The following is a 120,780-nucleotide window of genomic DNA, read 5'->3' as shown; positions in this document are numbered from 1 at the left end:
AAAAAAAAAAAAAGAAAGAAAAGAAACCACAGCATATATACATGACACATTTGTTAGCCAGAAAGAAGAACTAAATTATGTTATTTGCAAGAAAACGGATGGATTTATAGTTTATGGTGCTGAATGCAATAGGTTACACTCAAAAGGAAAAACATCATAATTTCTTACATTTGTGTAGTGTGTGTGTGTGTGTGTGTGTGTGTGTGTGTGTGTACATTCATATTTTCACGAGTAACTATTTGCAAAGAGAAAGAGGTCCCAGGGTGACAGGAAAAGGAATAGAGGGTGGTTTAGGGTGGGATCAGTATGAGCAAAAGACACGTTATGCCTGTATGAAGATGTCACAATTAACTCATTCCTTTATACAATAAATATATGCCACTGATAAAAAGTATGCCCAAGTAGTTATGTCTTATTAATAAAAACAAAAAGGAAATTAGATTTAACAACAAGCAGATATTTAGCTAGGATTTGGTACTATGAAAATGATTAAAATCCATAAACTATATGCTTCATTGAAAAATGTAAATCAATTGAGGTAATAGACAAGTAGATAATTACTTATGAAATTATGATGGAAATAATATCACTCTTGAGCAGTATTTCAACACACAATTTAACAAATAAGATCATAAAAACATGATTAAATATCCCTAACCTGATAATAAAATAGGAAAAAATGATTAAATATCCCTAATCGAAGACACATTTTTTAGATTGGATTACATTCTTCTAAAACAATTAAAATAGATTCTCCCCCCCCCTTTTTTATGTGTAGCCCAGGCAGGCCTTGAACTCATGATCCTTCTGCCTCTGCCTCCTTCAGCAAATCCTACTGGCATGCACCACCACAACTGGCTACAATAGAACCCTTTAAATCATTTATATATTGTACACATTTCTAAGTACTACTCTATATAATTGCTACTTGTCACGTGAACACTGGTACATTATTTTATTTTAATGAGGAAGAAGTTTGAATAACAAAGACATTTTAAAAAGTCACACACCTACTAAACTGGCTGTATAACAACTCTTTTTTAAAACTTTTTAAAAAAATTTATTAGATTGTTTTAAAAAAATACCAAATCAAGTTCCCACTCCCTCCCATCCTCCCATTCCCTCCACACATCCTCCCACTGCACCCCCATCTAATCCTCAGAGAGGGTAAGGCACATTGCATTCTGGAAGGTTCAAGGAGAATAGGTTTCCCCAAAGCCAGTACTTACAGTAGGGATAAATCTTGGTGTCACTGCCAGTGGCCCCTCAGTCTGCCCTAGCAATGCAACTGTAAACCTCATTCAGAGGGACTAGGTTGTTCCTATGCTTGTTCCTCCTCAGTCCGTCTGGAGTTGGTGAGTTCCGAGATTAGCTCAGGCAAACTGTTTCAGTGGGTGAACCCATCATGGTCTTGACCTCTTTGCTCATATTCTCACTCCTTCCACTCTTCAGCTTGACTTTGGGAGCTCAGTCCAGTGCTCCCATGTGGGGCTCTGCCTCTGTTTTCATCAGTTGAAGGTTCTATGGTGATATTTAAGATAATCATCAGTCTGATTACAGGGCAAGTCAAGATCCGGTCCCCTCTCCTCTATTGCTTAGGGTCTTAGCTGGGGTCATCCTTGTGGATTCCTGGGAATTTCTCTAGAGCCAGGTTTCCGCTAACCCTATAATGGATCCCTCAATCAAGATATCTCTTTCCTTGCTCTCATCTCTGTCCTTCCTCCATCTCGACTATCCCATTACTTCAAGTTCTCCTCAACCCTCCCCTTCTCCCTTCTCTTCCCCTTCTATCCTTCCTTCTCTCCCTGCTCCAAATTTTGTCAGGCGATCTTGTCTGTTTCCAATTTCCAGGTGGGTCTATATATGTTTTTCATAGGGTTCACCTTATTACTTAGCTTCTCTAGGATCATGAATTATAGGCTCAATGTACTTTGTTTATAGCTAGTATCCACTTATGAGTGAGTATATACCATATTTATCTTTTTGGGTCTGGGTTACCTCACTCAGGATAGTGTTTTCTAATTCCATCCATTTACATGCAAAATTCAAGATTGTTTTTACCGCTGTGTAGTACTCTAATGTGTAAATGTGTCATATGAAAGAACACAATGAGTTAACTATTAATACCACAGTAAAGAAACCTAAGACACACTGGGAGGTAAGCATCTTGAAATCTGAATTTGTTTGTGAATTTCTAACTAAACTGTCAGAATAAGCAGAATTTTTAATTTTAGAAATTGCTTTGTCCAAATGATTGTAAGTAACTTTGAAATCTGTCATAATTAGCCATTGCACATTTTTTTCAAATACCACTTGTGATGTCTTCCATCTCCATGATGTCCATTCCCACCTCCCTGATGTTCACACACTCGACAGAAGCTGTAAACATGGCCCCTGCCAAATAGAAACACACAGGCAACTTGCACTAAAGAAAACCTGATGACACTAACTTCCTTACACATTTTATATTTTGAAGCTTTAGTAAATATATTACTGTCAACAAGGTAATCAATACGAATAGAAGGAAGCAGGTCAAGACACTTTCAATCTTCAGTACTTAGATTTGCATCAAAAGCGCCTTGATTTGTACATACACACACCCCAAAGCCATTTTCCCCCAATTATCTTTTCTTTTTTCTTTTTTTCTTTTTTGACTTACTGGACGATTTTACAACACTAACGCTATTAATGCATGTACTCCTGACCCCCTTGTAACACAAAGCAGATAATGCGGATGGAGAATGTATGCACATAATTGATGAGTTCGTCTTCTAAATGCATTTGAACTCGACCTACTGAAATGCTCATGACAGATGGTGTGACAGCCTTGTGAAAAGAAGGAGCAAGGCCTCATTTCAGGGAAGCAGGTTTTTTGAAATTAAATGTCTTGAAAGATTGCCACATGTAAAAATTGATTTGAAAAATGAATTCAGTACCACATAAAGAAATAACCTGCTTAAACCCTACAACCCGATCATTACTATTAAAATGTTCTGCACATTGAAACACAGCCGATGCTGATTTGACACAGGAGTAGCATTTAAACTAGAAACAAAGCATGATCCTGTAATGTAAAGACTTTTATTTAGGAACATTAATAATATAAAGTCTCTTATTCTGAAGTGAAACTTCCTTCCTTCTTCTTCAACAAAGGAGTTATCTCTTTCCAACTTTGTGTACAATATGAGGTATATTTTAAGACCTAAGAGTCACCATATTCATGAGTACCAAAGCATGTTTGCTCATGCAGCTAACTGTAAGCTACAGATTATTTTGAAATTCACAGTCAGCATAGAGAAACAAAAATAGAATTATTTATAGAGAAAATTCTGGTCTTCAACTTATTGATGGGTTAAATCGATTTTCAGAAGATGTCAGGCAAACTGGTGCAAATGTCTCATTTCCCACCTACCTAAAATGCCAGACAAACCTGGGCGTTACTATATTATCCCTCATTTGCATAACAGGAAAATGGCAGTGGCTGCAAGAGCATGGAGCTGGACAATGTGGCAGCATCTGCGTAAGTTGGAGCTCACAGTGATCAAATGCAAGATTATAGCTGGATTTCAAAATGAGCACATTAGAGATTATTGTTTTTTTTTGGAAGAAAATATACTTAGGTTTCACTTTCTAAAATTTAATTGATATTTAGTATTATACTTTTGATGAAACAAATTTTAGAATTGACCATAACAAAATAAACACCTCAAAATAAATAGAACTAAAGTCTTAGAATAAAGATTTTAAGATCAGAAAGCAGCCAAAACAAAAATCTATATTCTGCTAAAAATTCTGATTTTTTCACACAGAATACAAAATTACTTTACAATAGAGGGAGATTGAATCTTGTTGCGATCCTTCACTTGCTCTCTGGAGCTGTTACAGCATTAAATGGCACGGTACACACCTTACGTTTTGATTACAGGATTAATGTCTTCTTCAACTTGGAGCTGACCATTATGCTGCTATGAAGTATGGAAAGTGTCATTGCATAAGTGTGCAGCATTTTATTTTCATTTGAACGTGAATCTTACCTGAAGCCATAAAGATACATATCCACTGTAAACCATGGTCAAAGCAATGTGCAAAGCTCCTTCATTGCGGATAAACAATGACAGAACTGGCACTGAAGTTTGTCTAAATTCTTGCCCTATCTTCTCTGTAGATCCCACGGTAATAGATGAACATGAAATTTGCTTACCAACCCCATAACACATTTTAATAAACCATTCACTCAATTTCTCTAGTGTTGGTTGCTCACCTTCTTACTTTCTGTCCTTTTTCTCTTCTGTGACAGGGTTATTTCCTCCCTTTTCCTGTAGGTCATCGTATGGGCCCTTACAGATATAATTTAAATATTAAAATCTAAAAAAACAGTATGACTTGTCAAGTACATAACGCCAGGTATCTTTGTTGAGAGTAGAGGATTTGTAAATTGTTTTTAGTTCTTTCAAAAGAGAAAGAGAAGTCACAATGTATTACATGTTCCTTGTTGCAGAATTACTTCAGTTATTTATAAGCTATAGGCAGTTTGATACGACATCTTATAGACAGCCACTTCCCCACATTTTTCTCCCCTAAATGCTTAGAAGAGGAAGTGGAAAAAATTTAAGAGTTACAGGTGGAGGATGAATAAACAGAAATACTGCTTTCTGGACACAGCAGGGCAGTTACTCAATGAACTTTCAGCAGTTGTCCGTCGCATACACAAAACCTACATGAGCTCTAGTCTGACAAAACTCTGAGCATGGTGCAGGAATGGGGAGAGCAGTCCCACCCCTACCTGGTGAGTTACAGAAAGAAGGAAAATCAGTTTCTTTATTGGTGTAACCATTGTTGGGTGGGAGATTCTGCAATAGAAAGCAATATATACATCTAAGAGAATATGAGCAGAACAAATAATTTTAGTTCTTAAATCACAAATGATTTAAAACCAAATTATACTAAAAGAAAGTAATGTTTCTTGTAAATTGCAATTGCAGAGATGATAAGTATTACCTAAAGGTATAATGGCATCCAGGCAAGCAGCAGATATATCTTTATGTTTGTGACACATGCTTTGTATACAAACACAATTGTTTTGATGTTTAAAATAGTCTTATTGTTCCCTCATTTTGGCACTATTCTTTAAAAAAATGAAAACAAACTATCTTTTTTTTTTTTCATTTTACATTCCAATCCCAGTTTCCACTCCCTCTCCTCTTCCCATTCCCCTCTTCCCGCCAACACAACACCCCATTCATCCCTCTGAGAGGGAAAGGCACATTGCTTTTGGGAAGAACCAAGGCCCTCCTTACTGTATCTAGACTGAGAAAGGCATTCATCCAAAGAGAATGGGTTCCCCAAAAGCCAGTAAAATCAGTAGGGATAAAGCCTGGTGCCACTGCCAATGACCCCACAGTCTGCCCCAGCCATGCAACTGTCACCCACATTCAGGTCTAGTTTAGTTCTATGCTGGTTTCTTCCCTTTCCAGCTGGAGTTGGTGAACTCACTTTAGATCAAGCAAACTGTTTCAGTGGGTGAACCCATCATGGTCTTGACCTCTTTGCTCATATTCTCACTCCTCCCACTCTTCAGCTGAACTTTGGGAGCTCAGCCCAGTGCTCTGAATGAAGGTCTCTGCCTCTGTTTGCATCAGTTACTGGATGATGGTTTTTGGTGACATTTAAGATATTCATCAATCTGACTTGAGGGCAAGTCAAGATTGGGCCTCCTCTCTTCTATTGCTTAGGGTCATAGCTGGGGTCATCCTTGTGGCTTCCTTGGAATTTCTCGTGTCAGATTTATTGCTTGCCCCATAATGACTCCCTCAATCAAAATATCTCTTTCCTTGCTCTCATTGCTGTCCCCCCTCCATCTCGACTTTCCTGTTCCCTCAAGTTCTCAACCCTCCCTTCTCACCTCCTCTTCTGCTTCTGGCCTCCCTTCTTCTTTCACCCCCATGCTCCCAATTTTGTCAGACATTCTTGTTTATTTCATTTTTCCAGGTAGATCTATGTATGTTTTTCATAGGGTTCACCTTGTTACTTAGCTTCTCTAAGGTCATGGACTATAGTTTCATCATCCTTTGCTTTACTGATGGTATCCACTTGTGAGTGAGTACATAACTTGGTTCATCTTTCTGGGTCTGAGTTTCCTTACTCAGGATGATTTTTTTCTAGCTCCATCCATTTGCATGCAAATTTCAAGATTTTTTTTCCCACTGAGTAGTACTCCACTGTGTAAATCTACCAATTTCTTTATCCATTCTTTGGTTGGGTGGCATCTAGGTTGTTTCCAGGTTCTGGCTAATACAAATAATGCTGCTATAAACATAGTTAAACAAATGTCCTTATAGTATGATTAAGCATCCCTAGAGTATATGCCCAAGAGTGGTATTGCTGGGTCCTTAGGTAGGTTGGTTTCTAATTTTCTGAGAAACCACCATACTAATTTCCAGGGTGGTTGTACAAGTTTTAAACACTATTCTTATAGGAATGTTTCTGAACTGACCAATTCCTAAGCATATGAATTAGTATTTTGCATTTAAATGACAATATTCCAATATTTAATTTATGCAGAACTTAAAAAGATGCAACACTTTATTCCCTCTTCCTTAATTGATTCTTCTTTGCAATTTGTTAGAATTCATATATTTTCTTTTAGGAAACCTAGTTGCTCAGATTTTTCAAATTTTATTCATTGAAAATAATACACAATGGGCTAATTGGGGGCAGTGGGAGAATAATTAGATCTAAAGCAACAATGATTCTCACTCTCCTGTGATGTGACTGAAATAAAACCATGTGCTTTTGTTTTATCATTTGTTTCTTTCCTCACTAGTTCACCAAAGGCTGGTTCTGCTGGCCATGTCGAAAGTTACGGTAAGTAACAGAAAGACAGGATAATAATCGTGTATTTTCATATCAAATTGTCTCTTGGAGACCAGAAAGTTGGCTAAATTATGTCTTGCAACAAAGAGTGTACATTTAAAACTAAAGTTTTAATATTAAGGTTTCCTAGAATCTTATTTTGCATTTTCCAACATTAAGCTTTAGAGAACCTTTAGCATAGTTAGTTGCCAATGACAGAAAACGTGATCTTCCTCATGTCATCTCCCACCCCAGATGAAATAGGGTATTTACAGAGAGATTCAAGTTTACAGGGCTAGATATTCAATTGAATGTATATTTCATAGCAAAGTGGAAAGGGCCTGTCAGCAGATTTCTAAAAACTGAATTCTGCTATAAATGGATATCTTAAAATATGTCACAATCTCTCTTTGGGCATCGGTTTAAGTATAAAAGAAGAGTTCTAACTTCAGCATTTTATATTACTACATCATAACTGAATGTGGAAATGTCATAGCTACCATAAGAAAAGGAAACTTTTTCAGAAATAGCAATAGTTATATTTATTACTTGAGAGGGGGGGGAGAGATTAGCACATGAATGCTGTGCTGTACTTGTGGAGGTCAGAGGAAAACTTTTCGGGAATCAGTTTTCTCCTCCTACCCTGATGAGACAGTCCTTTTTATCATTTCTTTTGTGCTACATGCTTCAAGTTAACTATCCTACAAGCTTCTGGGAGTACTCCTGTATATGCCTGCCTTCCTGATGGAAGAGTTCTGGGATGTGTGTCTGTATGGGTCCTGCATACAGAGCTCAGATCATGGTAAATGCTTTTACATATTGGTCAAAGTGCCAAAAATAATTATCTGTGGAGTGCTCAGCTATCAGTGGGCCATCATCTAGCTCACGACTCTTTCCCCCAGAGTGAAGGAAACATTGTGGAAGAGGGAATGGGAATGCTTAAGAGGCAGAGGTTAGGGGAGGATGGTGTCAAAACAGTCTTCTGGACAGGACAAGAATGATGTTCTCAAGAACTCAGGGCAGGTACAGTTGCTTATACAAAACCTGCACAAGATCACGTCGCTCAACATTCTATCACTAAGGTAGAAGGAACTCATGAGCTCCCACCCCTAGATGATTAACTATGGACAGTTTACGGCTTCTAGAGGAGGTTGGGTCAATTCTCATTTTAAGCGTGGTCCCTAAGAGATAAGCCATTCTCCGGTGGGTGGCTCCACACTCGTGTCTATATGGGTGGCTGTTGCGTAGCTATTTCCTCTGAGATAAAGCATTTCTTCCTGGAGGAAATATCCTAAGCTCAGAATATTATAAAGGGTGGTTAAATATTCCTTCACACATTAAATCTCACTAAGTTCAGGAAGCAAGCAGAACAAAGGCTTCCGGGAGTCATGAGAAAAACAGAGCAGATTTACTAGGTTCCTCAATCCCCAAGCACATATAAACTGTAAAAAAGACTGTTGAGGGACAAAACTCTGACTCAAACTAGTTGACTAAAAGATGCTCATAGAAGCCAAAACATCTGGAAGATGCAGAGCTTCCTAAAACCAACTGAGACGACTGCAAAAGACACCCTCCCTACTGTCAAACTAGCAAAGTTTTGCAGCGAGATCTGGATTTCCAGGTATCTTTTGCATTATAGGAACCTAGTACATCCTAGGGATGAGGAGCTGTCATCCATGTTGGGTGAGCTTTTGGTTTATGTTCCTGTAAGTAACCCCTCACTCAAATTCCTGTGAGAAACTCCAATAATATTCATTGGTTCACCAATATAAACTCCGTATCTGGGGTGAGCAGACATATTTGTTAATGTCTCTTTAATAACAGTGCCATACAACAGCAGCACACGTTGAACTCAGTGGCTAAAAGAAAAGAGAGGATATGAAGTTGGTAGTGGGGGATAGAAAGTAGGAGGTAGACCCAGGAGGACGTAGGGAGAGGAAAAAAAGGATAAATGTGGTCATAGATTGCATGCATGTATGATATTCTCTAAGAATAAAATACCATGTTAAATACAAAAATATTTCAATATAATGAACATTATTTAGCATCAGTGTAATTGTGCTACCTACTGATGACAATGTCACCTTTTGTTTCTAGTAAGCTTCCCAACAATGTCCTGTAAAAAAGATTTATTACTTTCTTGATAAGTGTTCTAAGGAATCACTGATTGGGTAAGTCATAATCACATAGCTATGCAGAAAACATTGTAGCATATGGATTGTCGCACATGCCTTTTAAGAGTGCCTATATTTTCACAATTACTTAACTGATAATTTTGATTCAACAAATGAGGAAGTATGTACTGTTTCTTTCTTATCAGAATTAACCCTGAAAAGAGAACTAAGCCTCAAACATGTGTACAGATATAACCTCCTCTCTCTCTCTCTCTCTTTCTCTCTCTCTCTGGGTGTGGTATATGATTATACACATACATCATACATACATGGAATCTGATGTCTCCTGCTGATTTCACAGACAAAAGGTACACATGTACACACACATGCATATAAATTCATATATATGTATGTATATTAATCTAAACTTTTTGGTCTTAGTTATATGTAAAACAACAGCCTCTTCCCTTCACCTAAATGAGATGCAAAATTAAAACCTGATACAAAGCATCATTGAATTATTCACTTAATAGTATATAAAGAACATTCTCTCTGTCCACAAAGAAAACTTGTTAGTATAAGCATATAAATTATTGATAATTTCTTCAAAAATTAAAGGGAATGTGCAAGGATAAAGACCCACTGCAGAAATCATGTTCTGTAGAGATTTTTAAATATATGATCTTGCCATTTGAGGATGTTTGTGGCCCCCTATTATGTTCAATATATTATTTATAATAGCATGATTTACATTATGTTCTCCAATAGATATCTTACCTAAAATAATTTGTATTTTTGCTTGGCAGTAAAGCTTGTAATTCTACACTTGGGAAGTAGAGGCAGGAGAAAAAGAAGTTTAGGGCTAACTTTGGCCTTAAACAATTTTTTAATTATTTAAACTTGAGGACAATTTTTCTATACAAGACAATGTTTCAAAGCAAATTTAAAAGAGAACAGTAGTACAAATATTAACTGAATCCAAATAAAAATTCTTAACCCACAGTTATATGATTAGACTATGACATTTATAGTTGCCGAATCCAAATTCTTAAGGTTATCATGCCAAATTGCTGACATATCTGTTATAAAAAAGATTCATGGACACCTTTTCAATTTTATATTTATTGTCATTAAAATTAGTGATTTAAAGTATATATGACAACAACCGCCACCATAGAAAGAATTTATCAAAACAAAGCTGTCTCTATATGTGTGACAAAGCTTTAATTATATTCCTGCTAACATAAAACTGTTTTTAACTTATAGATTCTTGAACATGCACTGGAATTTAGATCAAGCAAGGAGGTCCATCCATCATCGCAGATAAGCTCTGAAATGTGATTGTTCTTTTCAAAATGTTTGATCTGAATTATTGAAATCTGAATTCACATAATCACATGAATGTTATGTTTAATAAGGATTCATTATTGTATATCAAGCCTGGATGAACTTGTTTCTTTTTATGAGTTTTTTTCTGATTTGTGTCTGAGCATTACCAAGATGTAATGATTTGATGTGTGTGTGTGTATATGTGTGTGTGTGTGAATGTTTCTCTCTATATATGACTTCAGAGCTCAATCTACATGAGCATTGCACATTGCCCATAGAAGGGATAAGAAAGTGTTTCAAGAAAAGAAAAAATATATGTGTAATAAATACACATGCGGTCATTTGATGCTAGCTATTTTAGTATACTTGTTTGTTAGTGGTGAATCATACCAAAATAACAACATTTACTATTGTTATGTGACATACAAAAGACTACCAAAAATAAGGCAAGGAACTGATTACAGCAATGTGTTACACTTGATAGCATTAATAGCTATCAACCAAATTAAATGGACAAACTGTATGAATATCTTAATTATTAAGTTTGTAAAGTAGATTTTCCTTCTGATTAAAGAATATTAAATAATGAGAGGCCATAAACTGATTGGAGCACAAGAATAGGAAATTTAAATCTAATGATACAAAACAGTGCAAAAATAATATTAGTGATTCTTAACTTAAATTTAAATAAATAGTGAAATAGCCCCACTTTTCTAGGAAGCAAAGTGAGGGTGGCACTGCAGGAATGTAACGTCATCATCTCTATCTGAGAGCAAAGTGAGACGAGGGAGAGAGGTTTTGTGCTTCAGTGTTCCCTGCAAGATTTGCTCTTTGGTGTCGTCTACGGTTTGCTCTTTGGTGTCTAAGCATGAACTAAGCAAAGCACTTTAGAAGGCTACCTTTCCCAGTTCTCATTACTATGCAAAAGCACTAAATTGAGCAAATTGGTGATAAAATAGTTCAATTAAATCATTGTGTGGAAGGCCTGCTGAGGGAATGCAGATTTTCCTACTAGAGGATAAGGTACAAAAATAAGAAAGCAGATACTGTATCGACATGGGCAGATGGCTTGGGAGCCTGTGCAGAACAAACAACACGGGGAGACAATAGAGTGAGCAGAAGAAATTATCAGTGGACATGAAGTACCCGTATTGATACCAAGTTTTGTGCTGCCGCTTCCAACTCCAAGGGTTTGCCAGGATCCTTTCCAAACGGAGAAATTGGAGTTTAGTTTCAATGAATTTTTAATTTTGTTCAATCTTGAATCTGCTCAACCAAAAACAATTTAAGGAGGACTGCCGCTATCAGCTTCAGAGTAAGTGAGTCCAGCTCCTCGCAAGAGAGTTCTTGAATTTCCCATAAAAATCAACAGTGTGCATCTAACAGCATTGTTTTTAATTTTCCCATCAAAATGAGAATCATCACATCAAACATTCTTCAGGGCCTCTTTGGCTCGCAGATTAAACATGTCATTTTGCAACATTCTTTGCAATCTCATTTTAAATAATCATAAATAACGAAACTTTGATATTCTTTGGCGTAGCACAGTTGTTTGATTCAGCTAAGTTTCCAAGTCTTAGAAATTGCACTGTTCCTCCTTTATAGTCCTCAAAAGATTAGTTTCCTAAGGATTCAGCTGAAGGACTCTTTGTTATATTCAAATCTTGTCCCATATGAGTTGCTCCGGTTACTTATATTATGAAGAGTTTTGGAAATCGAACTTGGTCCACAGCAGAAAACTCCAACTGTTTTCCTGGAAAGAGAAGAAATGGGAAATCAGGTACAAAATTTGACAGAACATGTCAAGCACTGAGCTGTATGAACATAGGTTTAAGGTATTGGAAAAGTTACTTTCATGCTGCTTTACATTTTAAAACAACTTTCCAATTATGACATTCATAGTTGAATTCAGAACAATGTAACTGTGAGCATAAATTGGCTGGTGGAAATTGTGCATGCATCTAATACTTTCACCACAGGCCAGTGGTGGCCACACTAAGAGAAAGAGCGAATAGGTGACAACTGTTTAATTGGCATTTTATGAATATTGTTCTAAACTTTTCACATAGAGTTGCATGAGTTGTAGTTAAAGAGAGAGAGAGAGACTGAAAATCACTACCAGTTGGAAAGCAACATTTTTTTAAGCGACCTGTGGGGAATATATATATTGCTGTATCCATGAAAAATGACAAATGGGTTTATTATTCTCTAACATAAAACTTCCTACAATAATCAAACCCATGCAGCTGTAACAAATAGAAGAAATAAATTCCAAGAATTAAATATTTCAATGTGATCTCCCTCCAAGGTTTATTGATGCACACTGGGTTCCTTCTAGGACATCAAATGTTTAAAATTACCTACCCCAACTAAGACAAATGCAGAAAGCCCTCATTACCCCAGTATAATGGAGAGCAAAAGACAAAGACCAAAATTTACTGAAACATACAAATACAGAAAGCAGTTTTATTATGACTTTTCACTTTGAAAATTAAGTTAAGAAACATGAAAACAGAACATTTTGTTGCAGCAATGATGGTAAAATGGAGACATCCTCTTCCATTAAAAAACCAAAGAAAGGGCTATAGGTACATCTCAGGGTTATTGTTGTTGCCTAGCATATGGGAAGCCCTAATTTTGATATCCAACCCTGCCGTTACAACAAACCTACTATTGTATAAACTTCACACACACACACACACACACACACACACACACACACACACACACACATATGTGAAGTTTATACAATACTTATCATACATTGGGGACCATACCATGTTACTGCAGGAAGCCACAGACTGACAAATAAAAAGCTCAGAGCCAAATGTGGCAAACCGCAAACCTTCCCTGAGATAGATAGCTTTCATTGTCTAAAAAGATACTACGAACACTGTTGGAGATAAATTATCCACAGACTTACCCAGCTGTAAACACTGAGAGCTATAGTAAGGATTAGTGTGGCGAGATATGACCATGGTTGGAATAATGGCAAAAAAAAAAAAATACATGTAACCAACTGCTTTCTGATTAGGATTAAGACCCACTTCAAGGGAGGAATGCATGCCTAGCATGCCTAGTACTATAAATGTGGGTAAGAAACCAAGACAGGGCAGCTCACAGGCTCTACAGATGAACTCAATACTGTTATCTACTAAATGAACATAGTGCTAATCTGCCCACTCAATTCATATCTTTATACTCATAAATTGGTTCAGGTCTCAGAACTCAGCAGGCGATGGTGCAATGGCTAGCAGTTAAAGTAGAAACTTACAACTGGAAAAGTGAAGAGAATTTTGATGTCTATGGGGTGCTTTCTCACAAATGGGGCATCTATACCCCCACACCTCTTTTTAAGGTTCAGGGCCCATGATGGAAGAATGGAAGATTTTAAGAGCCAAAGTACAGGGAGAACTTGGGTAAAACTCTTCTGAATATGGAGGACTACTGCATTCATGAATTCATGGTGGCTGTATCTGTCTGCACAAGACCTACTCAAGAACAGGCAAGTCAACATTGCAGTGTGGAGGCGGAGTTCAAGAACTGCTACCCTGAACTGGGGAATTATTGACAGCTGATGGATGCTGGAGAGGGACAGACAGTTTTCTTTAAAGGTCTGGTCCCTGGTTGATTGATTACGCTCCACTGGAGCCTCACACAAGTGAGTATGAGGACAGCACATGCTGGGCTCAGTGTTGCTGTTTTAAGAAGATGTGAAATGGGGAGGAGAAGGGAAGTTGGATGTGAGAGGACTTAGGAGCAGTGGGAGGCAGATGTAATTAAAACACACTTGAGACATGTGTAAAATTCTCAAATACTTTATTATTTATCAAATATCCCAAAATGTGTGAAGCAAGTGTTTCAGAAACTGAACACATAACTGCAATGTCTTGGGAAAAAGAATAAATAATCAAACTAAGCTTAGGATTATCATTGCTTATAACCCAGCAAAAATCTGAATGAACACTGTAAAAAAAAAAAACCTCAAAAATCTCATTGGGAGAGAGAGAAAAGTGTGAAGTGGAGGATGGGAAGAGCTTGGGGGAATAGGATGGTTGGGATATAGGAAGGGTGGGTATGGGAACAAGGAATTATATATCTTAGTTAAGGGAGCCATTCTAGGGTTGGCAGAGACTTGACTCTAGAGGGGTTCCCAGGTGTCCAGGAAGACGCCCCCAGCTAGTTCCTTGGGCAGCTGAGGAGAGGGTGCCAGAAATGTACAGATCCTATTGCCATACTCATGAATATCTTGCATATCACCATAGAACCTTCACCTGGCATTGGATGGAGAAAATGACAGAGCCCCGCATAGGAGCACCGGACTGAGCTCCCAAGGTCCTGATGAGGAGCAAAAGGAGGGAGATCATGAGCAAGGAAGTCAGGACCGTGAGGAGTGTGTTTACCCATTGAGACGGTGGGACAAATCTAACGGGAGACCACCAAGTCCAGTTGGAATGGGACTGATGGAACAGAGGACCAAACCGGACTCTCTGAAAGTGGCTGACGGTGGAGGAGGACTGAGAAACCAAGGACAATGGCGATGAGCATGAACTCTACAGCATGGACGGGCTCACTGTGAGCCTTGTCAGTTTGGTTGCTCACCTTCCTGGACTTAGGGGGAGTTGGGAGGACCTTGGACTTAACATAGTGAAGGGAACCCTGATGGCTCTTTGTCTTGGAGAGGGGTGGAGTGGGGCTATGGGTGGAAGGGAGGGGAGGGAAGGAGGAGGAGGAGGAGATGGAAATTTTTAATAAAAAAAAATGAGAAAAAAAACCTAAAAGAAAAAAATCTCAAGGGTTTAAAAGACAAAAGGAGAGAGAGAGAGAGAGAGAGAGAGAGAGAGAGAGAGAGAGAGAGAGAGAGAGAGAGAGAGAGAGAGAGAGACGCAGCAAAGGCCAAAGCAGTTATAAGCCATGTAACAGAATAAAGAAGAGATAGATCTACAGCAAGAAGCTCCAAAGTTCTCATTTGGTCATTTTCAACTAGATAAATTTAGTCAAAAGACTGCAAGAGATCAGTAGGTCGAACACTTCTCAATGTTTGGAGAGTGCTGTGGAGAACTCCTAAAACCACAAAGCAGAATGGAAAGACCTGTGCTTTATGGTTCCTGGGTCATGTTCCTAAGTGTCTCCTTATTTGCAAAGGGTAGTTAGTAGATATGTTGATAAAATTAGCCTTAAAATTCAGACTGATCTACCTCTGTACTAAGAAATCACACAGGAAGTCTTTAAAAGCGCAAACTGAAATAAAGTAGTAGAGTTGTATACTATAAGTCCACTACAGTTGAGAAGAAAAATTTAAATTGGCATTTAGCATCCAAACCTTAAAATGGGCAGAACTTAAATATTATCAAAAGGTATGTAGGATGTAGGTAAATTATTACATCATGTGCTAAGCATGTACCCCATCTCTTTCTCCGTCTCACTCTCAAACACACACACACACACACACACACACACACACACACACACACTAATATAAAGGAAAGACAAAATTTACTTAGAATTATTATAGACTTATTTGTTCCCCTCCATTCTTACTTAAGTTGAAATCCTAACTTCGGTGCCTACGATTGTGACTATTATTGGCCACGGGACTCTTAAGAGGATGATTAAGTTAAAATGAACCATGAAGAATTGGCTTGAATAGTGTTTTCTATTTCCATCCATTTGCACATGGGATGTACTCACTCATAATCGGTTTCTAGCCATAATTAAAGGACATCGAGCCTATAATTGGGGATTCTTGAGAAGATAATAAGGTGAACCCCCCAAAAAAGATATAGTAATCCTCCTGGATATTGGAAGTAGACACGATCGCCAGGCAAAAATTGGGAACTTGAGGGTGGGGCAAAACGAGGCCAAGGGAAGATGCAGAGAGAAAAGCGTGAAGGGGAGAATGGGGGGAGCTCGAAGGAATGGGGTGCTTGGGATATAGGAAGGGTGGATATGGGAGCAGGGAAGCATATATCTTAATTTAGGGAGCCATCTGAGGGTTGTCAAGAGACTTGACCCTAGAGGGGTTCCCAGGTTTCTAGGGAGACGCCGCCAATTAGTTCCTTGGGCAGCTGAGGAGAGGGAGCCTGAAAAGGCCAGTTCCTATAGCCATACTGATGAATTTCTTGCATATCACCATAGAACCTCCACCTGACGATAGATGAAGAAAATGACTGAGCCCCACATTGGAGCACCGGACTGAGCTCCCAAGGTCCTGATGAGGAGCAGAAGGAGAGAGAACATGAGAAAGAAAGTCAGGAACATGCGTTCACTCATGTGAACATGAAGACAGTGGGTCAGAACTAATGGGAGATCACCAACTCCAGTTGGAATGGGACTGATGGATCATGCGACCAAACCCGTCTCTCTGGATGTGGCCAACAGTGGGGGCTGACTGAGAAGCAAAGGACAATGGCGCTGGGCTCTGATTCTTCTGCATGGACGGGCTCTGTGGGAGCCTTCTCAGCTTGGTCGATCACCTTCCTGGACCTGGGGGGAGTTGGGAGGACCTTGGTCTTAACATAGAGTAGGGAACCCTGATGGCTCCTTGGCCTGGAGAGGGAGGGAGGGGAGGTATGGGTGGAGGGGAAGGGAGGGAAGGGGGAGGAGGAGGGGAGGGAAGAGGGAGGAGGAGGGGAGGAGATGGAAATTTTTAAATATAAAAAATAAACCATGAAAAAAAAGAATTGGCTTGAATACAATATAAATAATATAACTAGATGGAATCTGAGCACCAGTATTGAGAAAAAAATGAGAAACAGTCTTTCCCAAAATGAAAGAGCAGAGTCCCATGTAAAACAGGGGTTCCGTCCGTTTTCTGTTGCTGCCACTCACCTCACCTGGCTATAAACGGCATTCCCAATTTTTTCTTGTTCTTTGTTTTAAAAGTCAAGGAAGTATTAAAGAGATTAGAAGTTATACAAAATCATGCTTTTTATTTACCCATAGGTTTCTACAGCCGGAGCCATCCTGAGTCAAATAATAATCAAGATAACTCACAAAGACATGTCTACTAGTCAGTCTGACTGAGGCAATTTCTGTAGCAGGGCTATCCTTGCAGATGACTCCCTGCTGTGTTAAGTTGACAATTAAGGATCAGTAGGACACCATCTGGTAACATTTAGCTTCTTCTAGGAAGTCTACCGTTGGTTGGTCATACAAGAGGTGACATTCTGCTCTGTTAGCATTTTGAGATGTCTCTCCACTGATTCTTACATGCATATTTTGAGACAAATACTAACTGATAATGTTGCATCTCATCTTCTGTTTATGACGCCTAATACACGGGCTTTTATCGCCTGCTAGGTATAACCAAGTTTTTTCTCTTTGTTGTATGGTTTTCAGCATTTTCTTAAGGCTCATGTGATTCATGGATTTACGGGTTATGAGGCTTTTTTTACAGAAAATTTGAGGGATGTTTTGTAGCTAATTCCTCAGCTTTGTCTTACTCTGTCTTCTCTCCCACTGGGGTACCACCTGCACATGTTAAAATAGTTGCTTTTATTTCCAAGTTCACTGGTAATATTTTTCTCAGTCTTTGTTCTCTACAGAATTTGATTTGTATAGATTCAAATTTTATAGTTTTAATCCTATTTCTCTTTTGTTGTTGAACCTATCTAGTGTACTCATTGCTTTGAAAACTTTATTAAGGCCCAGAAAATATACTTAGGCTTACTAATCTGATAGTTTGCAGTCACAGCCCGTTATAGTAGGAAAGGTATGACTGTAGGGGCTTGAGGTAGTAAATATCAGCACATTCACAGTCAAGGATCAGGGAGCAGTGAAGGTGGCTGCTCAACTCCCTTTCCCTTTCCATTCCTCCCAAGACAACAGCCAACGGAATGTTGTGACTTTCAGAGTGGTATTTTCCAACTTAGGTAAACTTTATAAAATTCCTCACATAAATGTCCAGAGATTTGTTTCCATTATGACTCAAAATCCTGTCAACTTGACAATGGAGATGCACAATCACAGTGGAAAGTGAATTTTTCTCACTCTGGTATCAAGTGAACACAGAGACAGGATCTGTCATCTCTACTTGCCTTGCCCACCTTCTTGAATGTGTCCTTAAATAACCTGACTTTCTTTTTTTTTTTTTTGGTTTTTTCGAGACAGGGTTTCTCTGCAGCTTTAGAGCCTGTCCTGGAACTAGCTCTTGTAGACCAGGCTGGCCTCGAACTCAGAGATCCGCCTGCCTCTGCCTCCCGAGTGCTGGGATTAAAGGCGTGCGCCACCACCGCCCAGCTAACCTAACTTTCTTATACTTGCCCATATCTCACAAAGGTTCCAAACGCACCAGCTGGGGAGTGGGATGGAAGAAGGGAATTAGGGAGGATATATGGGAGACAGAGCTACAATTAAGGACCATTTGAGTAGTAGTATGGAAACCTGATGCAGTAGAATCATCCTCAAGTAGGATATATGAAGGTGATCTAAATGGAATCACCTAATAACAGGGAGACTGAGCTGCACCTGGACTTTCCTTGTATCGAAATGAAGCTTCCAGTACCAGGATTGGGTTATATCTAATCGATTTGTTAGCCAAAAAGTATCCATATGAACTCCCCAAATAAACCAAGTTGTTGGCAACACTATTATTGGCTCGTCTCAGCTGACAGTCAGGCCCCATTGCTGAAACCAACAACCACACAACTCATTGAACATAGAGATTTCAAACTAGTGCCTACCTAGAAACTTCCCTCCTAGGGGCTAGTGTTCTTAGTACCAGACAGCACTCTACATGTTACCAAGAGAGAAAAATAAACCCCAGGTCAGCTACAGACCCTTTCTCGTCAATTGTACCCTGCCTGCAAGACAGATTAGTGCAGTGGTGGCACAAAGCTTGTGGAAGTAACCAACCAATATCTGGTTTGATTTAATGTCCATCACCTGAGCCTGAACTCATAGCTGATGATTCCTGGCTGACTAGGAACCCGAGAGTAAATAGTCCAGGGATGGAGAGTTAACCGAAACACTACTGTTTTGCTACAGAAACGTAGTAATAAAATGGCTACGGATGACATTCTGCTATATTCATAGATCAGTTCCTTGATCAGCCAATATGACTGATGTTTTTTCCTGCAGCAGATGGGAACACATACAGAAACCAAAGTCAAGACAGACAATATGCAGAGAGTGAGAGACCTTGGAATATTCAGTGCTAAAATGGATGTCTCCATCAAATTCCTCCTCTCAGAGTTCAGGGAACCCTGAATAAGAGAAGGCATAAAGAATGTAAAAGCCCGTGGGGATGAAGAACACCAAGGGAAAAAGGCCTTCTACACACCAGGACTGATACACCAATGAACTCATAGAGACTGTGGCAGCCTACACAGGGTTTGCATGGGTCTCTACCCAATGGGGTCATAGAGTAAAAGAAGCAGAGGGAGGATAAACCATAATCAGGATATATTATATGGAAAAAAATATTTTCAGTAAAAGAAAAAAATATTGTTTGTAAATGCTTATAGCTATAAATTTGATAAGATATGCTCTTCTCCAGCCCACATGTTTAAAGCCTGAAGATTTTTCAAACAATTCTATATAAATAACCAAAATATATTTGAAAATATTTGCATATTTAAAAGCTGATTGGAATAACTAAATATTTCAAAGACAAAAGAAGAAAACACATGACAATTAAAATTATTTCAATCTGTAAAACAATGAGAAAATATAATGAAAGTTGTGAGATATAGACAAAGTGGTGTCAGAGAGAAATTTATAGTATTAAATAGTCTTATTACGAAAGAATCCAAAGATTCTTTCGTGTATCCCTTAACCTTCTAGTCAATTACATGGCAATTCAACTGCAAACAAGAAGAAAGAGAAGTGTGAAAATACACACTGCCATGCGTAGTAAACCCTGGATTACTATTAAAACCAATGTGATTTGGTTAAGATGAAGCTAGAACGAATGGAAGGCTGTAAGCATCTGCACTTAGGTGGCACAAGGATGAGATCATATCATTACTTTCTTTGACAGAAAATCTTACCAACTTAGTTTTGCAAGTGTTTGATTTCCCAAGGCCTCCTCTTGATAATTAAACTATTATTTTTAATACATCCACATGCCATGGGTCTTTGCTTCCTTTCACACTTTTAACTGAACATGGCACCCTTTATTCCTATAACTGGAGAGTCTCCTTCCCTTCGCTGTCATTCTCTCAGACTTAGTAAAATCCTACAACATTTTAAATCTTTACAATTAATCTTTACAATCCATATATACTACATTTTCCATGGATCCCTGCAGTTTAACAGTCATTTACAGACAAAATTACAAATACTGACAAGATGAGCGGAGTCAACTGCTAAGCAGAGAATGCTGCCTGAAAGCAGACACTGAGATTAATTCCATAAATTCTTAATATTCCAGTGCATACTTTCTGAATATAAAACACCTGCTTTTGCATGTATAGTATGAGTGTGGGTTTCAGATGATGGGAACTTGTTCATTCTGCATAGTGTCTCTAGCCCATTACAGGTAGGTTATAGTGACTTGATTCAAGAGCATGGGAGCATATGTGAGTGCCAAACCTAGCGGTGGCTTACTTAGTCTGTATTGCTTTGGAAAGTCTATGAAGCAGCAAAATAAAAATATGGCCTCAAACATTTAACCTGCATTTAAAACTATCTTAGTTCCCTTTGTAAAATAAATACATCTCATGGCTTAATATGCATTTCTATGATAAACAATAGAAAACTGAATTTGAGCTAGTATAATTAGTTCTGACATGTTATTAAATGCTAAAAAACAAAGTACTTGCTAGATTCTCCCTTTATGCCTTTGAAAAACTATTATTAATAGAATGTTTGTTTAGCATCCGGATAGAAAGAGTGGCTTCTATCCCTAGCATGCAGAAAAACACAAACAAGCAAATCAAGAAAGAAAAAAATAGCAAATGAGTTATGGACAGCTTCATTATGTTAGAATTGAAATATTGGATCTGGGAGTGCCTACCATCACCCCACTGTCAAGTACCACCGTTTCAGAGACAGATTGCAAAGTTTGGCAGTTAATATTCCTATGTGAAGAAAGCTATAAACTATAAAATGCACAATGAACCCAGAGCCAGGAGAGAGCAGTTAATTTCGGAAATCACTCATCAATTACAGCATTCAGTACGACACTGTATTTGGGGGTCGCAGTTCAACTATAAAACAATGAATGGCGAAGACAGAGTAACTTCAAAGTATCCTTCTTTTCATGAGCACATGTCTTGATCACACAGTTCGTGTTATGAATTTAAAGAAGCCACAGAATGAAAGGCGACTCTTCTCTGATGCAGGATATATGGGTGACCATGTTCTGTATCAGGATTTACTCCCATCGGAGAAAGAAATACCCTTAGTATTTTAAACAGTAAAGAACTAGCGGGACCTAAATGTTCCTAATTAGGGTAGTGGTAGTCACTTTATCTATATTTTATAATAGTGTAAGGTAGAATATCTTGGATAATGTCCATTATCAAAAGGTGAGAGCATCATTAAAAGTAAATTGAAGTAAAATTTGAAAATATTTTTAAACGATAGATAATTATCTGTTGTAGAGTCAATCCGTTTTTGTTTAAAAAAATAAAACTTATCTCATATGTGTGTGCATGAATCGATTTACACACTGTCCTACTTTAATTTTCATTGCTATAAGAAACACAGTGAATAAAAACAACTTGAGGAGGAAAAGATTCCTTACAGCTTACAGACCATCATGAAGGGTTGTTGGTGCAGGAACACAAAGCCAGAACTGGATAGAGATACTGAAGCTGAAACTGTGGAAGAACACTACTTCCTCTCCGGGGCTTCTTACTTTGCCTTTTTATACACTCAGCACCATCTGCCCAGGGGTGGCACCTCCTAAAAAGACTGGGTCTTCTCACATCAATCATTTGTCTAGAAAATGCTCCCACAGACTTGCTTGTGGGCCAATATTATGGAGGAATTCACTCAACTGGTCTTTCCTCTTCCTAGATGACCCTAGTGAGTATCAAGATGACTAAAGCCGATCAGCACAAAGACAGGCACACTGATACTCAGAGCCTCTGTAAGAATTCCTAACAATGAATTAATAGTCCCCAACCTCTTGGACATAGAAAGTTTCAGCTAAATTTTCAATCTAGCTCATATACTGAATAAAAAGATTCCAATGGCTTTTGCTTTCTGAAAATGAAGAAAAATTTTGTCCAACAAAGAGTTTTATAAAGCTAAATGTATGTATTTCTCATCTCTATTTATATTTTTGTTGTTTCGGCGACTTAAATGCTTGAGGTTAACCAAATGTTGTATCTCCAGTGAAACCTTTTATTTATGTAGTATCCATTGTGCTATTAGCAAATCCTTAAGATATTGACTCATTATTTCCAAGTGTGCCATATAAAACGCATTAAAATAATTTCACATGCATGTCCCAGAGGAACTTCACACAGCAGGGAGCGGTGCATAGTGGAAACAGTGTCCCGTGCACACTCATTTTTCTTATACTTATTTCACTATTTCACAAAAAAGGAACAAATAAGCATACACACTCATTCTTAAATATAAATTTCATGGCATATAGTTATTCTCACAAACTAATGGGAGGAGCTGATAATCTCGACCTGATTCCTTGTTAGTCAACGCATTGGGGCTATGGATTTATATTTGAGAAAATGAAACTGATAATGTTTTCAGCAATGTGGTATGGAAAACAATAAAAGAACATGTATTCAGAATTCAATAAATAATCATGAGGAACATGTCTGCAGTGTCTACGCCAAGGGGTTAAACAAGTGAGGCAAAATTACCACACTTAGTGCACATGACACTGGAGGATGATGGGAAAAGAATGTGCCCAAAAGTAGGGCTGACATTTTTAAATTGCTCACCTTTACTACGAACATGAATATTCCAAAGCATCTCTGCTTTGATAGAGTAAATAATCATTCTCTCTTCATTTGAAAAGTACTTTATCAAAGGAAGACGAGCACAACTGAAGGAATTTCAAACATGCCACAACTGGAACCACATGGGTAACTTTAATTCTTTATGAGATTGGCTGCTTTGACTTTAAAATATAACTTCTGAAATAAAACCTCTGAAGGTGCAGCCAAAGGCCAAATGCATGACATAATGACCTTTTAATCAAAGATTAATGAAAAATATGACTGTGGTACCATAACATGGAAACAGAACTGAAAGTTCTCCTCGCCTAATAATATTGTAGCTATCATTAAAATATAAGTACAGGACATTGTTCATGAGTTTGTGCTCAAGTTGGTATAAGCAGTTGGACTGTACTGTGAACCATATAATAATAAGTATTACTATATTGTCCTATAATTATATATGTAATATGCAATATAATTGCTTTACATGTTATATAATATCATTATATTACATATTACATAAATAATTATAGAATAATATTATAACAGTCATAATGTATAATATATAAGTATGTGCTTTCCCATGATAAACATCTCCAAAAATGTCTAGATCTCTAACTGAATGTACATATTAGTAATTACAATGGTAAAGTCATACAAAAAAATACTAACCTATGTACAAACTTCTCATAAGATATTTTAAAAACACAATTACAATTTATGTGCATACTTGATATAGAAGTAATATCAATTTAGCAATGAAGGCATAAGTTTTTCAGTTATAAAGCAAACTGAATTCTGAGAATTCAATGAGTTAACAAATTAAACAGAAATACACGTTTAAGAAGAAAGGTTGTACAATGTCCAATTGCTAACAAGAGCTTCTTCAAGCATCATTTTTATAGCCAAGGAGTTAATATTCTATTCCAGCATATATGTTTAAAGTAATTAATTGCAAAATGTCCACATCTGCAAAATTTTTAGTACAACTTATGAAACATCAGAAAATTAAACTCATGTTAAAAATTTTAGATGTTCATGGGCACACAGCTTTCAAAACTATTTTTGGTATTTTATGGCTAATGCACTTCAATCTGGTAGTTTCAGTGACCATATATGAATGGTTTATCTGTTTTAACGTAAATATCTTTCCTTCCACAGTTATTTCTTCAGGTTACAGACGCATCTATAACACTAAGATTCTTCAGAGAACCACAGCTTCTAAAAAGGAAAGATGCATTTGGAAATACTTCTTGTTTGAATAGTTAACATAAAATAAAAACTTTGAAAAAACTTCAATCTGATAATAAAGTATAAAAAAATTAATTTCTGAATGTAACCATTGTTAAATGTATTGGTGACATTCCCTTGTTTACCAAAATGACATGGAAAATCGTTTATTCCAGTTGCCTGGAATATAATATGTAAATAAATGTCCAAATAAAATTGAGTACAGAGATTTAAAAGTAGGTAGGTAAGTCTAATTCCATAACCATTTCTAAATCAATTTTTAATTTTTTGGTATTCCCTGCTTTTAGTGTGGTAAATATTTGACTTCATCCTTTGATTGAATGTTCAAATGACTGTGATTTAAAAACATATGGACAATTCATCTTTAAACATTTTATGGGAAGGTCCAGAAAGATTTTAATTTGATCTTCAGCCATATGTCAATTTTATGAGGTGCATTACTTACCCTCTGTTACATTTTGCTATTTCATCAAATAAAAGCTTCCACCGAGGACGTCCAATAAAAAGTCTACAATTCAGTGTGTGATATTTTTCTCCAATTATCTTCTGTCAAAAAGGAAGCACATGTTTTATAAGACATAGCTTTGAATAAATAGCACATTTCTCTTATGTGAATTCATCTGGACAATATCTTACTTCCCAATTGCTAAGACAGAAGGTAAGAAATGGAAATATATGAAGTACAACCATTTCAAAATGTTACTTTCAGTTTCTTTCCCTTTAAAATTCAATATCCTTTGGATGCCACTTTTATAAATTGCTGACATACCTAGATTTTAGTTATTTGTTTCATTTTAATAAATTCAAAGTAAGATAAAGAACAAATTCCAGTTCATTGCATACTATTAAATGGGCTCAAAATTAAATGCCACTGACATATGCTTGTATGTAAGTATAGCTGTCATATTATGCTCATTATATGAGTAAATTAACACAATTTAATCACAAATTTGGGGAATAACTGGAGACAAGACATCCCAAAACAGCAGAGTTCTAAATTTCTACCCTATCAATCAATGACTGTTGATGGGCTCATTCTTACAAATAAAAAACACTTCTTCTTAATTGTCAGTGAATAGTCACCTGAAACACACACACACACACACACACAGAGAGAGAGAGAGAGAGAGAGAGAGAGAGAGAGAGAGAGAGAGAGAGAGAGAGAGAGAGAGACGGAGGGAGGGACGGAGGGAGGGAGAGAGGGGGGGGAAGAGAGGGAGAGAGAGAGTTGATTTTTTTAACGGAAAAAAAACATTTGCCCCAAGATTCATCACATTTTATACAGATATTTGATATTTTTAAACACGAGTTAGACACTAAGAGCAGACATTGTCCCAATGAATTGAGATGACACAAAATGACCTGTAAGAAATGCTCAGCACACTCTCTTATCGTAAACAAGGCTGCGTAGTTCTTACTGTTTCTACATTAGATTCCTCTGGGATGGACCAAGTTTAATTGGGCATGGTTTTATCTTTGCTCACCATAGCAAAACTGCCCTCTATGGAAAAAGAATCACAAGGTTGTACACTTATTGCTGCCTTCTCCTTCGAGAAAAAGAACTTCAAATAAACCCCAAAAGCAAAGATGGAATCAAAAGGTTTGCTTCAGCATGCTGTGAGGGGAACTGAAAGGCACAACATGGTTGACTTCAAGGACAAGTTATGAGTTTTCTGGACAGATTCCAACAGAGGCTTTCCTTTAGGACACTTCTGCGCAAACCTCCTGCAGGAATTTTTTTCCAGCCCAGCTCTTCTAGTAAATCTTCCATTATCAAGGGGCTCATTTAATTAACAATAACATCCAGCCACATACCTGTATCCCATCTGTTTGACTGAGGTACAGCTGGATGTTGACATAGTCAGGTCTGTTCTCCTGCCAAAACTGAGAGGAACAAGATAATGAATAGACTCACTTAAGTTCTTTCCAAATGCTCAGGTTTTACCTAGCATATGCGATTCTATAACACAATAGATAATTTGGCTTATCATATTAAATATAAAAATAAAAGTAGTCATGGACTTGATAAGTGATTAATAAATACACAGACAGACAAGCGACAGGTGACAGGTTCTTATATTCATAACTTTCTCTGATCTAATGGTGATATTTAGGGATGATGATGATGGCAGAAAAAAAATATACTTAAAAATACAGTATAAGTCATGCTAAGCACCATCTTATTCTTATTAGTTCCCTCTAAACATCGTTCATTTTATTTTCTGCGAGGCCTAAATTTTATTCTATGGCTTCACTCATCAATAAACATAATTTTCATTTTAAAAAGCAATAGGGATATAGAATATACATCATAGGGAAAAATCAAAAGAATAAAAAGTAGACATGTACCCTTGCTTTACAGTCATTCACTGCCGACTTTCCTCGAGTAAAAGAGGAGGAGATAAGAGACAACTGGCAAAGAAGCAATCTAGAAAAAGTGAAACAGATTTCCTTTTCCTCTCCCACCTGGAAACCTTTATTCTACATTAACTATTCCAAGTACCTTCATATTTGGGTTACGTCACATAACTATAGAGTATTTCTAAGGTCCACTCACATTTTACTGTGTGTCACAATGCTCTTCTTTTTCAGGTTAAATAATTTTAGTGTATAAATATACTGTATTTTGTTTCTCCACCAGGCACATATGAGATTTTTGCATGTTTGGAACATTGTGAATGCTTCTAGAAACACTTTATGCGAGTCCACATCTTAAGTAACACTAGATTTGTACTTAAAGCTCTTTTTTTCCCCTAACATAAAGTCTGAAGTACCACACACATACAAACATAACGAATACACATGCATGCATGCAACACATGCACACAAGTCCTACACATGAACATGTGTTCACAACTCTATTGCTGCATTTCTTGCTTTTTCTTATGTTTTAGACTCCTCTACTATTAATCGATTGCATTAAGCAAATGACTGCATCGCATCACTTCCTTGAATGCTGGGTTCCCCATCTTGAATTTGCTACCAAGATTCTTGACTAATCAATCCATTCAGGTCTGTACCCCAACAGCATTCAGTTTAGTGGACACTCCTGAACTTACTCCTTAAATAAACAGACACTCTGTCAGCAACACTGATATACTTCTACGTTCCTTTCTTTTTGACCCAAATTGAAATCTCAGAGTCGGACATACTGCATGTTTACTGTTTTAGTTGTCTATCCTACTACTAATATAAGAAAGAAAAAACCTTGGCTGTATTTTGTTACCTTATATATCTTTAGATCCTAATCCACAATTGTCTGTTAATGATATTTGCTAGATGATAACAAGATTGACTCCATGTAGAAAAACATATTGCAATGAAGCATGTGAATAATAACCACTGAAGAACTTTTTACAGTTAAAAAGTTCCAACATTAAGGAATTGATAAGTCAGTAACAGTAAGCCATGGAATTCTCCACATCAGTAAAGACAACAAATTGGTTCTATGCTAACTCATAGAAAAACAACATTTATGATGTAGAAATAAGTTTTCAAATGATTTGAAGAAAAATATAAATATCATGCTAGAACTTTCATAATTCTAGTGATATAGGCTTTATAGGTAAATTGGTAAGAGAGATTTGACTTTTCTCAATTGATTTGAAGTATTTATAGCTTTATCTATATAATTTGTATCTATATATCTCTCTATACATAAATTAATATAAAGTGTTACTGATAGAACAGCTGAAAAACATATTCTATTATTTCTGAGTAAGAAATAAAAAATTGATTTTTAATCGTATACAGTGGATCATGAAACTTACTGACTATAATATTAAAACAAGAATATGGAACAAACTTATTATAACTGAGCTTAGAAGATGCTGTAGTGTCTGCAGTGGTCCCTTCATCCCTCTTCTCTCATCACTTCTAGCCATGTGCATACACATCTATGTGGAATGTTTTATGTTAAAATGCAGAAACACATGTTAAAGAATGTCACAGAAACACACATACATTAGCAAGTATTCATATCTGAGAAGATGAACATCTGATTTTATTAGATGTTACCTCTGGTTTTAGATTCAAAAGAACTTTTTATTCTACAATGAGTATTTCTTGCTTTTAAAATATAAAATATTTAGAAAATGAGATAACTAAAAAAAAAATAACCATCCTAATAGTACCTTGTTGTGTAACATGCAGAGCAAGTCTGCAAACCACTGGAAGGACTGGATGTCTCTGCATACCCAGATAAAGTACAGTCTTCTTAGCTTGTAGGGTTTCCAGTTGTCCCTTGAAAATCAAGAGTGAAGCTGTGACTGGAACTGGATGAACAATACAAGATTCACCTATTCTTGAACATTTTCATTTATAAGCAAACACTAAGAGATTAACAAAGGCACCCCAAACCCAATCACTTCCATGTCAGCACGCTATGCAATATATGCTATTACTGTCAGTTATGGTAAACAATGCATTGACTCTACGATGTCATCAACTGCTAAATTTATCAGTATTATATACATATCACCTGTTTCCACTTTGAGACCATAAACTGAACTATTGGATAAAAAGAGCATTGGGTCATGAGTCTCAGAAAAACAAGTTCTCTATTTCAGTGAACTGTATTATTGTGCAGGAATCAAAAGGTCATTCGGCCTTGCCCTCACTTTTAGGCAAAAAAACATTCCAGAAACTTGGTTGTTTATCCCTTTCTTAATACTCACTTAATAAAGATTTCACAACCACACACTATGTAATACATTCCAGTCACTCTCAATTCCATGTCTGGATGCCTACTTATGACTATGAAGCAGACTTGAGGTTAAAAAAATGTTCCTATTTTTATAATACTAAATATCAAAATAACTTGTAATACGTTGTCAGAAACAAATGATTTCTGGATTGTAACATGCTTATTTTTGTAAGAGTCTCCAACATGTCCCCAAATCACATCCAGTAGAATACTTGAAAATGAAATAAAATATTATTCAAAAATATCTTTCATTTATCTTTTGTGTTGAGACAAGGTCTAGCTATGTAGCCCAAGCTTATTTGGAACTCGTGACCTTCCTAACTAAGCCAAAGGAGTGTGGATGCCTCTGCTTCTTCTTCCTCCTTCTTTTTAAAACATTCCCTCAAACACTTTAATGTGAATTTTGTCTACTTGAGAGGAGAATGGTCATGATCCGGGAGCACCTTTTTTTGCTGTCACTGTGTGTTTTTATGGTGACGAATCAACCTTTGTTTATAATTCTGGAACTAAAATACTGAGAGTATGTCCCAGTTGGGCAATCTCAACTTTGACATTTCTTTTCTTCAGTTTGCTACAAATTTGCTAATGAATGAAGGGCTGAGGTGGTGAAGTGGTCATCATCTTCTCAAAGGAGCTTTCCCTGATCACACTCTTATAATTACCTCCAGACGTTTGTTTTTATAATCTATTTAACATTTTTTTTTTGCTTAAAAGTTTCTTTTATGAATTAATTTCAGACATGTATACAATGCATTCTGGTTCTCCCCCAATCCTATCCTCTCTCCCTCCATCACTATCATGTCTCTTTACTTCCCTATCAATTCTTTTCCTCGATTCATGACTGTTGGTTTTAAACGGTGCTCCATTTAGCTTAACCAGAGCCATTTGTGACCACAGGGTTGAATTAACCATTGGAGCCCGGTGGGGGGTCACCGATAGGCACAAAACTAAGGACATTGACTTTCTCCCCCTGCATCTATCAGGAGCATGTAGTTTGGCAATGACAGGCAGGAACACCGGCATCCCTCCTTCATCCATCCCTTGCTACTGATGTGCTCATTCTTCTGCAGATTCAGAAAGGCATGATTGCAATGGTTATGTTTTGTCCAGAAGAGGACATTTCAATCCTGGTCTCTATAATCTGTCTTCTTTCTGCCTCCCTGTTCAAAAATATTCTCTGATCCTTAGAGAGCTTTTCATTGGATTTGGTATTTTCAGGAACAATTCGCCGTATAAATGCATCCCTTTATTTTAAGTTGCTCTAATTGAATGTTGACTTTCTAACAGCAGAGTCTATGTTTCCATTTATTGTTTCACCCCCAGTAACTCTAAGATTAATTGGCACAAAGGCACCCCAAAGCAATTGTTCAGAGAATGGATGAACAATGGCACGACTGTGAGGAGGTCAAGCAAGAAGGCCTATGGTGAGTAACTCTTAATAGGAAAAGAAGATGGATTTCTTTTCCCAGTGAGCATGCTGGGTGCTACAGATCATATACTGTGAGTTACTGAATTTTTCACTTCACTAAGTGGGAGATGAAATGTCTTGAATAGCGAGTGAGAAAACTCTGTAGAGAACTATTTCATATATAAACCAGAATTATTTGAATATTGGTACTTCTCTGTTAAGATTAACAAAATAGATTAAAGTGGCATACAGCAGAGTGTTTAGTATCGATGCAAATGGAGTGACCCCAATGCCTCCGGCCACACAGAGGCTAACTTCATAGTTCAGCGACTCCTCAAATGGACTTCCAAATGGACCGTCAATGTACAACCTATAGAGATGGTAGACAATGAAAATAAGTTAATTTTCTATAACCTTTACTATTCACGCTGAACCCAAATTCTATGTACTTTGATAGCTCAGGCATTATCTCTTTGGTTCTTACAGTGAGAAGCCGTAAGCAATAAGCAATTTCTTTTGAACAATTGATAGCAAAACAAGAACTTTCTTCTATTTCTACGTTAACTAAAAGTTTAGGAAAGCATAGGAAAAAAACTATTCCTTAAAGTAGTGATTGGTTAAAGCTCTGGTAATATTCCACTATGACAACTTACATAATGAAAACACGTTTCTTCACTGTTTGAAACTTAATAGTGTATCCTTCAGTAGCTAGTACTCTGTCAGACATATTTACCCACATATACACATATGGACTGAAAATAAGAGAAAGCAGAAGAATCTAATATTGTGCCTCTCTTGCCCTAGATAAATTATTAAGTATAGGAATTAACAATGAAATCACAATAGAAATTGTCCTTGATCTGTGAGTGTTTTTGTGTGTGTGTGTGTGTGTGTGTGTGTGTGTACATTTAAACCTCCTCAACTGTAAACAGAAATCACAAATTGCCTACTTAGTATCCATCCTTTTCTTCATAGTAACAGAACATTAATTTTATTCAGGGAAGCGAATGTCCAGCCAAAACACCACATTTCTCAGATTCCATTCGTCTGTTTTGACTGTGTGGCTATTTTGGCAGATGTGGAACAAGTGAATTTGGAACTGGAAAGACTTATGAGAGGCTGTCTCATTTGGGTGCTGTGACTCTTCCCCTTCCCCTTTCCTTCTGTATCCCTGATGTCTAAAAGGTCCATTTTTATGTTCAAAGACTTTTCTGTGATTATTGCAGAATGTCCATATTTTTATGGTTTGTGTGATTTCAGCATCCTGACAAGAAAGAAAGATAGACCCTTGTATTTAAGACACTTGCATTGAACTGGCTTTTTACAGCCCATTCCTTACGGAGGGATAACTTACTCAGCCTAGATACAAGAAGGAGGGCTTTGGTCCTATCTCAAACGATGGGGCAGACATTGTTGACTCACCATCTCTGAGTAATGGATAGGGAGTGGAGTTGGGATGAGACGGGGAGTTGGGAGGAGGGGAGAGAGAGGGAACTGAGATTGGTATGTAAAATTAACAAAAGAAAAATTGTTTTTTTTAAAGACACTGCCATTCTATAACTTTTTTTTCCATTGTATTTTATATACAGAATACCTGTATAGAAGGCTGTCTACATGTCCTTGATGTTTGGAGGTCATTTAGATAGAAGGCCACTTAAGACTATACATGTGTAGAGTTAATGGTTAGGTGTCTGTTAAATGTCTGTAAAATAAAGTTGTTAACCAACCATTGTTTTTAGAATTCTGGCCTTCAAGATACTTAGTCATTGCTTATATTCAATGTTGTTAGTTTTTAATTTTCACACTAGTAGCTTTCTTTTCCAGGTATCTGTGAGTATATTGGGTCACGGGGACACTTGTATTTATTGAGCTCCAGATTCGAGCAATTTTCTATTTCTGGGACAAGCAAATGCCATCTCTCATCGTTGGTAACTAAAAACCATGTTTTCACCCAGAAACGAGAAGCAGACTGAATCTCTGCCTTCTTGCTGGAAGGATGTCATCCTAGAGATTCAGTGCCTCCATGGAAGACGCTGCGTGGGAAGGAAACGCGTTCCGTCTGTGTTTAACCAATCTGCACCACACTGCAGTGCCATTGCAAGGTTAACTATTCCCACTGACAGAACTAGGCTGTCCTAGGAAATACGTGTGAGCTATCCCGAGAGAACCCTGCAAATGTTGTTTTCGAAAAGTACTGTATCTAACGAAGAAAGAAATTAAAACCCCCAATTATCTAAACAAACAATCATCAAAACTGATATGCCTAATGTTGGAAGACACCCTAATACTACATACCTTATACAATTCCATATGTCCAATTCTTTGTCTACTGAACTCATATCTTACATTTAGTCAGCAGACATGAAATATGTGTGAATTACTTGTATGATGATGTTTTTTATTCAAGACCAACAATGACTTGAGCTCTACCCTATAAATCTTTACATCTTCACCTATGCCACATTGAATGAGTTAGATAACAAACAGATTAATTGAATGCATTGATACTTTAAAAGAAGAGACCATTTTTGCAAATTTCAGCAAAAATATTTAGACTTTATTTCATCAACAAATAAGTGAGAGGAATCATGAAAAAGACCTTTCTGCTATTTGTCTGCTTCCAAAGCAACACCTTCTCCTCCCTCCCCACATGCCTATTCTCTGGTGTTTTGTAATAGCTTTGAACAGGAACACTAGAACTTGAAGTTCCAGTCATTTACTAAGAATGAGATCACCGATGAGCTACTTGACCTTGCTAAACTCCATTTCCATCAAAGAGACAAGATGTGATGAGACAGGGAAAACCTGTTAGGAATTGTAGAACGCAACACAGACATCAGAGATCATTTCTACATATGACGTCCGTGTATTTGTAGCATGCCATTGGGATGATGCACAGCACAAGCAGAAGAGGTGGACTAAGCTCAATACAAGTTGAGGACGGTAAGGATTTGCTATGATGGGTCTCTGAGAATCAGTTGCTTTTCATTAGAAACACTTTTAAAAATTTGTTATAAATTAATACATATAAATGAGGTCCCATGTGATATTTTGAAAACTGAATTTACTATGAAATAGTTAAATCAGCTTAGTCACATAGAATTCAAATGTTTATTGCTTTACTATTGTGAATATATTCTGAATCCTTTCTACTATCTTTAACTATATGGCACCCAATTCCTACAGTCACCTGACTGCCCAGCAGCATAGAACATCTGAGTCAATGAACTGCAACTTAGTATCCACTGCTCAATCTCCCACCCTGTATGCACACACACACACACACACACACACACACACACACGGCCCAAACAATGGTGAAGGTAAAATATTACAAAATCATTAGTGACTGGTTCCCTGATTGATGAGGCCTAGTTTTTTTTTTTTTTTTTGTTTTGTTTTGTTTTGTTTTTGGGTTTGTTTTGTTTTTATGAGAGTTAGAAAGAGATAAGAAAATAACTTAAATCTAATTTTTTACACATTAACTTCAATAATGTGCAAAATAACTTGGTTTTCACTTATGAGTAGCAGTAACCTTTAGTCCCAGATTTTACAATTACGTTATATGTGACAATATCATGGATATTAAATGCAAGTGTTCACTTTTATAAAACTGCAGTTGAGCATTGAACACATTTTTAAACTTCAGTTGATAAGTGATCAAACGTGCTTTTATGAAGAACAGCATATCTAAGAGAAGGACCTACATATTTCCATGGTTCACCCCAAACTACATATGTATATTTTACATTTTAATACATGTTTTCCTTAAATAATTTCACTTCATGATTTCTAAATTGTGTTGTTTGTTACGATGGAGTTGATTAAACAGTCAGTTGAGAGAGTTCTTAAATGTATTCTCTCCAGGCACTTGCTGTTGCCTCTCAAGATCAGACTGATATTACAATTGCCTTGGACATTTGAGGAGAAAGTTTACGTGTAATTAGGAAATGTCCTTACTAAGTTTTTAAAGCTGATGATAATCATCACACTTCTGACTCCCCAGTCCCTTCCAAACACCACACCGCTTGCTCCGAAGACTTTACCTTTCGAATGCCATAAGCAAGTGTATCTTTTCCCAGGATCTATAATTTAATGCTTCATGTAAGTAATGTGGTATTCCTGGTCTGCCTTGTATCACTATAATAAAATTCCTGATATTGGGAAATGTATTCAGAAAAAAAAAACCCATCATATCAAATTTATATTTCTACTTCATTATATTCAATACACATTTCTACTTTTAGAACCAAAGAAGCCCGTTAACATGGAACTTTGACATACAACATACTTTAAAATATTGATATTGTTACTAATGACAAACATTTATAATCGGTATACAAACATTTCATGCTATTTTAAATGCATACTTTAAAAACTACATATCTTTTTTTTTAAAACCTTTTTAAATGTTAAAGAATTGTTATTTTTATTTGTGTTTGTGTTTGTATGTGTGGGTGTGCATGCACATGCATGTCACTATATGTCACAGATATGCATTGGCCTTGGAGGCCACAAGAGGCACTGGAGTCACATGTGATTTTTTTTTTCTTGAGGCTTCTCTTCTTAAAACTTTTAAACTAAGAAAATCAACAAATACTTAAGTTTTAGCTCAGAACCTAAAACAAGATATCATCAAGATAAAAACTGTTTATTTAAAATTTAATCTGTTCCCGAAGCTGCACTAATTATTTTATATATACCTTCGCTGTAGAGTCACAAAATAACTTAAAGTAGGCATAATAAATTTCCATTTAATTGTAATGGGAATTTAAACGCCAAAACATCGAGTAATTTTCCCTAGACCACAACCTCTACTTAGAGAAAAGATCATTCCTAAATTTCTTTTGAATCTATCTCCAGCATTCCTTTCCTTAATGACTAGACATGAATCATACCAGAAATCACTTATTATGGTTAGGAAAATAAAGGGCATGTAGTCTTAGACCATCCATCAGGTAACAATTTCTTCTTCATCTGGGAGAAAAATGATTATGATTAACTACTCCCCGGGAGAAGAGGCATTTGCAGTTTAGATCACTCAAGAGATAATTACATCCGTAAAAGCCATAAAAGTGGCCAGGGAGCATTCAAAGACTGAGATGGTCTTCAGAATCTGTCTTGCTTTAATGGGTTGTAAACTAACGTGCGAATTGGAATTTCTTGGAGGACTTACTAACACACGCAGATCTGGGCCCTACCCCTAGACTCTCTAGTCAAGGATAATATTCTGGATAAAGGCTAAGGCATGCAGCTCTAACAGCATCCCTGACATCCCCAGCAGAGCTGTGCTACTGCAGATGATGATTTTGCATACAGGGAACATGGGAGGTCCTGGAAGCCCATAACATTTGGATCAAAACTCTGTAGAGGGCAGGAGACTTAACTCAGTGGTAAAGTTCAATAAAACACTTGCCCACCTAGGAGCCACTGAGCCTGGAAACATGGAGATACAAAGCAAACAAGCACAGACCTTGCTAGAAGATTTGGATGGCAATATCGACGTAAGGAAAGAAACACTGCTAGCAAAATGTTAAGTAAGCCTTCATTCATCACTGAAGGAACTGGAGGATAAAACTTTTCTGGAGTGGAACTACCAGAAACAAGCATATTCTTGAAATTATATTCTTATATTCATTATGAATATGAACATTTAATTTAAGAATGGCTTTAACTTTCATTTCAGTACTCATCTATAAAACAAACTTCATCAACTAATTTTGAGGCTATGGATTAACTCTGATATCTTTCTGTTTGGCAGACTGATGAACAATACTCTGTTAAAAGTGGGTGGTTTCTATCATGGGACTTTTAAGATTTCTTTTTCTCTTCTTTCCATGTTGGGGATCAAAGCCACAGGTTCAAAACACGCCAGGTAGCTATCACTTTATCAATGAAAGACGTTCAACCTGGATTTTAAGATCTTTACACAAAGGAAGAATTTCAGGATAATCTACTAATCAAAAACAATTCCCCAACCAAGAAAAAACTCACAAACCTAAAGTCCACGGACACTGAAAGGTGTCTGGCAGGCAATAATGACAGAGCTGGACAAACCAGCAAAGCCTCTCAGGGACGCAGATGCTAAGTCATGCGTACATATCTCTTAGACACGTGTGCATCCTAAGAATGTTAGAGGCATCAGGCAAACCTCCAGCCAAATGACTCACATGGCTCCTCTAGAACCAGTTCTTATGAGTACGTCTGAGTTACTCTGTCAGCCACTTAGGTGTCCTCTTGTTTGTTTATTGGCTTTGAACTACCAGCTTCTTGACTTGTCGTATCTCTCAAAGAGAATCTTCAAATTTTAGCAATACTTCAGTTTTTGGAAAATCATTTTATTTTAGTGGTCTGCTAGTGTTCAAAAGCTCCAAAGAGTATATTTTAATTGTGAGTTGAATGATAGGGGCTGTGGGACTTACTACCTGATAATATTAAGAGAATAACTCCCCTTTTGACATATTGCTTCCCTAGACTAGAGAATACCAATGGCATCAGAAATACTCATGATTTGATTCTACATACAAGTCCAAAATTTACATTTTTAGCTCTCTCGTCAGCAAGGCATTAGAATTCCACTGGTACAGATGTCCTAGTGTAGGGAGAAGTCGACAAGGGACAATAATTCTTGTTTTGTCTTTTCATTTTCAAAAGGTTTATTTTTGAATTTTGTGTGTTTATATGTCTGTGTATACGTGTGCATGTTGTGAGTGCAGGGGTCCTTACAGACTGTGGTGAGCCACCTGATGTGGATACTGGGAACCAAACTTACATCTTCTGCCAGAGCATCACATCTCGTAACCACTGAGTCACTTCAATCATACCAACAATGTAAGTCAAAAAAAAAAAATAGTCTATTTGTTGTAAAGAACATCATAGGTGTGGCTATGGAAACATCCAGAAGAGCATCCATATCACATAAGCAGGAACACAACAGAAAGGGCTTCAACACGACTAATCATCCCCCACACACATCCTATGAACAGGACATTTTTCTTGGGAAGCACAGTCATCCCTGCAACAGCATCAAACTTGGAAAATGGTAATCAGACCGCGCACAGAGCTTTCATGCCGCTTGGAGGCAAGGCTTAGGGTTGAGGAAGTGCAGAACAGAGAGAGAGAGAGATGAGGAATAGGATGAGAACTGACTTCTTTATACAGGCCAGGGAATTTTACATCCAGTTCTTTAATACCACAAAGCTGTGTGACATGGAATGAGGACAGGCACTGTGCCTTCCTCAAATTAATGTAGCAAGGAAGCATCTTTGCTATTTCCGATCCAAACACAGGAGTTAAGAAAGATAGTCACAGAAACTGTCAGTCATTTCCTATCATGGGGGCAGGAAAAAGAGGTTGCAGTCATTTCTCTCCTCTTCACCCATCTACTCAGTCACCACTACCTTTTGTGGACTGTGCCTCCTGACATCCCATGGTAGTCACTGAATACTTCATATCACCAGCACCTCATGGATCCTTTATGGCTTGCTATCTGAACGTGAAAATTTTGGATGGCGATTATGTTATCCTAAGACCATGCTTCATGTTTACTTTTGATCCATGGTAAGTGGATAAAAATATAGGGTAACTTTTATTCCCAATGCTTAAAGCCTTCTCACGATTCTCCACTGTCATCGCAACCAAGTCCAAGTTCCGTTAAATAACAGACCAGATTGAGTCATCTCCATTTATCTTTATATTCTGCTCTCTAGAGTGTGCCTACAGATGTATGTACTGCACAGTTATTGTTAGCTGGATGTTCCCCTCAAGCATTTCGGTGGCTTCATATGCTATGCACTCTTGGTTTTAATTAAATAACCTCTCATCTGGACATTTTACTTAAGGACAAAATTAACTTTATACACTTTGCTTCAAAATAATTCAATATTTCTCCACATATGCCTTAACACATTGGTATGATTTAGTCATTGAGCTTTTCCCTCTAAGAATTCGAGCTCTCTAAAATACATACACTGTACCTTAGTCATTTTTATATTATTGGTAGTTATGATCAAGTGTTATGTGGTATGTATTCAATACATATTTGATGAATGGTTAGATAAAAAAATGGGTGGATAAATGAATGAGAGCCTGTATAACATCATTAATTATAATTTGGAATAATAGAGATCTGAGTTTGAAAATCAATGACACCACGTGACTTGGTTATGGTACTATTTTCTTCTCAATCCTTTGACATAAATTACTGGAAAATAATAATAACAGGGAAATAACAAAGATTTCATGGAATTATTCACTTAAAGGTGTAGTATAATTCCTAACACATAAATATATTCTGTATGTTACTAACATTTCGTTATTATGGGTGATAATAAAAGTTTGGTAAAAATATATATTACTCTTAAACAAACAAAAACTACTGAAGAGGGAGAATTTTCTAGAAACAGAACTCTGAATACAGAGAAGGGAAAGGAAGACTAACTTGCAAAGCGATGAAACCCGAAAGGTCATCTGAGGACTTGTGCTTTAGAGATATTACACAACATTATGACTTGAAGACATTTTTAAGCAGCCAGTTGGAAATAAGATTGGGTTGAGACATAGATTTTACTATCCAAATAATTAAGGTTGTTCTTTGGCACTTAAGCAAAACAATAATCCTGACTTCTGTTATGAATAAGATTCCTGTTTATAAGTAGTGGGTGCTTATCTAGGTGCTTAGCTTCTCATAGGACTTAATCCATGTGAAGAGAAAATGGAAATAAGTTTTTCCTGCATTTGCACAATACTTTGTACACATCCACACTAAGCCTTCCAAAGCTGCTGGGTCATGTTTTGTGGGCTTAATTATCCACTTAAACTTCCACTCTAAATTATGTCAAATTTCTTCAAACATTTTGCACATATACGCTGTTTTTATAAGGATAGAATATAAATATAAACATCCTCCAAATACATATCATAAACCAACATCTTTTCAGACATCATGATGGTGACCTGAACAGAGACTGAGAAATCAGATGTGTTACTCCTATTTATTTCCTCTAATCAGCACATCCAAATGTGCTTTGTAGTAAGTGTCCTTTTCCTTTCTTTGAATCCTTTGTTTTATTCTCATAACCGCTACATTTATTCTCACTGATAACATTTACAGAGTAATGTCTGCACTTGACTTCTGGAGAACAGGTGTCCCTATTTTTGACAATGGGTCAAATGAGAGTCCATGAATACAAGAACGTGATTAAGAAAATTTGTTATAATTTAGAACCATGTTTCCCAGAATTATTAGAAAATGATTTTCAAATGACTTTCCCTCAATATTTCTTTCATTCTGTTTCTGTCTCTCTTTCACATACTCAAGCATACACTTCATTGATGAGTCACTTTTTTCTACCACATGAGTTTATTTTACCTGAAGACCACATTTTCATATTCTCTATTTTTTGTTAGATAGATTTTTCATCTTCAGAGAATGCTAAAGATTAAAAGAAATCATACAAACTAATGAGAGTCCACCCCAAATCCCAAACCCCAAAACATGCATTAGCTAGAGTATTATGAGCCTATGTTGGATATGATAGGCTTCATAGATATTATCCTTTGTAGGTAATATATTGTAGACAAGTTGTTTTTTAACCTTGTGTTTTAGGTCATAAGGCATATTTTTAAACAAAAAAGGTTTATTGCAATTAATCAGCAAAGGAAGTAGAAAACTAAGAGGACAATCTCTATGGAAATACACGTTCTTTAATTTAAGGAATAGAAAATAGAGAATAAGATTAGGAGCCATCCACTGATGATATGGCATGACTATACAGGAGGCTCATTGCTTGCACAGAGGAGCAACTTCCCAGTCACAGCTCATTGTAATTAGAAGCAGAGCTTGGTCTTCTGTATCACTTTAGAGGAGCCAAAGATCAGACATTACAAGCGAGATCCTAAGTAGTTCGGCTAGGTTACTCAGGATCTTTACAAATCCCACAGGACAATTACATTTTGCTTTCCTTCAGCCAGCATCTGGAGGTTCTCTTCTCAGCACCCAGCAAACTCCCGTTACTTACTTGGGATAATTTCTAGACTGAATGAAGGGCAGAATCTCAGAGTCTTGGCCAGAAGGAGGGAGTAGCAAATTTCGGAATCGTTCTGTCAAAAAAAAAAAATGTAATTATCAACTGTGAAAAATTCATCTAGAGAAAAATTTCACAATATAATTGGTTTTCTTTCTACTCTCTGCATGTATTTCATGAATAAAATAATAACTGAAAATATTTTTAAAAGTATATTCTTTGGTATAGACTTGTAAAATCTTATCACTGAAACATCAGAAAACACACAATGACATTAAATATTAGAGATGTATACCTGCTATTACTTATATGAATTGAAAAATATCAATCATAGCTCTCATGTTATGTGGCAGGCATTTGGCAGAAATGAGTGTCATAAGATCAATGTTAGGACTAAACGACATTATACACTGTTGATAATACAGAACAGTTATAAGAGCTCGTAACAGTGATTTAGGGTTATCCTGGAAATATGAACTTTGCATTGACTATTGTTAAGTCTTTCTAGTCCATACCGTGTAGCAACTTTCAGTGTGACTGGGTAGAAAGCATGAGGGTATGCAAAGCAACTTTTTTAATAAAAATCATAAACACAGAAATATCTAAATTTCTTATAAACATGAGACTAAGAAACCTATTATATTCGGATAATTGAACACTCACTAATAAAAGTAAACTGAATGCTTTTATTTGTAAATAAAAACTGAATCATATTATAAAATTTTGAGGATGGGAATGCACAAAATATCATTTTTTTTTGAGATAGAAAGCAATAAAACAATGCATTGTGTCAGCACAGTATATATAAAGCCAAAGAAACCAATGAAGGCAATGAGGCAGTCAATTACATTTCATGGTAACTTTACGAAGAGTTAGATGTATTCAGTAATAAAGAAGCAAAAAGGTCATTGTGAGTAATTTTTAATGCTTCATATGCACTAATGAATGTTTGTCAATATTTCAAATGTACTAATTATATTACCATGATAACTGAATGACTGAGTTTAGAGTAGTCAAAAGAGGAGAGCAGGTCATGAACCAAGATTTAGATGAACGGATTTTTGGGCATTTAAAATTCATAAGGAAGGCAAGGAGAAGATATGACAGAGAAAAGAGGTATGAATTACGTTAAATGCTACCTTAGCAATACTAACACTGCCTCGCTGCCTGCATTGCTGAAGTATTTACTGTAGCCAAACAGGGCAAGGTAAACCATCATGATTCGTTGGAGAACAGCTGAGTCATTGTATCAACCAGTAAATCTAGAGAATGATCAAATTACACAATCAAGCCGAAGTAGTATGCCAACCTAAAATGCCAATACTGCTCTAAGTCCATTGCCACTAGAGGTGAGCACTCTCCCTGAAATACGAAAATCTACACTTGGCGACAATGCTCCTTCCCAGTTACTGTATGTTACATAGATAGTCACTTGTAAGCATAACAGAGGCCACAAAGGATTCCCGAGAGAAGAGGCACACAACTTCCTTGTACATGTTCAACCAGAATCATTTCGCAGGTTTCCATAACTATTTTTGTCTTTGTCACTCAGTCTTGACAGCAACACACTTGGAGGCGAAGCAGTGGGATCCAAGAATGGCCTTAAATTTTCTGGTTCTATTTTGAAAAGTAGAATCCCGAAGCTGAAGCGCTCATTTTTTCCTGTTGTATTTACTCTTTCATTTAAATCCACATTTTTTGAAAATTTACCAAACATTAACTACTGTTGGGTTGTTATTTTTAATCTATGAAGTTACCATTTGTTCCAGTAGGGTAATATCAACTATTTTTAAAATTTGTCTGCTTTCTTCTCTTAAAAAATCTTTCTTTTACTATGTAAGATTATAATTAAATCATTTCCCCTTCTCTTTCTTCCCTCCAATCCCTTCTATTTACAACACTTGCTCTCTCTCAAATTTATGGCATCTGTTATTTGATGATACATGACCCTGCCTTTTATTTTAAATGAGTACTTTTCATACTTTTATTATTCAAAATCCTTTTCTAAAACAGAACCTGAAAATGAAACTTAAGACCAAAAGAAATCAAGAAGTTGATTTACCATGTAAAATGATGTTTTCTCTAAAACGTACAGCAGATTTCACTGGGAGCTACAAGCATGCTCCGAATTTGGAGGCTGATTTCCAAGCTTGCTTAAAACGAAAATGCTTCAGCCTCTCAGACGCCTGCCATGAGCTATCAACTACCATCCTGTCCTTCATCTGATTCCACAAGAAACATGCTTTGATTTTTCATTTGCCGAGAAAAAGTAAAATGCCAAACTCAACGTGCTTATTCATCCGACACATGATTTTCTTAGAAAATAGCGGATTCCCAACACTACTGCTCATGCCTTTCACAAGGCATCTTAGAGGAAGTTGTTAAAGCCACTGACAAGAACCAAGGGACTCGCTGCCATGATGCTGTGATGAGCTGACTAATGAGGTAGAGATGTCTGGGGTGATTTTCCACCAGTCGGGAATTCCTTAATTGACACGAGCTTCTACAGACTTTCAACTTCTTATTTCTCTCTAATTCAATCAGCAAAACGGGCCTGGTGGAAACCTATACATAATTACATTAATGTGTGCAGTATAGGCAATCATTTATGACTCAATATAGCTATTCAAGAACAAAATTAGAAAGAATATCTCCCAATTTAGAAATTTTGTTTTGATATATTTACTATGCCCCGGTTTCATGTTACCTTTAGGAGAAACTAATCAATCATCCAATTATTGGCAGTGTGAAGTATATGAACTACAAGGATTTGTTTGACGACAATAAAAATCATGGGAATCGTTTTTTACCGCCGAGTAGTATTCTAATATGTATATATTCCACACTTTCTTCATCCATTCTTCCACTGAAGGGCATCTAGGTTGTTTCCAGGTTCTGGCTATTACAAATAATGCTGCTATAAACATAGTTGAACAAATGCTTTTGTAATATGATTGGGCATCTCTTGGGTAAATTCCCAACAGTGGGATTGCTGGGTCCTGGGGTAGGTGGATCCCAAATTTCCTGAGAAACCTCCACACTGCTTTCCAAAGCAGTTGCACAAGTTTGCATTCCCACCAGCAATGGATGAGTGTACCCCTTACTCCACAACCTCTCCAGCAAAGGCTATCATTGGTGTTTTTGATTTTAGCCAATCTGACTGGTGTAAGATGGTATCTCAACGTTGTTTTGATTTGCATTTCCCTGATTGCTAAGGAAGTTGAGCATGCCCTTAAGTGTCTTTTGGCCATTCGAACTTCTTCTGTTGAGAATTCTCTGTTCAGTTCAGTGCCCCATTTTTTAATTGGGTTCATTAGCATTTTAAAGTCTAGTCTCTTGAGTTCCTTATATATTTTGGAGATCAGACCTTTGTCTGTTGCGGGGTTGGTGAAGATCTTTTCCCAGTCAGTAGGCTGCCTTTGTGTCTTAGTGACAGTGTCCTTTGCTTTACAGAAGCTGCTCAGCTTCAGGAGGTCCCATTTATTCAATGTTGCCCTTAATGACCATAGAACCTTCACCTGGCGTTGGATGGAGAAAATGACAGAGCCCCACATAGGAGCACCGGACTGAGCTCCCAAGGTCCTGATGAGGAGCAAAAGGAGGGAGATCATGAGCAAGGAAGTCAGGACCATGAGGGGTGCGTTCACCCATCGAGACGGTGGGACAGATGTAACAGGAGACCACCAAGTCCAGTTGGAATGGGACTGATGGAACAGGGGACCAAACTGGACTCTCTGAATGTGGCTGACGGTGGAGGAGGACTGAGAAACCAAGGACAACGGCGATGAGCTTGAACTCTACAGCATGGACGGGCTCACTGTGAGCCTTGTCAGTTTGGTTGCTCACCTTCCTGGACTTAGGGGGAGTTGGGAGGACCTTGGACTTAACATAGTGAAGGGAACCCTGATGGCTCTTTGTCTTGGAGAGGGGTGGAGTGGGGGTATGGGTGGAAGGGAGGGGAGGGAAGGGGGAGGAGGAGGAGAGGAGATGAAAATTTTTTATAAAAAAGAATCATGGGAATCTATTCCTGTTACGAGAACGAAATATTCCTATCGCTACCAAGAAAAAGAGGAAGATGAAATGATTTAAGAGAAAAATTGACAGTGTTGAATTATATCACTTTATAACCTAGGAAGAGTTTTTGGTTACAAAACTTAATTAGTCTCATTCAGTAACAGCAAATAAGTTGGAAGGAACTTATTTCCTGGAGGGACCCTGTTAGGAAGATTTTAGCAACTTCAAATAATTGTGTTTCTATAGATGGTCTTTTTTTCATGTTTCCCTCACCATTATCTCCAATATGAAAATGAATTATTGACTTACTTTGAATACTCAAACACCACAGGCAAGAAAGGAGAGTCATATAAAGCATCTCTCAAAGGTGACAGTATTGCCACAAAATGAGACATTTATTGCATTTTTATTAAAACATACAATTTTATCCTTTTTCTTTTAATCTTTATATTACATTCAATTTGGCAGTTTTGGTTGTCTTTCAAAAAGCACCGAAATCAAATCCTTAAAGAACACTGAAGTTTGCCATCGTACATTTGATCTTAGTTATAAAGTTAACTGGAGTAAGTCAGCCATGGTGGTGCACACCTTTAATATAACACTTGAGAAGCCGGGGAAAGAAAATTGCAAATAAGGCTAGTCGTGGCTACACAGTGAGATTCCTTCTTGAAAATGCATAAGAAAACAAGATTTTAAAATGGGAAAAATAGGGCTGGAGAGATGGCTCAGCGGTTAAGAGCATTGCCTGCTCTTCCAAAGGTCCTGAGTTCAATTCCCAGCAACCACATGGTGGCTCACAACCATCTGTAATGGGGTCTGGTGCCCTCTTCTGGCCTGCAGGCATACGCACAGAGAGAATATTGTATACATAATACATAAATAAATAAATAAATAAATATTTTTAAAAATAGGAAAAATAAATAAAGGTATATAACAGGTAATATTAGAAGTTGTGTTGTCAAGGAAACAGAAACTACCCCCAGGCAATATAAAATGAAACTGTAAAATTGATTCTATCATGATAACTTATCAGATCTTACATTAATTTTTTTTTACATAGAAAGTATTATGTCAGTACAGATATGTGAAATTTGGTCTTTGTAGTCAACCTGAATACAATGAGAGCTATCTAAGATTGCTAAAATGTCACTGTGTGCCTCAGGAGGCATTTTCAAAAGGATCCACATGCGAGAAAATTGGAGGGTTTTGGTGGTGAATGCATGGCCGAAGGGTGGAATGTTAGTGGCATTTTCCAAGAAGCTGGAGCCTTGGCTGAAAAAGAGGTCTGAGAAAGACAGTGTCTGTAGTCTAGGAACCTTTTCTTTATCTAAAAGTTGGAATTTTGCTGCTGCCACTACTCTCTAGCTTCTTAGACAACACCAGCAACTTTCCAATGAGCTTCAACCTTGCCTTGAGATTGATGAGTTTCTTGGATAGGGAGATACGTGGTTCTGCTGTAGAGTCCAGACAGCAGTTGTTAGATCACCTAGAACCTGAGGTATAAGCCAGTCCAAAATGTAATCCCATTTCTGATCTCTCAATGTGTCATATCATATCAATCTATCTATCTTCTATTAATCTTTTATCTATCATCTGTCATCTACCATCTATCTATTTATCTATCATCTATCTAATTTCTATCATTTGCCTATTTATGCATATATATATACATGCAAATTCTTTTGGTTCTTTTTTTATACTGTGATCTTTTTACAATAATTTTATACTAAAAGATTAAATTATTTTACAATGCTGACAAATCTTTCTTACTGTATACTTCACAATACTTAAACTCAAGAGATTATAGCAGAAATGATATCTAACAAGACCTTTGATATTCTCATCACTGCAAAGACACAAGAAGGTATCATTGTGACATGGAAATGTATACATTCGATTGTTTATAGTGGTTATTTCATAGTACATGCCAAATGTTATATTGTATACCTTGACTATACACAATGAATTTATTAAATACAGTTAAAAATGTTTGTTGGGAGCAGTGAGACCCCAGATCCTGAATTCCTTGTAATCCCCTGATCTGAGTGCCTACAGCTTTTCTGAGCATGAGACCTTCAGGAGTTCCTGATGGCAGAGTGGTTTCTGGTGGGTTTGGCTGGGGTGTGGCTATCTCTATATAATCTGCCCCTGAACACAATAAAGGGGGCATTCTTGGGGAATTCAAGGATGACCCCTGTCGCTGTCTCTCTGTCTGTATGTGTCTGTGTATTTTAACCTCCAGCCCTTTGCCCGAATCTCGCGAACTGGGTGCCAGCGCATCGAACGCAGACACGGGGGCGCGGTGCGCGGCAAACCTTAATAAGTAAATCACTCTCTATGGAAAGCATGAGTTCAACCTGATGTCTTAATTTTAACTCAGTAGAAGTGTTGAAAGAAGGCCGCTTGTTGGTTCCTGGCTGCTCAGCCCCAAAATAATCACACATAAACTATATTAACTAATTTATTTCTTGGCCCATTAGCTCTAGCTTCTTTTGCCTAAAACTTACATCTTAATGTAACCCATCTCCATTAATCTGTGTATTGCCAGGTGGCTGTGGCTGTCTAGAAAAGTTCTGGCGTCTGTCTCCAGTGGGGCTACATGGCTTCTCTCCTTCTCTGACTCCTTTCTCCCAGCATTCAGTTTAGTTTTCTCCCTGCTTACCTAAGTTCTGCCCTATCAACAGGTCAAGGCATATGGAAAATTAAATGTGGATGATTTCAGTGTACTGAGGGATTCTCTGTGAAATTTGCCAATACTAGGTGAAACACACGTGCATGCTACTAAGAAGGACCAAGGTCAGGAATGAACTATTTCCCATATTCCAGATGTTTCATAAGCAATCTGAATTGTATATTCAGATGCTCAACTGTTAAAACAAAGTCTTCTCAGACACAGATTCCTTGGAACAGGTGTCACTATCTGATACGGCCGAGAGGTTGGCACAATGCAATTCCCTTCACTTTTATAGCATGATCCAAACCACTCTTTTTACTGGAGGCCTTGAACTCCCTTTTGAATCCATTCTTACTTAGAATTCCAAGAGGAGAGCTCGATTTCCCTGTGACATTGTATCTGGTACTCGGTGAGGAAAAAGTAAAGTATAAGAGACATGGGCATTATAGAAAGACACCCACTTATTCGTCAATGCTAACTCTGTTATTCTGTAAGCTCAGAACTGCAAACTTTGCTGAACATGTTTCTTGAACAAGTTGGTTATTAAGAAATAATATAAAAGAAAGAGAAAAGAAGATTAGTAAAGTTTTAGGATATCCATAGAAAAAAAACCCTTCTAAGCCATGGTACTACAAGACAAGCGAAATAAATTTGATAAAATTCTCCCTTTTCTCCCTCATCAATAAAGGCCACCAAACCCTAATGGAAGACAGTTGAGAGAAAGATCAATATTTAGGGAAGCTGGAAATTCCTTCACATTATACATTTGTTTCCCTCACACAACAAAACATTTACTGAATGGTTATTATTTGCACATTCTATGAACAGAGCAAATTCTCATTAAGGCGACTCTGCTTACTGCAGAAACAAATGCTCAAAACAAAAATGATTTCACATTTGTTATAGACATGTGTTGATGGGGTTTTAAAGGGAATTACACAATTACTTAAATTACTTAAAGAGGGAAAGAGGAACATTACTTCTAGTAACTCAAAATTAATGGTTTTCAAGTTTTGATGTTTATTTTCCTAGGAAAAATATGCACATTAATCTTAGCAAAACCAATTACTTCTAACAATGGAAATTAAAGGGCAGACGTAGAGACAGCCATATAAACTAAAAAGAGATAGAGGATAAATTTGCTGTTCTGAAGAATTTTTTTAAATCAAATAACTCTGTTCATTGCCATGGTAACTAGGGCTGAACAACAATGGCTTCTATTTAAAGTATTGCTTTCAAAACAACATTAAAAGCATCCATAATAGACTACTTTGGATAGATCAAGAAATATAGATCTAGAAGAAGAACATTTTCTTTTTACATCTATAGCCAAACCTTCTCTAACAAAACTCAAAGGGAAATAGACAACAATTTTAGAATAAAAAAAAATGTCAGCTGCCTGTTTGGATTCTTATGAAACGTCCTTTCCACAAATATCAAGGCCATTGTGCAAACAATACAAAACAAAACCTTATTCTTCTGTCTTCTATACAGGCACACAAAACAAACTCAAAACATACTTTTCAGAAGACAACAGAAAGGTGATGCATGTGTAACCAGAGCTAGTAACTGAGTTATACCAGCTGAACCTGAGAAGAGGCACTACCTGCCTGCCCTGGCCATAGCTCCTGAACTACATTCCTTTTAGACTCTCTCAACTATATGAAAATGTATCTATGTTCACCACTACTTCAGATAGAGGTAAGATATTAATTCTAGCCTTTGCCTCTCTGAAAAGATTTATTATGTGGCATCTATAATGGGCAGAGAAATGATTAGAAAGAATTTGTGTGTTGCAGGTAAGGAAACTAAACATCAGGCAGGACCTGACACCCCACAGGTCTGCTGGCTAGCAAGAGGTAGAGACAAAACCAAACAGAAGCATTGCAGAATCAAATTGTCATCCAGTATTTTTTTTGATTTCTTGGTTTGCACAGTTTTCTTTCCAGACAAAGTGCTCTGTTCATTTGTCCTTCCTCCCTTTTTCTTCCTTTTTTCCTTTTTAAAAACAATCCTTTTTTACATACTAATCCTAGTTCCCTCTCCCTTCCCTCCTCCTTCTCCACCTAGCTTCTCCCCATCATACCCACTTCCAACCCACTTCTCAGACAGGATGAGTACTTCCACCGGGAGTCAAGAAAGTCTGTCACATCACTTGAGGCAGGACCAAGGCTCTCCCACCATCTCCCCGTATCTAGGCTGAGCAAGGTATCCCTCTGTAAAAGGAAGTTTCTGTCTCACTTGGTGTGATAGCCATTCAGTCCCAAAGAAAGACACAGGGGCTTATATTAATCATAAACTCTGTGGCCTATTAGCTCAAGCTTATTATTATTATTAACTAGCTCTTACAACTTAAATTAAAACACAATTCTTGTCTATGTTTAGTCACGTGGCTTAGTACTTTTTCTCAGTAAGACATTCTCATTTTGCCTCCTCTACATCTGGCTGGTGGCTGACTCTCTGCCCTTCCTCTTTCCAGAATTCTCTTTAGTCTGGTCAGCCCGCCTATACTGTCTACCTGACTACCAGCAAATCAGCATTTAATTAAAATAATAGAAGTGAAAATCTTTACAGTGTAGAAGAGCATTATTCCACAGCATCCTTCTATAGAGAATGGGCTCCAAAGAGCCAGTTCATGCACTGGAACCAGTATTTTTCCCTTTCCTTCTAGACTAAGGATTACATAGCGAGAATAAACCACACCTAACATCTGCATGACATAACACCTGCTACATTTAAGCGCCACAAGTCTGAAGGGAGATAATGCAGTATTGTAAGAAGGAAAACTATTTTCAATGGGCCCGTCCACTTTTAAGGGAAGCGGTGATAAAATTCTATTCCCTTTGGCCCCCTTATTCTGCTTCCTATTTGGTAAGCATACAATTTAAAAACATGGAATAAGCTTTTGGAAACTACAAGCAAACTTCTTGGCCTCTAAACACATCCATGATTTACTGTCTATAAATGGCTTTCTCCTAAGATGTAAATTCTCTTTTATTGCTGCGGGAGGCTATGCAGTAACAAGAAAAACACTGACAAGGGAAAGAAAGAAAACACAGGTTCAAGAGTGAAAGCAATTATCAGAGGCACTCTTGGATAAACACATTATTTCTACTAAGTTTTCTTCAACACAATCTGCCTTTTAAGGAAAATGCTCTACTGAGCAATTGTCACAGCAAATACATTGTTAAACAGTGTTGGCACTGAACAAAATAACACCTCAAAATGATCAAGGCTCAGCTTGATACTAATTCAGTTTTGGCTTTCAGCAGAAACTCTAATACTACCTACGCTCATATTCAAAAAAAATAGGCAATTTTGTTCAGGACTCAAATGCAAGGTTTTTTGTGTGTGTCTGTGTGTGTGTGTGTGTGTGTGTGTTTAAAGTGTACTTGCCTAAAATCTGGGCTATGAAAATTAATACCATGAAGTACATAGTCTTTAGAAATCTATCAAAACCAATCCAGCAGTGAGTCTTTTGTGTTCTTAAATACAGGACACACTAGACAGAGACAAGGCCTAAAGAAAATCCACATCAGGGAAGAGCAGCAAGTAAATCATGCTGTTCTAGTGGCCTGGACAGGTTTCCTTAGGCCCTCCAGTTCCTCCTTCATCTGCTTTCCTACTCCCAGGACCTCTTTTCTTTTAATGCTGGTCTTTAATCAAATTCTGCCTAGGACTTAAGGGCCAACTCAGAAGCTCAGTCTTTGAAAAGGTCAGGATTGATCATGATGAACAGAAAAAAATATTTTCACAGAATTTCCTCAGCTCACAGTTTGATGACAAGAAAGAAATTATATACAATGAGTACAGCCCCTGGGGTAAAGATTCTTCATCAGCATTAGGACAGAAATTAAAGTCCAGTTCCTTTGGCTTAGCATTAAAATTTTTTTTTTGCAAAAAAGCCAAAAGTTCTCGTGTGTGTCTGTAGCTCCTCCTCTCCCAAGACCTCTGAATATAAACCAACTACTCAGCCCCATGAACACAAGACCACTGTCTAACGAGCATGCATTTATTATTTCTCCTTGCTTCTTTTTTTACATCCCACTTTGGCGACAGAAATTCCTTATATGTTTTGTCAAACGTCTGCATTTTCTCTTAAAGATCTTAGCATATTAGTCAGTTTTTAGCAGTTTCTAATCAGGTAATTCAAACATTAGCTGCCAGTTTGAATATAGTTTGGATACCAGTTTTGTCGAGTTTATAATCCTCTGTTTTTTGCTTTATAAAAATCTTCTAATCTGTATAAAATAAGACTTTTATGCACTGGGTGAAATCAGCAGCAGACGATAGCTTTTTACTAAGACAGGTGTAAGAATGGAGTAATGGAAGACTAATTTGTGCCTGGTCTTGCTGTTCCAGTGAGCTTGTGCCTGGTCTTGCTTCTCCAGTGAGCTTGTGCCTGGTCTTGCTTCTCCAGTGAGCTTGTGCCTGGTCTTGCTACTCCAGTGAGCTTGTGCCTGGTCTTGGTGCTCCAGTGAGCTTGTGCCTGGTCTTGCTGCTCCAGTGAGCTTGTGCCTGGTCTTGCTGCTCCAGTGAGCTTGTGCCTGGTCTTGCTTCTCCAGTGAGCTTGTGCCTGGTCTTGGTGCTCCAAGTGAGCTTGTGCCTGGTCTTGGTGCTCCAGTGAGCTTGTGCCTGGTCTTGCTGCTCCAGTGAGCTTGTGCCTGGTCTTGGTGCTCCAAGTGAGCTTGTGCCTGGTCTTGGTGCTCCAGTGAGCTTGTGCCTGGTCTTGCTGCTCCAGTGAGCTTGTGCCTGGACAATGTAATGCTAAGCAGTGTTTGTTTTTTGTTCTCTTAGCTTGAGAAGGATAGACATCTAGGAGATGCTGGAGTATGGAATGTCCTGTTTCTCCAGGAAGATATGTGCAGTAGGTTCCATCAGGCTACCGGAGGATCAAAACGGTGAGAATATTTCCATCCAGACAGATGGTCAGGATATGCAAACGTATTTCTGCTCCTTCTTTTGTAATATGAGGTTAACTGGGAATGGCTGCCTTCAGGATATTTGGTCCAGAGTGGCTTCACTGCCTAAACAACAGAATGCTAATGACTTGATGCCTGAAAGTGTTAAAGAAATTAACTGTTTGAACTGTCCTTTGTATCATGTTAAAGAAGTCTTTTGTTATACCACAATGGTATTGTGGTATAAAAGCACATGGAAAATTAAATGTGGATGATTTCAGTATTCACTGGAAGCCCTCCCGGTACTATTCTATGGTTTCTGTGTTACTATTTTTCAGGCATCTTTGTATTCTTTACATTTTATATTCATAAATCCCTATGTCCCTACCCTCACAAGAGGTGTTTTTGTTAAGGCTAGTCAATCCCCTGATAGCTAATAAATGGCAAAATAGTTTCTCCTGAAGGCAGGCTGCTGAGGGGGAAGATGTTCAGTACTTTTTAAATCAGGTCATTTTTCCTACCCCTTGCCAAAAGTTCAAGTTTTTTCCTCTTAACTTTTGTTATGAAGACCTTGTAACGCTCACAGACAATAAATTCATAAAAGCATGGGCCCATTATAGAGTGGTTATGGCTTAGCCTTGTCCACAAGGGGGTTCTTGTTGTTCATCAAGCTCTTCTACCCAGACACTGGGACCATGGGGTTCAGCTGCTGAGTACCTGTGTGGGATACTCCTGGAACCCTCTTATCAAGATTACATGAGAGAGGGGATCTAGCCTGACACATAATATCTTTGACACTAATCCATAAAAATTCCTGATTTTTTTTTTATTTTTACATCGTTCAGCCTTTTATATGCTGGCAGCATACAGCTTCTGTAATGATTCAGCCCCACATGTCTGACACTTCCGGGTTCCAGGGCCAAGCATGTGCAGAGAAGACCTCAGGCAGAGGTGCCTAATGGCCCCAGGAATCATTATTTTATTTTATTATTTTTATTGACATTTATTGAACTCTACAGTTTTCTTGGCTCCCCTGCCTGCCTCTCCCCTCCCCTTCAACCCTCTCTCAAGGTCCCCATGCTCCCAGTTTACTCAGGAGATCTTGTCTTTTTCTACTTCCCATGTAGATTAGATCTATGTATGTCTCTCTTAAGTCCCAGGCATTTTAAAGGACTTAAGTCCCCCATGTGCAGCATGGTGGCATCATCTACATATGACACAGCTGTATGAGCCCTTGTGCATGTGGGAGCCAGCCATGATAAGCTAAGTCTGGGCAGGTCACCTAAAGGAAGTTCCAACCTTTATCATCTGGGACTCTGGCCCTCAATGAATTTAAATGGAGGCTGGAGTCTCAGTAGTTTGCCCTGAGACAATGCCTGGCTGCAGGAGGAACCAAGAGCTGAGATAACCTCATCCCCACCCAAGAACAGACCATTCAAAAGAAATGCCTGGCATTCTGAGCACTGTAGATAGGAACACCTGCCAGTGCACATTCACCAAGACACCGCTAGACAAATGTCAGCCCATCGGGGGTCTCAAAACCTCAGAAACCCCTCACATCCACCTTTACTACTATAAAACCCTATTCTAATTGAGCTTGGAGCTCTCCGGTTATTCTAATACTTTGGAAATGCAGAGGGACCGAGTTGGCAAACTTGATTAAAATAAAGGCTCTTTGCTTTTATGTATGGGACTCGGTTTCCTGTTGGCTTTTGCGGGGACTTCACAGATTTGGGCATAACAGTGCACATGCAAGAGCTCTATCATCTGTGGATGACATAACCAGGCCTCACATAATTTTCTGCTTCCTTTCCCTCCCTCCAAATCTTACCAAATGCCTCTCCTGGCTCTTTTTCAAATCATAGCCTCTTTTAACATTAATTGTTGGTCCATATGCATGTATGTATAGATAATAAATATATATTATACATTACATATAAATATACTAATAAGTAAATAACTTTGTTTAAAGTTTTAGTTTCTTTAGAGAACAAAGTTATCTTATTATGCCTTCATTATAAGAAAATGAGTACCCAAAATGCAAAGCATGATTTTAATAAGAGCACAAATCACTTGCCATTTTCCCTCCCTTCAAATTATTTGGAATACTAACTCAAGACTTACTTGGTAAAGCAATATGCACATTATTAGACATTCAGTATTTATGGACACAGTTTTGACAGTGATTAAGAAATTTTCAAGGAAAATCTTCAGCATTATTCTTATATTCCTTTATATTATATAAAACCAAGTACAAAATACTAAATGATACAAAATACAAATTTTTCTTGGGAACAAAACAATTGAAAATAAAAATGCAATAATCTATACAAATTGCATTAATATGATAGCGCTGTCTCTAGTCAAAAAGAAGGGTTATTTTCAATACTACAAAATAACTTTCAGGAAAAAAAAAACAAAAGAAAACTTGGCTTTCACCTTTGAAAATTGAATGTATTAGAATAAACTTTATGAGTCCTAACTTCCTTCCATCTCCTAAACTGTTTTTATGCTGCTGTAAATTTAGCTGTTGCTCACAAAAAGAGAAAGACAGCTCAGATTTCATGTTCATAAACTGAGAAAATAGGAGGAAATAATTTATCCTCTTTCCTGGAAATAGGCATTAGAATTGTGTGTGTGTGTGTGTGTGTGTGTGTGTGTGTGTGTGTACGCGCTCCCGCGCGTGCACACACGAGTTTGAGTGTGTGTGTGTGTAGAGCATCCTCATTCCCCTGTCTCAAAAATTTTGTGGTTTCTGAGGATAGAAAATTTGGCGTTTGGGCCCATTTCCTATTTACTGAATGACTATCATATTATATTAACAGATAAGATGTCGGATGTTTCATTAAATGAACTAATCAATCATCTTAGTGATTTTTACACAGAATTTTGAGAGACTGGAAACAGCGTTTCACGATCCAATTCAGAGATATTCTTAGCACATCTCCTCCTGACCTAGATAGCATCCCTCAGCACACACATGTAATTGCACTGGATTCCCTGCTCACGTTCCATAGCTAATCATAGACCATATCAAGACAAATTCAAACACTTGCAGGCATTGTGGGAAATTGATAGAGGAAGACTTCTGATACAGGGCCCATTGATACAGGCTTCCTTTCAGGCACTGAGTCTCGTTGCTTGTTCCTCTCTTAGGTTACACAGTACTTTGCAGCAATCTCTGCCACCCCATCCTAATTTCCCTCCAAAAACTTACTGTTTATAAAGGAATCCAGAAATTTAGTCTCATTGTTTTAAATCACTTCCTTCTTAGAGCATGATATTAAATTCCTTTACTTCCTTGATATTAGTAGAGATATTTAATTTGCTGTTGTTGTCTCTAACCTGACCTCACCTGCTTCCATCCTGCAAGGAAAAAAATGGTTCTTATAAAGTACAAATTTATTTTCACTTCCAATCTGAAATTCTGCAGTATCTCACCAGCATCTCTGTGAGAAGGCTAGGTGACAGCAGTCCCTAGAACCTCCTCATGTCCTTGCCTGGGAGATCAACCACTCCCTGACTTCCCAAGAGCAGGGCATTGGCCTGGCATCCTATAAAATATTCAAGCTACCTTTCCCTGGAACTCTGTACCACACTACGAGAATTGTATTTATATCTAAAACCAAGTTTGACCCAGAAAATCTCCCAAATCTGAGCAAAATTTCCTCATCATCCATTAGAGAAGGTGCACACTACATTGGTTTTTGCATTTGACCCCATGTCTGCTTGCTAACCCTAACTCTAACCCTAACCCTTAACTCCTAATCCTAACCCTCTAACCCTCTAACCCTCTAATCTCACTATGTTCATGTGCCTTTTATTCTTTTCCTTTATTTCCCTTAAAAAATATTTACATTTACTGGGAGCAGGTTACTTATCAGACCCCCTAAACACAATGGCAATAAAAAAATGATTTTAAAAATCCCTAATGGGACACTGCAGAGTGTGTTTTGGTAGACTCACTCTCCCACTGTGATTACACTTGAGTTCTTCAGTTGCCAAAGAAAACAAGTGCTCAGAATGTATAGTGTTAGCATACATAAAAACACTACCCATACTAAAATATCTAGAGATTTCAATAAGAATTTGAATAATGTGCTGTGATCAAAAGACACTAAAGGCATGCTAGAGAGCAGGCAAGTTTCCCTCTCTGTATGTGTGTGTGTGTGTGTGTGTGTGTGTGTGTGTGTGTGTGTGTGTGTATTATAGGAAGAAACAAAAGAAATGAAAAGAATATAGGCAATGTTGCTGATGGGCATAAAAATTAATCAGACTGAAATGAGAGTAAAGAGGCCAGAAATTGAAGGTCTGTTGTGGTTTGAATAAAAATGACCGTCATGGGCCCCTATATTTGCATACTTAGTCTCCAGTTAATACATTATTTGGAAAATTAGGAGGTGTGGCCTGCTGGAGGAAGTGTATCACTGGGAATGGCGTTTTGAGATTTCAAAAGCTGATGCCAGGCCCATGCTGTGCCACTCCTCCGCGGATGCCTACAGATCAGGATGCAACGCGCTCAGCTGCAGTTCCAGTGCCATGCCTGCCTGCCTCACCATGAGGATTACCACTAATCCCCTGAAACTGTAAGCAAGCCGCCATTTAAATGCCTTCGTTTTTATAGGTTGCTTTGGTCATGGTGTCTTCCCACAGCAACTGAACACCAAGACAGGTCATTCTAGCACACGGTAGAGATAATCTCGCCCTCACCATCGAAGCAACAAGACGTTACCAAACAGTTTCAAGTAAGAACAGAGTCTTAACTTGATTGATGTTTTGAGCTTTCTAGACAATAGTGATAGTATAAAGGATGAATTTGAAGGGGCAGATATAATACATCTTTTCAGAAGTAGATTGGTGCCAATTAAAATCCAATTCACCACTTGCTCAACTAATAATTTGCAACAGTGAATCATAACTGAAAAAAAGAAGTTACAGCTATTCTGAATTATCTTATTTCAAATGTAGGAACACACATTCAGAAGACTACTTGGCACAATTCAGAAGTCACCAGAACTCAGTCATCAATTTTATATATTTCAAATGATCCATTGTCTCTTCCTTCTCCTCAACATTAGTGTATGACTTCCCCAACCTCATTCTCAGTGTTAATTCTACCATTGATTTCCATTAGAAACAGAAGAAACAAAACAAAATATTCTATTTATTTCATCCAAATCTTCCAACTGACCTTTAGCCATTCTCTATAACCATATTTTCTGCCTTCCTCCATTTATAAAGTGAGAAGTACTTATTTGAGTTTCAAGTGAGCCACATAGACATTGGATCAAGTCTCTTTGGAGGCACTCGTGGAACTTGATTGTATACCTGTAAATTCCTGTCTCTCTATCAGTATCAGTCTTGCCCTCTCTACTTCATTCTGGTCTTCCACATCACTACCAGAAATATATAAATATGTTACAATTATTTGAGCAGTTATATAATATAGTAATATGTCTCTAGATGCCTTATCCATCAGCTACTGATATTTCTAGCCTTCACTCGACATGAAAATTCTTTAAAACATGCACTATAGTGCTCTGGTAAATATTCAAGAGATAGGCATAAAAATAAAAAATGTATATATTCTTAAAGTCTGTATTTAAAATATCTCAGATTGACTAATTCATCAACAAAACAAAGCTATTTTCATAGGAATTTGAACATCAGGTGCCAGGTTTGGTACTTGGTCTGTTTCCTAGATGGGTTCTTGCAGTCGTGCCATGACATAAATAAAGATCAGAGAGGAATAAACTTAACTCCCACCAGCTGTCTCCATGAGAGCACCTCTCAAAGGCCCACCAATGATCACACTGGTAATTAATTTTCAGCATGTGAATTCTGGGAAAAGCTTCATATCATTGGAATAGCACTTGTTCATTTCTATGGAATAAATACCCCCACTGTGAGTTCTTGATTTCAAGTACCCTACTTGATTTCATTGACTACACAACTGAGAAGAGGGGTCCCTTAGCTTGAGCTGATCTGAGGTGACTCCAGCCCACCATAGGATGTCGACTTGCTTTTGAATTTATGGCTTCATGAAGCTACCTCAATGCTGCTTTTTGAAGCATGCACCTGTTGCCTATAAAGCAAATGTTCTTTATTCTCTTCTAGTTATTGGTGAGTCCCCATTGCAAACATACCATGTTGGAATGTCTCAGAGTTTAGTTCTCCAGTATAGCTCTTCTTGAACTATGGACTCTTGAAGAGGTGAGACATCTTCTTCTAGGACAAGTTCTGTATAATTACTAAAACAGTATTTTTTTTCTCAAAATGGTTATCAGAATGTACTGAAATTGAAAGGGAGGAATCAGGAATGTTGGATATTCAGCAAGACTGTGAAAAACCCTATGCCATGTAATAACTGTTTTGATGAACATTCATACATAATTGAAAAAATTTGTAATTATAATAATAAAAAATTTTTGAAATACTTGAAATTACAAAGTAAATTTCTTGGATTACAGTTACTTTGTAAACTGAAGGCATACTGTTCTAAGTTGTGTCCAGACCTAACTCTAAAGATGTACCTCAGTATGGAAAAAAGACACCATAAGCTCCATAATTTGCATTTATCCCCATTAATCTCAAAATTTGCATGTTTATGCACAGTCTCCTCCAAGGACAATTTCCTGTTAGGGGTCCACCCTAAATGTATATACATTAGTAACACCAAATAAACTAACCGGGATATATATGTATGAGTAGACATACATTTGTACACATATAGGCATACCTATATACATGAATACATGCATATATATGTGTATGTGTGTGTGTGTAACCATGAAACTCAAAAAACAAAAAGTAATAAATTTGATAGAAAGTCAGGAAAGATCAAGGAGTTGGAGGGAGAGATTGTGAGGTAGAAATGATGTAAATACAGTATTCATGCATAAAATTCCAAAAAAAAACAAAGTGAATGTTAAAAAAGAAAGAAAATCATATTAACACACAGCGGCAAGATGGCTTAATGTATACAGGAGCTTGCCCTCAAGTCTGATAACCCGAGCTACACGCTAGGTAGAAGGAGAGAACTGACAGTTCCAAGTTGGCCTCTGACCTCCACACAGGCTTCAAGGCACACGTCCTAATACACACATATAAATGAAATCAGCCAGAAAATAAATAATAAATAAATGTAAAAATAAAACACTAGAGTTACACTAAAGCATGCCATCTATATCAAGGAAAAGGAACAAGCTGGATTGTGCCACATGTGCCACGATATGGCTCACTGGATAACTGAAGTGCACTGTTAAATGCTACTGCTCAGAAAGCAAGAATCCAACCAAGATACCCTTATTCACAGGGACAACTACCACAACTTCAATTCTGTACCAAGTCCTGTTATTTAACACACACATTTTGGAAGACTGCAGCTGCCAGGCACAGTGATTTCTTTTTCCTCTGATGCATCCCAGCAAACTCAATGGGCAACCACTACAGAGGCTGATGGGCAGAAGATTTAATTAAGATTAAGAAGTCATCAACTATGTGGCAGGAGAGCATAATGGAGGAACCACAGACATTGTGTTACATTCCACAAAGCGACTCATCATTTTCCATTCAAGCTCAGGATTCTCAACAATTTTCCCTTCCTCCTAAGTGCAATCCATTTAAATCAGTACCTCCTGATACCACTAGGTAGAACCAATTAGGACCAAATGAATAATCCTTCAGACAGACTTGAAAACTGTGCCTTCTACCTGGCTCATCCTCCTACAGCCTAGAGCAAATGTTTAATACATGATTGATTATTAGTCTCTGCAATTTATTTTGGCTCTCCCCTTTGCATGGCTCTTACATCTGGATTTAGTGGTAGTATTAGGTGTATTTGTAGTTTTGCAGTAACTAAAAGGCCCCAATCTTTCCAGAGAATCTATTAGCAGCTAATGGCTGCTAGGGGAGGCAATACCAGTGCTCAGCCTACTGATGACTTGCTCATGCTCTAATAAGTCCCCATCATGCTCATACAAACAACTGGAATGAGATTCATTGAGTCACACACGAAAAGAAGATTGGAATGTAGGAAGATGGCTGGCGAGAAAAAATGTTTCAGTGGGGCTGATGGAGATGGACGAGGGCAATAAGGAAGAAAAGAAGTACAATTCACTGTATACAATTAATGAGACTTAAAAAATAAGTAAAATAAAACCTGTTCATAATACCACAATTCTGTGAGTTTATTAAAACTACTTGAATCAAAAGCAAACTGAGATTCAAAGTCATTTCTACCATATAATGAATTATATACATTTTCCTGAATATGCTGTCACCATAAATTAATGTAATTTAGTGTGGTTGTATCTAACTTATAAGGAGAATTACAAGTTTAGATTCTAGAAGTTCATCATATCTAATGATTATTGCAAACTATAATGGACAATATGAAAATGTTATTATCATGAATCAATAAAAAGTCATTACGGGACACATATAACAGGCACTCTACTCAATGTCTACCTATGTTTACCTACCAACTGGTTTCTGAATTTTCTCGTAGCAAAAACTTAGACTAATTATGAGTGGATATTGTGTACATAACACTTTTGTTGTAAAAACTCAAACACCTTTTAAGAATCTACTATTTAAACCACTAAAATAACAGTAAAATGCTAATGCTGAAATTATTCCACAATAATCATATCTAGTACAGATACGATATTTTTAGACAGAATGATAATCAAGATAGCAGTCTGGGTTCATAGGTTTGAAACAGAAATATGATCATTTTGGAAGAGAAACAAAATACTAGTTGAATTCTTTTGACTAACATTATCATTGCAAGGGGAGAAAAACCTATCTTGCACACTTGAGGTCTTGTGACTTCTTGAAATTTAATGGGTGACTCGTGCAATCAGAAGGTGCAGTTCCTAATGAAAAGGCAAAGCGTGAACTAGTGTTTCCTCCCCAGCTGTGTAGCCCGTTTCACTTATATCCTGTACACTGTGTATAGTAGGCGTCTCTTGGGAAGATCAGTATGGAACAGACCTAACCTTTTCTTTATTTCCTGTTTACGGCCCAGAGTAGAGCACATTTCATCAAAGCAAAGTCACTGCGAAGACTCAGTAGTTAAAGTGACTGCAGCTCAAACCTAGAGTCTCCAGTTGAAACCTATTTTGGAAGGATAGAACAGTCCTTCACTAGCACACTATGACCTTCATATGCACATTAGGGCTTACATGCCACAAGCACACAAACGCACACACTGTGATACACATACACATTAATAATAAGTCATATCACTTAGGAAAAATAAAAACTTCCGATGTTCAAATTCTTATCTTATGTTCTTTGTCGTTTCTATACATACTGCTCTGTTCATAATTTTAATTTTGGAGGAAAATACAGTAATTTCTCATCTCGGGAGAATGTTCTCATTTTTCCTCCCATAATTGTAACTCTGTTGTTTCCTGGCAGTTGAATCTCCTTTTGAAATATTGTTTCAGTGAGTGACAGAACTATTTAGGGCTTCTCGACATGCATGCTTGGCTCCATTATGTGAGAAATGTCTTACTGTAGGCAGAACTGAACTCTTTGAATAGAATTACCATGTATCTCTCTCAATATTACAGCACACGGAGGGCAAAACTAAGAATATTAAATGCTACCAATGGAGGTAATTAAAATAAATATTGAAGTAATTATTTATTTTAATCAGCTACCAGTGATCAAAAATAACTCTGAGAAAAACTCCGACACAATAGCTAGTAATAACTATCGTGAAGTTTTTCCTTACCCTTGTATATTAAATTATATTTTTGTTCTTTTCTTTTGGGTACAGAATTCTACCAATTACCATTCATTGCTGAACTTAATTTTTTGCGATATTAAGATTCTTTTGTTTGTTTGTGTGATTTTGTTACTTTCTTGTTTTAAATATCTTTGGATGTTAGGGATATTTTTTATTGAGCTCTACATTTTTTTCTGCTTCCCTCCCTGCTTCTCCCCTTCCCGTCAAACCTCTCCCAAGGTCCCCATGCTCCCAATTTACTCAGGAGATCTTGTCTTTTTCTATGTCCCATGTAGATTAGATCCATGTATGACTCTCTTAGGGTCCTCATTGTTGTCTAGGTTCTCTGGTATTGTGATTTGTGGGCTGGTTTTCTTTGCTTTATGTTTAAGATGCTTATTATATTTTTAAAAAATCTCCCATTTTTTTAATTTCCCAGACAGTGTCAAAACATACTCATTTTTCCCCAATGGCTTCTGATATATCATAAAAATTCAACATTCGATGATACAACCTCTAGAGATGGACTGCTGTGGTCTCTTTGGAAGAGCACTGCATAACCACCAATTAAGTCTATATCTTATGACTCCAAGATTATTACGTCTCAAACTTTCTTAAAATCAATCTTTATAATTGATTTTATTTTTTTCATTTAGTTGGATGTTACATAGTTCCTCCATTTTTTCAACTTTCATCTTCCAAGCTCATTGCCTTTAAACAGAGAATTTTATTCACATCACATATTTTACTATATGAGATAGCCTCATATCAATGACCTTTTTTCTCTTACCAGAATATCTCCTTGCTATCCAAAATTCTATTTTTCCTGATTCTTAAATTATTTCTTTTCTTCCAATGATAATTTCTTAACTTTTGTCCACAGGCATTTTTTTTTCTAGGTTTAATGTATAACACTCTGATTCCTTCCCCCTTTGTTTCCCAGAATATACAAGTCTTCCTTTGATGCTAATGGATGAAACTAGCAAGTCAGTAACACTACTTTCACTTAAGAGGCTCAGATTCCTAGAAGGTTCACCGAAGTCTCCAGGTTGGTGTGAGTTCACCCGATCTTCACCAAGCAGAGCCCAAATTCTTACTAAAACAAATTATTTCATTTCATTTGACTGACCGTTTTCTTTCTTTTTGAATCATTTGGTTTACTTGATCTTTGTTTGATAAACAGATATGATCAATCATTACCTTTGCTGATTTTAGGTGAGTTCTTTTGTCAACTTTACATTTTCCTTACACCTCCTACATTTGCTCAATGTCTAAACTTCAAAAACTCTATCATTCCTATGGATGGTCTTGTTCTAGCTCTAGATGGCACTGAGTCTATTCTAAATGAGCCCCTTGTTCATTATTTCATCGTAAATGCATCTTAAGATGTTTTTATTCTTTCTTAAACTTTCATTCTTTTCTTTTGACAGCACTTTAAACAACCCAAGTTCAAAATTTTCTAAGAAAGTATTTGTCATCTGCTCTGCTGGATCAAGGTCATATAATAATAATATTTCAATCATTTGCTTGGCACTCAATATAATGCATCCCTCAAATAATAAATGCACTTATTATATAGATGTCTATAGTATAACCAAAAGACCTGCTATTAAAAGTAACTTCTTTTATAAAACTGCCATGGAGTTGCAGATATTCAGAAAAGTCATTCAAAATTGAGAGATGTTTGTTCTCAATTAAAGGTTTTTAAAAATTTACATCCCTGTCTGTACATCAGTTATGACAAAATGTATGAAGTTCAGAGGGCAAATTAAGAAAGTAGACTCTTTCCTTCTACCAAGTGATAGCTGAGTGTCAAACTCAAGTTAGACAACAGGCACCTTTACCTACTCAAACAAATTTCAACTTAAATGCTGATTATTTTGAGGGTCAAACCCACCATGAATTTTAAAGTAATGTTTTCAAGAAACAGATTTAGCACACCTACTACCGTCAGTAGGAGATCTTATAACTAATACATTATCTATAATTACTGATACTCATATTAGTCTGATTTCATAAACAAATCTTATAAGAAAATAATATAAGCATTAACGCTAAATAAGCAAATAGATAATTAAACTGCTCAATATCTCTGTAAATTTCCATATATTGGAATATTTAATTTGTTGATATATTTGTTATGCTCCATTCTTTTCAAGGCATTTAAAACTCTTAAGCGGTACATACCTGTCCAGTCTCCGACTACTTTAAAGTGGATACCAAATGTTGCTTTGGTTTCAGTAGGACACTGAAAAAAAATTGGATTAATTGTTATATATTAGAAGTATATGATCTGATTAAAACTTTTATTCTGAAAATAAGTCCCCAGATCAACGGCTAATAGAAAAGAACAAGATAAAATTCATATGATAGAAAAAGCAATGCCGTCTGATCATTAGGACATCTAAAGATCCATAAATAACATATAAAATAAAAATACAGACAAAATTCAATTGCATATTGTATATAACTATAAATCCTGTTAAAATATCTTTTGGGGCAAAATATAGGAGCCATAAGGAAGAACTAAGCATTGAAGAATAATATTTGTGTGTCATATTCAAAGGCATTACATATTTTGCATCATGAGAAATCAATGAGCAAAAAATTCTAAATAGGATATGATTTTCTATGTCCATTATGGCACTGGTCAAAATACATTTAACACATTTTGTCTTTAATTCTCAGAAAAAAAATCTGCATGACACCAGTGGAGAGAAATGAGTTTCAACACACAGGTAAAAAAGGATTATTCCATGGTTCCAGAAGACATTTCAGCCAGTGATGAGAAAATATTTCCCTCAGTTTCCAGACTGCTAACTGCTCATTTACAATCCCCAAATTTAACATTTTTCAATACTGGGCATTTTTTTTCCCAATCCATTTGGTAGTGTTAAGTAGCCTGAAGTTATGACAGGATGTAGACCATAAACTTTTTGGCATGAAAGTCAAAAAGAAATATTATCCTAATGACTCTCCAATTGATTTAGGAGTGTTGACTCCTGTCCCATGGTAGGGACTCACATAGGAAAGACATATACCTGCTAAATCCCAGGAAACTGAAATATAACCTAATGATTGTGGATGAAGATTATTTGATAGTGACCACTCAAATTGAATCAAGGACCATTAGTGCAGGACTGTGCTACCAATTGTCTCTACTTAATCTCCCAATAACCCTGAAGAATATGTCTTTCACAGCTAAAGAAACCAAGCAACCAAAACATAAAAAGGAATAGACTTGGAGGACAGGGCAGGCAGGCAAGGGGAAATGGAGGGATGGGGAAAATTGTGGTGCAGGTATAATGTACAAGAGAAAAATAAAAACACAACAAACAAGAATATAAGACAATTTAGACTGGGCCTATTAGACGTGGGTTTTAAATATGACAAACCAGTAGCTTCATTAAAGCACGGATACAGAGAAGCGATCATATAAAAATCAAAAGAGTAGGTAGTTTAAAGAAATACTCTCAAGATTATTAGAATCCGTGTTCAATATGAAGCAAAGGGGGAAATGGGAGAATGGTTACGGCCCTGAAGAAGGGAAAAACAGCAATAGCTGTTGAAGAGCTCAAGACTGGAGACTGGGGTATTCGATACAACTTTGAGACCTCAGAGCTCGCTGTGCCAATGAACTCATGCTGGCCACTTAAGACTCTCTAGCTTCCGCTCTTAGTTTCCTGTGAACTTGTCTGTTGGTGTCATCCTTGTTTTGTCATGTTACGGCAGTCATGTTGGTGAGAATTCATGGGTGTAGTTTCTATGACATTTCCAAGAGTCACAATCTTACACCAGCTCTCTGTCTCTTACAATCTTCTTACTCCCTCCTCAGCAATGATATTTGAGCCTTAGGTACTGTAGCTGTGACACAGACAAAAAACTACAGGCAACTAAGGAAGCTCCGGGGAAGAGCACATAAGTGGTTAGCCAATACCAAATTGTCATCCCTGACAACATAAACACACAGTCACATTACACGGACTGAGAAGGTTATATTGACATATTTAGGAAAACACACACGCACATACAAGCACAAACACCTGCCCACATAGCAACAATTAAAGAAAAAGAGGCTATGAATTTGAATAACAACAAGGTGGGGGATATGTGTAAAGAACTGATTGGAGAAAGAGAGGGGGAAATTAATGTATTAATGTGTTATAAAGTTAAAAAAATTCATTCCCAGACTCCCCCCCCCAAGGAGAAAGAATACTCTGCGAAGAAGTGAAGTAGAAAGATAAGGATACAACACAGAATTTCCATACTGATACTTTAAAACTGATGTTTCTGGCAGCATCATTGTTGCTACCCAGAATATGCAGTATTAACTGACTTTGATCAGAAAATACTATTTAGCCATTATTATATGAAATCATGTATTTATAAATTTACATATCATATTTATAAGTGTTTCTTAATTTACTTCATCTTCATTCTAGCTATGAAAAACTCATAAGTCCAGTGTTCATTAGTAAATTTTAAAATATCATTTTCATAAATTACCCACCACTTTACTTCATAACACAGAAGACTACATAATTAAAGGTGAAGCTTGCATAAATCAAAAGTCTCAATAATGTTACAAAATACCAGTGAGAGAGAGAGAGAGAGAGAGAGAGAGAGAGAGAGAGAAAGAGAGAGAGAGAGAGAGAATGTGTGTGTGTGTGTGTGTGTGTGTGTGTGTTTAGTATATTGAATGCAATCGCCGTAGATATTGGTATCTGGTCTCTTTCCTATCATTCTCCCCTTCTTTATTTTTTTAGACCGCATATTGACACTGAACTGTAGGACATTAATTGTAGAGGCCAAGGGTCCAGGAGGCACCCAGGGTCCTTCTGTCTCTATTTCCTCCCCAGGGGTAGGGTCACAGAAAGGCATGGCTTTTACCTCTTACATGTCCTAGGGATGAAACTTGGGTCTGTGAGCACTTTACCCACTAAGCCTCTCTTATGAACACTCAAGGCTGATATTCTGGTCATCTAAGTCCACTTGCTATTTCCTCCACTGTAAATGAGACCTTAGGTAATAAATGACAAGATAATGCAAGCCAAGAAGAGAATAGAAAGAAAAAAAAAGTAGATTGCACCTTGATTTTAAGTCTACATCCATATTGTGAAAAATGTTTCAATTATTTATACATGAATATATATATATATATATTATCTAAATATTCATATTTGTAATTCTTTTCTTTCATTGAAGATATTATAGAAGGCATTTACATATTATGTTTAACATTCAGTTTCAGGTGACACTGTAAACCCTTTTATAATAATAATAAAGTAAGCTATCGCACATCACTTATCTATTCTGACCTTCCGGTGGATGCTTTATCAATCAAAGGAAAGAACCTGAAATATCTGGGAAACACTAAGTGATGGGAACCAGAATTTCAGAACTGGAAATGCAGATGGGTCGCGAGAGAAATCTGTGCCGCTGTAAAGTGACAGGGGTTCTGGGAACGGACAAAACAGTGCGTCTTGATCTTTAGAGCTCGTGAGGATGACAAGGAGAACAAAAGAAATAAGATGGAATCAACGTCAGAGAATGAGGAAAAAAGCCAGATAAATCGATGTCCTGGAAACAAAATCAAAATTTTTAAGTGTTTCAATAAAACGGTCAGTGGCATAAAAAGGGGCTGAGCTCTGAAGACCATTAAGTACATTAAGTGGTCACTATATTTAACAGTAAGAGGGCATTGTGCATCCTGGAATTATCTTCAGGGAGTACTGCTGTGGACAAATCTGAAGGTAAGTAAAAGACTAAGAGAAGAAAATCTAATCTGATGAGCTGAGACGTGGGACAGTAGCCAAGGAGGGCAGAGTCAAGAAGGAACTGTCTTCAACATTTTTTGCTTGATACCCAGAGGCGAAAGAAGTATCAAAAACTATAGGCTGAGCCAAGGGTAGTGGCACAGACTTTTAGTCCCAGCACTGGGGAGGCAGAGGCAGGAGAATCTCTGTGAGTCTGAGGCCAGTATGTTCTACAGAGAGAATTCTAGTACAGCCAAGACTACACAGTACAACCCTGCCTAAAAAAATAAAATAAAAACCACAAACAAACAAACCTAAAAGCAAACAAACAAAATAAAAAACCAAAAAAAACCTATTTACTGAATTAAATTAATATTAACCAGTCCATTCGTTCCAAAAATGGTACATTATTTAAATCACATTTATCACAGGGGCCAGCATTAGCCTCTGATAAGACACTTCTTTTCTCCTGGAAGACAGCCAAAGTACAGGAGTTAGCTGATGTTTAATTCTCAGAAAACTCAAACATTTTTTTGGGTTCCTTGGATAACTAATCACTGTCTGTGCTTTTCATCGCTGTGCCTACAATACTTGGACAGGAGATGTTGAAGCTTAAAATATTAATAAATGGAATCTATATGATTAATTTCAGTATCTAAAGAAGGAAATACTTTGCAAAAAATATTGTCTCGAGATGAAATTTGTGATTGACATGTTTTCCTGCCCAGATTTGTTTCACTTTCCTTTCAGTCCTTCTCAGTTTTCACAATCCAATCATTCAGTAACTCTCCTGGCCGTGGGGACGGCTTTCTATTGGGACGTTTTCCCAGAAACTTAGATTCATTCCAAATGTTTATTCCTCCTCCATGTCTAATTACCTTGTCCTGAAGGCACCTCAAATTCAGGAACAGGTCAACTGAGAGATAAAAAGTTTTGGGCCCCTGGGTTTATGTCAGACAACTGTGAAATGAAAGTCATCTGAGGAACTCCAGTTAGCCACTTTGAGATCTCTTCGGTTGCTCTCCCACATGGTTCAAGTTCTGGCTGCCTTCCTGTCCATCAAGCCTTCCTGGATGCTGTCCCGAGCATAGCTCCCAACAAACTAACCTCATGCAATATCTCTCGTGGTCTTCATTTTAGAAGCTTTACTTTTTTTTTCCCTTTGCATTTATCTAATTGTCTTTACGATTGCTTTTATTATTGTGCTATTTTATTTTTTCTTCTTTCCGCTCTCCTTAATATTCTTACCAATTGTCTGCTGTTTCCTTTATTTTATTTAATCTTGTTTCTCTTACATTTCCTTCTTTTTCAGCTCCTTCTGTTATCTCCACATTCACCTTAAATTCTTTGAATTTTATAGTATGTTGTATATTATATTTGCTGGATTTTTTTCCCTTAGGGTTAATGGTGGTGGATTAGGGAGTTTTAATTAATTTTTAAAAATGTTTCAACATATTGTTGGATTTTGTGCTGTTGTTCCAACTGATTTTACTCCTTCCCTTTCTGAATAGGGACTGAGCCCTCCAGAGTAGGTTGCTTTGCTGGGAAGATGGCTCTTGCTTTCTTGCTTAAGAATACTTGATGTTCAGGCAGAGAACCAGTGTTCAGTTTCTAGCACCACTGTCAGGTGGCCCAAAATCATTTCTAACTTCAGGTTCGGTGGATCTGACACACCTGGTCTGTGCAGGCACCTCCACTATACCCACGCAGGCACCTCATCTATACCCATGCAGTAGACACACACACACACACACACACACACACACGCTCCTACCAGGTTGCCTAATCCAATCTTAATAGGAAAGAAGGTGCCCAGTCTCACTGCAACGTGGTATGCCATGGCTGTGGCTAATTGATATCAGACAGAACCTGCCAGTGTTCCATGCATATGAAAAAAGCACTCTAACAACTACCAACATCCCCTGTCCATAATACACACAATGAAAAATGAAACTATTCATTGTACTTTAAATTAGTAAGTGTTATCAAGTTTTCAATAAGTATAATATGTACTGAATAGTAAGGAATGAGAAAATAATGGAAAACAAAGAGTAACAAAGTTTCTGAACAGAAAACTACAGTTCTTTGCAAAAAACAAATAAATAAAATAAAGACTGCTTACTAAGACATGAAGGGAACTATGATACTCCTCCAATAATTTTTAGAGTGAAGTAAAACACATACACACACACACACATATATGCATATGTGGTGCACAAACATATACTCACACCTATATACATATATATATACTCAGACATGTGCACATGTATAGACTCACATATGTGTGTACACAGACATGTATGCACACACAGATACACAAATACATATGCATATATATATATATACACACACACACGCAAAACTGCTCTGCCATCTAAAATTTTTAAAATTCAAGAAATGTATGTCTTACCATCGTGAGAGTAAATGGGTGGTTTTCTAATGCTGATACACTGGGACAATGTAGAATAATATACTAAAAAAGCAACAAACAGATAATGTTTTAAATGATCAAAAGAGAAATGAAACTATTTCAAAACATCTGTCTACTTATGTTCAAAAGCTACCTAACGATAAAGGATATTGGCATAGCCACTAACTATTGGCTCACCTGGCCAGGTCTTGCTTTAAAGTTTTCTTTGACCATGCGGAGTTCCATGACATCTGAGGGATGATTGATTACCGAGATGATGGTAACAGGTTTGTTGCTCCTGATGCATCGGTAAAGTCTCTCAGCACAGTATAGGCACAAAGGTCCAGATATCCAAATCCAGGTCTAAAAGAAATTTTTATAAGTATGCTTCAAAAAGAGAGGACTGTATAAACAGTTGAGAAATAATATTCCAATGTATATTTGAAACATTAAGATATTGGTAAGAATGAGTAAAACAGCTGATGCTCATAGCAATTCATTCAAACAAAGGTCAAGCTAAAGCTTCATATTTATCTGAGTATTATTTAGAAAAATACAACCAGTCCAGTGTTTAGTAATAAAAGTACTGCCCTAGATACTTAATTAGCATAACATAGGTATGTAGATGCAAATATGATTTACATAAACAATGTTAAATGTAAGTATGTTCCTAGTTTTGAAATTAGGGTGCACTGAACACGTTTCATTACAACTTTTACACAATATTATATGGCCAAACTTACATTTATATCAAAACTGGTAGTTTTGAATGGAGAAATTCACATGCCTATGAGAACAATGTTTCCCCTCCAAGTGCACCCTATAGCCTCCACATCTCTTTAAAGCTTCCAAACAAATTGTATTTTATTTATAGAGATGTTTGTTTTATTTATTTATCTGAGATGAGCTTCATTGTGTTAGTACAACATGCCTTTGGACTTGTTATCTTATTGCCTCTGCCTCTTGATTACAGGTTTCCAGGCGTTTTATTCCACGTTACCTTCAGTCTTAATTTAACGACCTTTCATAGAAACCATATTTACACAGTCATTTCAGACATTGCTCCTTCAGTGCAGGCACCTAGCTCCTGCTCGCTCTACAAACTCTGACATGAACGTGACATCCTGAAGAGTAAGCAGCGCAGGATAAGTCCTGCAGCGCAATGATCTTGCAATATTGAGCTAATTACTCCTTGATGATTAAGACCCACGTTAAGTAAAATGGAACTTTCCTCATATGTTTACCTCATATGATACTCATCATTATATGACACTCAGAAAACTGGCCAGCTGACTCTAAAGTCATCTAAAAATTCATTCTAGCTTTGTTACTTCTTCCTTGAGAGCAGAATTTCCTAAGTCTATCCAGTCCTCCATTTCTTATGCAGAATAGAGGTCTCACTTAGGTGTTGACAGTTCCCTCAGCCACAAAGGCAGACATGAGGTGTGCGTGTGTGTGTGTGTGTGTGTGTGTGTGTGTGTGTGTGTGGTGTGTGTGTGTGTGGCAGGGGAAGAGGGGAGTAGAAGTTACTGAAGTATTTGTGGATTTCTTGGGGAACTTTTCAAGAGCAGCATTTGAGTTAAAGACCTGCACCTACCCACCACTCCTCCACCCTTGTTTATAGGCTTTAGTAGGGAAACAAATTTAAGCTCAATGTCTTCAGCTGATAGTTGGGTAATTGCTTCAAAGTTTAAACTGCGGATACTGAAGTCATGCATACAGAGCAACTCAGCGTAGTGCCAAGAATATCATAGTAAGCTTTCAACAAATTAACTTCACTATTTATAATCTTTAGTATTATTATGAAAACATGTATTATAATAATTGGTAGCTGTTTCTGTTCTGTTTTACAGCTTTGCCTATTCAATCTGCATGTCTTAGTAGTTTTAGAATATATATGTAGTCTTTGGAAGCAAACTCTAGAAGAAGCATACTTCAGTAAAATTGTATAACTAGACATTTTTCTATATTCTAAATGCATGTCTTTTGACTTTAAGAATTAGATACATTACAAAAAATAAATACCAATTTTCTGTCTAAATGTCCTGAAAAATCCCATGGTGATCTGAAAACACAGGTTCGGAGACTTGTTTAAATGTAATATTAGTCATGTGAAACCACAGACTTGGCAGTTCTTAAGCACAGAATTAATCTGACCTGTGGAAAATGAGCTTGGAACTTGGGTTCTTCCAGGCAAATCTTCACAAGTGTTTTCTGGTTACGATCTTCTAGTTTTAGAAATCCTTCAGGCAAAGGTCCATGAAAATGTTCCGCAATATATTCTGGTGAGGAAACATCCTGAGACTGGGTCCGGTTAAGACTGACGCAGCCAGGAGGGTGGGTATCTAAATTGGTTTGATACTTCAGCAGCCCACTATGTTAAATTGGATCAAAACAAGGAGATGGATAAAAGACAGCGTCAGTGGAAGAAATGGGGTAAAGAGAAGCAATTGTTTCCTTTTCCTTGTTGGCTTTACAGAACCTTTTATAAAAGGTATTCCATATGTGATCTATTCCAGAACTACTAAAATGTCCTCAATTTTAAATAAATTCTCTTTACTAAGAGGTAGGGGGGGATTGCTTGGTTCTCCACACAAATGCTATGTCTGAGCTTCTCGATGTTACTTGAGTTGGACAAGCTTGATTCCTATCAGGCATTTGTGCAGCCACTTACAAGTTCTCACTTGAATCAACACTGTAAAAATAGCTCCGTTGCTATCCATCTCCAAGCTTTAAAGAAAAACAGAGGGATCATATTTGATCTGGATAAGACTAGATAAAACAGACTTCAGGCTTTATGGAGAAATAGTAAACAAAAATAACAGGCATCAAAAGCTAGAGCTTGTTGCATCTATGAAAACAATTTTTACATATTCATTAAGTCCCAAAGCTATTTGCTTTTCAACCTCGCTGTAAACAAAACGACATAAAAACCTCATAGTGAACATAGCTTGAAACTCTTTACAAGGGCATCTCGTGCTTTCTTATTTTGCTATATTGACTTTTTTCCTTTCCATTGTCCTTTATTTGAGTGTGTGTGTGCACGTGTGTGTGTGTGCATGTGCCTGTATGTACATGTGCACTTACACGTAAGCATGCACACACGTCATGAAGAAACTGGCGGCAACTGGCAGGGGTCAGTATTTCTCTTCCACAATATGGGTTCTGGAGATCAAAGTCAAGTCCCCAGACTCGGGAACAAATGCCTTTACCCTCTCAGCCAACTCACCATCCCTGGGTTGTGTAACTGTTTTCACTGACAAGCAGTGAAAGGAAGTACAGGCAACTGTCAGCTTGTTTGGAAAACTCAAAAAAATAAACATCAGTGGGCTGCTGATATAGCTCCGTGGCAGAATACTCACCTAGCATGGCAAATGCTTGAAGCTCTGGGGTTAATCCCCAGCACACCACACACCACACACCACACACACACACACACACACACACACACACACACACACACACGTGTGATTAGCACTCAGTCAATGTTAACTGATAGCATGTCCAATGATGAAAGTTAAGATGATGGAGTGAAGCCAGGCGGCGGTGGCGCACGCCTTTAATCCCAGCACTCAGGAGGCAGAGGCAGGCGGATCTCTGAGCTCGAGGCCAGCCTGGTCTACAAGAGCTAGTTCCAGGACAGGCTCTAGAAACTACAGGGAAACCCTGTCTCGAAAAACCAAAAAAAAAAAAAAAAAAAAAAAAGAATGATGGAGTGTAGAGCCGGGCGGTGGTGGCGCACGCCTTTAATCCCAGCACTCGGGAGGCAGAGGCAGGCGGATCTCTGTGAGTTCGAGGCCAGCCTGGTCTACAAGAGCTAGTTCCAGGACAGGCTCTAAAAAGCTACAGAGAAACCCTGTCTCGAAAAAAAAAAATGATGGAGTGTATAGAGTTTAAATCCTTGGGTTAAAGTTTAGGGAAATTAATTTGGGATCTAAAAGGAAGAAACTGTGTCGGAATTAGAGCTTTGCCACATCAAAAAGGGCATTTTCAGAATTTGGCATTTACTCCATAGGGACACAGCTATTCAGAAGACAGAAGAACATTTGAGCCTAATCTATGATAGACACTGGGAAACCTGACTTGATCAACCAAGAATGTATATATGTATCAAATTCATATCATTATTCATAAGCATAAAGAGTTACTATCAGTTATTTAAATAGGAAGCACAATTTTAAAGAGGAAAGTTTTTTGCCATTAGGAAAAAAGGGCTAGTTTAAAGTATATTTGAAAATTCTACAGTTAAACAAAACCTTACAAAATCACTCGATGTAATCAACTCTTTTCCTGTAAAATCTATGTAAGCAGAAAAAGCGGCCAAAACAATCGAATCACCTCTTCTTTGAAGCCAAATCTTTTCTATAATTTCTAGTCAATATGGATTCATCTATTCCCTGAATTGCTATAATTCCTGTAAATAAGTGTTTGTATTTCAAAGATACAGTCTGAGGCTCTTTATTGACTTTTTTTTAAAATCTCAAATCAATTATCTCCTGGGAGACCGAAATCCTCTGGTAGATTGCTCTTCATTACCTCAAGAATTCAGTGCATTGCTGGGCAGCGGCATGGGTGCCCAGCACATAGAGATTGTTCTCGTAGATTCTACAGTGTACCGTTAAATAGAAATCTTAACATGCATGCATGAATCTTGTTGCGAACAACTCCATGTCCTTCCTACTAACAAAAGACTGTAGGATAATATTACATAGGTGTTTTGGGAGTAAAAATTTGTCTGAATTCCCAGAAATGGCACAACAAATAATGTAAAATAACTTGCCTACATATGTTAATTAAAATTAAAATTTAATTAACACTTGTTAATTAAAAAAATCTTTGAACAAGCTGAAAAATTTACCAGTAGCCATTTTCTTCATGTCAGAAACAGTCTATTCTTCAGTGAAAAATAAAGTTCAATAAAAAGCTATATGTAATGTATAGTGCTTATTCTATAGTAAATGGATAAACATGACACTTCGGTATTATAACAATTTTTTCATTTCATTATTAATTGAGCTATAAAATAATTTTTATATTTAATTCTTCTGCAGTTATTCTGTTGGTTATTAATATAAATTAAAATTTTCTTCTTTTATGAAATTGGTTCTACAAAAAGAGCTTATTTATTGATTTTTATTGAGCTCTACATCTTTCTCTGTTCCCCTCCCTTTCAAAATGAGCTTTTTAAACAAATCTTTTTCTTTAAAAGATTGTGTTAAAAAGCCTTACTATAATCCTCCTTTAAAGTAACAACTTTTTGAGCTTTTAAACCATAAAAAGCTACAGTTTTGATTGCAAAGAACTGCTTTTTTCATAATTTTTACTTAATAAGGCATAAAAGCAAAACGAATAACTGTATATACTAGTAAATGATCATGCTTTCTCTTTCCAAATAGAAATAAAAGGAGGGGAAAGGAGGGAGAGAAGAGACTAAACTACGGAGAGAGTGTGACAAAGAGGTTATAGTCCCAAGGAAGGCCAGGTAAACTGTAAAGAAATATTACAATAGAAAGTCAAGTAATGAGAAGGGCAACTTTCAAAAAACTTCAAAATGCCTATATCTGAATCAAGTTTATATTAATTAAGCAAATATTGAAAAGTTACTGAATCTTTCTCAACCTTAGTTTCCCACTTGCAGCTTTTAAAATATTATCTTCATAAAATCCTGAGAATTTCATGTCAGAAGATATCTGAAACAATTGGACTTTATGTTTGGCCTGTTGTACATAAATAATTGCATTTTAAATTACTGGCACCCTGAGTAGAATATGCTGATCCAATGTCTCCTCCATGACCACAGTTCTGAGCTAGCAAATTAGCCATTTAAAGAAGAGAGCACATGGTGCATCCGTGGTATAAGCACAGTTGCTTTCCAGAAGAAAATGCAAAGAAATTCACTGTATCCAATGCTTTTGTTGCAGCCGAAGACTACACAGAATATACCTCCACCATGGGAAAAAAAAAAAAAAACAGTTCTCAGTTCCATCTACCCAATCCCTCCCCGTTTTGAGCAGCAATGACTGGTCAGGTCTCATGATTATTAGAAGTGGTCAAGTTTCTGAAGCCTTACATCTCTATGCTCCAGAGTTGGGTTACCAAACAAAAATTATTCAACCCAATTGGAACAAAGTTGGTTAATATCCCTGCCCTTAACAATGACATCCAAAACTGGGGAGAAGAGGGAATGAGAATTTTGAACGTGCACCCTGAAATAACAAAATAATTTATATAAATTGCCTAACAGCTTGACAATTACTTCATAGAACAATATAACGGCAATGGGTCTGTTTCTCTAAGCTCTCTTTCCCTGGAAAAACTTGACATAAGATAATGGGAGGGCGCCAGTTGTACTCATACCCAATACTATTTATGATTTGTGAAAACTACCTAAACTAGAAGAAAGTGATGGAACTAAATATAAATCAAAGATCAGGACATCACTCCTAGTAGGTGGGGTACTGATTGCTTTGAGGGCGTCCCTTGTGGGGGCCCAGGGGTGCTAACAAGTTGCAGGCTTGTGCAGAGGATCACCCTTTCCACAAATATTTCTCTTCTGTTGTAGGTGAGGTGAGAACATACATTGCAGGCACAAATTGTTTTACTTACCCTGAAACATGCAAGAGCAGCAGCATGTAGAAGACAAAGAAGAGGTTGTGAGTATACCAGAAGATATCATAATTAGAAACTCTGCAAAAGCAAAGCAGTTTATCTCAGTCTGACTTTACCTTTGTCACATAAAAGGAACATTCATTTTGAAAATCATATGTGAAGAACACTGAACTGTCAATTGTCTGACATTCGTCTATTGAGATCAGGGTCTACACAAGCTAACTATCAAAGCTCATGAGTAATACTTACCATTTGAAAGCTTTGTATACTTCTTAATTCAAATAAAGACCATGGTGTAGTCTGATTTAGAACTTTTCTGTCCTTTTCAGTAGAATTTTCTTTTCATTTGTTTGTTTTTTGAGAGAGGGTGTCTCTATATTTTCCTGGAACTCACTTTGTAGACCAGCTTGGCCTCAAACTCAAAGACCCACCTGTCACTGACTCCTGAACGTGGCAATCAAAGGCAGGCACCAGAATTTAAGCTCTGTTTTTATGTTTTAAAATTTTAAATGGTCAAGTATTTTCCAATGTAATACTGTTCTGATTTCAAAGGATGTTTTGAAAAAGTTCAAAGAAAACTCAAATGGAAAGAAATGAAATTATCACTAAAATTTCAGCATCCTCGACCTGCTTCAGTCACTGCTTCCAGGTTTCTACCTTGAGTTTCTGCCCTGACTTTCTTTGACAATAGATTGTGATGCGGAACTGGAAGCTGAAATAAATCCTTTCCTTTTGGTCATGGTGTTTCATCACAGCAACAGAAAGACGTTCTAAGACAGCTCTGGTATCAGGAAACTGGGAGATTGTTTTTGACAGACCTGAGTGTGTTCTGGGGTGGCGGTGGGGGTAGTTGTGCAAGACTTGGAAGTTTGGGATAGAAAAAAAAATGGATGTTCAGAGTATACTGAGCTATTGTGGGAACTTTTAATGCAAAAGACACTGCAGATAACATTGGTCTGGCATATAAAGTTTCAGAGGGAAGTTTGAGAGTTCCTTAAAGACTCTATCTGGGATAGTCAATATTTTGAACTAAGAATACATGGTTCTTGTCAGCCAGCGGGGAAAAACTGGCCTTGATTAAGAAGAGACCATAATCACTGAAAAGAAATCCTTTGGGAAATGTTTTCTCCGGGTCAGAACTTAGAAGCCATGGTTGAGAAGTGGCCAAGTTGGCTGGCAACTGAATTGGGTGTGTGTAAGAGTTTCCCAGGTGGTACTGATTTTGGAGGCATGAAGGGGTTATGGAGAGCAGCTAAGTTTTGGCACTGTGAGAGGCCCAGAGAAACCATTGGTAAAGGAACAGACATAGCTGTAATAAAAGCTCCAGGATTGAAGGAATCCTAGAAAGAAGCAGAGGCTGAGCATCATGTAACAGGGCCAGAGTCCCTAACTAGACCCCAAGAAAGGATACTGGCAGGTGCAGCCCAGTTGCAGCAGGGATCCCAGCATTTTGGAGATGTTAGCCACATGGGAAGAAACCCAGGACTGCAGCAAGTGTGGAAGGAAACTTGAGTCTGTAAGACAAGCTGCGTGGAATGCGCATGGCAGAAGCGTAGAAGTGGGGATGCCCAGGCCTTTGAAGCCCGCCTGACACAGAGCTTTACACGGGTGAACATTGGTTTTTGCTTTGATTTCATTTGAACTGTTCCCAGGATCTTCTTTTTGAAAGAAGAAGTAAGCAATTTATTTTTGATTTTGCAGAACACAATGAAGAGATTTTGGAATTTAAAAGAACTTTGGAAATTTAAAAAAAGACTGGATTTTTAAAACCTGAATTTTTAAAGTTGATGTATCGTATTTTATAATAAAAAATTGATATTAAGATGAGATTTTGAGGATAAACAATAAAGGAAGGTACTATATTGTGTAATACAGTGATGTGTCAATTTGACAAGACGGCAAATTGTTGTAGCTTTTGTTTTGTTTTGTTTTTAACCTGATACAAGCTAGTGTTAGTTGGGAAAACAAACCTTAATTGAAGAAAGGTTTCCATCAGATTACCTGTAGGAAATGCTGTGGGGCCATTTTCTTGATTAATGATTGATGCAGAGAAGCCCAGTCCACTGTGGAGGGTCTCCACCTTGGGCGAGTAGTACTAAGTTGTATAAGAAAGTGGGCTGAGAAAATGGGGAGGAAGCTAATAAGTAGCCGCTCCACAGCTGCCACTTCAGTAGCGGCCTCCAAGTTCCTGCCTTGAATTCCTGCCCTGACATCATTTCTTGATGGAGGATGACACCTGAGACTCCTGAGCTGAAACAAGCCCGTTCCTCCTCATGTTGTTTTTAGTCAAAGTGTTTTCTCACAGCAATGGAAACCCTAGCTAAGATAGTGCTATTGCTCTGGAGGAGGACAGAATATAAAATAAGCTTCATTTGTTGAATATATGTGAGAGGCACACAGACTTGTTTTTATTTCATGAGTTTAGAGTAAATATTTACTTATTAAATATTAGAGGTAGAGGGTAGATATTTGTAAGAGTTCTTTGAATGACTGTAATATTTACACTAACAAACTTTAAAAACCCTCTTTAAGTAGTACTTAATTATTTTCCATTTGCTTAATTTATAGCATTTGCTTTTCCAAACAATGTCACGACAATCCTCATAATATGACTTTTTTGCCTATCTAATTTGCTTTTATCTTTAGGTCAAATATTACAAAAATGTGAATACTTTCAATAACTATCTAATGCTCTCTAAAAATAAGTTTATCTATTTCAGAACCATCCATAGGGAAGAACTGCCTATTTTCCCCAAACCTAGACTTTATAATTTATAGTTTCTATAAGAAGTTTAAAAACACACTTACCTTTTAAGCTAAGTATTTTACATCTAAAAATGTATGTAAACATACATATCAGGTACCTGTTTCAGAATTTACTATTTAAAACCTTAAGTCAACCCTAAAAGCTCAACATGCATAGGTCTTTTAAAAAGTATGTATGTACATGGTGACAGAGAAAAGTAAAATATGTTCACACAGAAAATGTTTAAAACTCTCATGTGTGTCGAGTTCCGTGGGTGGGATGGCGCATAACAACCAAGAGTAAGGGGTTTTGTACAGAAAAATAAACTACAGAATGGCAGAACTAATCTGTGAAGACTTGGAGGGGAGTATGATTATGAGTAGATGAATATGAAAGTATAAAAATAGAGTCCTTTGAAATATTATTTTCAAATTATTTTAACATTGTATACACATTCATATGTTCCTTAATTTTCAGATCTCAGTCAATGCGATAATTAAATATTTTTAAGTTACGAGACCTGCTGATATTTTTTTGTCTCTCGTTTGCTTTATCCAAGCAAAAAGTTTGATTGATTTGATTGATATGTGAGACACTTCTATTCTGAAATGGAGTGTGCTCACTCAGAAAAAAATACATGTAAGTGCTACTGACACATATCTGACACTTTTTAAGGTGTGTGGGGGGGGTTGGAGGGATAGGGGTGTGTGTGTGCTCATGCGCAGATGTGTCTGTCTAGAAAACCCCCGTTATCCATCTGTCTACAGGTATCTCCAGCCAGTGCTGGGGTCACACATAAGCACTACACCTGACTTATACATTGAGAATATGGATATGCACTCAGGACCTCATGCTTGGGTGGCAAGCACTTTCCCAACTGGGTCTTCTCCCAAGCCCCACCGCAATATTTTAACTTGAAAAATCAGTATTAATCAGAGTGTTTCTCTATATTTTAGTATGTGTCAATTTTGTTTCAGAGCTTTACTTGAAACACTATTTTATATCATAGTCAAAAACGAAAACTGCCAGCTGCAAAATATTTTTTAAAGCATATATTCCCGGGAACTCTCAAGTTCTCTGGATATGCAGTCTTTGGGCTATATCCAATTATGCTTAATATGAAAAATCCTGAAGAATTCTGCTTCCCTAGGTATTCAGTAGAAATTCCCATATATTATTTCTTTTGACTAGTAAAATGTAATTTTCAAAATCTGGAAATGAAATATAGAAATGTCTCTACTGCAACTGTACCAACCCACAAGAACCCACGAATAACCACACTGTCTAAATAATTTAGTCACGCAAGACTTTTCCTATTTGCATGGAAATGAGTATAAATGGACGGAAATCTGGACACCATGGCCAGGAGACACACAAAATGGTCACTCTGACACTTACCTTATCGCATAGGTAGAAGCTGTAATCATGAGGAACAGTACCACCACCATGCAGACACCCGTCAGCCCCGGAACTGTGAAAGAATTCACAAGTGCCTTTTAACTTAATACTGGGAAGAAAGTTTAAAAATTATGACCTTAAAGTCTAAAGTATAGTACGCCATTCAGCGGAAAGACAATTTAAATCCTATTTCTCTGTGTATACAACCCCTCAAACAAGCTGTTGAGAAAATCAGTACGGCCTCAAAGTATTTCAGACAAGGCAGCCTCTCGTTCCTGGAGCCGCATTGCCGGATGTTCTACTCATAATGGTGAAGGCATAACCTACTTCTACACATACACAACCAACCAAATGAGATTAATTAATGCGAGAGCACCCTATTTTCATGATTTCCACCACAATACTCAGCTCCTTTACTCTGTTCTATCCTTGTGTGGAACTACCACCCCCTTCTGTATCACTTCTTGGACTTCACTACTTGGAATCACCTTTTCTTAGTGCTTTGAGAATCTTGTGCAGTGTGTTGTCTTTCTATTTACCCCCCACCCCAACTCCTCCAGACCTCCTGTTTCCCCTCACCCCAGCTTTGTGTCCACTCATCATTCCCCCGCTTTCCCAACAAGGCCAATTTGTACTACCCAAACATTCACAGATGCATGGTTTTCTACTGGAATGTGGTCGACTTATCAGAAGTATACTTTTAGAGAAAACTGATCCTTTCTTTTCCAGCAGCAAAGAATTGCCAATAGCCACTCTGCTGGGGGTGGAACTCCGTGCCCAACTCCGCTCTGCATGGTAGGATCTGGGCCTATTTTAGCCTTCACTTGTCTCGACTGTGCCCTTACAATTGCTGTGAGTTCACCTGTGCATCTGCCTTGCTGAACTCAGAAGACACTGCTTCCTCATAGCTGTCCAGTTCTTCCAACAATTGTACTCTTTCCGCTACTCCTTCTTCAGCAAGGGTCCCTGAGTCTTTGGAGGAGAATAATTTTAAAGGAACTAGTGTTTAATGAAAGCTGCCATTAGCTGACTGTCGCTCTTCATTTGGAAGTAAGCGTTCCCTCATCCACATTGGTATGTCATTATGTAGATCTTGTTTAGACAATCATATTGTTGAGGATTCATGGGTGCAGTTTTCCTCTTGTAGATAAAAGACACTACCTTGAAATAAATGTCCTGGCCCTAAGGTTCTTATAATCTGTCTTCCCCATCTTTGATGATATACCCTAACTACATTGGTGCTTGCAGAAAGCTTTTAGATGTATTTTCTCTTCATATCAAACACGTGATAGGGGCTCTGAGATAACATGCAGATAAAGCTGCTTGCCACCAAGCTTGACAGTTTAGGTTTCAGCCCCATAGTTCACACAGTGAAAGTAGGAAAACTTCCACAAGTTGTCCTCTGATCTACCCCCTCATACCCAAACACTCTGAACCGTTTGCATACAAATAATGTACAAAATATAAAACCAATGCTCTGATATGGTATAAAATTGCTCTGATACGGTATAAAATTCATTTAAATAAAAAAGAAAACCCACAGACATGTTAAAATTAATGATATTTTTATAGCTACAAATTTAGCATTAGACCGTACACTATGTCTAGAATGAATAGTTGATATATACTATCTAAGGTAAAAGGTAAATATATCCCTCACCATGTTATTACTGTAAAATTAATTACTCTTCCTATCTCACTACATTTTTTAAATACATAAAATCATGTAAATAATAGTAAGTCCTAAATTTCCCATATGAGAGACTCTAAAATTGGACCAGAAGGAAGAATTATTCACCAGATTCTATCTGGAGCAGTATATTTACTTCTCACTTGTCGTTTTGATCAGGCATCACCTATGGGGCAGAAAAGCATTCACTGATAGGTAACAACTAACAAAACAGTCTGGAAACCATGTAAGAGGGTGCATGTGTGCATCATTCAGGTTCCAGCGTGTCTGCAACAACTAGTTAATAATGACATCAGAATACTCGCTATGTTAGAAACAAATTTCACTTTAAAGAGCCAACATATAAAACAAGGGATCTAATCTCTGGCACTTAAAAATTGTGAATTCTTTTCCAAATTCACAGAGTTAATGCCATCTGAAAAACTGCCCTTGCCTTATGCACCTAACCCGAACCATGTCTTTTGTGCAATTTTTTCCTATGCTACACATTTCACAGCACTTTTTCCATCTCCTCTTGGTAAATGATTACTTTCCAACCATATGGGAGGAAATTAGTCCATTTCACCCTGAAGGACATACAATAGACTATTTAAAAGCAGTATCCCCAAGTGACCTTGTTTCTGAATATCCACTCAAAGAAAAAAAGCATATATCAATCTAAATACTCTTTTGAGAATATTCATAGCTGTTTTTAATAGTCATGAATATAGATACATTAACATCAACAGATAAGTAGAGAAATAGTTGTATTGCTATACATATCTAGAAAATTAATAAGCAGTATAACAAGAAGTAATTTGGATTAAGCATCACCATAAGTTTTTCCACCTACTAAAATGTAAAAGTGTGCTGATTAATTTTTATGTGAAAGTCTAGAATTTTCATGTTATCTTTTAGTTATGAAAAGCAGCTGAGTCACTCAAAGGGATAGAAGATAAGAGGAATTACTAAGGACAATATTTGAGAGTAGAGTAATAGAAATATTTGAAGTCTTGATTTTGGTAAAGACTAATTCATATGCATATTAAAGCCAAACAAAGAATGTGTTTTCCATATATGGGCGATTTAGTAAACATTAGGCATGAAAAGATTTGAAAAACAAACAAACAACAAAACCCTCTACTTAAACCTCAAAAACTATGTGTTAGAATCCATGATTATTACATAATATAAAATTTGTGATCCGATGGACTTCCCTGATAATTTCAATATGCCTTCATTAAGTATTTAGGTTTGGAGGATTCCTGTGTTAGTCTGGACCTGCCACAATTGGTCAGTAAATAAGCATCTGTCTACAAACCATCTTAATGGATAATTTGGAATACAGCCACAGTTTTTCATTCTTAAAATATTCACTTCTGTTTCTCAAGAGTCAGAAGCATTCTTTGAAGAGTCACAAGTCTTATTAGTGTAATAAAGCATCTCAGAAGAACTACAAAGATGCACTGAGCTCAAATATTTCCTAAAATTGACTAGAGAATTTCCTGCATGAAGCAGAACAAGTAAAACATGTAGGAAAAACTTGGAACGATAAGGGGAGAACATAGCAGGCTTAAGTCTTATGACTGGAAGATGAAAAGAGAAGCCCATGACCACCCAGCGAATCTTCAAAATGGTCTGACATTGTGGTCTTGTAATTATTCCTCTGGCAAAGTCATAAGCTTACTGAATCTCATCTGGAAACTACAGAGAAGAAATTCAATGATTTTTAATTCTCTTGATAAAATCAGCTTTTTATCTAAAATTTATTGTTGCTTTTATTTTCTGTATACCCAATTTGTTTTTGCAGTTTTTTTTAAACCCAGTATACAACATATTGGGTTCTATTATGACATTCGCATTCATACTTTATTCCTGTTGAATCTCCCTGTTTTCCTCCCCCTGTTCTCCTCTCTCAGGTCCCCTAGGCTCCTCCCATGCGCTCACTTCCTCTTTCATGTCAAATAGTTTTTATTGTCCGCTTTTCCCCATTACACCCTTTCGGGTTCCAACCTTCCCTCCATGACTTCCTTGCACACACACACACACACACACACACACACACACACACAATTAAAGTAGATTTGGTTGTGGGAGAAAACACACAGGCTTTCTCTCTGACATATTTATTATACCATAACTTTCAGTTCCACCTATTTTCTGTAGATGTCTTGATGTTATTTTTCTCCAAGGTTGGATAAAATTCAATCACATGCATGTACCACATTTTCTTTAGCTGTTCATCTTAGCTGGTTCAATTTCTTAGATAGTGTGAATAAGGTAGCAAAAATATGTGTGTGCAGAATTCTGTCTCTCAAAATGATTAGGGGTCCACATAGCTCCTACTGAGTATGAGCTTCTGCTGCAGACATTTTACCCAGAATGCACAACCCCTGGGTTCAGTCTCACAAAGCTGACTGCTGATCAAAACGTATAAACTAGATTATTTCATTCTGATAACTTAAGAAGAAAAATATACAATTTGTAAAGATACCCAAACCCATTGTAATTAGAATGACCAAAAAGGTATGGGTTGAGACTATCTTAAAGAAACCCAGGTCCTAGTAAATGCAAGTGAATAGGCAAAAATTGTTTCTTACTATGTGGGATTTTGTATAGATCTGCACAACAAATTAAAGAGATAAACAGGTGGCTTTTGTGTTCAGTTAAATATTGGTGGAGTTTTCAAGTGTATCATTACATGTTTAATATAAAAATGAAGCTGATCAAAAAATCTTGGTCTAGTCGTGAATCCAGTCAGATTGAAAAACATAGAAAATACAGCACAGATGTTTATCTCTAAGTGATAAACACAGAGTCATCCTTGAAACATTGAATGGCTTCTAACACACTTTTGGCTAACAACTAAGCTAAGTTCTAATCCATTAGCCACTTATGGACATAAATTCTAAAACACAGGAAAAACAGACTAAAATTAATCACTAGTCCAGTTGCATAAACTTGTTTATATGAATTATCCTTATTTATCTGAAAGTACTTGAACCCCTCAAATAATAAAGACATATACTTGTATTTTTTGAAAAAGAAAATTGGCACATGTATCCTTATTTGCTTATATCTATTCATATAAAAATGATTAATTAGTAGCCTTTACAATGCATAATTGCACCAAACTGCCCTGTCTGAATGACCTTGAATGGGTAGTCTTGAAAAGGAACAATCAATCACAGATGGAAAAGGTAAGACAGACCCAAAACATAAGTAACTATCTTGTTTATTGATTTTTAAGATCGAATCTTGCTTATCAGTGAAAGATGACTCAATTTTTAGAACTGCACTGACGCCGAGAGTCTGGTGTTTTCCCTCTAAACATTGAGAGCAGGTACTCAGGACATGTATCTGACCTTCCACAGCACCGGTGGCAGCTCAAAGCAGGTCTTCTGGGTTATAGTCTTTTCATTCAAAGAACTGGTCGAAGAATGTACAGCAAACCAATGTCACTGACTGCTTTTACTCTTCGTTTATTTGAGCTCCAAACTACCTGTTTCCTTCCCTCAGTAGGCACTGCAGCATCATAGCTAGACTATTAACATCACGTGTAGAATGTGGTAATTTGACTATGCTAATTTCCAAAGGCCTTTGTGAATCTAAGGAAGAGCAATGAGTAACAACTTACCAGTTGTGAAGAGAAGCTTCCTAGGATCCTGAGGAAAGAAAAGAATAAAATATTTCACTGGAAAATAAAATGCTAATGGCATAAACCTCCACAAGAAGTTTGCAAGGTTTGTTGCTGTGTAGTAGAAATTAGAGCAGCACTCTTACAATGTGAATAACAACTCAATTAAGTCTCAGGACATTGTTGCCCAGAATACTGTAAGTTTAGAAATTTATTATCGTCCGGACTCTACAACTAAGATAGCTTTTAAATACTTTGTGTTCAATGCCCAACAAAAAATAGTTTTTAACTCTAAAACACGGGCCTGTCATGGTGGCACATGCCTTTAATCTCAGCACTCAGGGAATCAAAGGCAGGTGGAACTCTGCGAGTTCAAGGCCTGCCTAGTCTACAAAGTGGGTTCCTGTACAGCCAGGGCAACACAGACATGTTCTGTCACCTCCTCACGATCTGCCATCTGAAAGACTAAAAAAAAGCCAAGACAGTGGAATACTGGACAACTAACTATAAGCAAATAGTATGAAAATAGGGAAATTACTATAGGTGTTAAAGATGTATGAATTATAGAAAAGGGAGCATAAAAGGAAATGCTACGCTAAGGCGATAATAATGAGAACTAGAAAGAAGCAAATATTGATAATGTGGGGAAAGGCGAGAGGGAGGCACAGGGAGTTTGGTGGAGACAGAGAAACAGAACTCAGCCTGATCCATGTCATGTGAAGAGCTGTCACATGACAGCTAGCTAGGAAGCTAGATTCTCCAGCGAATCTCGGGGCTTTACCCGGTATATAATCACTTGGTCATCCTTTTAAAAATAACAATTCCCATGCCCTAGTCATACTAACCAAATCATACTGATGTTTACAGATGCTCCTAAAGGCAACAGCTTCGCCACACATTATTTGAGGTATTCAGTTTTACAATTTGCTGTGTCATGTGTTTCCTCTTAGGAGGACAGTCAAACAAATGATTAGAACGGTGTTGGCTGAGAAAGCTCTAATGGTATGTGAAGGACTAAACGGAGTATGGAATGAGGGGAACAGTTAATAAGAGGGCCAGTCACTGTCATTTATCATAAAAGGGCATGGAGACCGAGCAGTTTGGCTTGGTTGCAGCCTTGATCCTGGGAAGATGATGGGGAAAGTACTGAGCAACAGAGACCTAGGGAGGGCTCTACATGTGCTGCGCATCCACTCTGGCTGAGCACATACAATCTCATCTCAAGAACAAAGAGCTGAAATGAAAGAACAGCATCCCCAAGTCAGACAACACATGCTAGGAAATTCAGCTCAAGGTCGCTGACTTCATGGAAACAAAAGAATCATAAAAACATACTACCACCCTAAGTCAAATAAATTCATTATTTAGTATCCACCAATAATCCGCCTGCAGCTGTGCCCTTTCCCCCCAGCACAGTAAGGGAGTCACTGAAGTATTTCCACCTGAGATTGGCACTGTTGGCACTCACAGCTAACCCAGAGGAATTAGACAAAAGCTGTTGGGAGTCAGAAAGTAGATCTGAGTGGCAACCTTCTGGATACGGAAGGATATAAAAAGCAGACACGGCAAACTCCCATTTTTCAGCAGGGGAAACTATAGAATAGTAATTATCTGCAATTTCTATTGAAAGGGAATAAAACTCAACTTGACAACCGCATTTTAAAAGCACTCAAAGAAGCAGCAAGGTACAAATTTTCTGTAAAAATCGCAGACCCTCATTAGTTATCCTAAGGACAAGTGAAAGGAAAATGGAAGGGCAAGGACCACCCACCTCATTTTGGTATCGTGCTGCATTCAGTTCAGGGAAATCTTCACTATAGTTCACTGAGAAGTTGAGGGCATTCATCAAGTGGGCAGCCACATGCACACCTATGGAACCACACGCACCAGGGATAAGTCAGTGGGCTTTCAACACATGTTCTTTGTCTAGAATTCAACAGTTCTCCATAAACAAACTCCAAAAGTTATCTAAGCAACGAAATATTTGGTTGAAACTATTCTAAAACACAAAATAAAAATCACCTGAATGTAGATAATTTACTAAATTTTGAAAAGCTACAGTAAATAACCATAGTAATTTAGAGAAGATTCGAACTCAATGTCTCCTATCTCTCCTCTCCTCTCTCTCTCTCTCTCTCTCTCTCTCTCTCTCTCTCTCTCTCTCTCTCTCTCTCTGTGTGTGTGTGTGTGTGTGTGTGTGTGTGTGTGTGTGTGTGTGTGTGTGTTCCCCCTTCTCTCTTTTTCCTCCTACATTCTCTGTCTATCAATACAAGCATACATTTGTTTACTAAATTGGTTCCTGGATATCTTTGGGTTCCACATCCTTCATCATTCCCATAACTCCAACCTACTCTATTTTATATAATTCACTGCCATTCATCCCCAAATCTCAACCTGGTGAATGGCTTTTAACCAGCTGAATTTTTCACAATGACTAGATAATTCTTTAAGCCCAACAGTAAAGTGTTGAGAGGCATGTCATGGAAGAAAATCTAGAGAAAACAGTGATCACCACTTGACAAATATCCCACCTGTAACAGCACTTCTAACACAGTGCCCACCTAACTCTGAGGGCAAATAAAAGATGTGTGTGTCAGGGAAATACTAGAAGTTCAAGATAACTCATTTTGTCATAGCCAGGGTAGAAAATTATCTAAAGATGGGAAAGCAGGGAGCAAAGGATCTGTTCAATGAGGCTGCTATATGTCCTCCTTCCCCAGGCTCATTTTGTAATTTAAGTGAGGTATAAATTAGCATTCTCCCATAATGCATTAGATAAAGAAACTCATGTACTTTGACCCCATAACCTGTCTACTAGCCTTAAATTTATCTGTGCAGTAAAAGAAAGACATAAATTTTCTGTGCTTGCTAACAAACCATTACAGTTTAAAATAACATATGAAGCTTCCTGGTTTAATGGAAAACATTGCCTGGAAACTAGAGAAGCTTGCAGTTCCTGAAACTTGGACTATGAAATAAGAAACACAAAGACCTACAGATTACCCCCAGAAACCAACAAGTTAAGAGAGGCTTAGAATGCCAAATATCTTAGAGGTTTATTTTTAGGACTTATAAGTTAGGCAGTCAAGTTGGGCATGAAGAAAGGGTTGCATTAAAAACAGAAAGATTCACAAATTGCCATGAAGTTACAGTACTCAAGAAGAGTGTGGTCCTGGCAGAAAAACATACAAATGGAACAATGGAATAGAGAATCCAAAATATGACTCAAATATAATCCACTAATGATTTAACAAGAAACAAATGGGGAAAAAGTCAGGTTTCAACAAATGGTTCTGGAACAACTGACTATTAAGACCATAAAAAAGTCAACACACACTGATGCCTTGAGGTGTTTCCCCTGTTGTCTTCTCGGAGTTTCAGGATTACACTTCTTTTTAAAGATTTTGATTTATTCTTATTAATGTGTGTATCTGCATGAGTGTATGCACAATTGTATGTATGAGCAAATGCTCACGGAGGCCTTAAGCCAGTTCTAGAACCCTTGGGGCTGGAGTTACTGATTTTGTGAGATATAAGATGTGGATTCGAACTCCAGTCTTCATGACTGGGCAGTTTCCATTAATTCTGAGCCATCTCTCTAATCCCTATATTTTTCTATCTAAAATGTAAGTCTTTGTTCTCCATTTGAGTTGACTTTTATTTGGGGTGAGAATTATGTGAACACAGCAGGTACACAACGGCAAGGTTCTCATTCATCCGATATGTTTTCGGCAACTATGTAGGGAATCGCTTGGCTGCAGTTGCATGGGCATTGTTTCTTGGCACACTATTCTGTCTCATTGTCTGTGTATCTTCTTTTGTTTTTAATTAAATAACATACTTCTAGTCTCTGTGCACATACATGACACAAAACATATGTGGAGGTCTGAGGACAACTTTGAAGAGTCAGCTTCTACCTTCCACTTTGCTGAGGCAAGATCTCTTTTCTTTCTGTTGCACAACAAAATCTAAGCCAACTAGCTAGCCACGTGAGCTTCCAGCTATTCTCCTATCTCTGATCTAGCGAGAAGAGTTCTGGGACAACTGATCCATACCACTGCATCTGGCTATTGTGTGGGTTCTGGTCAAACTCAAGGTCAAGAGGCCTGTGTGAAACATGCTTTTACTCACGGAGTCATCTTGGAGACTCTATAGATCTTTTTTAAATATGTTAATATCATGTTCTCTTTTTTAAAAAATTATATTTATGTGTACATTTAAGTCTGTGTATACTTACACCAAATGACTGTGTGTGCCTGGAGAAACCATCAAAATGTGTTGGATCCCCTGAATCTAGAGATACAGGCAGTTGTGATACACCCAGTGTGGGTACTGAGAACTCAAGTTATCTCTTTGGCCCTGCATCATCTTATTTGATTACTATTCTTTTAAAATAAACTGAATCAAAATTGGAGTTAGAGATCATAATGCTTCCATGTTTGTTCCTTTTGCTTATGATGAGTGTGCTTTGGCTGCTCAGCCTGTTTTTGTTTCTTCTTCTCATTTCCACATAATTTGTTGCATTATATTCTCTAATTCTGTGAGGAATGTTATTAATTTTATATAAGTTACATGGAATCAATAAATTAATATTTGACTCAATGTAATTTAATTTTTAGTGCCTTTCACAACTGTCTTTAGACTCACAAAAAGAGTGACTAAAACACATAATTAGAAAATCACTAAATAAGCTTATGGTAGGAGGAAACATACAGAGGAAATCAAATATTCTACATTGGTAAGATGGACAATTCTGAACAAAAATGATGATTTTCAACTTTCTCACCTGAGAAAATACAGATAGTTATGCCACAGGTGATGTGGAACGTCTTACTTTTATCCAATAATCTTCTTGTTCTCCTGCTTGGAACCTAAATAAAAACAAATTAATATGGTAAGAGTAATACAACCAGTCAAAATAGGTATAATATTTTTCATTACACCTTTGCTAATATCATCAAAAGTGTTAAAATACAGCACAAGCCTATTAGTCAAAACTGAGGAAATTATGGCATAATTATTCACCAAAGGCATTCAAATGAATGTGAGGAAGTATACTATTGATCTGTAAAAAACTGAAAGACATACTGTTGGATAAAAAGCTTCGAACCACACTGTGTTCTTACGTTGCTCAAAGCAAACACCACTGCACTTATGTCTGGGCTGACATTTGTCCCCAACTATCATCACCACTGGTTCCGTCATGGGTGAGACTGTCTGATAACTTGGCGGAGTTTTTTAAATGTCTACATTTGATAGACTACATGACTTCCTTTTTGTTGCAAAGTAAGGTTATTTTGTAGTTAGGCCAATCACATCTGTGGTTTTAAATACCCGCTAGATTTTGTAGGAACATAATAGCCAAGCATCTTTAAATAGCTGGGCAACAACTCGTTAAGGCTATTATCTACTGAGAAATCTGGAGGGAACTTCTCGGATTCTGCCACTTATCTTCCTTCTCTTCATGCCAAGCCAATGTCCAGCCCTAGGGACCAAATCCTAGCATTTAGGAATACTGGCAACCTGGGGAATGTCATTTTCATAAATGACTGCATTAAGACAAAGACTTTTCAAATATAACTCCCTGAAAAAAAAAAAAACTGAGAAGCTTTGCTAGAGGAAATCAGCATTGCACACTTCACACATCACTGACAACAGCTCTCAAAACATAATTATCTACCCGTGTATCTCTGATTACTTTGGTGAAGAATCAGCACATGCATAAAAACATGTTCATGCTCACACATATGCAAAAGACTAATCAAATCCAAAAAAAATTGTCTTAAAAATGACACAGAATTTGCTTATTCCCTCTCTCACTTTGCAACGGTAAGCATCATAGATGAGAACTGCTACTCGATAAAGGCATCTATTTCAGCCTCTTGCATAGCTCAAAATGAGTCATGCGTGTTAAGCAATGAAAAATTGCATGCATTAGCAATCACTCTGTACAATACTCAAAAGCCACGGGACTCAGGTTTGCTCATGTGAATTTTGTTAAGGAACAATTTAGACCTCAATGAGGTCTGATAGAGTGGAAAAGAGCTCAGAACTGGAATTAACTTTTAGCTCTGTCATTCACGCATTTCTGATCTTGGTCAAGCCGTATTCTCTATACCTCAGATTCTCAAGCTTAAAATAGACCCGTGATATCTGATCGCAGAGTTGTTCTTAGGAGTCATGAGAGTTCTGAAGTACTGAAAAATAGTACCTGAAAGCATGATTGATAATACGTCTGCAATTCTCAGTCCTGCACTAGTTTTGTAGAATAGTTTTCTGACCACTTTTACAATGGCTGTGTCCCTTACCATCACTGAGAAGAAAATTTCTAAAGGAAATCCATTCCAAAAAACAGCAAAACTAACACAGGGTCCTTATACTTGATTTTTCCACAGAAATTCATAAACAGATATTTTCATACCTTCTGTGATCCTCGAAGATAAGCCAGGAGTGTCCGGCACATGGGTAAAAGGATCAGGCTGCAGTTGAGGTTCAGGACAGATGCAGAGGCTCTGCTTAGACACAATCCTACCTGAACAAACAAGACAAGGGTCAAAACAGAGTCAAGGATAAATGAAAAGCAACCTTGACCTGCACCTGCAGGTCTCGCCCTGCTCTGTAAGGAGCATGACAAATGCCAAGTCCTTCAAGAATCCTGAAGGGTTCCTTTCATCTCACTAAAGCTTCCGGAGGGAGAAAGAAAATCTTTCTGCTCCCAATGGCCATAAAACTGACTTTTCTCCTTTCTGCTAATGATATAATGGCTTTAATATATTTTTTTCTGCATTTGTGGGTCAGTTTCTTACACACTACCCTGGCCACTACCGTGGTCTCGACACTATGTGTTCTACAACCCCAGGATCAGGCATCACAGGAATCAGTACTCACTGATAAGCTAAGGACAGTTCTAAAAGGAACTGTATTATTTGTAGTCTGCCCTCGCTCTGGAACTCCCTCCATTTCTAGACAGCCTACCAATTCACACACACACTCCCCTCCAGCTGCTCTTAAACTCTTCAGTCCAGCTTCACCTTAAAATATGGGACTGCCCTGGCCTGAAGATGGGAGGTATCCCAGTGAGACAAGAACTGTTGTTACTTTTGTATTGTCCCATCATGTTTTCAACACTCTTTCCAATCGCCTCTTTTTAAATATTATTTTAATTTTATTTGGCAAATAAGTACTGTACACATTCATTAGGTGTAATGTGAAATATTTACATGAGCACACAATGTAAGATGACCACACTGCACTAACAAAGAGATGTGTCACTTCCCGCTTTGCATCAACACTTACCATTTGTTTGCACTAAGGTCACTAATTGCACTCTTTTCTGTATTGTAAAACACATAACACATTACTGACTTACCATTGCCACGTTGCTCTACTGGTCATCGGAACTTGTTTCTCCCGTCTACTAATAACCTCCACTTATATCTTCCCTCCAAAGTTCACCATTGCACGCCCCAGTAATCATTATTCTACCCTCTGATTCTGTGAACTCAACTATTAGATTCTAAATTTAAGTAACACTGTGATAGTTCTATTCTGTGTGTGGCTCACTTGACTAAGAACACTCTAAGTTCAATGCGTTGTTTCAAATTACCAATTTGAAATAAGACCGTATCTAGTAAAACCGTGATACATCTGTTTAAATATATAGGGTCTTTTGTTGTTTTAGTGTTTTAACTTTTTAAAAGAAATTCATTTCCATTTGATCACTGTTAAAATATTTCTTCATGCTAAAATAATAGAATTATATATAATAGATCCTATAGATGTTAGCAAACACACCTATCTTTACTGTTCAATTTGCATTTATTAACACTAAACCTCCCCCTGAAACTTTATAATGTAATTACTAATAATAGCTCTTATATATAATAGAACAACATGTTATTATGATATTAAGATTTTACCCACCACCACCAGCAGCAGCAACAACAAGAAGAAAACAACAACATGAAATTTATAGAACCAAAACGCCATCCTAAAGATTCTGGCTCAAGTACCTGTGCTCTTAACCACTGCACACACCACCTACTAAGCTTGACTTTAAATAAAGAACAGAAGCAAATAGCAGGCAATCAATACTTTGTTGATTGATCACTGAAGATTAGAACTAAGTGGTTTTAGAAAACTGCCCTGGATGTCTTCCCTTCCCATAGCATCGTCCACTCCCAAGATGGTCTTTGTTCCTGCTCTTAATCATTAGAGAAGCCAGAGGTATGAATTCTGTAGTACTAGAGAAAGCCACAAGGACACAATCACTATAGTGGACTAAAAATGGTATGGTGCAGATGGGATTTCCAACATACTTTTTTTTTGCACTATGACATATGGCTGCCTTGACTTCCTTTGTTGTCTTCTATTTCTCTTGCTGATCTCCCTATGAACACAGCATTTCTAAAAGGCTTTAAGATCCCTTTGCATTGGTTGCTTTAGAACAGATTTTTACTGTGATCCTTAGAGCAGCTCCATAAGGCAGGCTCCGACTCCTCATAGATGACAGCTGTTACAAAAGAAGATCTATTCAGCCAGGAATCCTCAGCTCCGTGGTTTGGAGTAGTATCTGGATACCTTTTCTACAATTTTTCCAGATAACTCTAACAATGTAACCTTGGTTGAGGATCACCGTCTTAAGCTACTTAGCTAAGCAGTGCTGCTTATGAGGTAAGAAATGAAGGCAACCATTAAATTATAACAAGTAAATGTGTATTCCCAAATGTATGGCCAAATTTAACTTCAAAACTTAATTTTCATTAGAAATATAAAAGCAATTATTCCAAATGTACATAAAACCAAGAAGCGACAGCAACATCACCTCTTTAAAGCTGACACAGCATAGATCACATCAGCTGGGCCCACTGCCTGATCATCTGATGCACAAAATGAAGATCGATGGATAAAAGATGGTTTTTTTATGTTACAAGTCATTGTGAGAAAGAAAGTATTTCTTGCATTTTGTAGATGATTTATAAAGGAATCTGAAGAAGTCAAGTAGTTTGCCCAAAGCCACAGAAATTGAAGTAAATTCTGTACCCAGACTACGCCTTTTGATCTCATATTAAAAACATGGGGAATAAAAAGACATCAAAGACTACGGGAGGAAATCCGTGAAATGTAACAAGCTAGCTCCAACAGTTCCCATGGGCCACCTCCATCATAGCGCGGTTGCCAGAACAACTCACTGGCCAAGTCAAGATCGTGAATTTCATCTCCCACCAAGCCTGTGTGTTTCGCCGCATGCTTGGGCTCTGATTTACCACTGTAGTTCTAGCCAGCGCCACCTCCTATTCAGTCAGGACACTCATAAATGGATGTGTGTCGGATTGGACATCGAACCTGAAGTTGTCCTGCCATTCAGAGATATCTTTATATCAACTAATCTCTCCGTAACTCTCTCAACTGGCTGTCAACTCCAGGATTACGTCATTGACTGTTTCATGTCTACGGTTTCATCACACCCATGTTTCTCAGAAGCAATGACTTGTCTTCACAGAATTTTACCCTCAGGGCTAACATGATGGCAGTACTCTGTAAAAGCAAAATTTAATTGACTCCAGACATAAATCATGCATTGATAGCAATCTTACTTTTAGCAATACCTTATTGTGTCTTTATTCATAATGTATGTGTACCTAACAGTAAATTTACATTGGGGAGTTCACGGTATCAAAGAAAATAATTTGAATGGTCAATAAAAGCCCCACTATTATCAGAAGATATCATCTCTCTACATGAAATGCAGTAATATTTATACACATATAAAGAAAGAAGAAATACATTTTAAAGCTACAAACTTAAAGAGCATACATAGGTGCACTGCCATACCGCTCATTGTAACCCCAGAAGTCCTATGCAAATCCATCCATTAAGACGGCCCTAGATAAATCTTCTGTGAAGTGACTGAATGTGTAAAAATTCTAGTAAATATATCTCACATAAATAAACACAAATACTCATTTTAATAGATTTTTTTTCAAGATTGGAATCTAGTTAAGAAGGACATAATTAAATCCAGTAAGACTGTGAGCCAAGTCAGAGGAGAGAACAGATTCTCAGTGGAGAGTATTTTATAAGTTACAGGCCTTGAAATCAAAGTTGTCAGAATTTAAAAACTACTACCAATTCTCTCCAGGTATGGGAAAGTTATTTCTACTTTCTGTTGTTTGTATTATTCATCTGCAGCATCTTGTAAGGAAAGGAGTCACAAATTATTGTAAAATACAAGACATTTTCTACCCCATAAATGCTATTCTTTCTAACATTTGATGTATTCTGCTTTTGCTGAAGGAAAAAGAAACAAGAAGGTAGGACGGTAAGAAAGAAGACAAAGAGAAAGCAAGAAGAAATATGGGGAAAATTAAAGAATTCCCTGAAATATATTACCTTTTTACATTACTCATTTCTTTGTTAAACTCCAATTTTTCTTGGAAATGAAAAGAGAGGGACCTGGAGAAATGTCTTGGTGGTTAAGAGCTCCTCTTACAGAGGACCCAAAGTCAGTTCCCAGCACTCACATCCGGGTGCACAACCATCCATAACTTCAGCTCTAGGGGAGTCACGGAACTCTCCTGCGGGTACTGAGCACACACTTGAGGGACAGGGATACATGAGTTAAACACTCCTATGGATAAAATAAACTAAATAAAACTAAAACATTGCTTTTAGTGGAGGAGCAAAAGAAGAATTATGAAAGAATATAACTAGTCCATCCTCTCCTATCTCAAGCTCTTGTGTATTGCCTCAAAGAACATCACAGAAGAAGGGATATTAAGACTGTACAAGGCTGAGGACCAGGAAGCCTGATGTGAGATAGTCTTCTAGACATGAAAAGGTTACAACCCGTGAAATCTCACTAATACAAATGTGTAAATAAGGCCTAAATAATGGCCACACAAGTTGACATGCCAACAACATAGTTGAGGAAACCTCACAAGGCCCCACCTGTAGGTGAAGAGCTACAGGCTGTCAGTGACTGCAGAAAGGGGAAGAATTAGTCTTCTCCAGGGAAGAGCCTTCAATAGGGGCAATCCAGTAGCTAATCCAATCCCAAGTGGCCAGCCCCAACACATGTGCATACAAAAAGCACTAAATGGACATGGTAGGATGTATATTTGTTAAAAAAAAAAAACAATCATTTCAAAAGAAGTAATAAAGTGGAGAGTGAGGAGGGAACACAGAAGTAGTTGGAGAGGGGAGAGGAAGAGTGGAAATTATGTAAATACATTACCAATGCATCATCAGAAATATTTTTTAAAAGACATGAAAATAGCAATAAGATTCTGCCAAATAAAACACAAAATAGGGGAGGGAGAAATGGCTCAGTCGTGAAGAGGACTTGCTCTTTCAGAGGACTCAGACCTAGGGTCGGTTCCCAGCACTCATACATTCGCTCACAACCATCCAACTCCAGTTGGGGAGAACTTGGGGGAATGGGACAGTTGGGATGGAGGAGGAGTGGATATGGGAGCAGAGAAGTATATATCTTCATTAAGGGAGCCATTTGAGGGTTGGCAAGAGACCAGACTCTAGAGGGGTTCCCAGGTGTCCAAGGAGATGTCTCCAGCTTGTTCCTTGAGCAGCTGAGGAGAGGGCGCCTGAACAGGCCCTATCCTATAGCCACTCTGATGAATATCTTGTATACCACCATAGAGCCTTCATCTGGAAATGGATGGAGATAGAGACAGAGACCCACAATGGAGCACTGGACTGAGCTCCCAAGGTCCAAATGAGGAGCAGAAGGAGAGAGAACATGAGCAAGGAAGTCAGGTCCACGAGGGGTGCACCCACCCACTGTGACGGTGGGGCTGATCTAATGGGAACTCACCTAGGCCAGCTGGACTGGGTCTGATGGAGCATGTGATCAAACCGGACCCTCTGAACGTTGCTTACATGGAGGGCTGACTGAGAAGCCAAGGACAATGGCACTGGGTTTTGATTCTACTCCATGTACTGCCTTTGTGGGAACCTAGTCTTTTTGGATGCTCACCTTCCTAGACCTGGATGGAGGGGGGAGGACCTTGGACTTCCCACAGAGCAGGGAACCCTGACTGCTCTTTGAACTGGAGAGGGAAGGGAAGGGAGGAGTGGGGGGAGGGGGAGGGAAATGGGAGGAGGGGAGGAGGTAAAAATTTGTAATAATAATAATAATAATAATAATAATAAAAAATACCAGTAAATCATCTCTATTTCCTTTAGGATTAAATACTTTATTAAAAATTTGTATAATTCCTCATTACTACTCATTTTATGTCTGGAAATGTTTAATTATTGTGTTTACGTTAAACTACACAGTAATTCAAATCAAAGTGATTTTAAATGTACCTCTGGGAAGGACAGGGTTTATTTTGGAATTCCTTTCCGTTTTGATGATGCAAAACCCAACTGGAAATTTTGCCAATGATTCATTTCCTCACATATGTTTCCTGAATATACTTGGGGAAAAAAAAAAAAACTTTCCTCTCAATTCATAGGGTACAAATATCATGCACTCAGAAACAGTGTGTTGAGAATGAGGAAAACAGAGAAAAGTCATTTTAAATTGGCATTATTAGAAAACATTCCGCCTCTTTACTTCTTGAGTAACATTCTACCTCGGTATGTTAGCTTAAATCTATTCGTTTTTATTTAGTTCCTTTTCTGCCATTGGCTCCAAAAGAATCCACATTCTGAAATGAGCGCTCCAGAGTTCCTCTGTCTCAGGAAGCTGGTGGTCACTAGAGGGCAGTGTTATTTTCTTGGTTCACGGGTTGTCCCAAGGTTCCAGAGACAATCAACTGAGAATTCCTGGTGTGCTGTCATGTTAAGATGATAAATACACTTTAAATTATTGTTACAGACTGCTTGATATGTCCGCCCCCCCACCATGTTTACTTGTTGAAGCATTAGTCCCCAAGGTGAAATTCTTCAGCACATTGGAAAACAACAGGTTAAAAAAAATCAAGACACCCCCCCACTTCCGGAAAGAATTAGGATTCAATTACCATGTTATAGTTTCCCCATTATATTTGTCTTATTTAACGTCATTTAGCTGATGATACATAATATTAGGTTAGATTAGTTTTATAGACAATTAAGTTGCTACAGATAAAGAGGAAGTAGCAGATTTAGGCTGCAAAGACCTGTGTTCGAAAATTCAGGTACTTGTACCCAGATGTTTTATGTGATTTCATTATTGTGCAGTGTTAGTTTGGCCATCTTTAACAACACACCTTAAAGAAAGCATCTTCAAAAGCATCTGTTTGTTTCCTATTGTTCTTGGGTCTGGGAAATGCAAGAACAAGCTACCAGTGTCTTCGGTGTGTCTGTGAGCGCCATCTCTCTGCTTTGGAGATGGCTGCTCTAAGGGTGCAATTGAACATCATGATGGAAATCAGTAGATATGAACAGACACACAGACAGACATGAACTGGTCTTTCCTTCTCCTTTAGGGATTCCTTATATAACATACACTAGTCTCTATCACATAGACTCTACCCTTCCGACCTATTTGTCTCATCAACTAAAAGCCTCAACTCTTAAACCCAGCACTGTAGGGATGAAAGGGGAGAGGTTACATACGTTCAGGCTATACACAGCACAGAGTAAATGCATTTTTGGATGAGAATGGTCATTAAGGGGACTGCTGTTTAATAACGATGACTGTCAAGGAACACACTAAAAGGAACGAGGACAGAGCACTGTACCTTGGTTACCGTATATCATTGATAACAAAAATGAAGTTTTGTGAATGACAAGGACAACATTATAAGCCACTTATGTCTGAGTTACCTCTAGAAGGGAGTCAGGATTAACTAGGATGTGTCAGGGAATTTATGTTGTTACTAACATTATTAAAGTATAATTCTTTTTATTGAGTTGGCAGATACTCTAATCAGCTTGACTTAACTGGTGATTTCATAGTATATACACATAACTAATTGAGTTGTGTATCTTTTAATATACAGCCTTTGGAATTAGCAATCTTAATTCCTTTTACTCAGTAAGTAGAAAATAAGTTAATTATAATTTTTTTTAAAGTGGATTGAAAAAAATGGGAGAGAGAAATGGTGTAATTATACTAAAATTTCAGAATAAGCAATTATATTTTAAATTCAAATGGTTATATCGAGCTAAACAAACATCATTCTTATATATGGCATTTCCCCCACAATATTAAATATCCCTCAATTAAATTAATCTTAGCTACTATGAGCACCCCACTGCTTGTGTTTATAATAACGGCTTATAAACATTTCTTTTGGTATTCACATACCATTGGAATTTTAAGGTTTCTAATGTTAGGCAGATTAACACATCTAAGGTAAGCATCTTGCATATAAACTTTCTCAATATATCTAACCATTTTATAGGACAGATTTCTAGTAACTAATTAGAAATGGCACAGCTTTTAGAGATACATTATCACACTCACTGGTGATGGGGTCCACCTGTCAATACATTGCCTTTTAGTGAATTATTCTTGCTCGCTCTTTCCCAAAGGCTTATCTGCATGCTTGTGAATCTAAAGCTCCTTCCAGTGCTCTATTTTTATCAACACGTATTGATTGCACTAAGCAGAGGGTTTCATGGTGACACTTAAGTACATGCAAATAACGTTCTTTCACAATGTCCCCTTTACCTTCTTATCTCCCCTCTACCTACATTGATCCGTTCCCTCCTTAGTTGTCCCTATTTTGCATTTCTGCATTTTAAAAAAAACGTCTAGATTCCCTATATATGAAAGAAACAACATTTCTCTCTATGGAACTGACTTACTTTGCTTATCATAAGGATCTCCAGTTCTTCTCAATTTCCTGCAGATGAAATGATTTTATTTTATGACTGAGTAAACATCTGTGTATACATATTATATTATCTACTCATCTACTGATATACATTAACTTGAGTCCATAATCAGTTACAGGGATTAATGCTTTTATACATGGATGTGCAGGTATCTTAGCTGTACGCTAACACCAATTCCTTCAGTGATAGAGTGAGGAATGATACAGCAGCTCTGTGTTTAGGGGGTTTTGCTGTTGTTTTGAGGACCCTCTGTGGTGATGTCTATGGGGACAATAGTTTTTATTCCCATTAGGGGTGTATAAAAGAAGTCTATTCCCTTGCTATATTATCACCATCACTTGTTGTAGAATATAATATATATATATATATATATATTATAACCCGAAAACCTAAAGGGCCTCATCTCCTACCATCTAACCTAGGGTCTGTCTCTTCTCTGCGAGTTTCCACCCTGCTTCAATTCCTCCAGAGACAGCATTCTGTTCCACTGTCAAACTGTTTTATTTTCTTATGTGCAGATGAAATCTGTTTCCTGGTAACTTCCACCCACAGAGCTGCACTGGATAACAATTTCCTGAAACGGATATCTAAAACAGAAGATAAAAGGGCCTGAAAAGGGTATGATTTCCTGGTCCAATATTATTTTCTCATGTTGAAAGTACTTGATGGCGATTATAACTCCTGAAATAATGCTTATCGTCCCAGACACTTCCCAAGCCACCTCTGTTAAACAAATCCACAAAAGAGACCCAGGAAGATCACCATATTCCTTACTCTATGGGATCCCAAATTATAGAGCAAGTGTTGTCCTTGAGTTCATGACACGTAAGTCTGATTCCCAGGAGTCACTATGAAGCCATGACCCTTCTTTTCTACACTAAAAGGGGGGGGGGGGGTGGAGACAATGAGGCAGAGAGAGTAGGAACAGAATTTGCTCCTTCTGCAGCTCACGGCATTACATGAACTGTGAAGCCAACATTCCTATTTCCCTCTTAACTTTACCTAAGCTAAAAGCTTTCCACTCAGGGGGTTTGCCTCCTACCCAAATTTTTGGCATCTTATTAAAAGACTTTTTAAAACTTAAAAGGAAAAAAAAAATTCTGCAAATTAGCCAGTTCCAGGAGAACAACACCAGGTACCTTTTCTGATGAATTAATTTTCAAACAAGCAATTATCTTCCAACTAGGAATTTCTTTACAGTTTGGAGAAGTATGACATCCTACAAAGGAATACGCAAATATGTTGCTCGAAAGGCTCTGAAAAGGCCTTGGCAGTGTTAATAGTACGTACAGAACTGGTCCCTTTTTAGCTTCCTCTTGTGCGTCAACAATTAGCCGTTTCCAGGAAAAACAAAACGCCAGAGTTTATAAAGCACATGTGTATGGTGATTCATTATTTGTCAAAATATATGTGATTTCTCTACCCTATAAAGTTCATTTGAATTGATTTTTCTCTCAAATATATATATATATATATATATATATATATATATATATATATATATATATATATTTGGTTTTTCGAGACAGGGTTTCTCTGTAGCTTTGGAGCCTGTCCTGGAACTAGCTCTTGTAGACCAGGCTGGCCTCGAACTCACAGAGATCCGCCTGCCTCTGCCTCCCGAGTGTCAAATATATTTTATTAAACCAAGTGTTGTATATTAAACTATGCTTAATCCTTACTGTTCTTTCATAGACTGGCAGGCCATCAGCTCCTCTTCTGTGTGTATTTAATTAAACGACACCAACATTTTATAGAGAAACAAGGATGAGAGGTGAGATCCCCTCCAGGCACTCTCATTTCCAAACTACACAACACACGCAGAGGAGAATGTGAGTTTACACACCTTATCCAGTACCCCTCCAAAGCACAATACCTCCTTACACTTTCATCTGCTCATCCCTTTCTCTCAACTCCTACAGCTTCCTATTACGACATGGAAGCCTTTATCCGACTTTCCCAAATCTTGACTATGGGTGGGAAATGCCCCATGAGCTGATGGGCTGCTTTAAAATCTGCATACCTTCAATTCCCTCTGTAAAATTCTGGGTTTTGTATCTCATGATGGGTAGCAGTCTACAGAGATGGCTCGGTGGTTAAAAGTGCTTGCTGAAATCAGACTACCGGAGTCCTCAAAAAGCCAGAAGAGATCGCAGGTCTGCAACCCCAACACAGTAAGGGTCAGGTCAGAAGAATGGGGGCTTAACTTATGCCGGCCTTGGTCCAGGTAGAACCAATGAGAAATTTGTCTCAAGAAAATATGGCTGAGAGGGACACCTCACATTGTCCTCTGTCCTTCACATTCGCATTTGAGTTTATAAACACAGGCCCACATGTGCACACATACGTGTACACATACAGACATCCATAAACCACACATAGCTATATCACACACATATGCCTAGAACACACACCTCACACAAATGTGCATATACCATACATAAGTGCATATATTATATCATACACACACACACACACACACACACAAAGAAAAGCTCTGTTGTGGGTCCCTCAAGACACACAACTAGTTTTTTGCTTTCCCAGTTTAGCGGATACTCTGAAGCCATTAATTTAAGTTAGAAGTCCCTTTACTAGCTGTGTGAAGTTCTGTAATACTTATTCTATCTCAACCTAATTTTTTCTCACTAGAATCTGAAAAATGAAGAGACAACAGTACATATGTCACAAAGAAATATATAGTAATAAGTGAATGATATAGAATTAAGTGTAGTGGTGCTTAGCACCAGGCATTGTTAACCCTCCACAAAAAAAAAGATGAAGTTTCTCTAAAGTCCATTCCCTCAGATTTCTCATCTTCATCTCTGTAGAGTGGGGTCCCCGTTACAATTATGAAGGTGAGCTTGATTTCACTCATCTGCATCTAATGAATTCAAAGGAAGTTCTAAGCGACTATTAGATGTTGAATGAATGAATGGCCCTTCAACATTTTCCCACCAGAAAAAGGAGGGTACAAAAAGTGATTACTCGCCGGGCGTTGGTGGCGCACGCCTTTAATCCCAGCACTCGGGAGGCAGAGGCAGGCGGATCTCTGTGAGTTCGAGACCAGCCTGGTCTACAAGAGCTAGTTCCAGGACAGGCTCTAGAAACTACAGGGAAACCCTGTCTTGAAAAACCAAAAAAAAAAAAAAAAAAAAAAAAAAGTGATTACTCAAGAAATCCAGTTCAAATCTAAGCTTGGAATTCAGAACTGTTCTATCTTATCATCCAAAAGTAACCAGTCTTTTCTGCTCTCCAGTTTCCAGAAGCTCAGACTAACTGGAAATGAGCAGTGCCCAGTCTGTAGAAACATCTGAGAGCCGCTAGAACACTTTCATGAGCCTACAGGGGTCAGTCAGTCCAAGGCATTTTTGTCTTAATTTATATTACAAGTAGGTTTTGACAAGCCAAATTGATGATATCATAAGGCCATGAGGCTATATTTTCATATGTGGCTCAGATTAGCTCCCAGATGCACTGCTTAAATTAGTCCACATTATCACTACAAGTCCCCGTTCCCTATCCACAGCTCACACTATTTCTATCCCATCTGTGATGCAAGTCGACCTTATGCAGCCTCCGTGACAAATAGACAAACTCACAGCCTTGGAACTCCAGCTCCAGGCTTGCTTTTTCTGTGAGCATCTATTAGAGCAAACACTTCACTCTGCCCTCTCTATCTATTCTCCCATCTTCAGATACTCCGACAAGCCTGGAGCATTTGTCAAATGACTCATTTTATGTGAAAGAGCATTTAATTACAGGCCAGATTGTTTTATATTTGACTATTCACATCTCCCTAAGTTATCAAGTGTCCGTACAGGTTAAATGTCAAAGCTTAAATTGCCTCTCATTCCTGGTGGTCTCAAAATGCATTAAGAAAGACTTTATGTATAATAAGTACTCACTGGGCAAAACATGGTTTGAGCAATGAAAGGCAAAAAAAATAAAATGTGGTCATCAAACAAATTAAGATAAAAGACAAACCCATGAAGAAGCGTATTAAATAATGTTCTAAAATCTTAGAGGGTTTTATATTTTCTTTTTTCATAATCTAAAATGCCTGTGATACTATGGTTCTTATGCCTATAAATCAATTCTTCTTTCCTAATGTGAATGGTTTCATTATTCAGTTTTTATAATGAATAAAACATTATAAGGATATGAATTTAGAACACAATGGATGTTTCATGGCAGCAAGACTTCATTCAAGAAGAAAACATGTGCTAGAGAGTTGGGGAGAGGGCTCAGTCAGTAAAATGCTTGCTGCACACATTAGGAAACGAGTTTATAACCACAAAACCCATTTTTTTAAAAAAAGCATGATGGTGTATGCCTCTGATTCCAACACTGTGAGGAAGAGACAGGTAAATTCTGGAGGCTTGATGGCCAATCAGTCAAAGCCAATAGGTGTGCTACAGGTTCAACAAGAAATCCTGTCTCAAAATAAAATAATACATAAATAAATGAAGTAGGAAGTCAAGGTGATACGGAAGACAGTCTTGTGCCTTGTAAACATCCATACACACACACACATGGGCAGGTATACCCACAACGTGTATGTAATCACACACACACACACACACACACACACACACACACACACACAACACTAAAAACAAAATGTTAGCTGAGTCCTGGAGCAACTGTTTGGTATGCGAGAGCCCATAAACTTGATTCCAGAACCACAAAGAAAAAGGAAGAAAAGAGAAGACGACAAAGACAAGAGAGGGCAGAATAAAGAGGAGTAAAGACAGGAGAAGGGAAAGAAGGAGTAAGGAGAAGGGGAAAACAGGTGACAGATGGGGAAAACAAAAATGGCACTCCTTTATGAGTTAGTTAAAATCAGATTAAACAATAACGATTTTGATAAGGCTTCACCAAGTCAGTTATAAATGGCATGTGGTGGACAACTAGAAAATAATCCATATTAATTAACTGTTAAAAACGTATATTCTGCATTCATCACTTCTGATAAAACAAATGAAAGCCGGGCGGCGGTGGCGCACGCCTTTAATCCCAGCACTCGGGAGGCAGAGGCAGGCGGATCTCTGAGTTCGAGGCCAGCCTGGTCTACAAGAGCTAGTTCCAGAACAGGCTCTAGAAACTACAGGGAAACCCTGTCTCAAAAAACCAAAAAAAAAAAAAAAAAAAAAAAAAAATGAAAGTGGACATCCTTAAGGCTGTAATAAACTATAAGTGAGGCCCAAATAATGCTAACAGGTTTCTGTCCTCCAGATGCCCTAGAAATTTCAAAGTGTCTGGCAATTTTTGACTCCAGCTGACACCGTTTCTCAGTTTAAACAGTGCAAAGGGAAAAGAAAGTCTGCAAAACAAGTGATCATTTCCAGCGAAATAGTTCATGGGAGACCAGTCAGCAATATACCTGCCAACGTAGCACAAGGACCCAAGGCTCCCTGCCCAGGGTCTTGTTAAAAGCTGAATGTAGTGATTCCTGCCTGTAACGGTGCCAGAGTGAAGAGACAGGTAAATCCCTGGAGTTTGCTGGTCAGACATTCTCGTCGATCACTGAGCTCAAGGTTCAGTGTGAGACTTTGGTCTCAAAATATATGGTGGAGAGCAGCAGAGGAAGACACCTTGATCCCAGTCTCTGGGTTCTGCCCATGTGCAAAAGTGTTCACACACACGTCCACCCACAAACTATTTAGGCATGCACGCTAAATGAATAAATAGAAAGGGCTGAAGAATTGTTCCCTCATAAAATAAATACACAACCAAACAGCAAGAACCTCTCTCCTACTCTGTGTCCAGATTTCCTTACTGCCAACTTAAATCCTTCCTGTGTTGAATGCTGGTGTATTTCTTTCCATTCTTTCTAAAAGTGAAGATCCTTTATGTTCAATACAAGAACGGATTTTCCTCATAAAAGTTTATTACAAGTCAATGGAGCGTGTAGCTATTACATAAGAATTTAAGCTTCTTTCTTTAAAGTACAGAAGAAAACAGTATCAGTGCTTGATATTCCTGTCAGGTTTTATCTAGCTTGTCTTTCATGTGTCCAACCCCTACGACAATAGTGATTCACTTCTAGACTGTGTCTGTCTGGGAAAGTTAAACTTCAACAGGAATGGAATTCAAGATTGCATATAAGCATGCCCATGAGCTTTTACAGACAGTGCTGTTGAAGGAAGAGATCAGCAGCTGCCGAGCAAGAAAATGTGGATCTCGGGTAACACCTGTGGCCTCAATTGAGGTCACTGGCTTCTAAGACTTAGAACAGAAGAAGTTAAAGAGCATTAAAAACCACTTTCACTTGGCTTTAAGGAACAAAAATGCATACTGTAAACCCATGAAGTGGCTTCACTTCTTTGGCTAAAAGATATTAGTGAGATGAATCATCTCTTTTTATGATATCTTTGATGATGATGTTTGTGCCCACACCTAAGTCTTCATTACCTTTTAAGATATAAAAAAAAGCTTCAAGAATTAGAGAATTTGGTTATATAAGACTGGTAAATTTTCTTCCAACATTCATAAAATTTATGTTATTTGTGCAATATCATACATTACCATTGAGACTCCTGATGTCTGTAGTTATTTCCATATTTGACCTTTGAACTAAGAGTCACATCATGCTCAGAAAACATTAATGGCAGATACTTCATTTCAACAGAAATTAGAATGGATGTCAAAAAGACTTCAACAAATTAAATTTTATATATCTAAAAATCTTCCTTTAAAAATGCACTTTCTCCTTACATTTGACATATTCAAATACAAAAATAGATCAGTATTATTCAAACAAACTTTTTTTTAAAATGTGGATCCAGTCTGAACCAGAAACTAAACTTTGCAAAGAATTGCATTTTCTATCTTACATTTGAAAAGAAGTCCAGAATTAAAATATTTAAATAGTTGTTTCAGTGAAAGTTTCTAGAGTCCAAGCCCGTATTTAACTCTAAAGAAAACAAGAATGAGATGTGACACATCTGGAATACAGACAACTCCCAACAGCAAACACCATCTTATCTCTCAAAGAGAGAATGAAACCTCCTATTGAAAGCCCACATTCTTGAGGTTTAAAGAGTCATTCCACGCCAGTTGAAAGCCATTAACAAACCACTGACGGTGTTTGTCAGGTGCTCCCCTTAGACATTATGAACTATGGGGGAAGAAAAGATACGTTTCACTTCGCCTAATTCAGTGTACTTTGAAAATGGAATTCGAAGATCATGTTTCTCCAAACCAGAATATCTGACAAAGCTCAAAATGCCCACGTAACTTATAAGGTAACATGAGCAAGGAATATCAGTCGTGTAGATAAAAGAAGCCTCATGACCCTAACTCATCAGCTCATCTGTACCCGCAGGTACTACTTTTTACTTTCATGTTTCATATCAAACTTTCTTTGCTTAGGGCACCATCATGCACCTAAGTCAGGGATGACAGGGTGAGAGGAAAGCACACAGGCAAAACAATCCGAGGAAGGAGCCGGACAAACAAGGAGAAACTAGCAATCTGCCAGAGCAACTGTCAGTCTGCTTCCCTCCAACAGAAGTGAGTTTTCCAAGTTTCATTAAATGTGGTTACTTGTAATTTGAACTCATGACATTGAAAATCCCATCACGGGAAAAGGGGATCAGGTCATAAAAAAGGCATCATCTAAAAGTATTAAAAGTATTTCTTAAACAAATCTTAATTTAAAAATATATTTATTTTAATCCCAGAGATATAAAATGCTTTATTCTGAGTACATAATTCATTTCATTTTGCCTTTACTGTATGTGACTTCTAATAGTCTTAATATATGTGTATATATATATATATATATATATATATACATATATATATATATATATATGCAGATACCTGTCTTTAAAAATTTCTAGGGCCACCTGTCTCGAAAAATCAAAAAAAAAAAAAATTTCTAGGGCCATAGAAATAAATTTGACCATATAAGACAATATATTGAAATAACATATCATAGAAACCATTGTCAAATTCAGCTTACTAATTTCTAAAAATACACACAATCAAAATCCACTTTCTACTTACTCCTTCCATTATTCCCTTAGTCCCATTGCCAGTACTGGAAAGAACTTATTTGCATAAGAAATGCTATGTCACACTGTTTTAAGTTTATCACAGAGCAAACTTTATTGTCTAAGAAGGTGTAAAGCGAAGTAGGCTCTAGGTGCTGAGTATGTCCTACGTGAGTAATTTGCTGTTAAAAAAGTTTTGTTATTACCTAAAATATGGCACAGACATTTGAAGTCACACTTCAGTAGTGACTTCTGTAAATGTAAGGGGTGGATTTGACATTGAAGTTCACTCCAGATTTCCTTCAGGAAAGAAAACCCTTCCCTTATTGCTTTCTGCAAACGTTTCTTAGTGACCTTCAGGAGTGTCATGTTATGGCACTATGGTAATTAGAACATGTTGCATGCTAAGAGACACAAACACTATATAACATCTTTCACGTCTGTGCTGCTTTCAGTTCCCCCAAACACTTGACTATCATTTCATAATGCGGTGTGTAACACGGATATGACTAGAAAATATTTGTGTTTTCCCGGGTACCCAGTAGTAACATGAATTGCTATATAAGGTTGTAAAGGAAGAGAATACAGGAAAGAAGGAAACTGACATCTTTCAAGCTCTTAAAAATAACACAATGACCTTCATGCTTAAATTCTATTCTTCAGCATCCTCTTATGAATAGGACCTGTGCTAAAGAAGATTCAAGACTTTAAAAAAACATATATATAGTATAAATATAGACCAATTTCAAGCCCATGAGTAGACTTCCATTAACACTGCTCTGTTACTTTAACTTTGTTTAAAGAATCAGAACAATATCATGAAATAATTATATTTTTCTTATTTGCTAAAATACTTCAGTTAATAACAGTAATCGGTCTTCTTAATAACTATCTAATAAATCTTCTACCTCAACCAAAAATTATACCCAACAATCAGTCAAGTTCCTACAAATTTGCAACCATAACAAAAAGCAACACATATCTTTCTCCTCTCAAAAAGAATCAGGGACAAAAGCAAAGGTCAATCAAAGGTTCCCGCTGAACAATAAATACACAGCCTCATCTCTGAGTATCTCTTTACTCAGCATCCTACAAGACTACAATAATGGATAAAGGGACAAACCAACATGCCTTGCAAGCCATGTACTGTATGCTCAGCAAATCCCTCTCATCTCTATGTCATTAACTCCACTTAGCATGTATATTTATAAACATAAATAATACACAATATTGCTCTTTAATGGTATCTACAGTGTCACTACCAACAATACTAAATACTACTATATAATATTTATAGGAATACTTATTTTCTAAGCATTTATGTACCAGATACTAAGCATTACACCTGCCTTTTCTTATGCAATCTTCAATAACCAAATTTCATTTCAAAAATTAGATTGTCTCAGAACATTAGTTTACCTAAATCCTAAATGCATAGAAATGCCTGAACATGTTCTCTGAATCCATGGCCAACCTGGTCTACAGAGCGAGTTCCAAGACAGCCAAGCTACACGAAAGAAACCTGGTCTCAAAAATAAATAAATAAATAAATAAATAAATAAATAAATAAGTAAAGCCTGAACCATGATTCAAACTCATCTTCATAGAATTCTAAAACCCAAAATCTTTGCAATAAGAAATTACAAAGTTGGGGGCTGGAGAGATGGCTCAGCGGTTAAGAGCATTGCCTGCTCTTCCAAAGGTCCTGAGTTCAATTCCCAGCAACCACATGGTGGCTCACAACCATCTGCAATGGGGTCTGGTGCCCTCTTCTGGCCTTCAGGCATACACACAGACAGAATATTGTATACATAATAAATAAATAAATAAATAAATAAATAAATAAATAAATAAATAAATATTTTTTTAAAAAAAGAAATTACAAAGTTATCATTATTCTTCCTCTCCAGAATTAACCCTGGAATTTTAAAAATTGTTACTATGGTAAACACAGTAGTTAGCAGGTTGGACATGAAGAAACACCGACTAGAAGTTAGAAGATTGGCTTTCCACATTCAGTTTCCTCTGAGTACACGAAGACTGTAACAATCCCTTTAGTCTCTATGGCACATCACAGTAGTACTGTCTTCCCTCACATTTCGGCAGGCTGACTAATTCTCAACAGAACGGATCTAAGGCCTCTGCTGCATGTGAAACCACATAGTCCTTCAGAATTCACAAAGCTCGTTCCCTGAAGTCACATTTAATGCCATTTAAGCTATCAAAATGAAATGCTGATCCTATTGCTCCTGGAGAGTTCATTTATTTGATTTTCAAGGACATGAAGAAAGTATAAGGATCATCGAAGAACATTATTCGAAGTAAAGGGAGTAGGGCTGGAGAGACGGCTCAGTGGTTACGAGCACTTGCTCCTCATCCAGAGGACCCAGGTTTGATTCCCAGCATCCACATGGTGGTTCACAACCTTCTAACACTCTAGTCCCAGGAAATCCAATGCTGCCTTCTGACCTCTGTGGCCACTAAGGACGTAAGTGGTACACAGACATACAGGCAGACAAATCATCTATAAAGGAAATAAAATAAATAAATATGCAAAATATTTTCAGAATAATGTAGTAGCCTTTGTATTTGATCAATTACTTATTGACAGCTATAAGGCTATAATATATTATATATATATATATATATATATATACACATATATATATGAACAAACATCCAAAAAATCTTATTCAGAATCATTGTGAGAGGATGCATATGAACCTCAGTTAAGGACGCAGAATGTAGGCTTCTGAGAGAGCTCAGCAAATACAGACACTCCCTGCCAAACCTGGTGGCATCAGTTTTATCCCTCCAATGCATGCATACGATGCAGGAAAGAAACCACTCTTTAAAATTGTCTTCCATGGACTGGAGAGATGGCTCAGAGGTTAAGAGCATTGTCTGTTCTTCCAGAGGCCCTGAGTTCAATTCCCAGCAACCACGTGGTGGCTCACAACCATCTATAGTAAGATCTGATGCCTTCTTCTGGCATGTAGGCAAACATGCAGACAGAACACTATATACATAATAAATAAATCTTTAAAAAAAAAGAAAATTGTCTTCCACACATGTGCCATAGCATGTGTCTCCCCCACCCCAACACACACACACACACACACACACATACAGTCTACATACAAAAGTACAAGAGAATTTCATGTGTAACACAGTCTATGTGAGAGCTCTGAATAATAGAAGGAATGAGCAGAATATGCTTTCCACTGTCACTCCAATGAGGGCTCAGATTGGACTTTGACATTTCTTATTACAGTGATCTGCAGAATTTTATCTAACCACTGTAAACCTAAGTTTTTCAAATTTTATTGTGTTGAAATTCCTATCTCTTATGATTATTGTAACAATTCAATTAAATATAAAGATTGAATACGTTTAAAAACAAATCAACCAAGAACTGTAGCTGGGACATTGTGTGTGATCAATAAACGGTAGCCGTTGTTACAGGCTGAACTGAACAAAACAGCTGATATCTGATTGCTACTGACTCACAAAGATGGCAGTTATGCGTGGTCCACCTGCTATTGCTGTGCCTATATACAGATGAGCACAAAAACCCATAAGACCAGTTCTGTCACCAGATGAATAGATAAAGAAAACAGGTACAAATGAAACAGTATTCTGTGTTTAAACAAAATGCATGGCAAATCCTGTCACTTGCACCTGGAGGTTAATGTGCAAAGTGAGACAAGTAAAGGCCTAGATTCCACTCGTCTTCAGTGATGCGTTGTTATTGATATCACTATTTCCATCACAAAATGAAGAAAACATCTGAAAATGTTTAAGATCATCTCAGCTTCCACTTTAACGCTGCTTTGTATATTTATAAAAATGAATGATGCTGTAGATATGTAGCAGAGGTTAAAAGATTTAGCGCTAAATTTCTGATATGTGGAATTAGGAGTGATCTACATAAAAAATACCTTATCCTTCTTTAACAATTTAAGAGGAATCAAAAACAAGCATGATGCTGAAAATATACTTTACCGCGAAGGCAAGTCACTAGGCTTCCTCACCTTCTTACACGGTCACATGTGTTCAAGTATTGTTTCATATGAAATAAAAAGCTAGTAGCCACACAGTGCCGAGTTTAATGTGTTCTTTCTCTTTAATTCCGGCTATTGTTATTGTATCTGCATGTGTACATGTGTGAGCATGCATGATACATGCGTGTCTGATGAGGGAAGGTGGACTGGACCATAGCATGGGACTGGAGGTCCCATGTGCAACCAAGGCTCTAAGTTAAGTTGCCTAGTGTATATAGCCATCTTGACAGTCCAATTAATGCTATTTATTCCCGCAGGGCTAAACCTGGCCTGGGAATCCATAGGTTAAATAGTGATCAGGGCCCTGATTCAGTGGACAGCAGTGAATGAACCACTTCAAACTTCAATTTTCTATTTGGGAAAATAAAAAAGGAAATCTATGATAAGGCATGCAAACACGCTGGACCACTGGTACATGGCTGTAATTACAGTATTCAAAGGGAGGATCACTAGGGCATGGCTACGCAGTGACTCTTAAGCCGTGAGTCTCAGGGGGAAAAATGCTATTTTAAAAAGAGCGTGTGACTGATGTCAAAGTAATATAATATAAACCATCTCACTTGTCAGTGACCAGGGTCTCCCATTTCAACATCAACAAAAACTCTCGCCTGGAAATATCTCTGAACTGAAAGCTCAATCCATGCGTGGCTAAGTCTAGACAGTGACTTTTCTAATTTATAGAATAAGGGGGAAAGTTAATGATTAAGCCCTCTTGGGCTTAGAAATTCAAAGAACATATATTTCCTTCCTCAGCAGAATCAAAGCTGTGAAGCGAACACTGACTTGAAATCCCAGGTCTTTTCACCTGAGACCACAGACTCCATTGGGAACAGGCAGAGAGCTGCCTCCTAAAACGCTATGGAATAGCCCTAGACAGCAAGAGACGATAAATGCTCCTGGCTATCACTAGAGATTAAAAAGGGTCGGAACACTCACAACTTTCCTTCAACATGGAAGTCTCAGTTAAGACTCTCCAAAGAAAAAGATCGCTGCAGTAGATATAAGAAATATTTGTGGGGGGGGGGAAGTGCTCATCATAGCCAAAGAACAATTACAGAGAAAATGAATATTTTGCACAAAGAAATTAATTTGTAGAGAATACAATATAGAAAAGTGAGACAACTTGATCTATTATTAGAAGATATATGCTTGATTCAAATTATATTATTTATACTAATTTTAAAAAAACACCCTTGGCAAGTAATAGCACTCAGGGCATTGTGTATATTAGGCAAACGCTGTACCACGGAGATACATCCCTAGGTCCAGATTTTTTTTGATACATGATACATTGGAAAGAAATTGTGTTTATGAAATCTAATACTATAAACAATGGCTTTATACCAACTAAAAACACAAACCTAATTTTCTCAGAGTTGTTCATAACACATTGGTATTCATTATTGTGGTGGGAAAAAAAAGTAACCACATCTTACATCCTTAAAAAAAATAAATGGAAACAGAGTTCGCCTTAAATATTCAAAAGTATCCTTTATTTTAAAAGTTGCTATGGGAAGCCGGGTGGTGGTGGCGCACGCCTTTAATCCCAGCACTCGGGAGGCAGAGGCAGGTGGATCTCTGTGAGTTCGAGACCAGCCTGGTCTACAAGAGCTAGTTCCAGGACAGGCTCCAAAGCTACAGAGAAACCCTGTCTCGAAAAACCAAAAAAAAAAAAAAAAAAAAAAAGTTGCTATGGGAGATTGGATGAAGTTATCTTGGTTTTACTTATTTGTTTGTTTGGCTGTTTCTTTTGGCTTTTGCTCAATACTTTTTTTTTTTCTCGTGACCTGTGTTAAGATTCCAAAATGCAGCATATCACAATTAAACATCTCCAAAGGCACGCATGATCTGATTAGCACATTAACTTGAGCATAAACCAGCCGTGACAAGGTTGCCTCTCTGTCTGGGAACAAATAATCCTAAGAAATCCTAGCAAAACATATTAATCTCACCTTTACTTTATCTTCCACTGGTTCAGATGTTATTTTCTCTGTCAAAAGTTTCCTAAACTTTAAATTTGTTCTAAAAACGACCACATGATCATAAAAATGAACACTCCAGTATTGAGAATTGGTTTTCCCATAACACAAACCAGCTCTCACCAGCGAGTTTAGATCATGACGCAGAACTCTGAGACGTATTTTATGGCCCAGACCAATAATTATTACATCCCACACTGTCCTATTCAGTGTCAACTTCTGTTCAGTGTAGAAGGAACTAGGAAGACACCAAAATTCAGATCTAGCTGAAATTTTTTGTTTTGTTTTTACATTTATGGGGCATGATGTGTGTGTGTGTGTGTGTGTGTGTGTGTGTGTGTGTGTGTGTGTGTGTGCATGGCAGGGTGCGTGCGTGCATTACTGCATGCATGTGTGTGTGGAGGATAACTTAGGAAAGCCATTTCAATCCTTCCACCAGGTGAGTCCTGGAGATTAACCCAGTTCACCAGGTCTAGCAGCAAGCACTTTTCCTGCTGAGCCATCTCATTGGTCCCAGAGGCATCTGTAACTGAGCTAGTTTGGTGAACGGTAAGGTCACATGACTATCCAGGTAAGAATATTCTACCTCCAAGGTTTGTTACTTGAAATGTCCAAAACAAGCCACTTGCCACATCTGGTGATTTGGTATGTTAATTGTGCCTAGGATTAATAAGGGACTGATTTGTTGTTGTTGTTCATAAACTTTGTTAACTTTTATTCTTAAGACAGGGTCTTACTACCATGCTGCTTAGAGTTCCAGCAACCTACCTGCTACAGTTTCCTAGGTGGCTGAGACTGTAGCCACTACAGGTGCATGCCACAGGCACCTGACACCTACATGTTAAATTTAAAGCTGATACTGCTCATGTGCATTATTAGAAAATTTTATGTGTGTGTGTATTCATGTTGGGTGAATCTGCTAAGTAGCTATAAGCTTTGTAAAATCTGAACAATAGTCCAGTAATTTTGTGAATCAATATGGGATTATAATTTAAAAGAGAATGGAATACATACTCTATTACAAATATTTGGCATGATAAAATGTCAAATATTATCTCGATTTTCTTAAATAATGAATATATGTCAAAAAATGATACTTTGTGTTTACTGAGCTAAAGGTATTTTTCAGTTAATTCTTGCAGCTTTTTACTTTGTCTTGCATTATATTTCTGTTGAACAACTCTGATAAATAAAATATTAATCAATGGGACAAGTATAAGTTCAGTGGTTCCTTATACCTTATGATACCATGATACCTTTGTTACTACATTATACAGATGAGACCAATTGTACATTTACTGTTATTATCAAAAGGTTTGGAGAATGGGTTAATTTCCCTTAGTGCTTTTCCCCCTTTTTGTTATATGTGTGTGTTTATGTATCTAAGAATGAGTGTGGGATCTGTAAACTTCTGTGTTTGAGTACATGACCCCATGTATGTAGATACCAGATGATACCCACTGTCTGGCTCTATCCTTCTCATTCCCTTGAGACAGGGACTCTCACTGACCTGGAGCTGGGCTAACATCCAGCAATTCCCAGTGGTCCTGCTGTGTCCGCTTCCCACAGCACTGGGGTTATAGAAGCTTGTGGTTATTCCTTACTTTTTCTGTGTCTGCTGGGCATTTGAACTCGGGAATTCGTGCTTGCTGAACAAGTGCCATCTTCCAGTCTCCATTTGCGTTTTAAAGCAATGAAAATGATTTCTAGAAATATCACCATGTTCTTTTGTTTGTTTTGTTTAAACCTATTGTTTACCTGAAGGTGACTTAAAACATCACAATACCTGTACAGCCCTCAGCGTTTCTAGAGTTCTGTCATTGTGGAACTGTTTCACATATACAATTTTAGCATATTAAATAAGTAATATGCAAAAGATTTAAAACATGGGGACCAAAATATACATTTTAAAATTAGTTGTATCTCATTAGTGCACCATATTTGTAATAGAGAAGGAACTGTAAGTTCTTCCGCTATAATACCATACCCCATCTTTGTAAGACAAGAAAGATAAGCCCAGAGAGACTATCGACAAAAGTCACATTACATATTCCTTTACAAAGTACACAATATTACTATAGATGGAAGTCCTTGTTCATTAGAAACTAATATGTAAATCGAAATATCTATTCCAAATAGCTTAGATAATTAATACTACAGAATTCATAACAGGTAATTTTCAGAAAGTGAGAAGTGTCGAGAAAGGCCATTCGTTTCTACGAGGAGTTTTGTTGGAATGTTGAGGTATGCATAGGTAGCTTGGAGGTCCACCCACTATGATTAGTCTGGAGTTTCCAAGAAAGGCTAAGGTAGTAGTTGAATCTTTCATTCATGTATCCAGTCCCTGCTATGCAGGGACTTCTCTGATTTGTAACATCATTTGCTCAAAAGCACTAATGCAGAATGAAGGTAGAAAAGTAGATCATACTTTAAAATGTCTTTCAAAGATGTTGGATTTTGTCTATTCCTTTGTGTATGTGCTTGAACAAGCCATCTTGATTATATTTGATTTGCCACCAGCATCAATTTGAGGTTAAATTACACAGCATGCAAGTACATAAAGACTACCTTGTTGGATTTTAAAAAAATTAGTTTGCTTTAAAAACTGTTGTCACTGTGTTAGAGTAAAAATCCAAAGAGGAATTATGGCTTTTCCAGATCTTAGATTTATATAGTAACAAAAGCACCCTAATCAGAAGACATTCTGCTGGTGTAATTCTATGCTGTCCAAGTGGTCCACCAAGTTATGTATTAAGTGAAATAAGCCTCACATTTAAAAATTTATAACTTATTAATTTACTCTGAGCAGTGAGTTCTCAAGAAATGGGGATGAAAGGCTGGACATTCTAGGGAATTCATGGAAGAAAAGTTTCTTAAATTTTTTTATTAGACTAGTTATTTGCTTGGTTTTGTTTGCTTGTAGGGTTTTGTTGCTGGTTTACATTAGAGTGTAAGGCATTTAAAAATCAGTGAAGACCCTGTGTCCATTTAGAAAGCAATTTGAAGGACAGTCCTAAATAACTAGATCAAAGTTGGATGGATAAAAGAAAGACAAGCATGCTAACTTCAGAATTCTTCAATAAGAGGTTGTTAGTTGTTTTTTTTTAAACTATTTTTCTGAGCCCAATACTTAAAACTAGAGCGATTGAATGTTAAAAAGATGTCATCACCAATAACAAATGCAGTAGTCTGTTTTGTAAAATATCCATTAGTTGAACTTACTGCAGGCTTGGCATGTGCTAATGACTACTCTGAGTACTAAGGCTAAAGCATGAACGTGTGTATGCCAGGCACAGGAGGGAGCTAGTTACTCTGAGCTCATTTCAAGTGATGTTAGTTTTTTAGATAGTTACATATTTATGAAAAACAAAGCAGTAAGTCTCCTCTTTCAAGTGACAATGATAGATCAGTTGCTTCGGGTGCCCTGGGATTGTATAACACATTTCTAATTTTTGTTGTTGCATACAAAAATTCTGTCTCCTTATACAGAGCAATTTGTCCTTGAGGAATCCTGACATTTACAGGGTCAGGTAAGGTGGGCATAGAACGGGAGAGTGATGTGAGAAGCACAACCAAGAGAAACATCAACCTGAAATAAACCAGAGCAGAGGCTTGTATGATACTGTCCTCAGACAGAACCATATCCAGCCAGTCACCTAAGGCCACCAGCCGAGACCGACCCAGAAGTAAGGAGCAGCTCACTTTGTGAGGACTGTTAGTAAAAGAGCTGAAATCCCCTGGACAGACTTGGGCGCAGGCAGAAAGCCTTGCTAAGTGTAGACTAACAGCCTGCCATAGGTTGGTCCTCCTGGAGAAGCAAAGCCTTCAGCGCCCCTGGTGCAATTTACAAAAGAGAAGCAATTTCCTTCAGGCACTGTCAGCCTGGTCTGACAGGTTCATTCTCCTCACTTGAGCAGAAACCCTGGCCCTTAGAGAACCAGACAATATATCAAGAAGCTTGACTGCTTCTGAGAGGAACATGTTTACATCAAGTATTACTCTGAGAAATGGGCAGACTGACAAAGCTCGGTAGCCGTCTACTCCCTTAAACCCACTCCTCCAGATCACCCCAGTTTCACTTACGCCCAACATCTGGTGGATGTAGTAGTATTCGGGCCCTTGGTTGTACAGCAGGAAGGTTTTCCAGAAAAGCAGGACATTTAGGGACAGCCAAATGAGCTACAGCAGTCAAGGAGAGAGAATAAAAAATTACAAAAAAACAAACAAACAGAAACAACAACAACAACAACAAAAATCCACAACTCCATAGAAGCCACTCACTGGACTCTCAGCCCTGTACATACAACCTCAGCATTCACCGAAAGCATGCTCAATCAGAAAGTGGAAAAGCCACTCTGAGGACCCTCATTTGACCTTACCCAGACTCTGCACCTGAAATAAAGGTTGGTGGCAAATCCATCCCTGAGCAAACTCAGACTAAGATATCAGACATCACCGTGGCAGAAGGGAACTAAAGCAATTGGAAGAGTAAAAGAGGCAAGCCTTTGAAAGGCTAAGGAAAAGCCGCTTTAGCTTCCCCTCCCTCCGCTGGACTCTCCATCACTCCGTAGTGAAGTTCCTCTAGGTTGAACAGGAAGGAGTCATCTTTAGTAACGCGCGCGCGTAAAGTTGAGATTAGGTGAAAAAGTCTGAAACAACTCTCCCCCTCCCCCCGGCCCAAACTTCCACTTCTTTCATCCCCACCCGTGCACACTCCAAGAATGAATCAAAAACTCGCTGCGAGACTGAGAGGACGCCCAGCCAGCCTGGCCCGCCATCCTACCAGACAGAGGTGTTTAACCCCTTCGTTGGCCAGCCAGCTGCTCCAGGACACCGCCATGCCGCCGGCGCCTGGGTGCTGCGCTCCGCTCGGTGCGTGGGGCTGAAACGGGCGAGTTGAGGCCGGGGCAGCGGTTCCCGGGCTGCAGCCTGCAGGGGGGCCGCGGGGGACCGAGGGTCAAAGGCCGGACCGAGTCCGGAGGCCGGGCAGGAGGTCTCCGCCCCGGCTCCCACCCGCGCCGCGCCCTCGCCTCCCCGCGTCCCCCCTGGCCCCGTGCGCCGCCCCGTGCCGGCTCCTTTGTCTCGCGCGAGCCTGTTGTTGTGGCGGCTCAGGACGTCCCGGGTGGGAAGGTGGAGGCGTCCCCTGCAGTTTCCAGCCCCGCCTGTCCAGCTGCAGACGACACCCCCGCCCCCAGATGTGTGAACGAGAATCGGAAATGTGGGACAGATCAGTGCATTCAGGCGAGCACACACCTACTTTCTTAGGAATGATTCTGTCCCCCTCCCCCTCAAAAAAAAGTTCAGCAAAAAGAAGGAAACTTGGTAGTGAAATTTGAGCGGAAGTAGCCTTTTGTGTATTAGCGTCCTCTGTCCCGCCAGTCCTAGGTGAGTGGTCCTACCTACAAACAAATACCACTTCACAGCTGTAGGCCGGTCTCCCTTTGCCTCTTCCTTCTCTATCAGCTGCCCCATCCCATCTCATCTTGAGATAAAGCTTTCTAGACTTTGCTAACCACAAATCAGGCTGGCAAAGCGTTAACACTGACGTCATTTTCGGGAGTTTTGAGGAGGCTCGGATTCCCTCTAGGAGTGAGCTCTTTATGCTGCCTAATTGCAAAGTCAACTTGGTAAAAAGAAAACCTCTCAAACTTATACCAGAAGTTCAAGGAAAGCTAAGGAGGGTGCAATGGGCATAACTAAATAATTAAACAGTTAATCGCATAAACTAATGTGGGTAGCTTAATCGATGTTCAGTGACTATTAATATACTTAACAGGTGCCCGAAAGTCATTTGACATGCCTAACTTAACCGTGTGATTTGCAAGATTTTTCTTTTAAAATAAA

At 37.7% G+C, this 120,780-nt stretch overlaps 1 protein-coding gene across 1 annotated transcript; it reads right to left on the bottom strand.

Annotated features, from left to right (window-relative positions):
* Positions 1-10,258: 10,258 nt before the first annotated feature.
* Positions 10,259-119,847, bottom strand: Nox4 (NADPH oxidase 4). Its single transcript, XM_038313789.1, has 18 exons — positions 119,720-119,847; positions 119,020-119,115; positions 92,522-92,632; positions 90,887-90,971; positions 87,872-87,969; positions 86,101-86,128; positions 80,795-80,867; positions 76,648-76,728; positions 72,199-72,415; positions 70,240-70,404; positions 70,042-70,104; positions 64,060-64,120; positions 40,539-40,620; positions 30,770-30,889; positions 28,540-28,648; positions 26,222-26,290; positions 24,852-24,952; positions 10,259-12,048 (listed from the first exon to the last, which is right to left on the bottom strand). The coding sequence occupies exons 1-18, from the start codon at positions 119,774-119,776 to the stop codon at positions 11,928-11,930; spliced, it is 1,737 nt and encodes a 578-aa protein (XP_038169717.1). The 5' UTR covers positions 119,777-119,847; the 3' UTR covers positions 10,259-11,927.
* Positions 119,848-120,780: the final 933 nt, after the last annotated feature.

The sequence above is a fragment of the Arvicola amphibius genome, chromosome 12 (assembly GCF_903992535.2).
Source record: "Arvicola amphibius chromosome 12, mArvAmp1.2, whole genome shotgun sequence".
In the NCBI taxonomy this organism is placed as follows: Eukaryota; Metazoa; Chordata; class Mammalia; order Rodentia; family Cricetidae; genus Arvicola; species Arvicola amphibius.
This window is presented reverse-complemented; position numbering and strand designations above follow the sequence as displayed.

Coding starts and splice junctions, on each gene's coding strand:
- Nox4 (XM_038313789.1), bottom strand. CDS start 119,776: ATGGCGGTGTCCTGGAGCAGCTGGCTGGCCAACGAAGGGGTTAAACAC. Junction 90,972..92,521: donor ATCTTCGAGGATCACAGAAG/GTATGAAAATAT, acceptor GTTTTTATTTAG/GTTCCAAGCAGGAGAACAAG. Junction 40,621..64,059: donor AGTAGTCGGAGACTGGACAG/GTATGTACCGCT, acceptor TTTTTTTGACAG/AACGATTCCGAAATTTGCTA.